This window comes from Spinacia oleracea, chromosome 6, assembly GCF_020520425.1.
Source record: "Spinacia oleracea cultivar Varoflay chromosome 6, BTI_SOV_V1, whole genome shotgun sequence".
Taxonomy (NCBI): domain Eukaryota; kingdom Viridiplantae; phylum Streptophyta; class Magnoliopsida; order Caryophyllales; family Amaranthaceae; genus Spinacia; species Spinacia oleracea.
Window position 1 is genome coordinate 149058949 of NC_079492.1, and position 142583 is coordinate 149201531.

Here is a 142583-nt window from a genome sequence, read left to right on the forward strand (position 1 = left end):
ACTCCCTTTTGTCTCCTGTCTCTACTGCCTCCAAACATCTTTCTTCAATCTCCTAACTTTCTCTCAACCTTACAGTCGAGGCATAAAGGTTTTCCCACTTTTCTTTTGAGCTAGGTCCTATTGACATGGTCAGATTTATGGACAAATGTCTATTTTTGGATTTGAGGGAACAAGAAAAAAAAATGAAACTAAGGTATGTTCCAAAGCTCATGAACCAGTGAAAAAACATGAATCTTGGCACAAAGATTTGCCTCCAAACTCAAGATTTTCACATCATGAATCCAAGTTGAAATCGAGGTTGTGATAAAAATGTATGTGTTATTGAACTTGATTTCTTAGTTTCTTTACCATTCGGACAATAAGAAAATTAAGGTGTTAGCTTTAGATTGAATTACTTCAGCTTCACTTACATAAGATCCCTTTGAAAATGGGGTTTTTTGGCCTTTTGCTCAGCTAAAGTGCATTGTCTTTACTGGATGAGGCCTGAACTTATTGGATCATAATTGAAACTTACTGAGTGTTGTATCGGAGCCTCATATGGAAATTTCCTCCCATAATATTAGAAATTGTTTGGGACTCTTACATATGTGGATTCATGGGTGTGGATGATGATTTTGAAAGAAAACTCATGACAAAAATGATATGAAATTAACAAAACAATAGAAAAACTACAATAAATAGTCAGAAAAGGGGTTTTTATAAGCAAACAATAAGCAACGGCTAATTTTCAAACATAAAAACTAGCCGCTGAGCATCAAAATGGGTAATTTTAAGTTATGTGTATTTGGTGAATTAAGTTTCAGAATAGGGGTATTATATGAAATAAGTAATAAAATAGGGGTATTTGGTGAATTTAAAAATTAGGCTAACGGAGGACTAACGGCGCGTCATTAGTAAGGGTATTTTGGGTATTAAGTCATTTGTGAGGGGCATTTGGTGAATTTCTGAAAGTCGAGGGGCATTTGGTGAATTACGCCATAATTCGGGGGTATTTCATGAAAAATCCGTTAAATTTACCATTAAAAGTTACATGGATGAATTTACTTTGATGGAGTTTGTGGTCATGATAGATTATTAAATACAAATGGCACGGGGATACCAATTTGAGACATATCATACACAGACCCTCATTCTTAATTATTAGGTCAAGATTTCATTGGTGTTGAAAAAAGTTACTTGTACTTGTTTTTGTTGCAAAGTTGGGGTTAGCGGGCTTTATACTTTAGGAGTAGGTAAAGGGTACGAGAATTTCCTGCTCTAAAGTGCCCATTATAGAGATAGAATCTAAAGATGACATTGGGTAGGATTGGACCGATGTACAACAGGACACGGTCCAACACGATAAAAAGCAAAGCACAAATGGCCACTAGAAAAAATAGCAAGAGCACAAAGCGTTGGACCGTGCTCGAGCTAGCAGAGCACGACACATCACAACAAACCACGTTTAACTGGGTTAAATTAGTTTTAGTCACGTAACAAGGGCATGTGGACCCGGGCCTTGCATGGGAGCCCTTTCGAAAAAATCAACACGACCCGACATGGCTTGTGACATGCATGCTCGACATGAACTGTGCCCCACAACCATCTTTAATTGAATCCTCAATTTTAAAAGTGGAATACAAGTATGAATATTAGGCCAAAGTTAGTTCCTTTAAAATGAAATGACACGAGACATGTGCAAGTGTGCAAACTATGCAAGTATTTTAGGTAATGAAATGATACAAGACATGTGATTGGTTCTACCTAAAGCCTACATGGCGGAAACACTCGCCCACTAAAAAAGCTCTGCAAAAAGCTATAAAACTCAGCAGTGACAAAAATTTCTATCGAAGGTGACAATCTACTGATTATTAGTTTAACTTAAAACATTTGGTCTATTCCGCAAAAAATCATCACATAATTCAAGATATCAGGACTCTTTTTCAACAATTCTAATTCCGGAAAATCCAACACATCTATCAGGAAGCAAATAATAAAACGATTGATTGGGTAGCCAGTGTGGGTCAATTAATTCCTTCTAACATGTACATAAACTTTGTAATGACCTTAATCTCTTCTCAACTCTTCGTAATTTTTTTTTTTTGGTGCAAGGGAGAGGCAAGAAACCCCGACTATTAAATTAAATTAAGCAATAAAACGTGGTGTACACCTACAAAATCTTCCCCAAAGAGACTAGTTACTCTTCATAGTGACTAAATAAACGTAACACTAAAAGAGGAGGACATCATAATGTCATTTCATCGATTAAAAAAAAGTGCAACAATAAAGTGTTTTTTTGTTGTAAGTTTGTAACAAAGGGAATGGAACAATGGATGTATGATGGCCTGATTACCTGATGGGTTAATGGTATGTACTATGTTTGAATCTAAAGGACACTACTTCGTATTATTATAACTGGAGTATGTACTTGCTATTGTACTACTCCGTAACATTAAATATTTATTGAAAAAACAAATAGCATGTCTGGATAAGGGCAAAGTTGAAGATAAAACCAATTCAACGAAATATTATTTCCTCAAAAAAAAAAAAAAAAAATCTAACGAAATATTCATTTTAATTGATTAATTATTTTTATGTTTTTTTAATAGAAACGGCTCCATCCTCTAGTTTTCATTAGCAATTGAGCAAAAAACTAAAGCAATTACATCCTCAACTACGCCTGAACAACTTCCTACGACCCTACCCGCAATGTCTTAGTATATGTGAGCGGGCTAAGGTGAGCTATAACACGAGCTGCTAAATTGCCTCTTTAAAAACAAGACAAAAGGAAATAACATCAAACGTTTGAGCAAAGGTACCTTATTAGTTTCAGCTAATTTATTATCAATTCATCTCTATTTCAATTAGTTTTGCCAATAGCCTTAGACTTGTATGGATAATTGACTTTTTAATTTTACTTTTATGTTGCGTGTGTAAAGTATTGGCCCCCTGTATATAATTTCCGGTTCCATCTTTACGTGGAAGCTCGTTCTTACAATGGTCACATAAACAACCTGTAACCTTTCATACTCCCTCCGTCCCTTAATACTTGACCTGTTTTGACTTTTGCACTATTCACATAATTCACTTTGACCATATTTTATTTCTAGTATATGAAAAAAAATATTAGTATATAATATATTGTTGACTTTATCTTAATATATATTTTTAAAATATTAATATTTTTATAAGTTTTTATAATATGTTATTAAAGAAATTGGTGGTCAAAGTTGTGCATCGACAAGCGTATCCGGTCAAAACAGGTCGAGTATTAAGGGACAGAGGGAGTACATTAATTAGTATGAAAAAATATTCCCCAAAATCAAAAGATGACCTTAAGTCAACATTTACACTAGACAATTTTTTTTTAATATAAATGTTAATTACGACTTTGTATTAAGATTTTTTTTTATCGAGGTGGTTAATTATTACGTTGAACACAATTATTGTTTCTAGAAGTCTCAGACTGGTTCATTTGGTACTGATGAATGATGATACTGATTGCTGATCTTATGAATGAAAATTGATCAATCATACAAATTATGAATCATGATGATGACTGGTGGTTGTCACTTAATTATCAAAAATGTAGGGCAACATCTTACTTCTTTTTTTTCAAAAATAAAAAAAAATTGTAAGAAATAATTTGCACAAAATATCCCACATTCACACCATAAGTATAAACGATCGATGAAAGCAATTGAAGGTACGTCGTAATAAGCATTTTTTTTAGTCTCGCTACTTTGTTCGTCTTAAGGCCCGTAACACAGACAATATAGCTATATGAACGAGGTACTACTCTATCGTGTATCGCCCATCCTTATTTTAGGTGGGATTCATATAAGTTTTGGTTTAGATAATAAAAGTATTACTTTTGATGTTTTTAGAAATTATTTCGAGTTACTGAGTTTTTGAAAAATAAATGAAGTTTGTTATGCATTAATTAGCGTGATAAAAGTTCATATGAATTACGGAGTATTTGGAGACGTTGAATGTGTCTCCAACTATGTTGAAAACATTATTGAAATAGTTTTCTTTCTTTATTTATTTTATTTTATTTTTCTTTTCGTTGTTCTTTATTGTATATTTTCTACGGAGTAATAGTTAGAAAAAACAAACATTATTGAATATATTCTTCCACAATCAATCAAGGTGGAGTTTGGACGATCAGCAGACGAAGTAATCATTTCTTGTATGGGTAGACATCAGTGGGCTCACCAAATTATAGGTAAATAGACTGCTCTTCTTCCAAATGACCAAATTCCTCTGCTTTTTTATTAAATTTATTTATTGCGTTAAAAGTTCGTACAATAATCATACCAATCATAATCCAAGACCCATTATTAATAGAGCTCCTTGCAAAATAAATAAATAAATACTACTACCGATATACTACTACCGAGTATGCAATGGCGGATCTTGAACAGATTTACGAGGAGGACTGGTAGAAAAAAAAAATAAGCAATAAGCTATGTAATTATAAATTTTAGGAGAACGTAACTAAAAATACACTACAAAATTTTCCGGCCGGAGGGGGGTGGCAGGCCCACCCCAATACTAACTAAGATCCGCCCCTGCGAGTAATGTTCTCCCTATCTGGACTTTACTTATTTTATCTTATATGGTTCTTTGACTCTAAAATTTCGTTAATTGGTTCTTAACGTGTGACGTATTGTCAATGGGCGAGTAAACCCGTAAAGGTTATGAAGTTTAGCAAGTTCATATACGAAGTACAAGTATGGAGTACTCCCTGCGTAATTTATTAGGAGTGACACTTACCATTTCCTGCCGTAATTTATTTGGAGTCACACTTTCATTTTTAGTAACTTTTCTACTCCATCATCTAATTAATACATATCTAGTTTACCCTACAACTCACCGCCACATTAAACAATTCATTTCATAAACCCACCGCACCCCCCACCCCTCCAAAGTCAAAGGTCCTCACTTGTTTTACCTGATTAAAATATTTACCACAACCCCACTTGTTTTATTATTTTATTTCATTCAACTATTCTTCTTTAATACCCGTGTCCGGACATATATGAGTATATGACTCTTAATAAATTGCTGAGGGAGTACTGCACTTTTTGTTGGGCTATCCATAAAAATAACCCTTGTTGGACAAAGTTTTATTCAAACCGGGGATAAAATATGGGTGATTATGAATTTAAGACAAGTCCATTATGGTGGCTAGCCCAACTCAAATTACCCAGTACTCCGTATAACAAAGGCACTAAGGCAGATATGGCCCAAAATACGGGTTTAACCTTTTATTTATTTATATACCAGAAAAAATATTCAATAAAAATTACAACAAATAATAAACCAATTAATGTATTAATAAATGTGTATATTTAAATTATATACGTGCATAAAAAATTAGTACTAATTAAAAGAAGTGCGGTGATGAAACATATTATGAGTATCATTCAGAACATGGTATTAATAATATAAAAAAAAGTAAAATAAAGAAATAAATCATTTATTTATTTATTATAGTAAAAGTTGACTATCGTTGACTATTGTTAAATCAACATTGATAATAGCAGAGGCAGACAATTGGTGTGGCGCCAATACTTCCTTGGCAAACACCTCGAGTAGTCTCATATGGAGGATGTGCTGATTTACACCTTAGATCACAACAATCTTTTCCACAATCATTACCGCAATATCCATTGGCCTTGTTACAATCTTTTGCCTTTACTTCTACCACTGCCATTGCCATCACAACTGCACAAACCAACATATAACTTTATCACATACGATATTCTGCAGATGAATTGATGAATTTTTTTTATATTTTAAAAGTACAACCATTTTTAAAATGTTAGTTATTACCAAAAGTAACACGATAAGTACAAACGTGTAATCGTCACAAATATCAGTATTGCAAAAAGAAGAATACCTGCTACAATCACTAACAAAGTAGTGATGATCTTCTTTAATGAAAGAGTGGGCGACATTTTCAGTGTTTCAGAAATTTAATTCGTGCTCTAAAGAAATTGGAAAGTTTGTAATGATATTTCACTTTGTATGTTTTTAAGGTGTTTATATATGTTGGTTATTCCTCTTTATTTAGAGAATATTTAATTAGTAAAAGAATAGGAGGAAAAAGAATGACAGAAATAGGAGAGAAATTAGAAAGTAACAAATAATTAATGGCAAAATATTCAACGTTAATTTACATAACCAGTTTCTTAATAATAGGATGATTATAAATATGTAAATATATTGATAGTTAATCGTATTCATAAATTATAACTTAATTCAAATATATAAAGAAACGCATTACATTTTTGACAATATACGTCGAATATTAGTTTATGTCTTATAAGTTATAAGCACTTTGTGAGTATATTATAGAGATTGTGTTGTTAATTATTACAAAAAGAGACATTAGAAGTACAAACGTAATTTTTGTTATCAAATATTGAAAAAAGATTAATACCTACGATCACTAACAAAAGAGTGATGATCTTCTTCGATGAAATACTAGACAGCATTTTCAGTATTTAGCAATTTAGTTTGTGCTCAAAAGAAAATGATCGAAATGATATTCTACTCCGTATGGTTTTAGGTGTTTATAATACAGTGATCGACTACATAAAGTTTATTAATTTGGGCTGATATAAAGGAATACAGTGCATTAAAAATAAGATATGGCGTCAATAAATAAATATTACGTATATAGTTTTTGAGTGGATATCGCCTTAATACATTTTATTTTATTTTCTTTTCTTTTCTTGAGAGGATTTTGCGTTAGAATCGTAAGAATTTGATTATTACAAATATTTTTTATTGACTCCTTAAAAAATCAAATACATCAGGTAGCATGCAAATAATATTGCGATAATATTTTGATTCAAATGAATCTTTTTTAATTCCTTAAACAATTACTTTTTTTTTTTGAGGGAACCAAATACATTATCTAGCATGCAAATAATATTGCACTAGTATAATACCCGTGCAATTGCACGATTTAAAAAGTTTAAAAATTAAGTTTGCACTAAATTAAAAATATAAATATTTAGTGATGATACAGAGTTTTACTCGTTTATGAAGTTATATACTATATATTATTGTATAATAGAAAAGTAATTATAGTTTAGCTGAAAATAAAAAATTTATGCCTTAATTTGTACATAGTACTTCTCATTGTAACACAAAAAGTTCATAGCACAAATATACGTTATATTTACATTATTGGTTCGTTTATTTTTATTTTAACTAGTACAGACCCCGTGCGATGCACGGTTTACAAATTTTAAATTTAAGTGCAATGTTAAATTAATTTAGAAAAGAAATAAAGAATACCTCATCTCTAGTTTACTCTCTTGAAATCAGTACTGATCAAATCCGATAAGTTTCAATTAGGTCTTATTAGGTTTAATCAAGTCCAATAAGTTCAAATAAGTTCAGATAAATTCAGAGATCGAAGATCGATCATTTCAAATCTGGTGAAGAGAATGCACCCTACCTCCATTTTCTTTGTTCCACTAATTAATACTACGTATTATTTAAGTGGTCAAAATAAAATAAAGTAAATTGGTTGTACTTTGTGGGTTGTATATATGAAATGGAGGAAGTAGATAACTTTTACATACATAAATTTACGTTAATTTTAATTTCGGTGTGCAATATTTATCGTATGGGCCCAATATAAATAAGAATTTGTGTATTTGTTGAGACAGGAAAAAAGGCCCAAAATTGTGGCAGTGTTTTAATCTCCCTCACCGTCGACATACACCAGTAGTTGCCTACATCGATCTATCTGAACGCCGGAAAACCGTAACCGACGGCCGGAATCCTAGCGCTACCTTGGTCTATCCGGCATACCGGCACCTGGAGAAGGTCAATCTTCTATGCCTCTCTCTTGTTATCAGTAACATTTTTAGGTTATCACAATTACAATTTAAAATTAGATGAAATTTATTTGAGTTTTGATGTTGAGTTCCTAAACAGTAGGGTTTTGCTGAGTTTTCGGCAGATATGGTGACTTTGTATGGTTTGTTGATGCTGATTCTGTTCTCTGATTTCACGTTTCTTGTGTTAACTTTACCTGTGTCTATTTCGTCTGCGAACAGTTACTAATTTTCACAAACTGTGGAGTTATAATTATTAATAGACGTGGGAAAGTTTAAATCGTTGTTTAGATAGGAAAATGAATGTCAATAACAAAATTTGGGTTCTTAGTTTTGGTTTATTTTGATTCATGTTGTAGCTATTCGAATTATCGAAGATAGTTTTGCATTATGAATCTCATGTTGTGATCTTCGAAATGGAGCAGGGAAAATGCTGAGTATTTGTTATTGTTAACTATGAAGATAGTTTAGGTTTTGTGGATAAAAGTGGAACTTTTATGTTAGAAATATAAATCCTTGCTGAACTTTGAAGCAAAACCATGTATTTTGCTGAAATTGTTAGTAAAATGACAAAACCATACATTTGTAATTTCGTGTTGATATTTTTTATTCGGCATTGTAATGGAAGAAACTTTGTCTAATTCGGTGATCTTGTGGATGGACAATCTACAAAAGAAGATGTGTCATTTAGTTGGGATTCGAGACAAGAGACTCAAAAACCAAAACATAGTATCGCTTTAATGTAGTTGATGTGCTAGTATATTAGCACTGGTCTAAGTTGTCAAATTCACATATTTGCTTACGTTGGTGCTGTGGGAGACTGGGAGATGTGACATTCAATTTCAGAATACAGTGTCCAAGAAACAGAGTCCATCACCAAAAATTAGAAAGAAAGAAGGGCAAAGGTAACAGGAATGGTTAAACCTAGAGAAGTGAAAATGAAACATTGAATTGGGTTAACAGGGTTATAGCAAAGTTAGCGAATCTGGCAGTTGGCAGAATTAGTGAATAAGGAATGGGCGGTGAGTCTGGTGATACAAGTAGCTAGAATTTGAATTAGACAAATGAAATAACCTTTGAGATTAGGAGCTAGGGAAAACTTTACATCAGTAGAGAGAGCTGAGCACTAACAACAGTCATAACCCAAGTACAATATACACAAGCTGTTATCACCAGGCAGAGTAGTGACATAGTTCGAGTGTCTTATTGTATTTGAAGTTTTAAGGGAGGGTAACTAACTAATTGTGTGTTTAGAGTGAGAGGCAATGGGTAACTGTCGTGGTTGAGTACCTAAATTAGTACTCAGTACTCAAATAGTTTTACTTTTCAAAACCCAATTTTTGTTTATTGTAAATTTGTAATATATGCTAATTCTTTCAGGAAATAGGTTAACAAGAATAATCCTAACTATTGATGACTTTCTCATTTTAATCCTAACTATACTTTAGCTAAGACTAATCCTAGTTATCGGGAAACCCTTCTCATATTAGTCTCATTCATTTATTTACCGGCTAAGCATGTTAGAAGGTCCACATGTCACTTTTTAATCGGTTTGATTATCATTTCATTTTAATTCTTTAAATCTCCATTTTGTTCTCCTTCTTCAACTCCATGGACAATTGAACATCGACACCCACATCCTTATTCCCTTCCCTGATCCCCAATAACCACCACTCATCCACCATCCCAGCCAAATAGCTCCAAAACCCACTTCTTCTCCCCTCGCCCTTTGTTGTTATGCTGTTTTACGTAAGCAACATCAGCAGTTGTCGACCTTGTCGTAGGCAAGAACACCAGAGCTACTACCCCCAATTTTCAATACCCAAACATTGTATCTCTCCTCTTTCTTCCTCCACTTTCCTGCCTGTACTCGCTAAAAACCATCTGCTCTCTCTCCTCCTCTGCTTTTCCTTCTCGTCCCCAGAACTTCCAATTCGTAACCTCAAATTTCAATGAACAAGCTGAAGATAGAAGAATTTGAAGAGGAAGAATAATAGGTAATTGGGAATTGTCTAATTTTTGAAGATGCGGTTATTGGGCCCTATAATTTAGTACCCGAAACCAAGTTGTGGAATAAATCAAATTGACGAAGAAATAAAGGCAAAAAAGTCGCTCAAGCATCGGAGTTTGGGTGGAAGGTTGTGGAGACTGGAGAGGAAGATGCTTAATATGTTTATTCAGGAGTATTTGAGGATATGGAATAAGAAGATTTATGAGACGAATCATGTTTTTCTTGATAATCTCCATTGGAGACGCACCGAGATGAAGAAAAAGACTAGGGAGGAGGAGAGAGAAAATAGAGGCTACAAAATAAAGAAAAATAAAAAATACTAGTATTGGGAGATTGTTTTCGGAAGGTTATGGCTATAATTAGGATTATTATGAATTAAACGATAGTTGGGATTATTTTGAGAAGATTACCAATATTTCGGATTACTTTTGTTAATTTTTCCATCTTTTAATATATTGTAGATGCTATTGGATCAAAACATCTTGAAAATTTACTGTTTCCTATATCCCCTTTTGCACATTTGAGAGACATAAAAAAGTGTGTGGTGATCAAGTTTTGATAAAATCTCTTAATGTTCCTTCTCTCCTTCCCTTCTTTTTGTCTTTGCAAAAGTTTAATACAACAACAACAAAGCCTTTGGTCCCAAAATGCTTTGGGGTTGGTTTTGCAAAAATTTGCAAAAGTTTAATATTATTATAATGAAAATGGCATTGTGTAGGAATTTTTGTATTTAAACGGGTTAGGTCAATTTCTGTTGCTGAAAGAACCTTCGTTTGGATTGGGTGAAAAGAAAGCATGCATAAAGAAAATCTTATGTGCATTTCACTTATTGAAAATTTTACATTTTCAGGTCTGACATTCAGTAACTTCCCAATTTCCTTTTCACAAGAAGGAAATCGAATAACCAACAATAAATACTATGGTAAGTTCTATTGCAAGGTCCGCTTGTCTTGATTTTTGAATTTATACACACATATATATATATATATATATATATATATATATATATATATATATATATATATATATATATATATATATATATATATATATATATATATATATATATATATTTATCAGAGTTCAGTTCTGTAATTTCCCGTAATGCCGGTATATCTGGGGTTCAATGGGATTAAAGTTAACAATTAAATAGATATTACCAGTCACCTCTAGTTTAATGGAAAATTTAACAAGCGACTAGATTGCTCTACTTGCTTGGGTCTGTGGCTGTTCACTTGCTCTCTGTGCCCATGCTTATTTTTAACAACTCAAATATCTTGATGTCTATTCCAGTCTAGTCGAAAAGAAACAGTTTTAGATCTTGCCAAGTTTGTCGACAAGGGGGTCCAAGTCAAGCTCACTGGTGGAAGACAAGGTTTTTTTTTTGCCTTTTCTTTCTCTAGTGCATGTTTCTTTTTCATTTTGTGGTGCATTTTGATTGATATTGCTACCTGATTAACAGATCTTGTTCGTGTCTGTGAAGTGTCTAGTTAGGTACATTTTTTTGCTTGCGGACTTGAAGTCTTAATCTTGTCTTTTTACTATTGCGCATTAAGGAAAAGGAAGTGACTAGGAGTTGAAACCAACAACTAGGATAAAGGACCAAGGAACATAACCAATATTTTTTGATTAAACTATAGAACTTAAAGTGAAATAGAATGGCCAAGAAGTGGTCAGTGATCTGAGTCATACTGCAAAAAGACTAACATAATAAAAGTTGAAGAACTGCTGTTCCTGTGATTTATGCCTGCACATATTTTATATTTCCGGCAAGAGCTGGGGTTGGCATTTCTGTGTTGGAAAGACAAGTATCGGTATTCTGGTTCTCTATTTATTTGGTTTGTTTGCGCTTCTACCGTCAATGTAGTTACATAGTCTAAGAGGTAAAATGTTCCAACTTTAATATCATGAAGATTCATGACTCATGAAGTCACGAGGAATGTCAATTACTTTAAGTTCTAGGTGCAGTGATTAGTTATGTTTTCGGAAGATGTTGCACTACCTTTGTGCATTACAGGCTTTGCAACTGAGACATATTGAGAGGTTTGAGGGGAGATAGTATCTGCTATAGTGCCATAATTGACTTTTGTCACAAGTTATATTGTGTCGGCACCTGAAATAAGTTAACCAATAACTTTAAATTGCAGGTGTCTGGTGAGTGGCGAGTCTGGTGAGTTCGGTGACTAATGACTGTTGAGCCTGAATAGATAGGGAATATCTCACTGAGCAAGGTCATTATTTGGTGCTAGTTTTGTTAAGATTGATCCATGTCTAGCTATTGGTTCTTTTATCTCTTCTTGTTACTACCTCTACCTAGTTTGTAGTGTCAAATTTCATATTTTTTGTTTGTCCTGTTTGGATTGAAAATCTAGTTTTTAATACATATACATATTAAGTATTAGATTATGCAAAAGCCTTTTTTTTGTGATTGAAAAGTTTCAATTACATAAATTCTTGATGTCCGCTATTCCCTAAATTTGACAATAGTACTGAGAGTCTGAGACAGATGGAGTATTTGTGAAAAGTTCACTGGGTCCTTCACTTTGATACATAGCACCTGTCTTGATTATTTGCTTGTTTATTTCAAACTTTATGTTTTTCCTTTCACAGTGACTGGGACACTAAAGGGATATGACCAGTTGCTGAACCTTGTGCTGGATGAAGCTGTTGAATATCTGAGAGGTATGGTATTCACTGCTAATTTGTTTCTAATATGCTTGTAAATAGTACAAATCCTGGTCTCATGTTGACTTGCCAGGGAAATTACATTACAGTTTCTGTTGCTGATTTTTGGCGAGTTGATTCTAGAGTTCAGGCAAAGAAAAATCATTTCTTCGATTTCAAATGGTTGTTGTTGTGGCTATAAAGTTGCATGCATTACAAGTTACGGTTTATTGAAACTAGAGTGGACAGGATTATTGTTGCATATAAGTAATTTCTCTAGACCTTGTGTTAGTATCCAACCTTTCTTTACTTATATTTTGCTAATCTAAAGCTTTTTAGGACTTTTTTAATAGTTTTCTAGGATTTAGATAGAATTATTATGTTTCTTTCAATCCAGCGTTTACTGACGTCTTTAGCTAATTCAAAACAAACCTTGTCAGGGGTATGGACCAATACACCTCATCAGAATTTGATTTGCTTAATTACTATTTACTAGCGTTGTTGTAAGCCTTTATAGTTGTTCATTTCCGATGGAGCCAAAGATTCATTTGTTCTTTTGGCTGTGGGATGTGATGGACTAAATCAAAATGGCTCTTAATACCTCTTCGCTTCCTTTCCATGAAGTAGAAGATGGTCGTCCCGTTGTTGTCCCGTTATCGCTTTTGGGTCAATTGGAAACAACCTCTCTGCAATTGCAGGGGTAAGGTTGCGTACGTCCGACCCCCCCTTACCCCGCTTCTTGCGGGAGCCTCTTTGAGGCAATGGGGTAATGATAATGATAATGTTGTAAGCCTTTATAGATATTGTGTTGTCGCTCGTTCTTAAGCTTTTCAGTTACATTCTCGTCGTCTGCCCCGCTTGTGCCTGTTGTGCACACACAAGCGCCTCGATGGACCCTCAACCCTTGCTCTTGTCGCCAAAAGGCAAGAGTGCCCATTCCGAATCAAGCACCCGCTCATGCCCCACAAGCCTTGAGATTCACTTTCCGTACAAGGCTTGCACCCTTGCCGCCCCATAAGCAAGGGCATGATGTATGATACGGTGTCAAAACACTCGGACCGTAACACCTTGCCTATGGTAGTATCGGTGCGGCTGGTGGTGGTTCTACTTGCAATTTGCTTATTCTTCACCCGATGAACTTGTTTTGGTGCCAAGTTTGTGTAATACTGGTGCTTTCATAGTGGATAATGGAGTATTAGACCTGCTTTGACTTGTAAATTTGTAATGGTGGCATTTTTTCGCGGAGTCAAAAAGTCGATACATAGATGAAAGAGCCTTATTACTGATAATCTCCTCTGAGCAACGTCTTTCTGTGTTGATTGCACTTCATTTCTTCTGGATTTGATTGTTTTGTGCTGTCCATTCTTGGTTGATTGCTTGATGATAATTTGGTGATTTATTTATGGTGTATTGGAGTTGTATTAATGTTCTGCCGTATTGAATATCTAGTGACGCTGTTGGTAGCTTATGTTTTATCATTTAGGTCGATAAAGTTTATGAGGATGTACATGTGTAACTTTGGTGAAATGTTATTGCAGATGCTGATGACCCGCTGAAGACTACTGACCAGACTAGACGCCTTGGCTTAATTGTATGTTCCTTGTTCCAAATCTCTAAAACTTTGTATTTTCATGTTGGGATTTCTTGCTTTAGGCGTAGATAAAAAACTGGTAGTGTTCGGAGGTTTAGAATTCCACACAATGGTACATGAGGAACCACATACCTCAGTTTAATCTGAAGGCTGAAATAGATGTCATTTGATTTTGGATAATGTCAAAATATATTAGGGATTGTCTTTGTCATAAGTAACTGTACCCTCAGAGAAGACATTGATTACCATTCTAATGATTATGGAATATTGTTCGTTATCCGCCTACATATTAAGGCCTAACCTTAGCACCCAAAAAAACAATACGGGCCTGGGCCCAGCACAAAAAAAGCCCGGCCTGGCCTTTCATGTAGAACTGACCCACGACCACCAGACCCGTCCCAACACGAAAAAGCCCAGCCCGGCACAAACACGAAAAAAATCCGGCCCGGCACAAGCACGAAGTCATGGGCCGGGCTTGAGCCACATTTTTTGGAAAAAGCACGATAAGGAAAGGCACAACAAAGCACACCAAATTTAGTTAGAGGCACAACGGCCCGACCCGGCCAAACACGACAGTACATGGGCTTGGGCCATGTTTTGAACTTCGCAGCCCGGTCCAGCCAGATGGACTTGGGCTTGGCCTGCCCGGCCCGGGCCACAACCATCTTTATCAAGGCCTAGCCTCACCTTTAAGCCCTTGACTCTGTTATGTAAGTCACATAATACAGTTGTATATTTCACTGTATTCGAACTATGGACTGATATGGAGTTGCACATTACTGTTGCAGGTTTGTAGAGGAACAGCCGTAATGCTGGTTTCACCAACTGACGGTACTGACGAGATTGCAAACCCTTTTGTTCAGCCAGACGGTGCTTAGGTCTTGTTTGGCAACAATGCCTTTAATCTATTGACATGGTTTAGATGTTAATTAGACTTGGACATATTTCTAAATGTAACGCAGTAATTGTAAGATTAAGTGTATGCACCCTGAAAAAGTGAATATTTGGTGTACTGAAAAGTTGCTGGTTTCATGATCCATCCTTCTCTTGGCAAAGAAATTGTAGAAACACTAATCAAGTGTTCTGAATTGTTAGGCAAAACATTCCCCTTAGGTTATTTTTTGGCTTTTGTAGCATCACCTTCAATAAGGAGTTAATGAAGTTTATTACTTTACATGATAAAAGGCAAATGATAAATCGAAGGAATAATTTCACTTCTTTCAAGGAAATCAACTTTGAAAAATATGGATTTTCTTGGAAGAAGTAAAATTCTTCCTTGGATTTATCAACTCCTAAGATAAAACAACCAGATAATCAATTACTGTACATTTAATACCCTTGGTGTGTTAATGAGCCACTCTGTCATCAAGCTTAGGTTGCTCTACTTGCTCGGGTTAGGGTTGTAATATATTGAGCTCAAATCTAGTATCTTAAACAAAGTATGATGTATGATGATGTTAGTGAATTATTCTGACACGAATAAAGAATGTCTTTGAATGAATCATTTGCCATCTTCATTCAAGCGCTTATAAATAAGCTTACTAGATGAAATTTAGACGGTAGATTAAGGTGTACAAATGTACAATCCTCCATCTGCTTACAAAATTACTTAGTTTATCGGAGATGAGAGTCTACATTTTCCCAATTTCGAATTGCATTACGAGTAGAAACAAGGGACATTCAACTTAATCATCCTTAGAGTAAAAAAAACACGAAAAAAAAACACCTTTCAACATGAGTAAGTCAACCTACTCATCAAAGTCTCCTTTTGCAAATAAAAATATACTCCATTCGTCTCTTTTTGTTCTTTACGTTTTCCTTTTTGGGTATTTTAAAATGTTCTTTACATTTCATATTTCTCATATTCCCAATACCAGATTTTTGATAAAAGTGAAAACGTTATAAATAAACGTAATTTGTCTTTTTAAAATAAAAAAATAAAGGAATTTCAACCCACACTAATTAATTAATCGTTAAAACACGTGAAAAATAAAAACGTAAAAAAACAAAAAGAGACGGAAGGAGTAAAAAAAATTAAAGAATGAGTCAACGTCAGAGACCTCAGGTTGACTTTAACCTTTAAATGGGCCTGATGTAAACAAAATTCAATCTCGAGTATGAGTTTTAAATCTCAAATAAACGAAACTCGATCATTCGGGTTTTAGCAGTCTGGGACGGTGTGGGACCCAATCTTCCCCGTCTTTATTGTCGTCTCCAGAATCAAGCGTTCTCTCAACTCCGCCGCAAAACACACGAATTTATCATCACAATTTATCATACTGTACAGAATCACAGACTTCCCGAAATTCATAGCATTAGCATTTATCTGTTTCCAATTGTATACTTTTTCACACAAAAAATCCCAGTTTTGATTCATTTATTGTTTATTCTTTAAATTTTGTGTAGTTTTTCTTGATCTTGCTGTTGAATTTTCTGGTGTTGTAATTTTGATAAAATAATGAGGAGAAATAGGCAAAAGAAGCAGAATTTCTCGCAACGCGGCCGAGAAAAAGATGATTGGACTGTAAAGCCTTTAAGTGATTCTCCCTTAAAAGTAGTTGATCATCATCAAGATGATGTTGAACATCCCCAAACCTCAAATTTCATGCCCTCTGATGGTATTAAAGTCAAGTGGGTATCGAAAAATCGGGTTTCCGATGCCAAAAACTCGGGTTCTGAGCCGGAATTTGAGGTGGGTGAGCTCGATTCCGGGCCAAAATCTGAGGTGGCTGAGTCCAGTTCAGCAGCGACTGAAGGTGGGAAAAGGTTGGATGAGAGAGAAAGTGAGGCAGGAGAGAGAATTTGTGGAATTGGGGAAAAAGTGTTGGTGGGAATTAGTGAAGGTTCTGAGTTGAGTAAAGAAGGTAATGGCGTTGACGATGTTGTTAGAAGATTGGAAGAGTTGCAATTTGAGGCTGAAGAAGTAGGAATTTCTGAAGAACAGATTAAAATTAATGATCAAGCTCAAGAGGATGAGGTAACTTTTGGTTAATTAAATTCATAGTATTTACTTTTTGGTGTTTAGTGTTCTTTTTGATGATGGAAATCATGTACTCTGTATATGTTAATTGTTTGTTTCTCTGTGAAAGTTTGCAATTTTGATGACAAGATTAGTATTGGTTGTAGAGTGTTGTAACAAATTATTGTTTGGTAATTGGAGAATTCAGTTTTTCTGGCAGCTTGGGTAGATTGTTGGCGGAGTATAGTTGTAGTAATGTTAGAAGCACTATGAAGCTATAGTAATGTTAGAAGCACTATGAAGCTATAGTAATGTTAGAAGCACTATGAAGCTATAGTATAGTTGTAGTAATGTTAGAAGCACTATGACCTAAACCTAAAGTTGGCTTGTATGGTGATAACTTGATAACTTGATTAAGCTATATGAAGCTTGTAAGTGACTAACAAGCTTGATATGGTTGATGAGCTTCACATTATATTATTAGGCACTATTGGCATGAATATTCGAGATGAGCATAATAAGTTAATAACATTGTATTTGTACTCTTATTGCACCTTTGACTGCACGACCCGGCATTTGCAATCTATTTGTATTGTTCAAATTGTTAACAACATAAAGAAATTTGAAGCAATGTTAGAAGCACTGCCATTCACTTTTTATCTGTCTAAGAGATGGAGGGACAAACACCTTTGATGTGCTCTCCGTCAAGCATAGAGATGTCCGAGTCACCAACCAATATGAATTTGGAGGGTAAGTTACAGGAGTATTTGATCCAAAGTGTTGGGGCTTCCTAGTCACTATCCGAATGAGTTTGGAGGGTAAGTTAGGAGTAGGGGTGTGCAAAAATTGGTCCGGACCGAAAAAATGGACCGGACCGACCCAGACCGGACCAGACCGGACCAAAGACAATCGGTCCGGTCATCGGGTCGAGAAATATCAATTTCCGGTCTTCGGTCCGGTCCGGTCCGGTCCAAAACCCGATTTTGGACCGGACCGATTTTTTCTTAATAAAATATAATAAAAAATACTTAAAAAGCTAATTCTCTCCTTTAATATGTTGTAAATATTATTATATTGTGATATGTTTTATTTTAGCTTCCAAAAAAGGCCTTAAAAAATTGATTTTTTTATATATATTTTTTCTTTTTTACCATAATTTTTAGAAAAATAAAAAAATAAATAGAAAAAGGTCTACAACCGGTCCAAATCGGTCCGGTCCGGGTTTTGGACCGATTTTATCGGTCCGGTCCGGGTTCGGTCCAAGCATAATCGGTCCGGTCTTTGGGTCTCAAATTATCAAATTTCGGTCTTCGGTCCGGTCCGGGTCGGTCCGGTCCGGTCCGGGTTTGGACCGATGAACACCCCTAGTTAGGAGTATTTGTCCCGAAGTTGTTCTAAATGGCGAATTTAGGTCCTTTTTATGGTTAGAAAAGGGTAAAAGATGGTGCGAAGAACTATCTTGATGTCCATATAATTGAAGAGTGAAACTTCAATTGTGTATACGTTATAGTTATGCGGTTATACTGTCACTGCTACTTAGGTGTACAACTAGGTATAAGTACTAATGAGAGGGAGCTTGAGGGTTATACGGGGAAATGTGAGATGATGGATTGGTGTTGTTAGTGAGACAGTTTTCCTCGTAGGCTTAAAGTAAGAACCTTGTGTGCAGTCTATTGTTGTATAAACCATAGCTTTCATATGTTTCACAAACATAGAAGACCAGGAATTCACTATGTGTATCAGCTTCATCTACAGTGATGATTAGTCAAATGCAGTTTATCCCAAGGTACTTGCGGCATGCCTTTTGCAGGGGTTTTAATCCTGCTGAAGTATACTTGATTGTGATATTGTGTAAATGGTCATAGTTGATCCAACATCAATGTATATTGGTTTTTACTGGCCTGTTATCAGCTGGAATCAGCCACTTGTTAGCCATATTGACTGTGTCAGACTATATGAATTTGCAGCTAAGGCCGCTTATGATACAGGAAATATGAGCAGGGCAATCTGGAAAGATGATAGTACGGTCTGTTTAGTCTCGTGTCTACAGTAATTTACAATCTTGCCCCCCTGGGTGCTTCATTAATTGCGCTTTGTTTTAAGCTTGTAACGAAAGTTGTCTGGAATCCTTTTCTTTTTCAAGAGCTATGCTGTTATATGCATCATTGCATTATTGTGATACTTTTGTGGCTTTGTTATTCTTCATATGAATAATCTTAGTTTCAACTACGTCAATCATGCATCTTGCTTTGGTTGGCCTTATACTTAATATCTCGTCCTGTACTTAGGCTCTAGGTGCCGTTTTGTCTCACTGCAACTCAGGCCTCCTAAAACAATGGACTTAAGTCTCCCTTAAAAAAGTGTTCTTGGAAAGTGTATGTGCACTATTTGGAATTGTTTAACCTTCTCTACTTTTGATGTTTTTGTTTTCTTTTCATTCTTAAGAGTGAATATGTCCTTTGTTCCTTCCTTGAGCTGTTCTAAAGAAGTTTATCATACAAGACCGGCTTCTGATAGACATTAAATAATAAGGCACATTTCTCTCATTGTACTAGAAAATACGATACCTTTTATAAAGTTATGTTTCTAGAAGGAAGCCACTTCTTAAATAGTCCTTTTAATTATATCTTACAAATCATCTGCTAAACTTTGTCAGTTGCTTGCCATGGAGTCCATATATGGAGATAATGTCTATGTCCTTGAAAAGCGACGGGGCTTACGTTCTTTCCAGGTTAGGTTTCTTCAGAAACCCTAATAAAGTGAATATTATGCACTAATAACAATGCATATATAGTTAATGTCCTTTTGTTCTTTCTTAGATTCATATACATATTGAACTTCCCGGTGCATATTCTGTATCAGCAAAACTAAAGGAAGATACTCTTGCTAACTCCAAAGTGTGCGACTCAGATGACTTCTTATATACTTTCAAAGTCCAGTATCTTCCACCTATTATATTGACCTGTTTGTTGCCTAAATCGTACCCAAGTCATTGCCCACCTTCTTTCACAATCTCAGTTCAATGGTTGCATGAATCTAGAATTTCCAAGCTTTGCTCAATGCTGGATTTATTGTGGAATGAGCAAGCAGGGCAAGAGATTCTCTACCAGTGGGTGGAATGGCTACATAGTTCTTCTCTTTCATACCTTGGTTCTGATGAAGAACTTCTGCTTGGACCATACAATGTGAAAAGTGTTCCAGATAGGCGTGCTTTCTCTGGAAGTCTTTCTCCTGACATTGATATTCCTTCAATGAGGAGTTACAATGAAGAGAGAGTACATGAGAACTTCCTTAGCGGTTGTCATGAATGTTGCATCTGTTTCAGCGAATATGCCGGTATGGTTAACTCTTCCAAATTTTGCAATCTGATTTTATAACTCACATTCACAATATGAGTCTAGTAGACAAATGCTCTTAAAATGGTTGTTTATTGACATCTGCTTGCATCTTGTGGCCGTCTTCATGAACTTTAAAGAATCTAAACCATTTGTTTCCTCCTTTTTTAAGCACCAGTTGTTGACGAGTCCATTCCCATCCATATTGTTTAATTAAAGCTTATCATAACCAAGATCTCTTTTTTCTCATAATGTCATTTTTTAACAAGTAAAAGCACTTCCAGACTTTCAGTTCAAAACAAAAATAAATTACAGCTTAAAAAATATGCACATTAGGATCCAAAAAGTTGCTCATGTTTTACTACTTTGAAGTTATTAGACCTAATATGACCCTCAGTTGATTTCCATTTTCCAATATGGGTCTGAGACCTAAGTTGACAACTTAGCTAGTGACCATCAACATTTCAAGTTTTCGACCTTAATTGTCAAAATAGTGATCATTTTTATTGTTAAGTTATGTCATTGCTTAGTTGAAAGTTGTGATATTCTAGAAAAAGTCATAAAAAGTACTCTCTCTAGTCTCCGCCATATAACGATAGGCTATATTTCTACTGTAGACTGTTCTAAAAACAGTATTCCACTTTCAAAATTTAGTAAGTTGAACTTTTCCATATTTCCCTTAATATACCCATATCTCGTTCTTTCTTCCAGGGACAGAATTTTTAAGATTGCCATGTCATCACTTCTTTTGTGTAAAATGCATGACAACTTATGCTGATGTGCACGTGAAGGAAGGCACAGTAAACAAGCTGCAGTGTCCGAGTACTAAATGCGGTGGTATGATCCCCCCTGGTTTATTAAAACGGCTGTTGGGTGATGAAGAATTTCAACGTTGGGAATCATTGGTGTTACAAAAATCCCTTGATGCAATGCCTGATGTAGCTTATTGCCCCAGATGTGAAACACCATGTCTAGAAGATGATGACCAGCATGCTCAATGCTCAAAGTGCTTCTTTAGCTTCTGCTCTCTTTGCAGGGAAAAACGCCACGTGGGGATCGCATGCATGACTCCAGAGATGAAGCTAAAATTTCTCGAGGTAAGCTTTTAAGATAACGTTCTATATAATAATATTTAGCGTGTTTACAGTCTTTTTTTTTTTGAGATTCACATATACAATCCTTTATGCAGGTTGTTTGTCTAGAACTTGTAACTAGGGTTATTATAACTTCATATTAGCATCTTTAACTATGAAAGCATCAACATTAGTGTTCTCCCAGTTTGGTCTTAAGAAACAACATTGTGCTTTTAAATTCTGAAGCCAAGCCATTACATGGCGGATTTAGGGGATGTTTACCTCATACCGAGTGGAATCAAGTCAAATAACTCTTGCAGTCCCTCAGAAATCAGAATAGCCAAATGTCTTCCTTTTTTCTGTTGGATAATTTAGCATTTCTATTCCTTTTTTTGAGGTAAGGTAAACATATAAGGAATCACTAATTCAATCTAATTTACCCATTATGCTAAATTCGGTAAAAGGATTTTGTATTCCTTCAAAAAATGGATTTTGTATTCCTTCAAAAAATAAACATTGTGGCCTTGTAAAGGAATAAGCTTGAGAGGTGAAATGTTGAGAAATTGTAAATGCTCAACAAAAAAGAAATGCGAGTCTCATTACCTTCCTTATTCATATCACACGTGGGCTAATTATCTGAGCAATTCACTTGATTGCGTTGTTGTATTACATTATATTCATAGAAAGGAACTCTTGATCCTTGTACTTTGGTGCTTCAGCTTTCTATTTGAAAAGTTAAAATGAATGTTTTCATGTTTACAAGTTTATGCATGCAGGAGCGCCAAAATTCATCTCTTATTAAGGATGAACAAAGACGCAAGGAGCTTGATATGATTAATGAACTTCGTAGTGTGAAGGAAATACTCCGTGATGCCAAGCAATGCCCTAATTGTAAGATAGCTATTTCTAGAACTGAAGGTTGCAACAAGATGGTGTGCACACAATGTGGGAAGTACTTTTGCTACCGTTGCAGCAAAGCAATTAGTGGATATGAACATTTCAGGTTTTTAGTTTATTCAAGAACATTTAAAATAATTTTGATAATATTTATCATGTAAAATTTCACGCAACTGACACTTCTCTGCTATTCGAAGGGAGGAGGGAGGGTGTCAACTTTTTCCACAAGAAGCAATTGTGCAGTGGGAAGAGCAAGTTAATGCCCGCCAAGTTCTGGGTCAGATTCAGGCTCAAATGTTTGCTGCAAATGCCCGGCCTTGTCCTGGCTGTAAGCAATTGAATGCTAAGGTGAGTCTTATACTTATTTAATCATGGATAGTTCCTTCATGGTAAAATATTTTCATGTATTCATGTACATAACCGATTTATTGAAACAAAACTGTAGCTATCAAAGTTACTACAAATATGATACTCAACAACAACTACGATGAATAATTGGCCAACTAGGGTAACTGTTAAAGCTCCGTTCTATTACCTTATTTCCACTTATATCAGGAAAAATAAGTTCGGATAAGTTCAGATAAATTCAGATAAGATAAGTTCAGATAAGATAAGTTCAGGAAAAATAAGGGTTGACTAAGTACAATTTATAACTAAAGTTTTGATAAGGTTTAATAAGTTCAGATAAGTTCATATAAGATAAATTCAGAAAAAATAAGTGAAAATCTGGTGAATAGAACGCACCCTAAATATGGGGCAAAATGCGCCAACCACTATTTATATGTATTTTTCATTAACACTTAGATGTTCTCTTTCTCTTTTTGACAGATGGGAAACAATAATCACATCTTCTGCTGGGCATGCCAAAACCACTACTGCTACCTTTGCAGAAAGATGGTGCGGCGTAGCTCTGAGCATTATGGACCCAAAGGCTGTAAACAGCATTCAGAAGGATAGAGGAACGGAATACAGAGAAAGAATACAAGAACCTGCCTACCTTGAGGTCAGGTTAGAGTTTCTTCTCCCTCTGATAGGGAAAGTAGTACAGTCTGGGTAAATCTTTTTCATACATTGAGCTCTCTGTTCAATGTGGAATTCCTGAGCTATATTGGATTAAATGGTTTTCTCTTTAAAGAAGTGTTTCCAATGTTGATTAGTGTGCTTTACCACACTAGATGAGTTAGCTACAGACTGTTTTAAACAGACAATAATTAGAGTCTCTTGGTATTTATTTCTATCTGGAACAATTTTTATTCATATTCAGTTACATAGAATGACTTGAAATAGAAAGACATGAAGGAGTTGGAATTAACTTGAACAGAAATGTTTCCAGTTTTACCAATTTTATTCTAGAATCTGGATCATTGGCGTAACATGTTACATGCCCCTTTGGGATACCTTCTTTATTAGTCCATATCTGTTGTACTCAGTTGCAGCAGTCATGAACTCTTCATCTGATTCAAGAGCCCTCATTGAATTAGGTGGTAGACATATCTCTAAATCCACACTCCCGCCCCCTTCATAACCTGGGTAAGCGGTCACTTTGCCAACAAATTTGTTTGCATACCCACTACGAACTGCAACAGCTTTCCCAAGACCAAATTCATTTCCATACATATCAAATCTTGGTGAGCTTCCCATCATCACACTGTAAGGATCAAACATTTTGCATGGCTGGTAAACAAAAGGAGATTGGAGCCATCCATTGATGAAATCATGCACTGTTTTGTCACTGTGGTTTACAACTGACTGGTGCAACAATGACGCTGCCCACCCTAAGTTGTGTCCAAGTAGTTCACCAGCAGTAGTAGTGGTTACTATTGCAGTAACACAATTACCTATAGGGGTGAGCAAAAAGTCAGGGTAGGTGAGCAAAAAGTCAGGGTATCCTGAATCGAAACCGTAACCTGTTGTGCAGATTCCGGTTCCGGGTAACAAATTTGGGAACCTGTTGCAACAGGTTCCGGTTCTCATTACCCTGTACACACCAATTCTAACATGGAGTACCCAAAATAAGGTACCAGACCATATAAAAATGTTTCATATGCCCAAAAAACCAAACCATAAAGTAGATAATTTTTCCAATAAAATAGCAATAATTTATTTAAATTTTTAAAATGACAGGGTGCCCTGAATAGGAACCTGTTGCAACAGGTTCCGGTTCCTGTTCCTGGAATTCTGGAATTTTAACAGGGTACCCTATTGTGCTCACCCCTAACACTTACCTACATATTCGGGAAGCAGAGGAGGATCTAATCTATGCCTGTTGTTGCTAGCAATTCTGCAACTTGTGATCTGATCTTCAGATAAGCAGTTTGCTCTCACAATTGATCTCCACACAAGTGCAGAGAGGCTCTGAAAGGAAGAAATGTTGTTGCAGGTGTTGCTGCTTTCTTTGTTGGCCTTTGCTTTTATTCTTGCTATAGAAACTTTAGAGAAATGAAAGATTCTTTCTTTGAGTTGATCTGTTTCAAACCTGCTTACAAATTCATTTGGGTGGGTAAAGGGAAGTTGAACGATTGGGCCATACCCGTCAGGAAACCAACGTTCATGAATGGGAAGACGTGAAACAAGAAGCTGCTTATAATTATTAGCTCTATGTATTTCTGACCATAATTTCCAGAAATGCCAATATGAGGTTCCATCCACTATCGCATGGTTCATGGAACAGCCAATAAAAACCCCATCTACAAGCTCAGTGACCTGAACCGATAACAGAGGCAGTTCATGACCATCATGGTTAATGGCTCGATCATGGTCAAACAATGACTGAACCACCACAGGAACCTCTTTCGGTGACAGAATCTCAGATACGGTCATATTTAACGTAGCATATATAAACCTAGCTCCATCACCCTTGTTGCAGTCTACATAGACTAAGCTTTCATGCTGATTTTTGTTGATACGTGTGGCGAGTCGGCCTGCGAGTGGGTAAAAATGAACTAGGGTAAGTGAAAGAGACTCTTTCAGACTTTGAAGGTGTTTATTTACTGAGAATTCTTGATTATTGAAATGTGATGGTTTGATGAATAGAAGACCCTTTTGGATGTAATGAAAACAGAGCATAGCTAAATCCATAGGAGCTAAGTAGTATGGCTGATTTGCTTCATGCACCTTGTACTTTGGTTTTATGAAGCATTCTGAGATTTGTTTGACAGTTTCTGATGAACTCATCTTTCTGTTTCTGGAATTATAGAACTCCCTGACTTTTTGTATTTGGTTTGATTTAGTTTTTAATATATGCATCATAAAAAAAAGAGAAAATCAGTGGGCAAAAAGGGTTTAAAATACTAAAGTATAAAAGGGAATTATAAGATGACAACTATTACTAGTATCTGATAATGATGCACTGAAAGGAAAATGTAGAAACAGACTTTGAAAGAAAAGATTAGTTACCTATAGCAAATGCGTGTACGGTCATGACTAATCTAGATTATTGGAATAAGATAATATTTGTTTATCGTATGACAACTATTATTACTAGTATTTGATAATACGAAAATGATAAAAGGTCGTAAGTCGTGTCACAATGATGACGTGACATGCTTATGTGTTATGATTTAAATTGGAAACTAAAATATTTAATTTATACTTCATGTTTTAAAAATATGGTAGGAAAATCTTAATATTCTAATTTGTTTCCATCTTTATCGAATACCTTATTTACATATTTTCATAGTAAAAATATTGCATTGATAGTAAAAGTATTCTGATGACGGATGACGCATAACCTATGTGACGCTTGTACGTACCAATTAAACTCCGACACGTAAGATTTCGACAACTAAATGTTGGCGCAACTTGTCACCTTTATAATGTTTGTTTATCGTATGACAACTATTACTAGTATTTGATAATAATGTACTTACTATTACCTCCGTTTTATTAAGTTCTTTACGTTTTGAAAAACGTGTCCAACAGTGAAAACTTTGATCATGAATTCTCACTATTATATCTATAAAAAATTTCATGAGATATCTTGTTAGATTTATCTCAAAATGTATTTTATAAATAGCAACTTTTAAAAACTTTGCCATACATAATTGAATTTATTAATGGTCAAATATTGCACTAGAATTTGTGTAAATAGTAAGTGTAAAGATCTTTTTGAAATGAAGCTAATAATAGCCGATGCATGTACGATCAAGAGTTCAAGACTAATCTAGATTATTTGAACAAGATAATGTTTGTTTATCGTATGACAACTATTACTAGTATTTGATAATGATATACTGAAAGGGAAATGTAGAACCAAGAGTCTAAAAGAAAGATTAGCTACTAGTTGCAAAATCATATACGTTCAAGACTAATCTAGATTATTGGAACAAGGAAATGTTTGTATTATCGTACGTGCGATAAAATATGAAGCAACTACTGTTGGAAGTTCTTAGTGAGAGAGTGCAAAGAAAATGTGTGGAAAGAGTGGAAATGTGAAAATTCCCACATGGAAAAACACCAATTTTATTTGTTGTTTATATTTGGGGACTTGAGTAAAACATTTGCTTATGAAAGCATAAGAGTGGCATGGGGAGAACACATAACACACGTGTACATGCGTCGGCTGTTTGGGTCGAGCTCAAGCCTTGGTTGGTTCTTGGTTTGCGGGAGTGGGGTGGGTTTTTGGTGGGCCGCGGGTTTATTCTTTTTGGTAAGAAGTTAACGGTTAGAAGAACTAATCCTTCTCTTCCGTTTTCCATAAAACACAATCACAAAAAATGTTATCTGAATTCTCTCTCAAGCTCTCAAATGTTCGTCTCTGGGCAAATATTCTGGTCTCCAATCGAGGCTTGTGATTGCACACAAACTTGGTATCGTGTTAACTTTGGAGGGCAACCGCAATTGTTCTACTGCATCGGAGGTAGCGCATAATTATCTTTTAGAGCAGTGGTTCGGCCACAGTGCGATAAATTGTTCAGTTTGTATATACGTAATACGTAGTATCTAGCTAAGTTGTTCTAATTTTATATTCCGTAGCTAACAATTACTTCGTATATGTCTATATACTCCTTTTCGATCCAATAATATCGCAACATGAGGAGTGACAAATTTTAATATATCGGGTAAAATATGGACGTGAACCACAAAAGCCATGTGAATTTCCTACAAAACCCATGCGGGTAAGAAAGGTTAGAGAATAACACTGAGAGTATTGAGTATTTGTAATGTAAAATGAAATATTGAATCTTTTCGAAAGGAAAAAATTCAGTATTTGTGAAATGTTGTTAAAACGTTACAATATTAAAGAAATGGATCAAGTACAATAAACTGGTTGAAAGAGCTTATCAGTTATCATAGTTGTCAACATGCCCAACCCAGCCCAGCCAAGTCCAGCCCAGCCCAACCCAACCCAGCCCAACCAAACAAGTTTGTGGTTTTGGCAGAATATTTGAAGCATGCTTTACCCAAGTTTTGAAAATTTTGGCCCAAATCTATTCTTTTTAATACGGAAATTAAGCAGCAGACCAACCAAAGCAGGCCCGATATGCCCTTACCAAAAACACTTTCCTAAAGTTTGGTTCAAAGTGAAATTGCTCATGGGAATTACTTCATTAATCAAATTCATGGAAATTTTCTAGAGTTATTTGGTTTGTAATGTGAGAAATAACTTTTCGTAGAAATTTCTACTTACCTGGGATTAGGTAACACATTTAAAACAAGGTTGTGGTCTTGGCAGAATATTTCCATGATTTCTTTGTTATTGCCGGTGAGGATGATGTGATGGCGGTAATGATAAAGACGGTGGCTGACAATGGTGATGGCGGGTGAGAGTGTGAGACAAGGCATTAATAGGTGAGGGCCCGAGTAAAGATGCCGTATGCCGGGCCAGACCCATGGGCCTAACGGACAGGGTCCAAGCTAGGCCCACTCTGCATAGTGACGGGCCGGGCTGAAAAAGTTTAAAACAGGGCCCGTGCCCACAGGCTTTGTGACGGGCCGGGTCAGGCCGTCGTGCCTAAGCCTTATTTTACTAAATTTAGCGTGCTTTGTCGTGTTGGGTCGAGTCACGCCGTGCTTTTAAAAAAAAATACGGTCCAGGCCCGGCCCATGACTGTGTGTCTGTGTCGTATTTCGGCCGGACCCGGCCCAAAGCCATTTTTAGGCCCGATAGGAGGCGGTGGGGTTTTATTTTGAAGGGTAAAATTGTATTTTCACTAATTAATGGAAGGCGTTTTCAGTAAACACGGCCACACGGGTATCAAATAAGAAAGTAAATTGTTTGGAAAAATTAACTTTAATTGGGGTCCAAGTACTACTTCTTAATTCTTATGCCCTTCGTTTTTTGCAGAGGAAGTTTAATATAGACGGAATTCAATCATCTTGAGTTCCAATTTTGCAGTCTGCTGCTAAAAGAATCAACATTTCTCGCAACGCTGCCGCCAAAAATACTAACCATTAATTATTTAAAATTTACCCCTTTTCTTAATTTAGTGTTTGCAGACTGCAGAGGGAGTTGATGTGTGCAAAATTACTTATTTTCTGTGTTTTATACCGTCAATAATGACGAAGATCCGGCAAAAGATGCATAATTTATCCCAAAATTGCCAAGAAAAAGATGATTGCTCTGTAAAACAACATAAAGAACAGCCCCAAACCTCTTCAACCTCCAATTGCATGCCCTCGAATGGAAGAAATTCCAAGTGGGTGTCAAAGAATCGGGTTTTCGGTGTCGAAAAGTCGGGTCTTGGGCCGGAATGTGAGGTGGGCGGGCCCAATTCTGGGGAGATAGGCTGTGGGTAAGAGTTGAATGAGAGAGAAAGTGAGGCAGGTGAGAGAAATTGTGGAGTTGAAGAGGAGACGATTGAAGGGTGTGAGTTGAGTAAAGAAGGTGGTGATGGTGTTGATGATTTTATTAGAAGATCGGAAGAGTTGTAGTTTGAGGCTGAAGAGGTTGAATTGTCTGAAGAACAGATTCAAATTAATGATCAAGTTCAAGAGGATGAGGTACATAATTTTCATGTTTGGTTGATTAATATTTTAATTTGTTTTGGTGTTTTAATGTGTTTTTGATAATTGGAATCTTGTACTTGTATATTGTTTATAGAAAATTAGCAATTTTGATCAGTTTGGTTTTTATTTGGGATGCGAATCAGCTACAAGGGCAATACAAATTACAAACGGAGGATACAATGATTCGTACCTGAGACCTTATCTTACATAGACCCTCAATTTTTTATCAGTATAGTGGAAATAGGAAAATTCTGGTTTTTAGTAATTTAAAGTGGAATGTAATGTAGATTATGATTGCAATATTGTTAAAAATACTTTCCTAAATTTGCTGCAAGTTCCATTATACACCCGGGTGTACCTAGAGCTAGTTCCATTATACACCCGGGTGTACCTAGAGCTAGTTCCATTATACACCCCGGGTGTACCTAGAGCTAGTCAAGTACTGGGACTTCCTAGTCACTAGACAATATGACTATGGAGGAAAAGTTATGACTTATGAGTATTTGACACAAAGTTGTTCTATATGTTGAAATTAGGCCTTCTTATGGTTATAGAAGGTTTAGAACATGGTGTAAAGAACTACCTTAGCTTGGTATCTGTATAACAGCTTCCATACTTAAACTGAGTGACACTCTAATCGTGTATGGTTTTCACTTGTGATTAGGTTACATCATAATTAAAGTTGTGTACTTGTGAGAAACTACATTGACTCAATTCCGCAGAGGCGCAGACTTGTTCTAATTATGTCTTGTGTATATCATCTGTTAAATTTGTCAGTTGCTTGCTATGGAGTCCATATATGGAGACAATGTCTATATCCTTGATAAACGACAAGGCTTGCGATCTTTCCAGGTTAAGTTTCTTCAGAAATTTCCTTAGATCGTGCACTATAACCTTAATATAAAGCTGATATCGAATTATTCTTTGCAGATCCACATAAACATTGAACTTCCTGATTCATATTCTGTATCAACAAAACTAAAGGAAGATGAATCCTTACAAACTTTTAAAGTCCAGTGTCTGTCACCAATTATATTGACATGTTTGTTACCTAGATCGTACCCAAGTCATTATCCACCTTCTTTCACAATCTCAGTTCAGTGGTTACATGAATCTGAAATTTCCCAGCTTTGTTCCATGCTTGATTTACTGTGGAATGAGCAACCAGGGCAAGAGATCCTGTATCGGTGGGTTGAATGGCTACCGAGTTCTTCTCTTCAACACCTTGGTTTTGATGAAGAACTTTCTATTGGACCGTACAATGTGGAAAGTGTGGAAAGTGTTTCAGATAGACGTTCTTTCTCTGGAAGTATTTCTCCTGACATTGATGTTGCTTCAATGAAGAGTTACAATTCAGAGAGACAACATGAGAACTTTCTCAACGGCTGTCATGAATGTTGCATCTGTTTCAGCGAATTTGCAGGTACCATAACTTAAATTCACATTGCTTTAGGTATATATTATGGTAATCGATCTATGACCTGATATTCTACTCTAGGCGGAAACACTAAGGGCTTGTTTGGTATAAATTTAGGAAAGGAAATGGAAAAATGTAATAAATAAATAAGGAGGGGAAAGAGTAATGTTAACTATTACCATTATAAGTTGTTTGATATACTTTGGGAAGAATCCCTTGTAACAAATAGGGATTGATGAGGGAAAGTTACCATAGGGTTGGGAGAGGTAACAAATAGTGGTAATGGACTAATGGTACCCATAGTAAAGGGATTGTGTTACCACACCTCTGGTACCAAACATTAGGTAATGGAAATAGTTAAGTGATTCCATTTCCATCACTTAAAAATACTATACCAAACATGCTCTATGCGTGTCTATGCATGTAATGATGGCCGTGGGCCGGACCGGGCTTCGGGCCGAGCCCGCCATGCCCCACTTTACATTGAGTCAGGCTGAAAAGTTAGGCCCGGTCCAAGCACATGGGCCGTCGTGCCTAATCCTAATTTTACTAAATTTAGCGTGCTTTGTCGTGTCGGGTCGAGTCGTGCTTTTTCCAAAAAAATGCGGCCTAGGCCCGGCCAACGGGCCATGACTTCGTGCCCATGCCGGGCTTTTTCGTGCCGGTGGTCAGGCCTCGGCCCGACCCACTGTCATCGTTATTTAATGTGTGTTAGTGTTGTAAGGCTTTCCTTCCTACTTATTGCTCAACATATCTCCTTTCTACCAGGAACAAAGTTCTTGAGACTGCCATGTGATCACTTCTTCTGTGTAAAATGCATGACGACTTATGCTGAAGTGCTTGTGAAGGAAGGCACAGTAAACAAGCTGCAGTGTCCCAATACTAAATGTGGTGGTATGATCCCCCCTGGTTTATTAAAACGACTACTGGGTGGTGAAGAATTTGATCGTTGGGAATCATTGATGTTACAGAAAACCCTTGACGCAATGCCTGATGTAGTTTATTGTCCCAGATGTGAAACGGCATGTCTAGAAGAAAAAGACCATCATGCTCAATGCTCAAAGTGCTTCTTTAGCTTCTGTTCACTTTGCAGGGAACGGCGTCATGTGGGGTTAGCATGCATGACACCGGAGATGAAGCTTAAATCCTTGGAGGTAATTTAAGACTTTTGGGATCCCGTTCTATACAACTTGTCCTCCGTTCTTATACTTTCTGGTAGTTGCTGGTTTATATCTAGTTTATCATGTGTAGTGAATAAAGTCTACCCTTTCCGTTTTCCACCTATGCCTTGTTTGGGATCTACATGCAGTCCTTTGTAGATTGTTAGTCTAGAACTTGCAACTAAACCTGTATTTGTCACTAAGGCAAAATACGAGGATCCACTTAGGCCTTGTTCTCTTCACCTGATCTGGTCTGATTTTTCTAGTTTATGGTCTGATCTGGTCTGATCTGGTCTGATTTTTGCTTTGTCTGGTATGATCTGATCTAATAAGCAATAAAAATAAGGTGAAGGAAATGAAGCCTTATTCAATTTATTCAATAATGAAAGAAGATTATAGAGCCTGGTAAAAGATTAATCTTGAAATGTACCGAGATTAATCTAGGCTCAACAAATGATTCATAAAAAAAAATGTGTTTTTCCTTGAAAAAAAATTAGCCTTCCTTATTTGCATCACATGTGGGTAGATTTTGTGAACAAGTCACTAGAAAATATTGTTGTATTATTGTCAAAGAAAGGAACTTCTGATCCTTGCACTCTGGTGTTTTAGCTTTCTAATTGAAAAGTATAAATGAATGTTCTTAGTTGTGAAGTTTATTAATGCAGGATCAGCCAATTTTTTCCCTTCTCAAGGAAAGTCAAAGACGTAAGCAGCGTATTGTGATGAATGAACTTCTCAGTGTGAAGGAAATACTCCGTGATGCCAAGCAATGCCCATCATGTAAGATAGCTATTACTAAAAACGGAGGTTGCAACCATATGGTTTGCCGTCAGTGTGGGCAGCGCTTTTGCTACGGCTGTGGCAGGTGGACTATGAAAATTTTCAGTTTTTCTAGTTAATTCAGGAACAATTAAGACGATTTTCTGTCTATATTTGATCTTGGAAATTTCACTCAACTTACAGTCTTTTTTATTTCAAGGTTGACCGGAATGTGTGATTGTCATCATTCTCCGGCTGAACCAGTGATTGAGCCGGAGCAAAACATGGCTCTCCAAGTCCGCCAAATCCTACGTGAGTTACAAGTTCAAATGGTACATGGAAATTCCCGGCCTTGTCCTTCTTGTAAGCAGTTCAAAGCTAAGGTGAGTCTTTACATTCAATAATGGTTTGCTCCATCGTGGTACGTGAATCTGATGATTAATACATAAGAGCATCTCCGATGGTAAGCTAATTTGACAATTAGCTTGTTATGCCACATAAGATTTCAAGCTATTTCACTGTCTAACTAATTTGTGCTCCAATGGCTAGCAACTAGCTTGTTATTTAAATTGGTCTCACTTGTCCAACTTGTCAATTAATTATTTGACAACTTTTGGGAGCTAGTTGTCAAGAAAATTTATTATTTTCACTCCAATGGTCTAGCTATTAGCTTGAAACTTTTATAAATTTCAAGTTAGTCCGTAGCTACAACTATTGGAGATGCTCTAATACACCAGTTAATCTGAAATAAAATCGTTGCAATAAATCAATGTTAAAGAAACATAATACACAACAGCCTCCTCTACAACGAACTCATTAGAGCAGGAGTTCTTGACTAAATATCATTACTGTGTCTAAAGAGGCAAACTGTATCAAGCATTATTTACAGAGTTTATCTCTTTTGCATTCACGAATAGATGCTCATTTTTTGTGTTTTTGACAGGTTGGAAACAATAATCATATCTTTTGCTGGGCATGTCAAAACCACTATTGCTACCTTTGCAGAAAGATGGTGCGGCGTAGCTCTGAGCATTATGGACCCAAAGGCTGTAAACAGCATTCAGAGGGATAGATAAACGGAACACATGCAGAGAGAGAATACAAGAACTCGTGAGTTGAGTTTCTGGATTTCTAGAGTTTCAGGCAAATGAAATGTGAGTCGTGTTTTTCTTGTTAATTTTAGATTTCAATCTGGATGCAATTACCACTTTTGGCATGCCATTTTAGTCTGCTGAAAGGTGGAAGTGTGTTTTGGCTTTTCTCAGATCATAATTCTCAGTCGTTGTTGGATAAACAATGGCCGCCCGCCTTTGAACTAATCACAACCTAGAATTGTTCTTCTTCTGCTGTTTTATTTTATTCTGGTCATTTTGTTTCACATTAGACACTTGCAATTTGCAATATGCTACTGGTATTATAAATCAGCACTAGTATTTCATAGAGTAGCTTGGTCCAGGCTTTCATAGAGTATTTTAAAAGAATCATAATCAACTTATTAGTTTCTTCATTCCATAATGATGTTCCACTGTTTACTTTTTAAGTTTGTCAATGCACATTTCGTATCATTCATATCTCTAATTATACATAAGCAAAAATTATAAAATTTTGATATTATTAAAGTACTTATTGAGACGAATCAAATAAGAGTTTTTTTTATTATGCATTGGACATAATTTAGAAGATTCTTTTCATTTACGAATAGTGTCAAAATTCTAAACCAAAACATCATTATGGAACGGACTGAGTATCACTTTCCCTACATTTTGGCATACCTATGCCATTTCAGATAATTAATGTTCGTGCTTCGTAGCTGAAAAACCTAGAGTTACATTAGAATACATGAGAGAACAAATTGATTATATCATTATACAGACATGAAAAGTGTAGATGAACTATACATAACTTTTATTTCTAAGTAAGGATTTTGGTGCTTCACCAGATCACTACCAACTCTGTTTTTGCAAAACAGAGTTCATGTGAATACTCCACAACCTTTGGTATTGATTTATTCTATAATTCGGTACCCTTTAAGAAACAATGAGACATTATCCATAAACTCCTGATCTAATTCAAGAGCTTCCATAGAATCCGGAGTTAAACATATTTCCAAATCCACACTTCCACCTCCTTCATATCCAGGATAACAAGTCACCTTTCCAACAAATTTGTCTGCGTACCCCCTACGAACAGCTACTGCCTTTCCTAGTCCAAATTCTTTTCCATACATGTCAAATCTTGGAGAACTTCCCATCATTACACTGTAAGAATCCGTCAGTTTTTCGAGCTTGAAAATATCAGGCGATTTCAGCCACCGGTTGATAAAATCACGCACTACTTTGTCGCCATGGTTTATCACTGACTGGTGCAGCAGTGATGCTGCCCACCCTAAATCATGTTCAAGTAGTTCACCAACTGTTGTAGTTGTTTTCAACGCGCTTATACAGTTACCAAAATACTCTTTTGGCAAAGGTGGATGTAGTCTGTGTCTGTTATTGGTTGTTAATCTGCAATTAGTGACTTGATTATGAGGTAGATTGAGAGCTCGAATGATTGATCGCCAGTAGAGTGCTGATAAGGCCTGAAAAGAAGAGATCTTTCTTGTAGTAGTATTATTATTGTGAGTTTCTTCATTTGCCTTTGATTTTAGTCTTGCTATAGACTCGGATGAGAAATGGAAGATTCTGACTCTGAGTTGATCAGGTGTTTCATGTAGGCTAACAACAAAGTCATCTGGTTGGGTAAACGGGAGGAAAATGGGTGGGCCATATCCGTCAGGGAACCACCGGTCATGGATTGGCATACGTAAAACAGGAACTGATTCTTCGAGCTTTGCTTTATGAGTCTCGGACCAGACATTCCAGAAATGCCAGTATGAAGTCCCATCTCCAAGAGCATGATTCATGGAGCAGCCAATGAAAACCCCATCTAGGAGCTCAGTAACTTTAATCGTCAACAAAGACCTGTAATTAGGGGTGAGCAAAAAGTCAGGGTACCCTGAATTGCAAGCATTTTGGGCATAACGCATTTTTTTTATGGTCCGGTTCCTTATTTTGGGTATTCCACTTTAGAATTAGTGTGTACAGGGTAACAAAAATGTTACCCGGAACCAGAACCTGCACATTAAACATGACCAAATTTGTTGCAACAGGTTTTGGTTCCGGTTCTCATTTTCAGGAACCTGTTGCAACAGGTTCCGGTTCCCATTTTAAGGAACATGTTGCAACAGATTCTGGTAACAGGTACCTGTTATGCTCACCTTACCTGTAATGGCCGTCATAGTTAACAGCCCCGTCATGGTCAAAAAACGACTGGACAACTTCAGGAACATCAGTTGGTAAAAGTATGTCGGATATGGTCATATCTAACGTAGCATGGATGAACCTCGCACCAGGACCCTTGTTACAGTCGACAAAGACCAAGCACTTTTGTCCCTCTTCTTCATCTGTTTGTGTTTCAAGATGACCTGCCAATGGGTAGAAATGGACAAGGGTGAGGGAAAGAGATTTCTTGAGACATTGAAGGAGTTCGTGTATGGAGAATTGTTCATCGCCTAAGTTTGATGGTTTGGTGAAGAGAAGACCCTGTTGGATGTAATGCGCAAAGAGCATGGCTAAATCCACAGGACCCAAGTAGTATGGCTGTTTGGCTTCATGTACCTCATACTTTGGTTTGATGAAGCATTCTGAGATGTGTTTTAACAGTTGAATTCATCTTCGGGTTTTTGGAATTTTAGGGTAATGGTATTTGAGTACCTTATTCAAACATAAGTTTAAGGGTGGCAAAAGTTGCCTTCAACAAATCACACTTTATAATTAAGTTTTGTGCTGCTGCATATTTTCCCCGGCCTGGCTTAAATTATAAATTCTGGTGACATGTTTTTAGTGAAGTGTATACTTAAAAGTTAAAATACTACGAGCATATACCTACGTTTTGAACCAATATAAGTTGGTGGAGAACTCACCTTGTGACTTGGAGGTCACACAGTCGAGCCCCCATAAATTGCAAAATATTTGGAGTGGCTCAAGCGTAGAGTTATATAACTGGTCTGGCTAACATGTGATAGGTGCTGAATTGAATTAGAGCCTCTTCTTCTTACCTACTAAAAATAAAAAATTTGCTAGGTTTTGCTACGTTCAGGATACGCTGAATTTAGAAGGCCTTCCGCTAGTGGAAAGGTTAATATTTATTGAATTATAAATATGGCAATAAGCATAATGACATGCCTGTATCGTCTGCTTGTATGGGAAGCGTGTTGTTTTAGCTTATCTTTGGTCATAATTCTTGCTATTGTTGGATAAACAATCCATGGCATGCAGCCGCCTGCTGCCTTTGACCTGATGACACCCTTGAAGTCTTGTACTACTGCTGTATTTTAATTATGATCACTGTATTTTAAAAATCAGGCACTTATAATTCGCAAAGCCCGCCTTGGGTTTATATGGGATGACCTTTATTATGTAGAGCTAGCTAAAGATGGTTGTGGTTTGGGTCGGCCTGAGGCCCGATCCAACCCGGAACGAAAAAATTCAGTCCAGCACGAGCACGAAGTCGTAGACCATGGTGCGCATTTTTTGAAAAGAGCCCGATACGCCACGAACAATGGTCCTACCCGGCCCGGCCCGGCCCAACAACCATGTGGACTTGGGCCCGACATGGTGGAGAGTAGAGCAGGGGCAGAACCAAAGTAGAAAGAATGGGGTCAATAGACCCCACCCAAATTGTGAAAATTTAGAAATTTTGTTATAAAATAAATTATTTGAACCCACTAAGATATGTAATTTGTATTTTTTACCCACTAAATATCTTTTCTAGATCCGAATGGAGAGTGTGTTGGGCTGCCGGCTAGGCCACGGCCCGTGGGCTCGGTCTGAAGCTCGACCCAACCCGACCCACAACCATCTTTAGAGCTAACTACTAAGAAAAATTCCATTCTTTTGAGATCATAAACATGTACAGACATAAAATATAAATCAGAAAAACTTTGATTTATTAGTCAAAAACATATGAAAATCACAAATTAGTAAAAACAAGAAACTTTGATCATCCCTAATTCTACTACTGAACCTCTTTACAGGACAAAGACACAGCACCCATAAATTCCAAATCAGATTCAAGAACTTCCATTGAATCAGGAGGTAAACATATTTCCAAATCAACACTTCCACCACCCTCATACCCTTCATAAGAAGTCACCTTCCCAACAAACTTATTCGCATACCCACTTCGAACAGCAACTGCTTTCCCTAACCCAAATTCATTCCCATACATATCAAACCTCGGCGAACTCCCCATCATCACACTGTAACAATCAAACAGCTTATCAAGCTGGTAAACATGAGGTGACTTTAACCAATCAGTAACAAAATCACGAACTATTTTATCACTGTGGTTTAAAACAGATTGATGCAGAAGTGATGCCGCAAATCCTAAGTTATGATCAAGGAGATCGGCAACTGTTGCTGATGTTCTCATTGCACTAATGCAGTTACCAAAATAGTCTTGAGGTAATGGTGGGTTTAATCTGTGTCTGTTGTTGGTTGCTAATCTGCAACCGGTGAGTTTGTCACGAGGGAGGCGGTTTGCTTTCACGATTGCTCGCCAGCAGAGTGCAGATAAGGCCTGAAAGGATGAGATTTTGGTGGTGATTGTAATGTCATGATTGTTGTTTTCTTCGTTTGCTTTTGCTTTTAGTCTTGCCATGGATTCCGGCGAGAAATGGAAGATTCTTTCCCGGAGTTGAGGTGCCTCGTACCTGTTTTAGAAACTATGGTTTAAATTACAATAACGATAAAATACAGAAACTAGATTAGGATGAGTTAATATATGTACTTAGGATGATATTAGCCCCATTATATTGTTGCTGATGGGATTCAAAGCTAATTTACCCTCAAGGATTCCCTAATCATATGAATGGAATATTGTAAAATCGTGCATTCTCATGAGTATGTCTTTTGGAGATTGTTTTTTGAGAAATATAAAAAATGTAGCAAAAGATTAACATTAATTATATTGTGCTAGTCTTGATTCATTTGTAGCATATCATTTGTAGCATATTATTAACCCTATACTTGCACACCAAGCCCAATACATCACTTGGTTCAATAACTTAAGCCATGTGAAATTCAATATATGTATAACATGTAGGTTTATTCGAGCTCCCCCCATTCAATCTCCATAATTGGCGAGCAAAACATATCAAAGGGTGTTTTCTTAAATAAATTGTCAAAGTATACCATCTAAATATTAAATATACAATCTCTTTTTATACGGAGTATTAAAATTATTTTATTTTATTTTTATTTTCTTAAGTATCAAATAGCCTGTATATTGCAATTTTTAGATTGTATTCCCTCTGTATTTATTTAATATAGATGCCTTTTTCGACCGTATTTATTTAAGGGATACACTTGTCATTTTTAGTAACTTATCAATCTCACCCTCTAATTAAATAATCTATCTAATATATCATATGTCCCACCACCCTATTAAACAAATAATTTCATAACTACATCGCACCCTCTATTTTACTTATTAAAATATCTACCCAATTCTACTTGTTTTATCACTTTTTCATTCAATTTTTCTTTTTAATACCCGTGCCCGACCAAGTGTATCTCTAAAATAAGTACGGAGGGAATATATTTGTTCACTATATTTACAAGAATGCCACTTAATCGGTATAATTTTTCAATTGAGGAGATTATTCAAAGACATTCAGCATGAAAACTCCCACATGTATAAAATGAAGACTATATCTAACAATACCTGGTAACAAATTCATCCGGCTGAACAAAAGGAAGCAAAATAGGCGGATTATACCCTTGAGGAAACCAACGTTGAAGAAGTGGCATACGTGACAACAAAGGAACCAACTCCTCCCCCTTTCTTCCATGAATCTCCGACCACATATTCCAGAAATGCCAATACGAAGTACCATCACCAAGAACATGATTCATAGAACACCCAATAAAAATCCCATCTAAAAGCTCAGTAACCTGAATCGTTAACAAAGACGAACTATGCCCATCATGGTTAACAGCCCTGTCATGGTCGAAAAACGATTGGACCACAACAGGGACATCCGTCGGTGAAAGTATGTCGGAAACCGTCACATCTACGGCGGCGTGAATGAATCTGACGCCGGGACTGTTGTTGCAGTCGACGAAGATTAGGGACTCGTGGCGGTGGTCGTCGACTTGGGTGGTGGCGAGGCGGCCGGCTAAGGGGTAGAAATGGACGAGGGTTAGGGAAAGGGAATCTTTGAGAGTTTCGAGGAGGTTTTGGGTTGAATATGGTTGTTGATTGTTGTTGTTATTTAAGTGTGATGGTTTGTTGAATAAGAGACCTTTTTGGATGTAATGAACTGAAAGCATGGCTAAATCCATTGGAGCTAAATAGTAAGGTTTTTTGGCTTCTGGGACTTCGTATTTTGGTTTGATGAAACATTCTGAGATTTGTTTTACAGTTTCTGCACTCATTTTTCTGGGTTTGTTTTTGGATAGATTGATGTGTTTGAGAGATGAACATGGGTTTCTACGTCCAAGTTAAGTTTGACATATATAGAGCCCAATTTTAACCGGTGACAAACGTTTGTTTCTCGTCACTTTATTCTTGTTACTCATAAAGTACTACTCCCTCCGTCCCTTAATACTCGCACCGGTTTACTCGGTGCAGAGTTTAAGACATTTGAACTGACTTATTAATTTAATGGGTGTCAGTGGATAGTGGGGTATATTTTTAGTATAGTTAGTGAGAAATGTGTAAGGGGTGAGAGTGGTGAGTGGGGGATGTTAAGGGGTGGGAGTGGTGAGTAGGGGTGTAGGTGGGTCAGTAGAAGCGGTGCAAGTATTAAGGGGCGGTCCGAAAAGGAAAGCGGTACGAGTATTAAGGGACAAAGGGAGTAGATTAGACTAGAAAAATTAGAGTAGATTAGTAAAAATATAAATAAAATATTCACATAAAACATTCAGGTCAGACCAAAATAGAGTAGAAACTAAAAAAATAAGACCAAATTGGATGAATGAACAAGGCCTAAATGCTGGAATAGGAATAAAACTAAGTGTAATATTTTATTTTATTTATTTTTGATATGGAAAGTAACATTATAATGTTTCTAATTAATTAAATTGGCACTACAACAACCTACGTAATAGTTTATTACTGGTTCTATTATACACACAAAATTCAAAATGTAATATTCCTTGAACTGTCCTTATAACATGGGTATTGGACATTTGGACCCAATTAGTGACCCTTTAGAGTTTAGACTTTACCCATGACCCATTTCGACATATTTTTGCTGGCAACAACTTGTCGAAATAGACACTCTGAAAATTATGCCACTCTGAAAATTATCGAAATAGACACAAAATATATGGAGTAATACGTAGGGATGGACATGGGTCCAGGATCAGGTCCATTTTTAAGGGTCTGGGTCTAGTTATTTGAGATTCAATAGATTTGGGGTGGATCTGGATCTATGTGTTTAAAAACTGGTCTGGTCTGGGTCTAATATTCTCAGACTCAGACCCGGTCCAGATTCGGCCCATGGACCAGGACAATTATTAGAAATTAGAAAAAGTCTAATTAGATACATGCATGCATTAGTATTTTGGCACTAATTTACGAATTGTGATATTTTATGTATCGAATGTGATGGTAAATGACGGTTAAATTAATGGCACGGAGAAATTTCTAAGACAAAAATGTTTAAAATAAAAAAATAACAATAAACCCATTTTTGACCCGAGACCCATTAAACCCATTAAATTTAGGTATGGATCTGAATTTTTCAGACCCAATGAATCTGAGGCGGGTTTAGATCTGCCTAAAAAATATGGGTCTGGATATAGGTCTCACCAGACCTTGCCCAGATCCGACCCATACCCATCCCTAGTAATATGGTACGTGTGAATATATTTTGATAGCAAATTTCAGACCCACCAATTTGTTAACCTTTCGACGAATTGTCTCAATTCCTAATATTTGCACGTACTTTGGGGTTACTTGAATTATTAGTTCCCTACTTTTCTGCTCCCTACATGCTATGTCTTTTATGGAGGGCGTCAAAATCGCAGCCAGGCATGTATTATGAAATACATGCAATGGGCTTGTTTGTAATTTCCCAGCCATTTTGAAATTGTTGAATAGTCAACCCCGTTTGCCAACTTGGATCCTATGAATACCATTTTAAAATATTTAGCACCATTTTTGTGATATTAATACCACTTTATAAAATTTAGTACAAAACGAGTACCATTTAAAAAAAGTTTAGTACCATTTTTGTAATACCAATACCAACTCAGCAATGCCAAATCACCACCCCGTTTTACAAATTTACAATTCCGTTATACATTTTCCCCCAAAAATATTTAACATTTACATTTATCTTTTTATTTGGGGTTGGCATGTTTTTGCAAATACATGCCAGGCATGTATTTGGACTTCCTCGTCTTTTATGTTATATCACACATGTTCTTACGGAAAAAATCGTACAAGTGATTATTTTAATTAATTAAAATTATTGGGACACTAGACCTTCATATTTTCCCATTGAGATATTAAATCTATCACACTTTTTCAATGTCATATTTTAGATAAAAGTAAAAATATTATCAATAAACATAATTTGCATTGTTTAAATAAAAAAAGGGACAAAGGGAGTACTCCGTAAGAAAGGTCTTAAACTCTTAACTATCACTGGTCTTCCATAAACAGTCCAACCTATCAGTTAACTTAGTAAGGTACCAACTATAAAACTCATTTTACAAAGGTTAGAATAACTTGTTCATGAATCATGATATGATATATTATTGATACATTTAAAGAATATCTTGTAAAATTATTCCGAATCACTTAGCTTGGAATAGATTCTGTAAGTAATTTATGCAATTAACTTTTCCCATGTGTCTTAATGATACTTCGTTTCATATACGAAGCATAAATTGCTTTGGAAAAGTAGAATTTTTACACCAATTTTTAAATGGACTTGGTCCATGCTAAATTTATTGTGGACCATGCCTTAATATAAAGTCAACAACTTGTTCCTAATTTATTTTGGTATTTATTAGGATTATTATGAAAAAAATATCAAATTAGTGTCGTTGATATATATGTTGTGCTTGAATAATGTGATTTTAAGTCACAATTTGCCTTTATAAACATAGGGTTACTATGTTTCAAAAAATGGTTAGTTGGTTACCATGTCTAAGATTTTTAGTGTTTTATTTATTATAGTTACTATATGAACAATATATGTCACTATGAATGTAAAAAGGGTGCCAGAAAAAAACTACGGAGTATTAATTTTGGGTCTACACTAATATTATGGTGGACTAGGTTCACGCAAGAATAATCCAATATTGTTTATGTCATTTCCTAATTAACATTATAAGTAGTACTAGTTATTAAGTTGAACAAAATGCAACAACTTAAAAAAGTAATAAAGGGTAATGTCCCCCCACGAATCTGACTTTGTATGATCTAATCAAATGTTTTTAAAGTTTCATTCGTAAATTAAACGTATTATAAGTCCAGTCCACTTCCTAACACTTATAAAGCTTCATACTTTGATTACTATTCACCCAATAGTGCATTTACGTGCATGCCCCTCATTTCCTTCTTTGTTTTATTTTGTCTTATTCTTAACAATAGAGCATTTACGGTTTCACCCTTCCATTGCTATACAAAATGTATTGTTTTCTTTGGGTATAATTTCCTATATATTGTACCTTCGAACTATCAATTAAAACGCATATGGTTTCTATTTCCCGTTACATGTAAATCCAACATCTAACTTTAACATATCATTTCTAGCATTTACCATAAATTGTAAGTTCCTAGCTTTAAGTAACATTTTTACAAAAATAATTTTGTTTACCTTGGGAGAATGGGGGGTCGTGCACGCTAGCGCACGATCCAACAACTAGTTAGCTAAAACAAACAAAACCTAATTAACATTATAAGTTCACGGTAATGCAATTAATATCATCTCTAACTTATGTTTTTATTCGTAAATTTTCAATCTCACCAAATACCACCTACAATAGTAAAGGATGGTAATAAAGATTTAGGAAGAAAATGATCAGGAAATTAGCATTTACCATATACTTGGAACATTGGTATATGCATTTTCTCACAAATTTATAATTCAAACTTGTTCTCATTATCACCATTTAGTATCGTCTATCAAACAGACCGTTTAATACAAAATACGTGCATTTTTTTCCCTATATTAATATAAAACAAATTAAATTAAGAAGGGAGATTCGTTTTGTTTAGTCAATAAGTCAATGGTCTATATGAAGAAATCTCAACAACCTTCCTTATTTGATTCTACGTGCACGATATTTCCATTAACTTTCCACGGTATACCGACTACTAATAGAGTAATAGCCAATAGGGAATTAGGGAGTAGCATAGTCGATAGTCGTAGTCAACTAATCCCCCAATTTATATTAATCACTATTTGTCAACTTAACTTAATTTTCTTATTTCACATAACCTTTATTTCGGAGCAAAAGTTGACCTCAAAGCAACTCCTATGGTTATAAAATGGACCTGCTTATAAAAAAATGAACATGTGAGCAGGTAGCCCACTATTGGTACAACAATGACATAAGCAGCTATTAAAACCCAGCAATTTTGGGCTAAGTAGCTCAAATAAATAAGTTATTTAATATTATAGGGAGCTACAAAGTGTTGTAGCCCGTCAATATGATAATTTGTAGTTTTAATCAATCGTAGTTAGAAATTTAATGTGACAAACTTAGCCACAACATCTTGTAGCTCACCATTGCAGTTGCTCTCATAATCCCGTGACCATGAAATCACACGTCCTTACACGGTATGCATAGTTCTTTAATAGGGAGTACTCCACTACTCCGTATAAGCTTTTCCAAAGTCTTATTGTTACTCAAGGGCTCATTGTAAGTTTACTAACAATCACACTTGAATTATTGATACTATAATACATTAGACAAATTTTGACGTTTGATAAAGTCATGATTTTGAATTAGTGCGATCCTGTTAGACATTTCAATATGTAATTTCAAAGTATTTTTTTTTTTTTATAATATTTACGAATACAAAATTAGAGATGTTAATGTACAAACATTTACAATAGTAAACGTAAAAATAACGTGTAATCATTACGTCGTAACAGAGGGAGTATAGGTAGAAGAATTGGGTGACAAAAAGATGTTGGGTCGGGTGATTGACCAAAAATTTCGTCGGATCCAATCGTATATATCCATCACACACTTTTCATCAATTTAATTTGGGTTTTCATCTACATAATTATGTTGGGGTGATCGCATTAACATCCACTTGATATATCCATACCTAAACCTAATGTCTCATATTCAATTAGTTAAAAGAATCAATGATACAAAAACCTAACACACGAATCATATGAATTCAAGAAAAATGTTGAATTGTCAAGTAAAAAAAATCAACGCTTGCTTTTATAGCAACCATGTAACAAAATTGTTAGTTTTGTTACTCAATCGAGTCAAATCCTATCAAAATAAATTTGATCCTCTTTTTTTGAGAATAAAACAAGTTTATTTGAGTAAAAGTAGTTAACAATGGGCATATCACCTCTCAACAAGTAGGTTTTTAACAAAAAGGAAAGATAGGATTTTGTGCTAAAGTTTTAATTATTTAACTGAGACTAATTACAACCAGGATCTGTGGCGCAATGGTAGCGCGTCTGACTCCAGATCAGAAGGTTGCGTGTTCGATTCACGTCAGCTTCAATGTTTTGGTTATTATTTTTGAGTCATCTGGTTGGCCAAAAGGAAGGAGAATAACCTTTTGAAAACAATTAACACGAGGCCTATAAAAGCTCGAGTTTGGGCTCAGGACTCAGGATCCAAATCGAACTTTGGGCTTATTTTTGGATCAAAATTAAGTCCTGACATTTCTTTAATGGTTTTGTTTTTAGGGGAAAGTAAGTCATAATATTTGAGTTAGGTTATTGATGACTAGTATTCTATTTACATGAATGTGTGTCGATATTTTTCAAATTATGATTTGATTTATACACAAGTAATGTTCCAACGCTTTATAAATTTTTTTAAATATTTTTTTGTAAGGGTTTTATCGATATCTTACGTGGATATATAAGTGCTAAATTACTAATTTGATTATAAAGAACTTAAATAATACTTCAGTGACATTCTTCTCTAATTTGTTACTTAAAACATAGTTCTATATACACCCTACACATGCTTAAAAGTATGCACATTTGCTAAAAACATGTAAGAAAATTTATTTAAAAATAAAGAAAAAATATACATATTTATATGTAACAAAATCTATTTAGGAATTAATATAATAACAAATTAACTAAAATAAATGTAAAAGTAACAGATTGTATTTTTTTTCTTTTTACATTTTTTTGGCGTTTTTTGTCGCAAAGTGCTTGTATAACCTTATAAAATTAGGGTAAAGTTAGAATAAGTTTAATTTTGTACTAAAATAAAGCGAGATTGAATGGATGTATTCCATTTTTTTCAACTTCCTTAATACTTGCTTTAATGTTTGCTGTAGAATACAATTAAATTTTTGTTGACTTTTGGTTGTCACTTGCAAAGAAATATACTTTTTCTTTTCTTTTCAGTATGACATTAAATAATCGATTTTTAGAATTATTACAATTAAGTTTTAATTAATGAAATTAAATTATAAACTTATTAAAGGTATTATAGTTATAGGGGGACACCAAAAGGCCATTTACTAAAATGACATCAGGAGTTCCCTTATGAAATAGAGATTTGGTTTATAATCGGTTATAATATACGAATTAATATAGTACGTACGATGCATGAAATCTAAATTACAGTTGTAGACAGTTATCCTCAAAGTAACTTATAAATGTTCTTATAAACAAAATTAATGATGGATAATTTTGTTTTCGGTATGTTAATTATTTAATATTCGATAATTCACTTGTCTGCTTACGAGTAAATAAACAACATATTCTTATTAAACATTACATATTCTTATTAAACATTACACATATGACTATATGAGAAGTAGAAAATAGCATGCGATTTTGACAATTGACATTTATTTAATTAAAACAAAACTGTAAATCGATCAGCAAATATTAAAGGGTACGTAGATATATATATCTAGATGGAGACAGCATCCATAAATTCCTGATCTGATTCAAGAGCTTTCATTGAATCAGAAAATAAACATAATTTGCTGTGATAGAGGTGGAGTTAACCTGAGTCTGTCGTTGGTTGCTAATTTGCAAGTTGTGAGTTGATGTTTAGGTAGCCTGTTTGCTCGAACGATTGCTCGCCAACATAGTGCAGACAAGGCCTGAAAGTAGGGATGATATATTATATATTAATTAGATTTAGATAGATATCCATTTTAACTGATCTACCTGCAATCATTAAATGGATGGATATCCGAACTAAATGGATGAGATGCGGGTGACAGATGAAGCGGATGATGAATAGGGTCGGATGGCAATGGATCGGAGTTGGATCGGGTGGAGCTTAATCCGCCTCCATCCGTCAAGTTTTCATCTATCATCCAACCCATCCATAACCCGACTTACCGCCATTCACATCCAATCCATCCATCATTCGCGGATGAATCGGGTAATTAACGAATGTAATTAAAAACGTCATATAGTAAACAAAAATATAAATTTGATACATCTACATTATAAAATAGCCTAAATGCTACTCCCCCCGTCCCGAAATACTCGACCCGGTTTGACCGGCACAGAGTTTAAGGGACTTGAATTGACTTATTTAATTTAATAGGTAGTAGTTGATAGTGGGGTATTATTTTAATGTAGTTAGTGGGAAATGTGTAAAGGGGAGAGTAGGGGTTGAATTTTTAATTATTTTTTGTATGGAGTAGGGGGTAGGTGGGTTAATAGGGGTGGAGTGAGAAATAATATAATACTAGATTAGCGCCCGTGCGATGCACGACTGAAAAAAATCTATTTTATGTAAAAAAAATATAAATAATAATGTGAAGTAATAAACATTTTACATTAATTTTATCTCCGTTCATGTAAGCTTTCTTACACATCGATTCCTTCATTTTAAAGGCAAACAATACTTTAAAAAGAAAGGAAATAAGACAAAATAGATAATCAATCACCGATTTACCGTCTTCCATAAATTGTCATCGTTCCATGGGTCAGTTCCTAACAAAATGAAATAAAACATACTTCGTATATACTAATCTAAATTATGTACTCATGTTAAAAATTATGTACTCATGATATACCGTATTTCAACAACGCTTTCTCTTCAAACCTCAAGCATAGGAACTCAATAGATGCAACACTCCTGCAACAATAAAAAAACACTTATAAAATAAACACTCATTCAACAAAAAAAAAAAAACACCAACTTACATCTACTAACCACTAAATAAAACCGCATACAAAGTTGGTGTAGCAGTACAATTAAGGGGCAGTGTGAGATAACCAAAAGGGGAATGTGGACCATGTGGTTAATTGAAAATAAAGTACTTTGTACTTCACATAAGCTACTCTATGAAGATACCCGTAGAATGCAAATTAAACACCTATATTTAACGGCTTAAAGGCCGCATGTTGCGACCTTTATCATTTTTGAACCCACAAATAATTTTACATATAAAACCCTCAAATTGTAATAAGCCCGAGGTGGAGATTGGAGAAGAAACATCAACCAAACTAAAGTTAGAGCCTTAGAGGCCAACATCTCTAATCTCTAAAGCTGGGTAAATAGAAAATCTACTCATTAAAGATCATTAAACAATCAAAACACTGAAAAAATCATTTTAACTTTCTATCCTTGAATGATTGCAGATATTGAGAAAGCTCAACATTCATCAGAATTAGCCGGAGTAATTTTTTTGTTCCATACTGATTTGGAACATCATTATTGCAAAACAAAAAAAATCAAATACAAACTACTCCAATAATAAAGAACAAACCTGAAAAGTAATAGCAGTAAGATCAAAGCTTCCTCAACGACGACCTCATTTGTTTAAAGTTTTACTAATTATCTGTAGCTTCCCCCAACAACTCTAAAAAGTTGAAACAAATATAGTAAGAGATTGAGAAATTTATAATTACATATGTTTTTCAATCTGATAATAATAAAACGATGAGCAATTGTTAGAATCAAAAGACAGTACAAAGGATGAGAAAAAGAATGAAAGGAAAATCAAATTGAACAGATCAACACATCAACGAAAAAATTTCAGGAAAAGAGAGAGAAGGAAATACTGGAAACAAACTTGAAGGTTTAATTACCCAAAACCGCCATTTAAGCTGCTTCAAGAGCTGCAGCAATCCGAACTTCAATCTTACCTGAAAATCAAAATTCCAGAATCATTCACAACAATTTGTTCGAAAAACAGAGAAAACTAATAGGAATTTTTAAAACACAAAAAAAAGAAGCATTGCAGTCAATTGAATAATTATGTTCTCAGTTGTTCCGCTAGTTTTTCCCTCAAATTTTTTAAGGGGGAATGGAATGTAGAGAAGCCTAGGAAATATCAACAGTCACAACCATAAATTAGGAGTATTAGGAGTAATTGATAAGCATGATATTGAAAAGTGTCAAACAAAAATAGAAACGATATGGGGAAAAGTGAAGTGTATAGGCAGTTTGAGCGGGAAAATATTGAAGGAGAGAGTGACACGTGTACAGTTTGGAGGGAAGGATGATGTCAGCGGTATTTGTTTTAGTAATAGTTATAGATTGTTAGAATATTTCCATTTTTAGAAACAGGTCAAGTATTAAGGGACGACCCGATAAGGAAAACAGGTCAAGTATTCCGGGACGGAGGGAGTAATAAATACAAAGTTCTTTTAATAATTAAGTAATTTTAGTAAAAATTAATAATTTTAACAGATGGATGGATCGGATGATGGATCGGATGAAACCCCACCCGAATCCGACTCGACCTATCACCAGATCCACCCACCACTCGTTTACTATCCGTGTTTTATCGAGTTTTCATCCATATATTCGGTTCGTCTGGTTTGGATATCCTTCGGACTCAAATAAAATTGCCAACCCTAGGGGTGACCCTTTGCTCCATCCGTTTAATATATTTTTCACCCAAATTTTAATAAAAAATACTTCCTACATTTTTTTTAATTGCACCATCTAAGATTTCACGCTTGCATATATACTATTTTAACCACTAATACCTCTCATTATACATATTAAAAAAAATTAAAATTTGATAATTTGAAAGTATGTTTCAAGACGAATCTAACAAAATCCCACATGAATATATTTTTCCTTACATAGAAATCACAAAAAATAACTATATAAGAATATGAGAATAGTGCTACAACCAAGATGATGAAATTAATAAAAAAAATGGCGGAAGTATTATACATTCAAGAAAAATATTTTTAATTTTTGTTGCAAACATTTTTTTTTTCAAAACATTTGTAATTATTATTTTATGCAAAATGATATATTATTGATGAAAATGGCTATATGTTAGAGTTGATGTAACTCTTTTTTTTTTCTTCAATAAAACACTCTATCTGTTATTCATCCGATCCACCTGTTACATTCGTCGGATGACGGATGGATGCGGGGTGCAGCGGATTGATAAACGGGGTGGATACACACCCGATCCGAATCCGATCCATTGTCATCAATTCCTACCTGAAAGGATGATATTTTGCTGGTGTAATTATTGTTTTCCTTGTTTGCTTTAGCTTTTAGTCTTGCGATTGACTCGGACGAGAAATGGAAGAACCTCTCACGAATTTGAGGTCCTTCAAATCGGCCAAAATATTCATCTGCTTGTGCAAACGGAAGGAGAATAGGCGGATAATACCCTTCAGGAAACCAACGTTTATGGATTGGCATCCGCGACAAAGGCAACCGTTGTTCGACTAAATCTGTTGAGAAGATTAACCCTAAAGAAATAGAGAGAGATTGTTTAACATATAAGATTGGTGGGTTACTGCAAATATCACCAATTAGTTTTAGGATGGAACCCTAGCTATCAGACTTATATATGGCCAGTCTCTTCTCATGTACGGGTATCAAAATCCTTACTAGGGATGGCAATGGGTCGGATCTGGACCAGGTCCGACAGGATCTAGACCCATACCCGCTTTTTAAGAGGTGGATCCAGATCCGACCCAGATCCGTTGGGTCTTAAAAAATCAGATCTAGACCCAGATCCACTGGGTCTAATGGGTCTAGGGTCGGATCTGGGTCTAAGCGTATTTGTTTTCCATAAAAATTGTCCCTCATTTTTCTTATATAACGTAATTTTTTCGCCCATTTTTTATATGTAAACGTAACGTTGCTTTAATAAAACCACTAAATATGGAATATTCGTTAATTTTGTTTAGGAAAAAAAAATCATATTAGCCTTGTAATACATTAAGTATTAAAGTTTCTAATATTATTATTTATATGTCACGTCAAACAATTTTTAAATAGTTTAGTCTCATAAGAACTGAATAAAGTTTAACACGCAAATATTGAATTATGTTTAAATCTTAATAATTATTTTAAAAAATTATATATATGGGTCTGTGGGTCGGATCTGGACCGGATCGATCTGGATCTTTAATTCTTGGATCATGATTCAAACCCGCCCCATTGAACAAAGATCCAGATCCGCCCCAGATCCACAAGGCCTAATTTTTTTGAACCCAGACCCTTAAAAAGGACCGGGTCCAACCGGATCTGGGTCGGATCTTGGACCCATTACCATCCCTAATCCTTACCCTTTGGTCCGGTCCGGTCCGGTTCAAAATCCGATTTTGGACCGGACCGATTTTCCTTAATAAAATATAATATAACCTATTTACAAATTTAGTTCTCTCCTTTAATATGTCGTAAATATTACTATAATATATTTTATTCTATACTAGCTTCCAAGAAAGGCCTCAAACAAATAGTTTTATTATATTTTTTATCACAATTTTTATAATAAATAAATAATATATAGAAATAGGTCTACAACCGGTCCAAATCGATCCGGTTCGGGTTTTGGACCGCTTTTTTTGGTCCGGTCTGAGTTCGGTCCAAGCATAATCGGTCCGATTTTCGGGTCTTGAATTATCATAATTTCGATCTTCGGTTCAATCCGGGTCGGTTCGGTCCGGTCCGGTCCGGTTTGGACCGATGAACACCCACGTAAAAGTAGTTAACAATGGGCATCACCTCTCATTTTCTCAACAAATAGATTTTTAACAAAAAAAAAAAAAGAAAGAAAAGAAAGCTTTTGCTACTTGGTGAGCATTTAACCAATATTATTACAAACAGGATCTGTGGCGCAATGGTAGCGCGTCTGACTCCAGATCAGAAGGTTGCGTGTTCGATTCACGTCAGGTTCAATTTCCTGTACATCATTTTTTTTTATCATTATTTCTTTAATTCAACAACACCCATAAACTCCTCATCTAATTCAAGAGCTTCCATCAAACCAGAACTCAAACATATTTCCAAATCTAAACTTCCTCCACCTTCACATCCTTCATACGAAATCACCGACCCCACCAATTTATTTGCATTCCCACTTCGAACAGCTACTGCTTTTCCGAGTCCAAATTCATTTCCATACATGTCAAATCTTGGCGAACTCGTCATCCTCACACTGTAACAATCAAGCTGTTTATTTGGCTGGTAAACAACAGGAGATTTCATCCATTTGTTAAAGAAATCGCGAACTGATTTATCGTTGTGGTTCACCACTGTATGGTGCAACAATGATGCAGCCCAACCCAGATTATGTTCAAGTAGTTCACCAGCTGTTGTGGTTGTATTGATTACGCCAATGCAATTACCAAAATAATGTTGTGATAGAGGTGGATTTAGCCTGTGTCTGTTGTTTGTTGCTAATTTGCAGCTTGTGAGTTGATGTTTTGGTAGGTGGTTTGCTCGAACGATTGCTCGCCAGCAGAGTGCAGACAAGGCCTGAAAGCAGGGATGACAATATATTAGATAGATACTCCTTATTCATTTATCCGATCCACCTGCAACCATTAAATGAATGGATACCCGAACTAAATAAATAATATGCGGGTGAAGAATAGGGTCGGATGCCGGTGACCCTTCGCTCCATCTGTTTAATATAATACTTTTAACTCAAATTTTTAAAAAATATTATTTATATTCAAGCATTTGTTGTTATTGTTTAATACAAAATAACTTATTACTCCTTCAGTCCCTTAATACTCGCACCGGTTTCGGAGTTTAAGACACTTGAATTGACTTATTAAATTAATAGGTGTTAGTTGATAGTTGAGTATTTTTTTAATATTGTTAGTGAGAAATGTGTAAGGGATGGAGAGTGGTAAGTGAGAGTGTGAATTTTTAAATGATTTTTTTATAGGAAGTAGGGGTGTAGGTGGGTAAGTAGGTAAATGTGAGAAATAATATAATATTGGTGAAAATTTCCATTTATAGAAGCGATGCAAGTATTAAGGGACGACCCGAAAAGGAAAGCGGTGCGAGTATTAAGGGACAGAGGGAGTATTGATGAAACTGGCTACAGGTTAGAGTTGATGCAATCCGTTATTCACCCGATCCACCCGTTTTAAAAAGAAATGAGGCCATATAAATGGAAGTGGCTATATGTAAGTTGATGCAATCTATTATTCATCCGATCCACCCGTTTCAAATAGAAATGAGACTTTTCCACTCAAAAATAAAATAAAAATAAAGATGCTTATAAATGGACTCATTTCAAATAGAAATGATGCTTATAAATGGACTCATTTCAAATAGAAATGATGCTATATATTATTATATTTGGCTCTATCCGTATCCACCTGTTTCAAATAAAAACGGGTGTTGACCCTCATTTTTATTTTCTTGAATATAAATGGCTATATGTTAGTGTTGATGCAATTTTTAAAAATAAAACATGCATCCGTGTTCACCCGATCCACCCGTTTCTTCCGTGGATAACGGATTGATAAACGGGTGGATACGGATGAAGTTAGCCCAAGTGACATCCCTACCTGAAAGGAAGATACTTTGTTGGTGTTATTGTTATTATCCTCATTTGCTTTATCTTTTAGTCTTGCCATGGACTCGGCCGAGAAATGGAAGAACCTCTCCCGAATCTGAGGTGCTTCATATCGGCTAACAAATTCATCTACTTGTGCAAACGGAAGTAGAATTTGCGGACCATACCCTTCAGGAAACCAACGTTTATGGATGGGCATACGCGACAAAGGTACTTCCTCATAGTTTGAACTATGAATCTCGGACCACATATTCCAAAAATGCCAGAAAGATGTACCATCGACGACAGCATGATTCACGGAACATCCGATGAAAACCCCATCAATAAGCTCAGTCACTTTAACCGTAACCAAAGACATAGAATGACCATCATGGTTAACCGCCCTGTGATGGTCAAAAAACGATTGAACCACAACAGGAACATAGGTTGGTGAAAGTATGTCAGAAATGGTCATATCGACTGAACCATGGATGAACCTTGCTCCCGGACCCTTGTTGCACTCGACGAAAACCAGGCTTTGTCGGTCGTCATTTAGTTTCGTAGATAGTTGACCGGCGAGTGGATAGAAATGGACCAGGGTGAGAGAAAGGGATTCTTTAAGGTGGTGAACAAGTTTGGTGATATCAAAGTTTGATGATGGTTTTTTGAATAAAAGACCCTTTTGGATGTAATGCATAGAGATCATGTATAGATCCATGGGGGATAAGTGGTAAGGTTGTTTGGTTTCATTTACTTCAATTTTTGGGTTGATGAAGCTTTCTGATATTTGTTTGATAGTTTTTGAGCTCATTTTCTGATTTTTGGTCTGCTAATTAATGGAGTTTGGGATTGATGGAAGGATTATTGCTGGATTGAAAATGTGTTTGATTTATTTGTAAACGTTTACTAATAATAAATGATTACTTATACTTTGTTTTTTTCGTTTCAGGGTGTAGTTTAACAATACCAAACTTTTTTTTTTAACCCACATAATTGGAGATATTTACATTTAAATATTAAGTTAAAACGAGAGAAAAAAATTAAAATATACTCTCTCTGTTACGGAATACTCGATCCGGTTTGACCGGCACAGAGTTTAAGGGACTTGAATTGACTTATTTAATTTAATAGGTAGTAGTTGACAGTAGGATATTATTTTAATGTAGTTAGTGGGAGGTGGGTTAAGAGGTTGGGTTGGGGAAGAGTAGGGGTTGAATTTTTAATTATTTTTTGTATGGAGTAGGGGGTAGTTGGGTTAATAGGGGTGGAGTGAGAAATAATATAATATTGTTAGAATATTTCCATTTATAGAAACAGGTCAAGTATTAAGGGACGACCCAATAAAGAAAACAGGTCAAGTATTCCGGGACGAAGGGAATATCTAATTTTTAAAAAATTTAAAATATATCTAATATTTAAAACGGAGTGAGTGAGATAGACTTATCACTGATTTAAAAGGATGTGCGTGTGATATTACTATATTAGTCGGAAGCTGCTAAAGTCCTTATCAATCATCATCATCATAATATTAGAGGGTAAACATCAATTTTCATTCCCTATTAAAAATAGCTAATTAATATAGCAATCGACAACACGAAAGCTATGGGACGGAGGAAGTACATACGAGAGAGTTTAAAAAGTGAAATATACTCCCTCTGTATTTATTTAAGGGATAAACTTGTGTTTTTAGACCGTATTTATTTAAGAGATACACTTGTCATTTTTAGTAACTTATCAACTCCACCATCTAATTAAATAATTTATCTACCTCCCACCCCACCCCCACCTCCTCAAGTGATATGGTCCCCATTTGTTTTACTTATTAAAATATCTATCAAACTCCACTTATTTTATTACTTTATTTCATTCAATTCTTTTTTTTAAGATTCTTGTCCGACCAAGTATATCATTTAAATAAATACGGAGGGAGTAGCAAACAAAAGGGACAAGTGCTCAATTTGCATTAAATTTCGTATGGATATGGTCGGTCTCACATATCCCACATGACCAAAAACCAAATTGTCCCCGGTTAGACAGGACAAAACCGACACGGGCACCAATCCGACAGCTACTGTGAATCTGCTGCTAGAGTGCTGCTTCCAAGGCCCATTGGAAAAGGCTGAACAAAGTGGAACAAAGGCCCATTGGAAAAGAATGAACAAAGTAGAACAAAGGCCCATTGGAAAAGAATGAACAAAGTGGAACAAAGGCCCATTGGAAAAGAATGAACAAAGTAGATCAAAGGCCCATTGGAAAAGAATGAACAAAGTGGAACAAAGGCCCATGGGAACAATTCACAGCCAATACCCATTGCTTAAACTCAAACCCATCAAGCACCTAGGCCACTCTTGCTTGGTTGGAGTTATTTATGGGGTTTGACAAGAAAATGGTTAAGTAAATGTTAATCGAATATTTGATGTATACGTGAAGTTGTGACGTGTTGAACAACGCTGACTTTAAAGTAAATTACAACCTTATTATAGTGCAATCTGAAATTGATTCTGTCCCTCAAGATTTTACACTGTAATTGGTCTTGATTTTCACTCAAATAACATGAATTAGGAACTCAAAAGTGGCTCGGCACAATGGTTTTAGAAAACTAAAAGACAGAAGAATAGAAAAATGTTTTGTGTATTTTTTTAACAACCAGGGCTATGTTAAAAATGACTTACCTACTCCCTTTCGTACATGGGCTGGAACGAACGAAAATAGGTGGGCTTTTAAATATATTATTTCGTTATATCACATATGAAAATATGGGCCTTTTTGACAAGTAGTGGTTAGCTGTTAGCGGTAACGGATTGTATTAACAGTTTTGATTAGCGGTTGATATTAGCTTGTTTGTCTAGCTGATTATTGTGCGGTCAAAAATTTCCACAACCAGATAAAACTTCATTTTTTTAATTTTTTTTTGACATTGAACTTCATAAAGTTACTCCTCCATTCCTAAATTTTTGCCTAGTGTATTTTTCCATACAAACATGTATATTCTTTTTACAATAAATAATAAATTGAATAAAAGTGAATGCAAAAGAATGATTACCTAATTCATAAATATACAATTATTACTTTCCGAACTTAAGCCTCAGAAACAAAAAGCTAAGTGTAATAGAGTGTAATTAATAATGAGTAAATGGGGAACATTAATGGAGTTTGAGTAACAAAATCAACTAATGATGAAGAAAATGATCCGACTTTGTTTTGATTTTTGGAGGCGGGTTTCAGATTGGGAAGGTTGTTATTGGCCGTTAATCTTGTGTTACCACCGTAATTCGATGACAACACCATCTTTATGTGCACATATTTAAAAAAAAATCCGAAATAAAAGTCAAAACACGGGGCAACACCAGGACCACACACTAGTTTATAATAAAAATGCTTCAAACATTAAATATGATTCCCTCGGAGTTTCCTAAAAAAAAACTTTAAAATCAATAAAATAAAGTGAAAGAATAGAGAAGAGTATCCTAAACCTAGGATTCTCCAAAATCTACTAGAAAACCTTAAAAGTTAAACATTCTCTTTATGCTCTATGTTGTTCCCTACTAGCATTTCCAACAATCTAGCCTCTTTATGCTCTAAATTCTATTGGGGAGAGAAGGAAGGAAATAGGAAAATCTCTTGGATTTCATGGGAGAAAATGTGTAGACAAAAGTTAGAAGGGGGTCTAGGTCGGGTTCACCAAAAATAGAGACTTAAACTTGATAGGCCTTGCTAGGTTGTGCTGGAAACTTGAAAATATATAGGACTAATTGGGCTGCAGAGCTAATGTATGAAAAGTATTGTAGGAATAAGCTGCAACCTGTTAGTTTTAAAAAGGGTTCCCACCTTTAGAAGGGAATTGGGGTGGGATTGGATCTATACAGTAGGAGTTTGAACTGGGAAGTGGGTAATGGGATGGATATAAACCTATGGGAGGATAGATGGTTAGGGAGCGATACCCTTAGAAGCATCTTCATTGATCCTATAAAGCAAAATCAGTATGGTATGAACCTATCCTCCTTCTACCAACCTTCCAATCTAGAGGAGCTTATAGGGTTTTCCTTTCCTACATCTACATGCATCCAAAATAGAATTAAGGCCATAAAGCTTTCCAATTTGCCTGATAGAATTTTCTCCAACTGGTATGCAAAAGGGAAATTTGATTCAAAGCAAGCTAATTATAAGGCTTGTATTGTAGATCCTTTAGACCAATTTGCGACCCATTCTTGTTTACCTACTTGGAAAACTATTTGGAACTCTCCTGGTCATCCAAAAATGAAATTGTTTTTTGTGGCAACTAATGTGGAATAGATTACCAAACAATCAGAACCTGTCCAAAATCATCTTGAACAAGTCACCTTTCTGCCCGTTCTGCCTAGGAGAGATGGAGACCAATGATCATCTGTTTAGGACCTGCCCTAGAGCCCTCCAAGTGTGGGATAAGCTTTCCCCCCCCCCCTTCTCAAACCTTCTATGATATCCAATCTTGGTTCATTGTAAATGTAAAGTCTAGACACAATTCCATTCATCATATTCCTTGGAGTGTGGTGTTCTGTTTTGTTGTCTGGGATATTTGGAAAAGAAGAAATTTTTGGGTTTTTGAAAAACAGAACCAACCAATCCACCATTTAACCAATCACTGCATATAGGTAATGGGCTGCCACTGAATGGTTCTACACCCAGAATCAATCTCCAGGGATCTTAAAGCCCACTCCAACTGTATCATGGGAGAAACCAAGTGTATTTTTCTTAAAAGTTAACTGTGATGCTTCATTTGATGCTCTGTCAAAGGAAACTGGATTGATGTGCAACCATTTGCAGGGATCATACATGCCAATGGAAGGAAGCAATAACATGGAAGGGATACTGCCAATCAGCTTTACAGGCTGATGTTAAAGGCACTGGAATGGGTCAAGAACAAACGGTGGACGAAATGCATTATAGCTACAGACTGCAAACTAGCTTTAGAGGAAATACAACATCAGAATAATTACCAGACGAGGCTAACTAATCTACTAAACAAATGCAGGCAGCGCCTTTGGCAACAAGAAGATATGATTCTGACTTTTGAAGGAAGGGAAGCTAACAAACTAGCAGATGCACTAACCAAGGAGGAAAAAGGAACACATAAATCAAACTGATATTATTTTGTATTAAACTGATGAAACAGGACATTGAGCTTGGCTCTGGTTTTATTGATTGTCAACCTGTTGTAACTAATTCCTCTGCCGAGAGGGGAAACATTGATACTACTTTAAATTATGAGATATAAATAGTTGCTCATTCTTCTGCATAAAAATAAAATAAAATAACATTCTCTTTATTTTTCAACACTGGGTAAGAATCTATTTATTGATGAGGGAACAGAGGAAGTAAAAATCCCGGTCTGTTATGTTTTTGTAAAAACGTAACAACAAAAAAATCCAATGAAATGGTACATGTTTTTTTTATCGAAATGATACATGTTTTAATCGAAATTTTACTTTGTTTTTAATGAAATGGTACTCGATCTTTTTAATGAAATTGTACTCTGTTTAACGAAATGATACTCTTTTGTACTCTTTTTAAAAGAAACAAGATGCAAAGAAGATGCACCGTTGATTTAAATGGGCTAAAAAAAATGAATATAATGATAACATTAACTAATAACAACCTCATTAGAAGAAAAAAAATCTAGAAAACAATGGGGTGGGCATGAATTAGAAGTTCATAAAATAATTTTAACTTCCACCCACCTGTAGGAAAATAGTAAAATTCTTCAGAATTGAGAAATTTAGCAAAATAAGTCAAGGAGGAATGTCGGTCTATTAAAATTGTAAACATGTAGGTTTAATAAATAGTCAAATTCACTCGAGAATTATAATCATTTGAAATGTTTCTCATTCTTGATTCAACATACTCCCTCTGTATTTATTTAAGGGATACACTTGCCTTTTCCGATCGTATTTATTTAAGAGATACACTTGCCATTTTTAGTAACTTATCAACCCCACCATCTAATTAAATAATCTATTTACACCCCACCCCCACCCCCCATCCTCTAAAATGACATGGTCCCCACTTGTTTTACTTATTAAAATATCTACTCAACCCCACTTGTTTTATTACTTTATTTCATTCCATTCTTTTTTCTTAATATCCGTACCCGACCAAGTGTATCTCTTAAATAAATACGGACGGAGTAACTGCCAATGTATTAATCAATGTCTCTAATTAAATTGTTCTAAACGGACAAACGGTTAAACTAAAATTGGAAAGGAAATGATGAAATGTTGAGGTGATTTATTATTATGTATTAAATGAAGAATTAATTATGTATTATTGGCCACGTGTCGTCTAAGTGGTAATGATTATGTGTCCGCCACATGTCTTCAAAATGGTGTTGCTTACGTGTCCTTAAAATGAAGCTGGTTTTCTTTTTTAAATGCTAGGTATTGATGGTGCATGTTTGGCGATGTAATGTGTTTGCTCACACATCACAGCATGCCGCCTCTCCAACCTCGGGGGAAACATGTCCAAGATATGGGAGTAATAATTGTCAGATGATGCACGTTACAAATGAACAGTTGAACTATCATAGTCGACGACTATATATATATTACGAGTAGAATTTTTGTATACTCCAATATAAGTAAATCACAAGGCACATCATCATGTACTTAAATTTAAAGGATGCAAATCAAACCAGCTGAATGAACGGCCATAACATAAGTCATAAGGCCAGGTTTTATAATGTTTGTAAAAGAAAAATGATGAGCAATATTATTACGTACACTCAAGGTTGTCTTCTAATGTTTGTTCTTTATATCCTTCTGTTCCTCGTTAAGCGCTTTTACAGAAAGACCAATATTCAACAGTCGATCGACCGTTACAAGGCGAGCAGCAGAGACAGAAAAGAACATGACGAGAATAGCCATTGATATGAGCAGTGGCGGATCTAGAAATAGTACTAAGTGGGGTCACTATTACAAAATTAATGAAAAATTAATTAAATTAGGTACTCCCTCCGTCCCGGAATACTCGACCCGGTTTGACCGGCACAGAGTTTAAGGGACTTGAATTGACTTATTTAATTTAATAGGTAGTAGTTGATAGTGGGGTATTATTTTAATGTAGTAAGTGGGAAATTTGTAAAGGGGTGGGGTTGGGGGAGAGTAGGGGTTGAATTTTTAATTATTTTTCAAAAGGTCTTGCGCGTACAAGGTGTACAATAAATTTATTGTGCATTAAGATAACTTTTACCCATTTTTTTGTAACTTTAACTTAGTTTTGATTAACTTTTATATTAGTAAAAAAAAAGGTGATAGATAAACATTTTAAAGGGTTAAATGATTAATTTTATACATTATTAGTGATTTTGAAGAAATAAGTTTGATTAAAATGAAAAAATTTATCACTAAAAAAAGATAACTTTTACATATATAACCTTAACTTTTAAGCATTTTGAGTTAACTTTTACTTCGGTGTACAATATTTATTGTACAACCCTTGTAAATAAGAATTTGTGATTATTTTTTGTATGGAGTAGGGGGTAGGTGGGTTAATAGGGGTGGAGTGAGAAATAATATAATATTGTTATAATATTTCCATTTTTAGAAACAGGTCAAGTATTAAGGGACGACCCGATAAGGAAAACAGGTCAAGTATTCCGGGACGGAGGGAGTACTTTTTAAAACGAATTAGTCGAAAATTAACTAAAATTATGCAAATTTTTTTGACCAAGTGGGGTCAAGTGACCCCACTTCCTATACACTGGATCCGCCACTGGATATGAGCACAAAACGCTTTGTGGTGAACTGACCCATTTTTGGCTAGCTTCTTTCTTCACAAGTTTGAGGTTATGGTTTTGAATTATGATGATGAGATGAGATGAGATGAGATGAGTTGAGTTAAGTTGAATTCTGGGTATTAGATGAAGCATTTATATATGTAAGGGCTTTAGTACCAAATGGATTAAAATGAATATAAAATATTAATACTTACATACATGTATCATGTATGGCTACATCCAAAGATCGAGTTGTACCAATGCTAGCTGTTGGATCAGCTACTTTTCAACATAATCTCTATCGTATGATCGGGTGATGATAAAGGTCGCAAGTTGCGATACATTTAGTTTGTCGCAATCTTACGTGTCGGAGTTTAATTGGTACATATAAGCGTCACGTAGGCTATGCGTCATCGGACTATTTTTACTACCAATGCAATATTTTTACTATGAAAATATGTAAATAAGGTAATCGATGTAAATAAGGAAAAAAAAGTAGAGTTTTAAGATTCTCCTACTTTTTTTTATGAAGCATGTATAATAGGTTATATAAGTTAAATATTTTAATTTCTAATTTAAATTATGACACTTAAGCTGTTAAGCATGCCATGCCATTGCTGTAACACGACTTAAATGTCGCATGTTGCGACCTTTATCATTTTCGCTATCATATATCCGATGATATTACGTGCGTAACGTGTTTCCACTTTCATTTGATAATCATCTCTAGTTCAATTCCCTTTAATTAATTATTATGGTGACCGAGTTTGGCAGATTTGATACATCTTTTTGACGATAACAGGAGAAGAAAGAAAATCGATGAGGATAACGTGACTATGCTTGAGTTTTCGCACATTCATTTGATTCCAGTTCTTTGCGTCTGTTATGACCTTTTGGCGTTGGACAAGGTATGTGTTTTGCCCATTCCAAAAACATGCGAAACAAACGGCCCCTGAAAGAAGCTAGAGATGACTATCAAATGAAAGTGGAAAAGTATGCTGCTCTAAGTCTCTAACAGCCTTAGTACAACTGTATGGATGTAGCCATATGTACATGTAAGTATTTTCACTACAAGAAATTGATTAATTCCCGACCGCCAAAATTTGTATTCATCTTAATCCATTTGGTGCTAAACCTCATAGAGGATATACGCGGATATGTAAAAATACCTAATAAGTAGAGATGGTCAGTGGATCGGGTCTGAGTCAGTCACACTATCAGTCTGACACAACTTGTAGTCGGTCATGTTTATCGGATCCATTTATGACCAATGACATAACCTGCCCAACTTGGATTTTTTTTGATGTGTGGTGAGTCGAGTTTTTCCAACACAACCCATTTTGACCCACACCATCGAAACTCGACAAAATCCACTGATGGCACACCCGGCCGGACCCACCCAACGCTACCTACAAGATACAACCCATCTAACACACAAATCCAACCCACCTAACCCTGTGACCCACCAGACCCGTTCCTAATGTAAAATATTATGTTTGTTTAAAATGCTAATAAACTTTAAATTTATTGTTTAAATACATTAACTACATTTATGTGATTATTTCAATACATAAAATTTATTTCATTTGAGTTCGTATTTTGTAACTTTTAACGCCTAAGTAATCGTCCAAACCCATCTGACCCACATCAACTCCTAAAACTACTCTAAACCCACCAAATCCAACTGGCCCATTGTAGTCACATCAGGCCCCCAAAACATGTCGTAGCCCACCAAACCCATCCCACTCCACCCGCATTACCTACCATAACCCGTGTAATCCACGACTCATCACGTATGTGTTCATTTTTTCCGACAAAAACCACGACTGGATCCACTCTGACTTTCATTGAGGTGGCTTGTGTGTCAACTATCTCGACCCACGACCCACCAAATCCACTCAACCTGCCTTGTTAACCATCTCCACTATTAACAAGGTATATATATGTACACCAATTAGACAGCTACTGTGAATCTGCTGCAAGAGTAATGCTGCTTCCAAGGCCCACGGAAAAGATTCTCTCCAAGGCAGAACAAGTGGAACAAAGGCCCATAGGAAGATTTCACAGCCTCATTGCTTAAACTCAAACCCATCAAGCACCCAGGCCACTCTTGCTTGCTCGGAGTTATTCATGGGTTTGACAAGGAAATGGCAAGTAAATGTTGATCGAATATTCGATGTATATGTGAAGTTGTGACGTGTTAAACAACACTGATTTAAAAGTAAAATTTGACTCTATTATAATTGAAAATTAATGTTGTCCCTCCAGATTTTACACGGTAATTAGCCTTGATTTTCTCTCAAATAGCACGAATTAGGTATTCATAAATGGCTCAGAATAATGTTTTTTGTGTATTTTATTAATAACTCTAAAGCTTCCCTTTTAAAACCATAAAAACCAGTTTATTTAGGTTAGAAATATCATGGCTAACAAGCCCTAAAACAAGGAAAATTTGAAGGATAGTGTTAGAAATGTAATCTTATATACGACGGACTTACCATCAGCTTTGATAAGTACTTGATCAATACATCTCCATGTGATAAACTAACACTCAAGAGAGTTGTTGTCCACCTAAATAGTCGAAATTACCCTTACTTTCATATTCAATTAGTTAATAAGAATGAATATATGATATAAAATCCAAACATAAATAGAATCACCTTTCAACAAGCAAAAGGTCTTGCATGTATAAGGTGTATAATAAATTACAACGGGATAAATTTTACCCAGTCTTTGTAAATTTTACCCATTTTTTTGTGACTTTTAATACTTCGTATGTTTTTATTAAATTTTATATTCTGAAAAAAAAGTTGATAGATAAACATTTTAAAATGTTTAATAGTTACCTTTGTACATTAGTGATTTTAAAGGAATTATTTTATTTAAATGAAAAAAATTATCACAAAATAACACATAACTTTTACATATATTGAGGTAACTTTATTACGATGTAAAATATTTATTTAATGTAAATCACTTGTAAATATGGAATTTGTATTCAACAAATATATACAGTATTTCAAACAAAAGTGGATTAGTCTTGACAATTTAACAAAGAGTAATAACAATAAGGATCTGTGGCGCAATGGTAGCGCGTCTGACTCCAGATCAGAAGGTTGCGTGTTCGATTCACGTCAGGTTCAATTTTTTTGGTTTAGCTTTCTCAATTAATTTAGTACAAAACCCATGAACTCCTCATCCGATTCAAGAGCTTCCATCAAACCAGAACTCAAACATATCTCCAAATCCACACTTCCTCCACCTTCATATCCTTCGTACGAAATCACCGACCCTACAGACTTATTCGCATACCCACTCCGTACAGCTACTGCTTTTCCGAACCCAAATTCGTTTCCATACATGTCAAATCTTGGCGAGCTTGACATAACCACACTGTAATCATCAAACAGCTTATTAAGCTGGTAAACAATGGGAGATTTCATCCAATTATTAAAGAAATCGCGCACTGATTTATCGTCGTGGTTAACTACTGTCTGATGCAGTGATTCTGCTGTCAATCCCAAGCTGTGTTCGAGTAGTTCACTAGCTGTTGTTGTTGTGTTGATTACGCTAACGCAGTTACCAAAATAATGTTGGGATAGAGGTGGAGTTAGCCTGTGTCTGTTGTTGGTTGCTAGTTTGCAACTTGTGGGATGATGTTTTGGTAGGTTGTTTGCTCGAATGATTGCTCGCCAACATAGTGCAGATAAGGCCTGAAAGGAAGATATCTTGTTGTTGTTGTTGTTGTTGTTGTTGTTGTTGTTGTTGTTGTTTTCTTCGTTTGCTTTAGCTTTTAGTCTTGCCATGGACCCGGACGAGAAATGGAAAAACCTCTCTTTTAGTTGAGGTGGTTCGTATCGGCTAACAAATTCATCTGGTTGTGAGAAAGGAAGGCGACTAGGTGGATCATACCCTTCAGGAAACCAACCTTCATGGACTGGCATCCGCGATAGAGGCAGTTGTTCGACTAAATCTGTTATAACAGAAGAAATAAATGTCATAAAGAAGAAAGAAAGATTATAAATAATGTGAAAAAAGAAACACAAAGATTTGACGTGGTTAACTAATAATGTGTGTTAACTATGTTTACCGGCAGAGGAAAAGAATGTTTTATTGAATTTGTAAGTCAGGTCCACAGGAAGAAGAGAGATATTTTTTATAGATCTCGAGTAAAGATGGCTGTGGGCCAGGCTGGCTCGAGGCCCGGTCCGAGCACGAAAAAAGCCCGGCCCGGCACGGGCACGGGCACGAAGTCGTGGGTCGGGCCTGTGCCTTAATTTTATGGAAAAGCACGCAAGCTAAGTCAAGGCATGACTCGGCCTGGCACGAAAACACGCTAAATTTAGTAAAATTAGCTTAAGCACGACGGGCCGACCCAGTCCGACACGAAAGCCCGTGGGCTCTGGACGGGTCTGGGCCTTGTTTTGAACTTTTTGGCCTGGCCCGACACGATACAATGTTGCCCTGTCATGGGCATGGCCCGGTTAGGCCCATGCCATGTGGGCTCGCCCCCGAAGCCTGGCATGACCCGGCCCGACCCACGACCATCTTTAATCTCGAGGAGTACATAAATATTTCAGAATACAACCCGTGCTGGGACGTTACAGTAAGTGGCTTAACTGATTCAAGGCATATTCTAACAAAATCCTTACCCATTGATGTATGAATCTCGGACCACACGTTCCAAAAATGCCAGAAAGAGGTCCCATCTACAACCGCATGGTTAATTGAGCAGCCAATGAAAACCCCATCAATAAGCTCAGTAACTTTAACCGTAAGCAAAGACATAGAATGAGCATCATGGCTAACAGCCCTGTCATGGTCAAAAAATGAATGAACCACAACAGGAACATAGGTTGGAGAAAGTATGTCAGATATGGTCATGTCTAACGTAGAGTGAATAAACCTCGCACCAGGGCCCTTGTTGCAGTCGATGAAAATAAGGCTATGGTCGTCATCCACCTGTGTAACGAATTGACCGGCTAGTGGATAGAAATGAACGAGGGTTAGAGAAAGGGATTCTTTAAGTTTGTGGATGGAGAATTCTTGATCATGATTAAGTTTTGATGGCTTTTTGAATAGAAGACCTTTTTGGATGTAATGCATAGATAGCATAGCTAGATCCATGGGGGATAAGTAGTAAGGTTTATTGGCTTCATTTGGTTCATATTTTGGCTTGATGAAGCATTCTGAGATTTGTTTCATTGTTGTTTCTGAGTTCATTTTCTGATAGATATTTGGTTAGCTTAACTTTAGATTGATTGGAGGATTGAAAAATGTAGATTGGTTACCATTTAGGCGTGAGGCCGACAGGGGTTTTGAAATTGAGATCTCTCATACACTGATCACCCTCAATTTTAATCACTAGACTAAGACATTATTAGTATTTCGTACTCTGTAAGACTTATAAGTGGGAAGGGAATTGCTTTAAAGAAAAAGGTAGACTTTGAAAAATCAATAACTACGTAGTACTCACTATAGAGACATACGGATGAAGGGCGGTGGATTGCGTTATCGCTTTATCACGATGTGTGTATGACATTAGTCGAAATTAAGGCCATGTTTGATTCGTCTGCTTTCCTACTGAAAATAAATTATTTTATCGTATTTTTTTTAAACTTATTTTATTTGTAAAGGCAAGAAATTCTAAATAGTACTTAAGAAGAATAAAAAATGAGAATTTAACAAATTGATTGTCACTAACTACTACTACGTACATAGCTTCTAAACCAAGCGAACTTGATAGAAATATGTGAAACTCACCTTATAACTTAGAAAAATTATCTTAGTAATAGAAAATTACTAGTAGCAATTAGTACCAAACAAATTTGAGGGGCTAAAATGATTTAATTTGTAACATCTAAGTTTCTGCCACAAAAAACTGAACTCCTAAAAGACCTAGTTTTAACTGTAATTAAACTTGTTTAAAACAAAATCATTGAACCACTTTTGTCATGACAACCTTTCATTTGCATGTATACTTTTTTTTGTTTAACGGCCATATATATACAACTTTATTATCTCTTAAATACCCGCATCAGATTCTCGACACTTGGACACTAAATACTGCAATTTTTCAAGAAAATAGTTGTGTCGCACATTTAGACACATACTCGAGTCCGGTATGGATATCTGAACAACGAAGTGGAGAAGACCAATTAGTTCATTTTAAGCTTTCTTCTCAAGAATCATCAACATGGGAAGGTACTCCACTTCCCCAAATACTTGATCACAAAGGGGAATATGGAGTTCCATCTGTAAATACACGAAACATTCTTTTGTCAATTGTGATTCTAAACTTATATTCAATGATAGGGCTTGGAGTCAAGTCAAATGGACAACTAACTCCTTGGCCTAACTTTTACAGACAGTAGAAATCATCTCTGTCAGTCAGATAATTCCTATGACATGCTCTTACCTGAACTGATGCTGTGATCAAGTTACTGTAACACACTATAAACATGGAAAAAGGGAAAGAATTAAGTAAATTGCTGCACATAAAATTTTAAAATTCAGACCTAGAAACTCAATCGTCATCAACTTCTTCTGGCTTGACAAAGAACTCTATGTAAGCTATCCTGCTAGGTGGCTGATAACCTGCAGAATCAATGTGTGAGTGTGCTGGTCTTGCAACAGAAACCAGATGTTGAACTTTTAATATCCCTCCTCTTCCTACAGTAACCTTGCTTCCACGGTTATCTTTTACTACACTGCTCGGTATGCTTGAAGTTGTTGCGCGTAGAAATTTATACTTGTACCTGTTTATCAATGTTAACAATCAGCATTGACTCAAAAAGTGAAATTAAGGCTCCGTTTGGTTGGGTGTAAAACATTTTCAGTGTAAAATGATTTTCATGGAAAACAATTTACAACTGAAAACACAATTCCAAAATTAGTTTTCCCTAATTCCAAAATTAGGAAAAGGAAGGAAAACAGTTTTCCCTTCGTTTGAAAGGGAAAGTGGTTTTCCATCATTGAGAGAGCAATTTTACTCCTAGGGAAAATGATTCTACACTCCTTTGCAAACAAAACAATGTAAAATTGAAAATAGAGGAAAACTGTTTTCCATGAAAATGTTTTACGCCCTACCAAACGGAGCCAAAACCAACAATAAGGAATTGAAAGGACATCAGTCTGTACCGATGAGACACTTCCCGGTCACAGCTAAAAGCAGCCAAAAGGTCAGTGTTCGCGTAATACATGAAGTCTATCTGCAAAAGACAAGACAAGACAAGACTCAAACTTGTTACTACAACGGATCAAGATCACGAAACAAAAACCCTTCAACACTACAAGTAAAGGTATGTCTGTTAGCAAGAGAAAAGCAAAGCCTCAAACCCATGAAGATCAAAGAAGCTCAATACCATTTAACCCTAACCTGTAGATCACCATGGCCTTCACCTCTGAAGGTAACAGAAGGAGGTGTTGGTTGTACAGTTATTTTAATACTTGACCCAGGCCATTCTAGATCATCAATGGCTTCTTTCAGAGCTGCAGACTGAAAAAATGCACTGAGGTAAGAATACATGTGTGACTCTAAAACCATGTTTTAACATATCTAAGGTCAACAGTTAGTCAGTTATGCATTCAGCACCTAGTCATCATATTTCTTCAATATACTAATTCCATAAAAAATTCAGATGATCCTTTAGGATTTAGCCAGATTATGTAGTGGCTAGAGTGGTAAGTAACACTTCAATTAAGAAAATTCAAGGTTGGCGTCCGTTGAGTGCAGGCTTTTCAAATAGGAACTTAAAGAGGATCAAGATTCAAGATTCTCAACAAGGACATCAACCCTGTATACCAGATCCTTCCCGCCCCTAATGAACCAATAAGGGAGAGCATACTGGCTCAACTAGGACCTCTCTGAAGATATACATCCCCCCCCCCCCCCCCCCACCGAAACAAATATTCATGTCTTCTGCGATTATAGTCCAAAAATCATAATACAGTCAAAACAAAGGACCTATGTTGGAATCTTCTTTCTGAAGCATAAAAGCCCTTCAAATGGATATAGGACATTAAGTTTAAGACCAGATCATCAGAATTTTCACAAAGGACAATGCAACATGAAGTTGTTAATGAAAGTTGACCAGCAATCCAAGGATCGGAATCAGAGAAGAAAAGGTGCAAGTTGATCTCACTTAAAGATCTATCTGAAAGCACGGGGATAGATATATAGCAAATAAGCCTTTTTATGCCTATCTAATAGTAGTATCACAAAGTTAGGCAAGCAAATATATGTCCATTTCTGGAGCTCAAATATATCTTGCAATGTACAAGGGGATATGCATATACAGCTATTGTTCTCTTTCTTTTGATCATAGTTTCTTTAACAAAAAAACCATTGAATCTTTGACCAACACCATTTCATTTAAGGCACAAAAAGTAAAATTCAACATTGTTTTCTAATATACTACAGAAAATAAAGAATGAAGATACAGAAACCTAAGCATTCTCAGAGAGATTATCTACTTAAGTCTTATGCCTGAATCAAAGTTTGTTTCATCGTATTCTGTAACAGGTACATTGTCTCAACTAACATCACATCTTCACCATAGATCAATTTGTCAAGAAATTACCTTCACTGTGAAGCTTAAAGGGGTGGTTCCTGCGGGTTCAAAATTGAAATCCGACGAAATAGTATCTGGGATTCTTGTTCGGATTTCCGCATAAATGCATGCATCCAGTGAATCAATAGACCTGATATAACAAAATACAAACTTAGGGATCAAAAATTGAAACAGTTTGAACAGTTTAGAAATGCTGGTGTACCAAGAATTCTCTCTTTTTTTTGGGTAGAATATATCAAGCAATGTTTGGGGCCTTTGGGCTCTTTAAGCTGATAGGCAAAAAACATCAACCATGAGAAAGCATTGCAGTTGATCCACTAACAAAGCCTTTTTGTTTCACAAGCAACAGCTCAATCCTTTCTTATTCAGCTCTTTTATTTCTCAATTTCTAGCCACTTTATATAGCTGGTTACTTACACTAAAGGACAGGATTACAACCACAAAAAAGCTTTCTAAATGCCAGTAGGATATAGCTAGTAGCAAGGTATTGATAACCAGCTAAGATGCAACGCGAGGTTTCAAAGTTCAAAAGAACAACGGTGACTGCCTTAGAGTGATCATGTTGAAAAAACAAAAGTAACCATTAATAAGATCTTCAAACAGATAGATATTAGAAGGTCAAAGTTTTCTTTAAAGGGGAAATAAGAATAAAGACCATGTGGGGAGAAATATGAAACTTTTTGTGCGCTAATCCCATAATACACTCAGGCACCGCAATTTTACACCATTTATACATGCTTCACTTCATAGCTAACTAACAACAGTATCTTCTTTTAAGTAATGTGATAGAAAGGATTAATACCAGTCTCACATGCCATGATGCTATTTAAAATTCTTGAGCTTTCATTAGCTTCAGCCAAAAGTGTTAAACACTTTTCCCAAAAGTCTATTACTGTTCCAAACCACAACCTATGTCACTCAAAATTGGGACACGGACACACGGTCAAACAGACCACCATAATGCAGATCCAAAAGCTAAACCTAGTTGTTTCTTCATTCTATGTCCAGCCTGATTTGAAACACTCAATTCTTGTATCCTACACAAAAGATAAAATATAACAACTAAAAAGGCCTACAAGCATCAAATGTATTTCTACTACCCTCATAAGGAAAAAATATGGTTCAAATCCACAATGGTTTCCCTCAAAACCCACCTCCTACCCAAGTACAATTATGGCAACAAAAATAAACCACATACTCCCTTTGACCTCCATCGAATTGTATTTGTTCCAATTGACTTCCTGACATACACATTTGAAAAGTTGACAACTCTGACTCTATACTATTCCACAATTACTGACTTAAACTTCTAATCACTATGTTTTATAAGAACCATTCAACATAGCATTTTCTCTATACACTAGTCCCATCTGGATATCATATATATCAGAGTTTGATTCTAATTATATTCAACTTGGACTACAATGCCACACAGGGGAAATATATCCTAAAATTTACATAAATACCAAAAGCAATCAGGACAATTACTTGAGTAGAAGCTGCATATCAGGGCCTGGATACCGAAGCTCAATCAAGCTCGAGTGTCCCGGAACCGAGAACGTATTCAAAGAATCGACTAATAGCCCCAAGCTCACCCCAAATCGAGGCCGTGCTTCAGCAGTATACTCATAATTCACAAATAACTGCGAAAATCCGAAATTGATCCAAACTAAAATTAAAATTAGGTCATACACATAAAAATCCATAAATTTTACACTAAATATTAATCCAAACTCCTCTAATAATTAGGTGATAGAGTAAAATAGAGTTGAAATGAAACCTCTTTTTGGAGATAGACTTTGGCTTGGAGACAACCAGTGTCTTCTACAATCAGAACGACGCCGTGTTCCGATAACTCCACAACCGCATCCTGGAGTGAGGAAGAAGAAGATTGATTGAGATTATACGAAACCCTAATTTTTGGAAGGAAGAGAAATTTTGGAAGGGGGGAAGAAGAAGACCTGGTGGCGTTTCCAGCGAACCGAGGTGAGAGCATCAACAAAGCCTTGAACGGTGTCGAGTTGGCACACCAAATCTGGTATTGTAGCGTCCATTGATGGCGAACTCATCTCTCTCAACTTCCAATTTCAGGACTTGTTCTTTCTTCCCGCCAAATAGATAGTTGGGGGTTTTAATCAGAGAAGTGATGCGGAGCAAAGGTTGCACCCGAAAATAAAACAGTATGATTTCCATTTTGGTTGCACCCAAAAAAAAAATTATTTGGCCGGTGTAAAGAAAATTAAAAATAAATTGGGGGTACGAAGAAAAACTAAATGTGCATGTTGCCGTCTTGCCGGTGCTTGTCACGAGTTACGAGCGTGTTTCATGTGAGGTAACTCCTTAATTCTGCTTATTTAAGCTATACGAAGTATATGTGCATGTTCTGGAAGGTTTTATTTCATTTTATTTCCCTTGATATAGTCGAGTTCAAACGTTCTATGCTTGTTGGCTTGTTGTGTATATAAGGTAGGTTGATTTGGATCAAACATCGTTGTGGTCAAAGGCTTGTCCGTAACATGTGGTATCAGAGTAGGCTTCAACATCATCAAAGGGCAAGGTGTCATTCACAAACATGGTCCATGAGTATTCACCAACCAATTGTGACGACTTTTGTCCTCGTGATTGTCACCACCCGGTCTGACACAGGTATAAAAACTCGTCCATAGAAACATGATGTTTTGGTGGGCATGAATGGAACGAGGGGGGGTGCTCTAACCATAGGAGTAGGCGAGTGAGCTAGGCGGAAGAGCGTCTCTCAATGAGAGTGAGAGATAGGTTAGTCATTGCTACATGTAAAAACTAGTATTGTAGGGGACGTGTAGAGCGATCGGGCAAATGCGTGCAATAAGCGAGGGTTGAAGAGGACGCATTTTAGTGCTAAGGAGTGGGATTCGTTACGGTAGCATAAAGCTAATCGTTGCCCAAGCGCTTTGAGAGCATGTTACCGTATTGTACAAGAGCGGCACGGGTGATATGTTATCACCCTGGGAAGGCTTTGGTGGGGTGAGGTTGTCACATATTAACAATTTACTCAATGCTATATGTGTAGTGTAAGAGAGGGAATTTGAAGTGAGATATGTATAAAAAGTAGGGAAGATAATAAGGAGAACGAGGGGTAAATTATGGTTGAACCGGTTTGAATCATGTGTCCCACAATTAAGTCTCATTCCCTCTCCCATTGTACCAATTAAAATAGATTAATAATGAAAGAAGATATTTACAAATTAATGGGATGGACCAAGATGAACTGAAATAGGGAATAATACTCGACTATAAGACAAAAATAAGACAAAGGATCTGAACTCGGGTTGAAGGTTTGAACTTTGAAGCAAAGGCAGGACCAGTTAGTAGAAAATGAGGTGGAGGAAGAAAAGGGCGGCAAGAGTTTTTTTTTTTTTTGTGTGTGCGCATTTCTTGACCAATAGTCAACGGTGTAAATAAGGAATGCCAACAACCATTTCCTCATAAATCATCAGTAGATGAAAAGGAAAAAAGCCTATACCCAGTCCTTTTGAGGTCATCAGTGAGTTACAATTACAATTTTCTTGAAGAAATTATATCCTCAGTTCATGTATACAATGCAATTTTCGAATAAATAGCACAACCCAAGGACTAACTAACTAGTGTGTGTATATCACTAACAAATAATTGGCAAATGAACACAAACTTCACACTACCAGTTTTTACTGTCCCATAATCAGAACAATTTCAATTTTCCTTTGGTGAAAGTCTCTTTGCCATGGTTCTCAAGACACAACTCTCTCTCTGTTCCCAGTAAACCCGAACACGATTCTGACCCCAAAGTGACTGCAAAATAAAGATATACAGTGCACAGAATGATCAAAAGAACAAGAGCTACTAGAAGGAAGCGGTGCCGCTGGATAAGTGCAGAGAAGCTTATGTCACTCAATGCAGATTTTTTGTGGCGCGGAGAGGAAGCAAAAGCACCCTGAGTTTGAGATCGTCTATGAGGAGAAGATATGACATTATCAAGAGCCATGGTTGATGGGACGACGCCTTTTTTTCAATCTGCTTACGCATATCACAATATATGTTCAGTCAGATGTTCATGATATGATATGCAGTAAAGATCAGAGAACAGATGTAGCAACATATTTGCAAGTTATTATGGTACATAGATGAAAATTGAGATTTGATGAAATTATGAAATTTACATGGCAAAGTCCATTAGGGCTCCGTTTGGTAGGGTGTAAAACGGTTTTCATGGAAAACAATTTTCCCTTTTCAATCATTTTACGTTGTTTGGTTTGACAAGGGATGAAAAACAATTTCTCCTAACTCCCTCACAGGTGGAAAAACCTTTTCCATTTGAAAGGGAGGGAAATCATTTTTCCACCTTTGCTCTCCTTACCTCCCTCTCCCTTCTTCCCTTCAATCTTCACCATCTTCTCCCATTTTCTTTTAAGATATCAAACAAACGAAAACTAGTTTGGAATTGTGTTTTCCCCTTGAAAATGTTTTCCATGGAAAATTATTTTGCTCTGAAAACGTTTTACACCAAACCAAACGTGGCCTAGGTTCACACAAACAGGGTAAGACAATACGCAGCAGCAAAGTAAAATGCAAAATTCAAGCGGTTAATGAAAACGTTTTACACCAAACCAAACGTAACCTAGGTTCACACAACAGGGTAAGACAATAAGCAGCAGCAAAGTAAAATGCAAAATTCAAGCGGTTAATAAATTAATTTCGAGGATTTGGTGACAATGGTTTGACGGTTCACAAATCACAGCATAGAAAAGTAAGAAATCTTAATGAGAATTAGACAGCCAACAAAAAGTCAGACTAGACTAACAAACCCATTCACCGAAATCAAATCAAACCAAATGGGCATCATCATGTGCAACAAGTTCAATCTTACTGTGATTGTATGGCCTAAGACAACCAAATCTAACAACACCATGCCAAAAACTCAAAACAGCAAAACCTGGTCCCTGTTCTTTAACTTGCCAGCTACTTTCATTACCTCATTCCCCTGGTTCCTCAACTCACTCAACGTCAAAAGAAAAACAGATAACGAATTCTGGTATTCATTTCAATAGAAGTTTCAAGGCAACTAAAGAAGGAACATGGGGAGAATTATTCAACTAGTTTTTGGGTGTGTTCTATTCACCTGATTTTCACTTATTTTTTCTGAACTTATCTTATCTTAACTGAACTTATGAGAACTTATTAAAACTTATTTTAGTTATAAATCATACTTGGTCAACCCTTGTTTTATTTGAACTTATCTCAACTGAACTTATCTTAACTTATTTTTCCGGAAATTAGTGGAAATAAGGTGAGCAGAACAGGGCCTTTGTGTCTTGGTTAGGCCATAATAACACTAACATCTAACAATCAAACTTTGGTGATCATACAATATGAACAATGTTGTTCCCGAGATTTAGTACATTGCAAATGAAAATTATGGTTGTGCAAACAAAAATTCACCATTTCTACAATCAACATTATCTCAACACGAAAAGGATGCAGAAGACAAACTAATAGAGCTTATAAGATCAAACTACACATAACAATCCTTCTCCTACTCCAAATTCTACCAAAATATCAGTTCCAACACTGTGCGGACATACATAATTATCAAATTACTGGTTCAAATTACACCTTCAACCTAGCAACTAATTCCGGACACGCTCCAAATTTCCGACATATCACCAAATTAAATCGGATTAATTTACAGCTCGTTAATTTTCAGCAATTCAAATCACAGTTCTATTTTTTTTCCCAAAGCAATTTTCCTCCTCCATACTAGAACTACAACTATCTACCAAAATCAAGCATCTAATCAAAAACGAAGTATCACAATAGTAATTCTATTAATCCAAAAAGTAAAGTAAACGAAATCAGTGAATGAAAATCCGCCGCTAGAATTCGAAATTCACAACAGAGTAACACCCAAAAAAAACAATGATCTTAACCAATCAGACAAACACACTTCGCATACATCAAATTACGACAAACAAAATTAAGGACGAAAAGGCTAGGGTTTCAGACAATTCGAAGATCAGATAGAGAAAGAAGCGATACCTTTAAAATTAGGGTTAGCAAAAAGAGGGATGAAAAAGTACAGCAAACGCCGGCCACCACTGCGAGGGAAGAAGCGCGACAACAGTCAGACGATAAAGTGAGGTTTGTTAGAGTGATCTGCCGGGTACCAATTTAATACTCAGATCCAGATCCAGGTTGAACATTATTATTTTCTTGCACCTTTTTCATTTCTTTTATTTCTATTTTTAAGTGATTTGATGATATGTTAAATAGTGTAAAGTTTGCAATTTGCATTTATAGATAAATAATTATAGTAGTGGAAATTGTTATTATAGAATGTTTTATTTAGAGTTGACAAAAGTTGACCATACAAGTGTACACCAATCATATCTAGAAATGAAAAAAATATCGGGTTTGGTCTTGGATCTAAAACCCTTGGGGCAATTTAGACTTAAAGTTTTCGAACTGGTAAGAACCAACTTCAATTCCCATTTAATTGGACCCTCTATCCACAAATGATGGTTACTCAATGAAATTGTTTTTGTACTATATATTTGATGGGAAATAATGTCATTTTATAATAACTAATTTTTATATGTAAAAATAATAACATTTATTTATTAACATATTGTTTTGAAGTAGAAAGGACCATGAATTATTTTCTAAACCAATTTTGTAACCGGTGCCATAGTTTTGGAGCCGATTCCTAATTATATAGACCAGCTTTGAAATGAAAATTTTCTTCGTGTACTCGTCTTGCTTAGATGTTTTGGTCTAATGGTCAAGATTAAGAGTTTGTATACAACATGTCTCAGGTTCGAATCTTCCACTCCCATTTGTAACTTATATTGCCTTTTATAACTCATTTGCACTAAAAATATTATAGACTTTTAAGATTTAAGAATTTATTTGGTGTAATGAGGTGATTTTCTAAGCAATTTAATGGTATCTTTTTCATATAAATCTATTTTGGGTGCACTTGCTTCTATAACCATTAAGCTAAAGATTGTTTAACTTCAATCCATTACTTTGCATCAAAAAACTAAAAAGAAAGATTATTTACCTATAAGTCGTTCCATGTAATTTGACACCTTCAAAACAATAGCTCAATTGCCTGAAAAATATTACTCCGTACACTGTAAGACCACAAGCGACCTTGACTTGTGGTCAAATGTAAAAAGTTTCTCTCTCATGCTTCATCGTTTCATTTTTTTCCACTTCATTTCCTACTAACTTGACATACCTCTTACTTTAACCCATTATTTTTCTTCCACAATCTTGACCCAAAATATCTCCCCTCGTTTTTACATAAATCCTACATCAAATTCTTTCTCATACACGATTAATAATTTAAATTTTTTAACCACTACTAGATTTTATTATTGAGACATAATATCGATAATTGCAACAAAAAAAAAGGTTTAACGATCTTATTATTAGTTGACATTATTGTTATTCTAATCCATATTTTAGCTAAAAAAACTCTCACAAAATTGGTCCAATGAAACAAGTAGAACGAGATGAAGAAGTAAATGAGACGATGAACGTCACGTTTAAATACTATTATCATACAATGAACATAAATAACCATTAATTAAACTGGATAGGCAAAATAATTAAAATAGCACTAATGGTCAATAACATATTTCACATTCGTTTTGCCCAACCCACACAAAATTAGAAGCATGTAATTAAGCTTTGCAAATTCCCCCCAATCACTCAACCAGGCATTAGCTCAAGGCAACCAACTGACCAAGAAGTCAAATGACTCAAATATGTGACCTTTGTCGAGTTATTGTTCAAGTTGATAATACGCTTAAGTTAACATTGTGGGTTTTGTTTTTGGATAGAGAAGTAACCACAAAACGCAAGACAATAAATGATGTAGAGGGATTTGATCCCAGGTCTTGAGTACCATTTCCTCAGGAGCTTTACCAACTAAGCTAGTTGACATTCACATATTGTGTGATTTTTTAGAGGTCAAGCACCACTTGACACTAAACTTACACTAAATACATAGTTTAAATATTGGTTTTTTACTTTAGTTTTTATGTTTATGACAATTATTTTTTGACTCGATTAAATTAAATTAAAAGAAAATAAAAAGATGATGTCAAAAAATAAAATAAAAAAGAAATGGGGGTGGCAATGTGGCATAAGCATAAGGCAAAACCCCCGTGAGACTGTGAGAGGGATCAAAGATTGAAGATACGGTTCATTTCCAATCATCTCCCCTAATTAAACCCTCTCTTTCTTAGGGTTCCGTACCCTTTTCCGTTCAATGTTAATTTTCCGACTTAAACCCTAATCAACAATCACCGATTTTATCGACTTATTTTCCGGCGAAAACAATGGATTCTTCAATCACCACCGCCACCGCCACCACCACCACCACCGAAACCATCACTACCGGCGTAAACACTCCGACGCCGATGTCAAACGTCAATGGACCACCTCCATTTTTATGCAAAACTTACGATATGGTGAATGATCCGACAACTGATTCGGTAGTTTCATGGAGTTCTACTAATAATAGCTTCATTGTTTGGAATCCTCCGGAGTTTGCTAGAGATCTTTTGCCTAAGTATTTCAAGCACAATAATTTCTCCAGCTTTGTTCGCCAGCTTAACACCTATGTATGCTGAACTCAAACCCTCTTTTCTCTTTCCATACACTTTTTTTTCAAATGTTGGTAGTTTGTTGTTTTAATTTCTATGTTTTGGTTAATTTTTTAAGTTTGATGTTGATTTTGTGTTCCTTTGTTGTCATGAATTGCCAATTTTATTTCTATTCAACTTTTTCTTGTTTCTTGGAGTATATTAAGCTATTAGTTGCTATTTGGATCAAAAGCTGTAGCAAGAACTCAAAAAGTAGAATAGGGGAACTTAGAACAATTTGGGTAATGGGATTAGTGTACACATCAACACCCCCCCCCCCCCCCCGGCGTCTCCTTTTTTGTTGGGACCAAAATGTAGTGTGTGGTAGAGTAAACTTAGAGGGACAACCTAACAAAGAAACCGGGGTAAACTTAGAGGATCGGTGGGAGTAGTTCACCTTTCGTAGTAGCTTTGACTCTAGATATTGCCTCCTAAATATACTTTTTATTCGGAACATAGCTTAATATGTGTTCACCTTAAAGTAGAGTGGCAGGGGCTCAGATATGCTAATGAAGCGGCCTCTTCATGTAAACTTGGCTCGGGCTAAGGGAGGGTGGGAAGTCCATCCCTAGGCCTTCTAATAGATGTGAGTGAGTGATGCAGAGGAGATTGAAGTATGGGATGAGAGTTTTATTTAGTTGTTTAAAGGATTAGTTAAAAAAAGGTCATAGTATACACCATGTCAAATTTACAGGGGCATATGGATTTTGACAATAAAAATTGCCCATTTGATAACAATGTTTTAAGAGCAAGATTAACCCTAACTCTTAAGAATTGGCTTTTGTTGACATGGCATATGCCTCACCTATGGGTAAGACAAGATTTTTTTTTTGAAACATTGACGTGGGTGTGTTTTGACAAACTCTTAAATTGAGTCTTGAAAAACCAAGACTCAATGTATGAGTTGAATACAATAGAATGCTATATAAATTGAGAGGTCTTAAATGAGTTTTGAGGGGTGAAGAGCAAACTGGTTTGAATCTGAACCAGTATTAACAATAATTTATTTTATTAGGTAATTGTGGAAAACTGACATGGAATATAGAGAAGTCTAAAAAAGACTCTCCATGAACTTGCTGTAAACACGGTACTCCATAAGTTTTCCTTTTGCACCTCCTTTTCTCCCTGTTCTTCCACTTGTTTGTTCCAAGAAACATCAATGTCAAAGCAAAGGGGATTATAATAAATTTTGATGGTTGTAAGCTATATGTCAACTACATGTCACGGACGGGCCTTTTGACCGCCCGCGTGGCGCCTGAATCCCCGAGGCTTGATCCAGGCCAGCCTACCCCATATACGCAACAAGCATTGTATAACACAATAGTAGAGGAAACAACACGTAATGATACTAACCTGCACCAAGATACATGCATCAGTAAGGCATACAGGCTCATGGGAGTTGCCTCATATGGGACACGCTGGGCCTTAGCATCGGGAAAATGTCAACACGTGACATACAGATCTATTCTTCATTTCTTGTGTAGCTCATAGTCCTAAAGCATTGAGATTTTTTTTTAAACGTCATGTATTTTAACGCCAATACATAAGTGTAAGTGTAATTGGAGAGAGATAATACTAGTTAGGAGGAGACGAGGATTAGGAACTCCTCATATTGCACATGTTGTAAAAGAGCTTACTTGAAGCACATTTGCTCTGTGTACTGTTGTGAATTTGCAATGATCCTACCAATTTTCTTTGCTGCAGGCAGCCTGCAGCAGAGGGGAAATGTCTTTGAAAGGGATGCCATTATAAGGAACAGAATTAGCTATTACTGGTCAGTAGTTCGAGATCTCCCATACTGGATTTACTCTAAGCTGTTAATCATTCAACTCACTCATACCAGCTTATCTTGCGAGCAGCGTTGAGCAGGATGGGTCTTTTCCTTCTGGTTTTCTACCCTTATCTGGGTGGGAGGAGTTGTGAAGAAATAGATCTTATAAGTTTATGTGTCCAGGCTTGAATTGACTTGATTGCTGCTAGTATGACAGAGTAGTTATGAATCACTCCCTCCCTCCCCCTGTTAAAGTTTCAGAGAAGAAAGGGTTGGGGTTGGGGTTGTGGTTGGCAAAGTGCCAAAGTTACGTCAGTGATATTCACTGTATGTGTGTTTTTTTGGCATACCAGCTGAGGACTTGGTTTCTGCTTCTGTATAGTCTTTTACTTCCTTGACCATGGGAGAAAGATGTTTCTAGGACATTCTTATTCACAAGTAATAACTGCCTCAGGGAAAAATGATAAAAAGATCAAGGGTTGTGAGGAAATTGATGAGTAAAGTTACGGTTTACAATTGCATCTTCAGATAAAAATGATATCTTGTGTTTTTCTGGTCTGTGTTATGAACATCACACAGGGGAAAAAATGAAAAATAATACTCCTTCCTTCCCCAAATAAACTTTCTTTTGACCGTCAGTGGTGAAAGTTTGGTGATTTTGACCATTAAATGAGCAGGTACAATGGTTATAGTACTAATCCAAAATACTTCCAAGTTAACATATACTCCCTCTGCAAGGTCTGGCCCCAGCCAAGTTCTTCCAAAATACAAAATACAGCCAAGGTCTTCCAAGTTGACATTCTATCTTTATGCTGTTTTCTCTCTCTTTGGACCACACTCATCCACCCCACCATTTCTCTCTATTTATTCGCCCCAATATTAATATCTGTGCCTTAACTCAATGTTAACTCTGAGCTGGGACGAAGGGAGTAATTAGAAAAAGTTAAAGGTCAATGCTCAATCTTGGTTACTAAAAGGTCAGGGAATACTTTAGTTCTAGAGGGAGTGGATAATGACTTAGAGGAGTGTTGCACTGATAAATTGGATGTCATATGCTGTAAAGGTGAGATTGATGTATGCGTGGCTGTTCTCTTCTGGTTTTTTGACATGTTTCTCACCCTCATCGGGCACAGAAACTTGACTGTGTGATTCATTTCTGCTTTCAGTATTATTATGATTTGGTGTCATTTTCGCTGAAATTCAATAGAATATTTTGTTCCTGTAGACTATCTCTCCTAAATGTGATTTATGAGCAGAGCAAGTAGTTTTAAAAAAATAAAAATAAAGGATGATTATTATTAATAATAAGTTAATCAGCACTTACAAGTTACAATCACAATAATGCGCCTTAATAGAATTATTATGGAAGATTTAAATACAAATTCCAACTCCTACTCTACGCTTCTGCTCGGCTCTTATGCCATGGGATTTTTTACCATGATTAATCATCAATGACCAAATAACTTCAAAATGGAGATCCACATATTTTCATAGAGAAATAGGAGTAAAAATAGCACTAATTTATGAAAATTTCAATTGACTCTCAAAAGGGGAGCAGCTAAATCCAACTTAGTTATTGGAGAAATATTATCACAAAAGGATATAAGTTGAAGATACATTAACGATAAGATTAACAGTTATGTATATATATATATATTAGAGCAACACAGTTAACAAAATTGTGCATACCACCAGTAAAACTGATGGAAGCCTTTATGGGAACCACCATGGAGGCTAGGGTTTGAGAAGGCTCTTTACTAGTTCAGTTCTACTCCAATAAGTAATAACACTATTAAATGGGCTAAGTAGTATGCGACGTTTTAAGTTGGTTTGTTGGTATCATTTTGTCAGTTAGTTGATTGTTTTTCTTTTTCCTATTATCGATTCTTGCACAAACATAAAATATGTGAAAAAGATTATATACTTCATGTTTCTTGGTTTTTATTGCGAAAGCACCTCCCATAATAATTATCTTTTGATTTTACTATTGCCTTTAGGGCTTTAGAAAGGTGGATCCCGATCGCTGGGAATTTGCAAATGAGGGATTTTTAAGGGGCCAGAAACACCTGCTTAAGAATATTACTCGACGAAAACCTGCTCATGGACAAGGTCATCAACATCAACAACAAGCAAATTCACAGACTTCCGCTGTTGGAGCTTGTGTTGAGGTGGGTAAATTTGGATTGGAGGAAGAGGTAGAGAGGCTTAAAAGGGACAAAAATGTGCTTATGCAAGAACTCGTTAGATTGAGACAGCAGCAGCAGTCAACTGATAACCAGTTGCAAACCATGGTACAGCGTTTGCAAGGAATGGAACAACGCCAGCAACAAATGATGTCATTTTTAGCAAAAGCTGTACAAAGTCCTGGATTCTTGGCTCAATTTGTACAGCAACAAACTGAGAGCAGCAAACGCATATCTGAAGCTAACAAGAAACGAAGGCTTCAAGATGGTGTTTCTGTTTCCGAGAGTGAAAACTCAACCCCACCTGACGGACAGATTGTGAAATACCAACCTTTAGGAAAGGATTCTGCTCATGCAATGCTCAGGCAACTAAGGAATTTGGACACTAATTACAACAATAGCAACTCAGATAATCTCTACATTGGTGATTCATCATCTACTAGTGCTATGGAAAATAAGGCACAACCGAATCGAGTATCTGGAGTTACCCTTCAGGAGGTCCAACCAACTTCTGTATCACCTTATGTGATCCCAACTTCTGGTGTTCCTGGTGCTGTTATTTCTGAGATAAAATCATCTCCTGTAATGACCACTTCTGAAACTTTATCTACTCCAGAAATAAGTGGACTGTTAACTCCAGAAACTGTTGTGCCTTCTGTTGGTCTTCCGCAGACAAACAGTGTCATGCCAGAAATACCCTCTTTGCCTCGCATTTTACAGAACTCTGTTGATATTCCTGGGGGAAATTTTATGTTAAGTGAGACAGGAGATAATGACTTCATGGATCTGACATCCTTGGAGTTTGACGAGACTATTCCACTTGAGTTGCCTGATGATTTAGACGCATTGCTTGACGAGGCCTCTTGGGAACAGTTTTTAGATCGTAACAATATGATTCCCTGTGATAGCAATGAGCCTGAGATGCCTAATGTTGAAAACCCAACACAGGGAACAGAAGTGCAGCCATTAGATAACGGGTGGGAGAAAGGGCAAAGAATGGATCAGCTTACAGAAAGAATGGGTCTTTTGAACTCAGATAATAACCAATTAGATTGATTACAGCCACTTGTACAGTTATGGATCTTACCATCCAAGGTAAACTCTTGAGAACTGGGAATCAGCATAGCCATCACTTTTAGGGTGTGTTCTATTCACCTGATTTTCACTTATTTTTCATGAACTTATCTTAAATGAACTTAGTTATAAATTATACTTGGTCAATCCTTATTTTTCCGGAACTTATCTTATCTGAACTTATTTTTTCTGAAGTAAGTGGAATTAATGTGAACGCCGTTAGTGTCAAGAAAATTTTCAGTTGTGTATATGTCCCTTATTTTGGCTTTCAAATCCTTTCTTATGCCTTCTATCCATTTCTTCTGAAACTTTTCAAAATCTCCCTTTTTGTGAATTTAGAAACAACAGTCACACATGTTTAGGCTTTTGCTTTATTTTAACATTGTACTGATGGTGGTTTTTAATGCAGGCTTCAACTCAGTAGGGAAGGCCAACTGATATATGTTCCATACTTTTTACTTGATGAACATTTTCTTACAGCTCTTCCAGATCCCGTGTAGAACAGCCATTTCTGGCTCATACAACTTTGTTTGGCCAGGCCATGGATTCCTATGCAGCATTCTGGCAAGGAGTTAGCCATCTTGTGAAATGCTTCTTCCCAATTGTATTGATATTACTTTAAATTTGTACAAGACAACAAAGCATTTAGGTTTTCATGAAAGTTTTTTACTCCCATCTTTGTTGTAAATTTTTTGCGTAATTCTTTTGCTCATGTAGCATACTTGCTCCAACTGTGAACTTAATTGCAGGAGGTAATGTCTTCTCTTTCTTTTAGTTATGGTCTTGCTGATGTATATGGCTCGAGCTTTGACCTCGTCATACCAATATATGATAGTTTAAATCGATGGCGGTGTCTCCATTTCCTGCTTTATATGTGATATATTTTTGCAGATATAGTTGAATTTACCATTTAAACTATTATGTACTAGTTTCATTATTCATCTAGGTTAGATGCAATTGATGCAGGTTGGACGCATTTGGCTGCTAATGTTCAGGTCCTAAGTTGCAAACAGTTTCTAGTTCTGGCTAGTGCTAGTCAAGGTTTTTTAGTGACTAAATTTTGGGAAATACAAGTGGGGTTACATTAATTCTTAAACGGACCTGATCTGCACTAAATTTATTGTAGACATATCTTAAAAATAAAGTCAAGAACAGGAGACAGGTTTACTTTGATAGCTTCTTGGTCATCCCTTTGTAATCAAGATTTGTGATCTTATGAAGAGATGTTAAAAACTTTTGCGCAAAACTCCGCACGTAGTCAACTACTCTCTCCGTCCCTAAAAGACTGCCCCATAGAAAAAGTTAACTTTATTAAGAATTGGGTATAATCAAAAGCAAATGAGTAGTTAGATTTATTTTTTAGTCAGATTAAATAATAGTGTGCGAGAAAAGATATATGGGAACCACAAAATAAATAAGGTATGGGGCAAACAAATAGTGACATCCAATTATGATGTAAGGATCAATCTTTTATGAACGGAGGGAGTACTCTGTAGTATTGTTTTCTGTTTGCACAATCGTAGCTTCATGAAGAAAACACGTTTCTTTTTGTACATGATAACAAAAGATGCAAATTAGTACTAGTAAAGTTGTAATAGATTATTTCTGAAAGTGGTTTATTACAAAGTATTCAATAACATACACAACGTATGCAGAAAAGAAGAAGCGCGAAAGCTAAAGCAATTTGAAGGAAATACATCTTGTACACAAATTTCCAGCACATTCCCTGAGTCCTGACAACAGCTGTTTCGTTTGATTGAATTCCAGCTTAAGCTTTCCAGGAATATGCATGTAAAAATCACTTTTAAATCAAATAAAATACTTCATAATTTACAACAGAACTTCCAAGTTTCGTTTTCTTCAAGCTTTGATTCTTCAATCAACTGATTCGTCTTCTTAGAGTTTGTTTTCGATACTTGAGTGAACAAGGGTAATGACCTTGCTTAGAGCTTCATAACAGAAGATAATGTGGTACTATAACAACTACTAAACCTTACACTCACTAAGACAGTCCAATTTTCCTACTGATTTGTAGATTAGGCGTTCCTCGTTGCAAAGTACCTACCTGTGTTCCAAGACGACAAAAAATAACATGACAACAAACAAAGAAGACACCATCAAAGTTTTCTAGAGAATAAGTAAACTGCTTTAAAAGTCTTAATTGAAGTTGCAATCACAGAAGCATGTATACACTATATAGACGCGTAGACTATAACAGAACAGTTCAATAAGCATATGGAGAAAATCTAGATGGCAATATGAAGTGGCAGAGTACTAACAAATTACGATACTGATTCTAAAAGTGGATCCAGCAAGTGAGGAGCAAAAGTGAAAGTGGTATTGCAGAGCATAGCTCTAAGTTGTACTCCGTATTATTTTGTAGTAAGTCATAGTACAAACTACAAAGTGGTACAATAGAGAGCAAGTTAAGAAACTACTTGTAGTAAGTAATACTTCAAATACTTCTTTTGAAAAGTGAGGTTTCAAGTATTTTAAGTGAGTAAAGATTTTAATTAGTTATTTATTAATTATTTAACTAATCAAGTTTCAAAATAATTAGAACTTAATTTCGAATTTCAAAATTTAATTTTAGGAATGTACATTATTATTTTTGGTTATTAATCCAAAATTTTCGAATTTTTAGGTTTAAAATTTTCGAATTTTAATTAGAAATTATCGAATTTTAATTAGAAATTATCGATTATTTTCAAAATAAACCCATAAACTTAAGTTTTGTTTTGAATTTTATTTTGAAAGAAGAAGGTTAGAATTAGAAAGACATATAAGATAGAATTCTACGTGCATTAGTAGCTAGTTAATTTTAGCATGAGAAATTAATTGTTTTATGTGAATGCATTAAATGTTGCACTTAATTGTACGTAAGAGATATTGTTTGATTCCACTAAACTTATTATTTTTATTGAACTTTTGATTATGGTTTGGATGAGAAATCGTTAATAAGACCCTAAGTTGTTTCTTTCATGAATAAAATGTTTATTTCCAAGTACACCAACATAGGATCCCTTGAGAAGATCAACGCGAAACCCCACGTCTCTTTGGGAAGAAAATTGTGTTTGGATGTGAGTATTTTGCTAAGATACAAGACCAACCCATCTTAATGAGAGAAGACATCATAGCATCCACTATTGTTCATTGCTTACCTAACAAAATGCAATACATAAAGCTCAAACATAGGTTTAAAGACATGCATTTTGAGGATGGAACCCCAAATTTGGCTAAGTATGGGACTAGGGATGGTAGGTGGAGATACGACTCAGAGATTATGACCACCCTTGTTGAGGTAGCAGAAAATGGGTTCAAGAAGGGTAAAGACATAGAGAATCATGCTTGGGATGAAGTTATAGAGGAACCTATGGGAGTTGGTGTAAATAATAATCCAGAGGGAAATGATGTAGTTGTGGAGGGGGAGGATGTAGTAGTTGGGGTAGAGAACCCTAACCCAGTGGCCCATGAGCCTACCATTGAAATTTCTAGTGATTCAGATGTGGAGCCTGAAGGTGATGGTGAGGTGGTAGGTGAACATCATCAAGATGAAGACATGGAAGAAGACTCAGACTCGGAGAAAGAGTTCGATGATCTTGAAGATCTAGTGATTTCTATGTTTTCATCTTGATGAGGCTCACCTGCCACCTCACCATCATCTTCAGGCTCCACATCTGAATCACTAGAAATCTCAATGTTAGGCTCATGGGCCACTGGGTTAGGGCTCTCTACCCCAACCACTACGTCCTCATCCTCCACGACTACATCATTTCCCTCGGGATCATTATTTACACCAACCCCCATAGGTTCCTCTATAACTGCATACCAAACATGACTCTCTATGTCTCTACCCTCCTTGAACCCACTTTCTGCTACCTCAATAATGGTGGTCATAATCTCTGAGTCGTATCTCCACCTACCATCCCTAGTCCCATACTTAGCCAAATTTGGGATTCCATCCTCAAAATGCATGTCTTTAAACCAATCTTTGAGCTCTATGTATGACATTTTGTTAGATAAGCAATGAACAATAGTGGATGCTATGATGTCTTCTCTCATTAAGATGGGTTGGTCTTGTATCTTAGCAAAATACTCACATCCAAACACAACTTTCTTCACAAAGAGATGTGGGGTTTCGCGTCGATCTTGTCAAGGGATCTTATGTTGGTGTACTTGGAAATAAACATTTTATTCATGAAAGAAACAACTTAAAGGTCTTACTACCAATTTCTCATCCGAACCATAATCAAAAGTTCGATAAAGATAATAAGTTAGGTGAAATCAGACAATTTCTCTTATGCACAATTAAATGCAACATTTAATGAATGTACATAAAACAATTAACTTCTCATGCTAAAATTAACTAGTTACTAATGCACGTAGAATTCTATCTTATATGCCTTTCTAATTCTAACCTTCTTCTCTCAAAGTAAAATTCAAAATAATACTTAAGTTTATGATTTTATTTTGAAAATAATCGAAAATTAAAATAATTTCTAATTAAATTAAAATTCGAAACATTAAATCTAAAAACTTGAAATAATTTCAGAAATTTCGGATTATTAATAGTGAATAATAAAAATAAAAATAAAATATATATATATATACTTTCCAAAAATTAATATTAAAATTCGAAATTAATTTTCGAAATTAAATTCTAACTTTTGGAACTTGATTAGTTAAATAATAAAGCTATATATACTGGAAAAGGATTCGGCTCAAGGCTATGATTTAAGTTTAGCAACTTGTGACACATCTGGAATATTGGTTGATTGGCTACTTGTAAAAAGAAAGATGGTAGAAGTCATGGACTAAGAAATTACTATGATGAGGATGTCAAATGCATAGTCCGCAAGTGTTTAAAAATGATGCGAATTTCCATGCAATTAAATCCAACATAAATCCCTCCTTTCAACTAAGTATGCTATTAACTATTTGGCTTGATCAACAGCATCCCAGTTTAAGGACACACTTACAAAGTTGATGAACTAAGTGGATACTAGCTGAATAGGACAGTGATAGATCAGGGTAGGACAGTGAGACACAGAAGTAGGCATACGAAGTATTAGAATCCAATCTTCCTTTACTTGTATTTTGCTTATCTAATGTTTGCTAAAACTTTTCTAATAGGTTTTAGGCTTTAGATAGAGTTACTATATTTCTCTGGTAGTTTATAGCTTATTCAAAATAAACTCTTATAAGGGGTAATAAATGAAAGAATTCTTACTTCTCAGTTCTCACCAACATTTCCCCATGCTTTATTGCTAGTGTTTTGGTGTAGGGCTTTATAGATATTGTTCAGCCACTCACTCTAAAGCAACCAAAAATCGATCAAGTCCCGCTAAACAAATAAATTCCCGAAGTGGACCCCGCTTGTGCCTGTGTGTGCACACAAGCCCCCCGATCAACCCTCACTCTTGTTGCCAATAGGCAAGAGTGTGTATCGACCACTTGCTCGAGCCCCTACAAGCCCCGAGACACTCATTCCGCACAAGGCTTGTGCCCTTGCCGCCCAATAGGCAAGAGTGCGCCGCACGCTTCGGTGTCAAAGCACTAGGACCATGACACGAAGTCTATATCACATTATGTTGAGATTCTAGGGAAATAACTTACCAGTTACCAGTTCCCCACACTCAAATGAAATAGGTCTTCGGGTATTTGACCTTAACAAGTAACAAGACTCACAGAAGAGTATACAAAATCTGCAAAAACGGTGTCTCAACTACCAAGAGAAATTGTACCCCACTCCCCTCCCAATCCTCAGAAGAAGAAAAAAACATGCCCTTTGAATGTACTTTGGAGGAGTTTTCTGATGCTTGAATGTTCAAGTATTTGGATTATAATTGACATCAGCAAAACAGAAAACTTGCAAAGCTATGTCATAGGATAGTCCAAAGAACAAGAGTTTTCTATTCAATACTAATGAACTAGTTCAGCATCAACAGAGTCAGACAAGATAACTACTACATTCTCTAAATATGATATCCAAGTAACCAACACATTGAGCACCACTGCAAATGTGTAATCCAGCGGATGAGTATTCAACTACAGCGTAATCCGTCCACCAGAAAAATACAAATGAGCTAAAGTCCAACCACAGTGATAGATTACATACATCAGTAAGTAATAATGTGAACCACCTACTCGATATAATATTGAGAGCCCAATACGCCTCTCTTTTTTACTTTTTAGCCACAATGTCATGCGTCACGCCTGAGTAGTGGCTTGCAGGTACTTCAAGCTATGATTGAGAAGAACATCTAAAGAACCCATGACAATCACTACAATCGGCTTTGCAAGGAAACAACAATGATAAATTTCATGTGCTTCTAAATTTCTCAAAACACCCCTCCCATTCACACAGATACACAAGGGTTTAATACTCTGATATCCCTAATCACCAGAGTAGTAGAGTGTAATTCACAGACCGCCCTAGAGTAACGTCTCGTGAGCACCAGCTACAAAAGGACAGTACCTAACCAGGTTGAAGCTTCTAGTCACAGTTCTATGCATGTTCCTTGACTAGGGGTGTAAATGAGCCGAGCCTGCTCGTGAACTACTCGATGCTCGGCTCGTCAAAGCTCGGTCAAAGCTCGGCTCGAGCGGGCTCGACTCGAGCTCGGGTTCGGCTCGAGATCTTAACGAGCCAAGCCCGAGCTACCCTTGGCTCGGCTCGAAAGCTCGTGAGCAAGCTCGAGTTTTTTTAAAATATTAATATTTGTAAAATAATTTAATATAAAATAATTTTACCAAAATAATGATTATTTACAAAGCTACTAATGTCTAGATTTCTAGATACATCGTATAAAACTACAAAGTACAAATATATGGACTTTTGGGAATTGGGATTTGGGACTAAAAAAAATAATCATTTAAACAAAATAACTAAAAGTCACTTATACTCCTCATTTCTCAAATCTCAGCCTCACATTTTCGCACTACCTCAGATTTTCACACTCACGCAAGAACCCTAGCCGACGGCACACCCAATTTCTTGTCTAGCTATTTCACGTTTCCACCTCCGACGATCGACGACTCACGACTCTAAGAGATCCGTCGACCGTCGACCCGCCTCTATCCATGGCTGGTAAATCATTCTCTCTCTTATTTTTTCTTAGGAAGTTAATTTATATGGAGTAATATATGTTTTGTACTAGTATAGTAGTATCTGCAAATCTTATTCATTTGGTGTTTGAGTAATGTTTTCTGACTCTGTTTTTGGGGGGAAATAGCCGTTTATTCTGGATTTATGGTCAATTTTTAGGTGTTAATTTGTTAAATAGTCGATTATTGTGGATTATGGTCAATTTTAAGGTGTTTTTAGTTGATTTGTTATTATTGTTTGTTTCTTGAATTGGTACTTAGAAGTTATTTTGGTTGTAGAAATTGTGTTATTGAATTTGTTCTGATTAAAAACGAATCTGTTATTTTGAATTGGCTGCTGTTATTATGCGAATTAAAATCCTTGTCACTTAGTTTGTTTATGGTCCTTTACTATCCTTTTTTTTTATTGATAATTAGATATGTCACTTAGTTTCTTTGATAGAACGACTTAGTTTCTTTGATAGAATGACATAGTCAGCGACTCAATGTATGTAAATATGTAATACATTCTAATAAATGTTGTCTACAGATGACTCTAGTTGTGCAGCACCATTATCAACACCTTGTTCTTCTACACCTACGGTAGAAGCATTTTTTGAACCTCTTGATGAAGATATGCCAGACGATGATGAATTGGAGGACAATGCTGAAGAAGAAGCACCAGATACCACCCCTACGGACACAGTAGACGAAAATCTAACCCAAGGTACAAAGAGAGCAAGGAGGTCTGAGGTGTGGAAGGATTTGGAGGATCCATTTGTCTTAAGAGGGTTAAGAAAAACTCGATGTAAGTATTGTAAAAAAATTCTTAGCCTTCCAAAATCTGGTTGCACCAGTCATTTAAACCGTCATCTGAAAACTTGTCCACAAAAATTATTGAAGCAACAAACTTTACTGAATTTTTTGCCATCTAATAAAAGTGCGGGTCCACCTGACTCTGGGCTTGTTAGTGCTATACATAATGGTAAGCTTGACATGCTTATCATGAGAGAAGGGGTTGCAAATTGGATTGTCATGCATGAGAAACCCTTTTCTGTTGTGGAAGAAGTAGGGTTTAATATGATGTTAAAGAGGGGAATACCACAATGGACCAGTGTTTCACGTCAAACTATAAAAACTGATGCATTTAAAGTATATGAGGTTGAAAAAAAGAAGTTGAAAGACACTCTGGAGAAGGTTGATAGGATCTCTTTAACCACTGATCTATGGCGTGCAAGACCACAAAAGATTGAGTACATGGTTCATACTGGTCATTTTGTTGATCGGGATTGGAAACTACAAAAGCGAGTCTTGAGTTTTGTACACATACCTCCTCCTAGAAAAGGAAAAGACATAGCAAATTGCATATTTAGGTGCTTAAAGGAGTGGGAAATTGAAAACAAAGTAAGTGTTTATTTATCCATTTACAAATATTTGTTTTACTAATTTTATATTTGAAAACATAGCTACTTATTAGATTGATAACTTTTGTTTTTTTGTTTCTTTCTCTCTTTTAGGTCTTCACGGTATCAGTTGATAATGCTAGTGCAAATGATTCATGCATACAAATTATGAAGGATACGTTCTCACTAACTAAGAGGTTAGTATGTGGTGGAAAATTGTTCCATGTTCGGTGTTGTGCGCATATTCTTAATATTATGGTCCAGCATGGTCTAAAGCAAGTCAAAACCATCATTAAGAATGTCCATGATTCTGTGGAATACCTGAATGGGAGTGAGGCAAGATTGAAAAAGTTCACTGAGCTTGTCCAACAATTCAATCTCAAGGAAAGGAGATTAGTTCTTGAGTGCAAGACTCGATGGAATTCAACTTATGATATGTTAGCTTGTGCAATCAAGTTCAAGGAGGTATTTTCTAGACTTGCTTTAGAGGATAACGATTATGTTTATTGTCCTAGTGCTGATGATTGGATTAAAATTGAGAAATTGATAAAGATCTTAAAGGTTTTTTTATTGTACTACCAACATTATCTCAGGCTCTGAATATCCAACTTCTAATTTGTTTCTTTCGGAGGTCTACTACATTAAGAAAATGTTGGATAGTAATGCTGATTCCCCTGATGTTTTTGTTAAAGATATGGTTAAAAACATGAAAGAAAGGTTTGATAAGTATTGGGGTGAATGTAATTTGATCATGGCTTTAGGTGGGTTGTTAGATCCTCGTGTTAAGATGAAGGTTGTTGAAATTACTTTTCCTACCATGTTTGCTTCAGATAAAGTTAGGGAGAATATAAATAAAGTTAAAGATACTCTGATTGAATTGTATGATGAGTATCGCAATATGTATCCTCCTTTAGTGGAGGAATTTGGTGAATGTGGAAATGGAACGTCAAATGTTGAAGAAGATGACCTTTATGCGATGTCTAGAATTATACAAGTTGTGAGAATTGGGGAAACATCTCAACCTAAGAAATCAGAAGTGGAGTTGTATTTTGAGGAAGAAACCTTTGTTGTTGAAGGAAATAGCCCAAATAAGTTTGATGTTTTACAGTGGTGGAAGGAAAGGTCTTCAAAATATCGCAGTTTGTCTAAATTGGCTGCCGATATCTTAGCTGTTCCTATTACAACTGTTGCTTCCGAGGCTACTTTTAGTGCTGGAAGTCGTGTTATTGATCCTTATCGAGCATCATTACTTCCCGAGACCGTGCAAATGTTGATTTGCACAGGAGATTGGTGTAGGTCCCGTTATGGAGTGCAAAGAAAGAACAAAGTAAGATGGAAAATGTTTTTTTTTATGTCTTTTCTGTTTTGAATGTACTTAACTAATTAATTTTATAATATGTACAGAGTATTGAAGAGGATGAACCAAAGGAAATCATTCTTCCTATTCCTTAGGTTACTTTTCCCTCACTCCTTTTCATTAATCTTTATATTACTTAATTTTTATAATGACTATATGTTGACTTTTTTTGTGTAGGTTTTTCGGAAAAAACATGAAAATAGGAGCAAGAAGGCGTTTGTTTTAATTTTATGGAACCTTTGATGTTGTATTGATGAATCATGTATCATTTTATTAATTTTACATTTGAATTTGAGACCAAATTTTATTGTTTGAATGTTAAATTTGTATTTTTAGTTATTTTGGGTAAGACATTTTTTGTTTTAGGCTATATAAAGACTGGAAAACAGGTTGAAAACAGATTGTTAAATTACATATCGTTGTTGTGTAGTTGTGTTAAGGCTGCAGGATAACAGGTACTTCGAGCCGAGCTTCGAGCTTCGAACTTCGAACCGAGCTTCGAGCCGAGCTCGAGCTTGATTAAAAAATTTCGAGCTCGAGCTCGATCCCAATGTTATAGGCTCGTCGAGCTTCGAGCTCGAGCCGAGACGCAGCTCACAGGTTTCGAGCTCGAGCCGAGCTTGCCTAAGCTAGGTCTCGGCTCGGCTCATTAACACCCCTATCCTTGACTAAGGATTATAGGTTATACGGCTTCTATTTTAAAAGGTAAGTTCCTATCCAAGTTTTTATCATTCCTAACTCTCATACTCCCTCATTGCATCAACCATCCAAAGCTCATCACTTTCATTAGACAACAATCAGTAAGACACCCCACCAACCTTTCCATGATGTGTCAATTATCAAGGGGATATCGTATTATGAAGCTTCCATTTGATATTATTTCAAAGATAGTGATATAATGGTGAAACATACATGATATTCACTATGAAGTTGAAGTTTGGATACATCTTCTTTTAATTTCAACTTCACCAATATCATTTCCTTAGGGCGTGATGATCAAAGATACTTGATCATATAAGCCATACAACGAAACATGTTTTCCATTGTACACATAAAATGGAAGAACTTCCAATCCCCTATGGAAAATACATCTTGTATATTAACAAAAGTAACATAATCTTCCCCTCAAATCAAAAACAAACAGAAGTAAAATAATCACTGCTACTGCAAAATTTATGCAAAGTGCATGACTTGCTGACTTGTTCAGATTGAACTAAGAGGAAAACAGTCAACAATAGATAAAACATGCTAGTAAGCTACAATACCACCAAAACGACAAATGGAAATTAGACGAACCTGGCTTTGATATGAGGTTGATTCGAGAACGAGGTCCCTCGAACATCCAACTATCCTCATCTAAGGACTTAACTTCTTTATTAAGTGCATCCATCAAATCGGATTTCAGTACTGCAAATGCAAAAGAGTTTAACAGGTACAGATCAATCATCACATACTAAAAGCCAAGTAAAAAAAATCGAATCCCCTAACTAGTTTCTCATCTTAAATCTTCAATTGAAAGTTTGAAACTATCCCCTAATTAGTTTCTCATCTTAAGTCTTCAATTGAAACTATACCCTAATTAGTTTCTCATCTTAAGTCTTCAATTGAAACTATCCCCTAATTAGTTTCTCATCTTAAATCTTCAATTGAAACTAAACACGACGACCTCATAAGAAGGGGATTACAGAAAAGGGGCATCATGGTATAAAATCAACAATTGACGCCATTATTAGAGGAAAAGCTATAGCCTTCCAAAATAATCATAGTACAAAAATCGGAAGGGAAGAGCTTTACCCCTAATTGCTGCAGAAAATTGTCAATTAGCTAAAACCTAGAACTCCAATTTCTAATACTTCGCATAACTTGAATCTCAAAAACAAAAAATTGTATAACTGCAGTTAAATTAACGATTGAAAGCGACAATTAAAGTATTCTAAAGCAAGAAAAAGAGGTAACCTTGCAAAGCGTCGTTCTTGGAGTCAAGGAGAGAGATGAGTTGAGAATTGGAGAGGTGGAAATCATCAAGAGGAGAATCGGCACTGATGTTCATGGGAACGTTAGGGTGGCTGCTGCTTCCGCTGCTGGCGCCTTGAAGCGCCGCCGTCGTCTCTGTCGACATTGCTTCTGGTTTTATGAGAGAGAAAGGGTGGGAGCAATTAAATCAATGATGAGTTGATGAGAGATATAATGGCTTGGTTTGGAGTATTTAGGATTCTAGTACCTCTAGGAAATCGAATTAAGGGAAATTTTCTATGGTAATATACTTTTGCAATTTTTCATTGGTAACAAAAATTTTAACACTTTCTCTAAAATAGCATCAATAATATATAATCTCTCTAAAATAGCATTATTTTTATACTTTCAACCTAAGTAACTAATATAATACTGACCATGGTTAAATATTAGAAAGTTATAAAATAACCCTCTTTTTACTAACCTAAAATATCCCCAACCAAAATTCTGGAAAAAAAATTTAAAGAAGTCCTCTGCAAAATCATCGATTAATTACTAAAAAATTCAAAGAAGTCCTCTGCAAAACCATCGATTAATTACTGTTACTAAAATTACAAGGCTGCCAGATTTCCAGCAAAATAATGAAGCACTTACTTAGTCGATTAATTACAGAAACAACCTAATTAGCTAAAGTAACAGTCTAAAACGACCAAGTTGTTGCCCATCTCCTCAATTCTAAGGCTTTAGTCTATAATTACGGTGTACAATGCTGAAATTTTAATGACACATGAGTCTTGTTGCTGGAATATTCATGAAAATCAAATGAAAACAAGGATATCTAGCTAGAATTTCTCTTTCCAGGAACTCCATGATAGAATATGGTGCACAGTGCTGAAATTTAATGATTCGCAAGTCTGGTTGAATGCCTGCTATGTTTACTCCAAAGTAAGCAGTATGGGTACATTGCTGACATATTCATGGAAATTTGTCATTCACCAAAATCTAGCAAAAATCATATTCAACTACTTTGATTCGCAAGTCTTTGTTTACTTCATGAGTAATAAACCAATCAAGGCTAAGTTCCTGCAAATCAACCTGAAAATCACCCAATTGAATCGATTTAACGAACAAACAAAGAATTGATCGACTTAAAGTAGTAGAACTTAGGTCAAAGTATATCATCTCACATAAGAACACTCAACAATGCCGAGGAATGAGATGGAAGGGATGAGAGGAAAAGACGAAGAACATGCTTTAATCTGATCTCCAGCCGCTATAATCAACCAACAACCCCTCATTTGAAGAACACGTTTTTATTTTGTTAACAAACGAAGATTATTTTTCCAGAATTTTGGTTGGGAATCGCTGTTGAATTTTTTTTCCAGAATTTTGGTTGGGAATATTTTAGGTTAGTAAAAAGAGGGTTACTTTGTAATTTTCTAATATTTAACCATAGTCAGTATTATATTAGTTACTTAGGATGAAATTATAAAAATAATGCTATTTTAGAAGATTATATATTATTAATGCTATTTTAGAGAAAGTGTTAAAATTTTTGTTACCAATGAGAAATTGCAAAAGTATATTGCTACCATAGAGAATTTCCCTCGAATTAATAGAGTCCTAAACCTTTTCTATATACCTCAATGATGTAGTTAACCAAAATTATGTATAGCTCCGATATCATATTAAACTATATAGAATAATATTGATTGACGATGATATAACTGAACAGCTTAATAATACATTGGTTACCTCATTTGTTTATATAGTAAATCATAACATAATTCTATTAGGTTTAGGACTCTATTAGATTCCTAAACTAATTTAACTCTAGTTTCCTAAACATACTAGAACCCTACATATACCATAACTCTAACATCTTGAGACACAAGTGACTCAAATACAACCACGTTTTAGTATTAACACATAATACGTCAGTACCGATAAAGCAAATGACTTGTATTGGTACTGTTTAGCAACTTTATATTTTTGGTACTAATATATTTTGTGTTGATAATAAAGATGATTGTATTTAAGTTTAGAATTCCTCGATGAAGGCCTATATTAAATGAATAGCGCTTCAGAGAATTTCTAACGGTTTAACTTTTAAGCCAAGTGAATTCTATGAAAAATGTGTTTGATTGAAAGCAGATTATATGAACGATCTATCTTTAAACCGCTAATAGAATTGGTTTTAATTACTCGATATTAGGAAGTCCAATTTCTAATTTGTGCACCTCGTATATCCGTAATACTACTAAAAAGTCCGATTTCTAACTTATGCACCTCATACATCCGTATCACACTGCTATTCCGAACATGTTTTAAACATCCGTATGAGGCCATGTCCTTCTAAGCTTTTTTGGTTGAACTGAACTTAATGATCTAAACTAAGCTGAACTAAACAGAACTGAAATTAAATCCAACAGACAAAGCCATAGTCATTTTTGCACAAACAGTTATATAACTACTTATTCCGCTTTTATTTAATGATACAACTACTTATTCCGCTTTTGTTTAATGGTTACACTTCGGCAGTTCACATTAATTACAAGTACAATTAGATCATGAAACTACCAAATGCTGGAAAAAAAAGAAGGAAAATTTAAAGTCAACCACACCAAGATCCATGAACTCACCATTGTGGATTGAATGTAGGTTCAATTCTTTGTACTAAAAATTCTAGTTTTATTCATCAATAGAAACTAGTACTAAACTAGGACCAAAAATTAAGTTGTAAAACCCAAAGGCTTTTACAAGCTGTAAAAGAAGAGATGAGCTACAAGAAAAGCGGCACACACCTTATGTAGGCGCACCACAAATTAAAAAAGTTCACTATTTTACATTTTATGCTGGATTTCCCATCTTTCCAAACAAATGGCAATATACATCAGGAAAGTTGGATCCTCTAATTAATCCTCTAAAAAAGATAATAAACACCACATTTGAGGTTATCTTTTGCAGAAGAAGCTATAGTCGTGCTCTGGGTGCCCGAATCTTGCCCAAACAAGCCCGGATAAAAAAATGCTGGACTTACGACCCGCTCCATTACAATAACATGTTTAGTACCACCTCACCATCTCTTCCCTTTCGAGGAGTCGAAACCACCATCTCCGAAAACCTCTTCGATCATACTGCATGTCGATAAGAAATCTACATTTTGTTTCGGGCAACTCATACTAAACCCATCTATAATGTAATCATTCCACTCATGACAACCATCGGGCTTAAACCGGGTTCCTTGCACCGGGGCACCTGAATCTGAGGACGTGCATGATCCATCTTGGACATCGTTTTCTGCATCATCATCAGATTTCTTACCAGTGTGTTCAAACGCAGAATCGTGATCGAATTTCCTTGCATTTCCATCACCATTATTACAGTCGTCGTTTTCTCGGGCTTCATCTGACAGATACCCATCATCTTCGGGCCCAAGTTCACCGTTACGAAACTGCAAACCATTTTGACGAAACTCGGGCGCATCATGATGATGAGTAGTAGGGGATTCAACACCCGAGTCTTCATCTTCCTCTGACATTCCACCTTCATCACCCCCATCATCGTCACTTCCATGCCATTCATCATTATCACTATCTACGTTGAACGGATCACATCTATTCTGATCTGCTCGTTTTCTGAGCATGAAAACATTGAAGTAGTAGCTAACAATCTCCATCTTGGTTCGAGAAGGAAACACAGCTGAAAGAATATTCCAGAAATTTTTACCCACTGATGCTGGGTTAGAATATACAATCTCATGGAATAACTGTTCTTCCTCAATGCTCCATTTCTCTGCCACGACTTCTCCCATGTCAAAGAAACCCAACTCCATGAAAGTATCATGACCAAGAGTTTTCCTCAAATTATCTCTAGCTTCTGCAATATGTAGTCGAACACATCTTATAGATCCTTGATCTGGACATGTACAATCAGTCCTACCATTTCCGAATTTCTCACCATAACTAGGCAGAGAATCGATCTTCGGAAATGGCATGATGCAGATCCCATCTACATTGTTTTTGTCAGAGGATGCAGGTTTGAGTGTTCCTAAACCATCTGAAGTATTCTCATTTTTCTGGGTTCTCAAACATGGAATATCTGCTTGATGATCGGTCCCTACTGGAATTCGCTTCCGTGGAGGATAATCCAACATACAATAATATACATCTTCTGGATTTATTACTGGTCTCACAGGATGGTCAAAACTAAAATATCCAGGATATAAAGGTAACTGAACTGGTTGTTCTTCTGGCATCTCATCATCATCACTAGTGCTACTTGTTGCCCAGTGAGATAAAGAAGCAGATCTGGGCGCATCACTTCCAAAATCCTCGACCACCTCCCTGGGAATTACAGGGCAACTGCCATTTTCATGCTCTTGACGTGATTTCAGTTCATCTTTTCCAATGCTAGATTCACCTGAAGTATATCATGCATTAGCAAAGAAGAAGAATAAACACATTATTATGACATTTTTCAATTGCAAAGACAATTGACTCAAACAGACTCACATTCCTGGAATTAGAAAAATTAATATTGCAAGTTATTAGATATAGTACCAACAACCTTAAATGAATTATGCTACCTATCCAGAACCGTACTCCCTCCAAACACCCTTGTAGTTGAGGAAAAGGCTTGAGTTGAAAAAAAGGACTGTTTATAGAAGTTGGGTCATTTCTATTTCTATTATCTGGTCCCTGTCACTTCATAAATGAAGTATGGGAAATCAAATTATGAACCATTAACTTATTAGGAAAGATGACAACTTTTTCCCAACATACTAAACCAGTTATAGTATTGTAGAGTTGTTCCAAAATGTTGTAAATGCAAACATCACTTAATATAGATAGACAGTCGGCTGATACTCTGATAGTGTCGTGTCGTTGGCATAAGATACCTCCCAAAATACGTACAATAAAAAGAGAATAATTGGTCATTCTATCTAAAATATCCACCTACCTACGTAAGGTTTCCCACTGGCACCTTCTATAGAGAAACTATCATTACACAAGTTTATCTCATCACTGGGTTCATCCTGTCTCTGATGCTTGAAGGAACCCTCATTAAGCACTTCGTCATCAAATGGCCGTTTGTGAGCCATGTCCAGCTGCAAGAAAGAGAAAAATCAGATAGCAACACATGAATCTAATAAGAATCATTATGATTCAAAATATCGAAAACAGCAGGCGAAACAGAAAAAAATTACTTTTAAGGAGAAACGACTGCAGCATTATATAGAAGAACACTCAAATACTGGATTCAATGAAACTTTTAAGCAGCTTTCATGCAGTTTATATGCAACAATGATCTACTCTGTATTAAATGATTTACTTGACACAAAAATGTTGGAGAACTTGATCTGAAGATCACAGCCTCATACTATATTAGATGAGGTAAACAACCATGATAAGTATATAACAATACAAACTCCATTCATCGCTTCCTTTTTAGCGCCAATGACCACCAATAAAGAACAGCAGAGGCTCAAAAAAGAAAAAACAATCACATGCACTTGGCTTGCATTTCAAACTTCTTTATACTTTCTAACATAAAATATCATTAATAGGGAGTACCAATTTAAGAATTACACTTGACTAATGACTAGTATGTAAAAAATGTAGAATGCACCACTACATCAAATAATACCAGTTGTATTCAACAAGCTCAACTAAGTGTACAAATGGCACATGGAACTGAAGTAAACAATACCCAACATAATCTCAAAAGCTTCTCAATTTCATACAAAAGCTTTATATACTAACAATTCAGAATATAAAATGCATGAACAAGTTCAATAGCCTACATTAATGGACTCCAATAGGTCACACTCTCACAAGCAAGCTTATATTTGTTAAAGCTTCATTATCAAAGTTCAAACAGCAGTCTACAATTGATTCTACGTAACAAAGTCATGAATGCATCACTGTGTCACACTTTTGCAAAGCTCAAATGCAATGTATAGAATCTTAAACCTCAACACATTATGGACACTCCTGCATTCAGCTAAGTGGGTATCCACATTAAGGGTGGCACCAAAATAAGTGCCCCAAATCAGCTGCAGATAGCATGATTGTACTGCTATAGCTCAAATAAAAGTTTCCATTTTTATTTACTTTTTTATTTTATAAAAAGAAATTATTTGTTATAAAATAAATAAAATATAAAAATAATAAAAATTCAAGGGTTGGTGACGTAAGATCAATTACGTAATAATTCAAATAATCGAACCACCGTGAATTCACAAAGATCGGAACTTTCAGACCCCTCTAATCGAAATTAAATCAGGAAAAATTCAGATCTAATATCTAGGGTTTCAATTCGCAATCAAAAAAATTCAGATCTGAACAACAATCACATCACACATACAAATTCGCACAATCAAAACAAAACCTAACCCACTTAATCGAAGATTCAACAAAAAAAAACCCAGAAAAAATAGGCGAACACGTACCGCGACCAGATCGGAGGCGCAAAAAAGGGGGGAAAACAGGAACAAAAAAATAAGAATAAATTAAGGGGGATGAGAAGAAATTGAGGATCGGAAAAGGGTGAAGGGGTGTTAGATCGGCGATTTAGGGTAATCGGCGTTGAAAGAGGTGGCGGCGGCGAGGAGAGAGAAGATGAAGAAAAGGGGATCTAGGGTTTGAGGATCGGGGATGAAGATAGAGAAAACGGAAGGATTTGACTTATTGAGGGACCCGTGAGGTGGTAGACATGGGTACTAGGTTCATAAACGTAATTTTACTTCTCTCTCTTTTTAAAGGATTTTTTAATTATTATTTTCTCTCCTTCTTTTTCCCTCTCTTGGTTTATTTCCCCCCTTTTTTTTCTTAAATTTTTATAATAATAAATTTGAGCATGTAAACCTTGGCAAATCGACTCGGCCCGAATGACCCAAAACCAAAGCTATACCGAAACTAGATGATCCTAAATTGACCTCAATCGAAATAAATTCGAGTTGTATTTGACACGTACACGAAGCTGGATGACCCAAAATTAAAACGATCAAAAACAAATGTAGTTAAAAAGGATAACAATAAGCTAATTTCTAATACACTTGAAATTGACTGGACCCAAAAATATTATTACTTGAATTAGACCCTTATCCCATTGGACCTGATACCGTACCCTATCTATACCCAACCTGAATGTTTCCTCGCAAGAATTTGACTCAACGCGTAACCGATCCGAAATTACTTCGACTACTTAGCATCTTTTAATGTGTTAAACAATCGTGTATTAGAAATTACTTCGACTACTTAACATCTTTTGATAATCTATCATTAAAATGTGAACTACGTACGAATGAAACTCCATTAATGAAGGAAATAGAAATCACTGTGGTGTTGGTGGTGTCGGTGAAAGAGCTTGTTCGGCAAAATTAGAGGTAGCGGTTAGCGATTGTGTAGCGGGTAAGTGTCAGCTGTCAAAGTAGCGGGTAACTGATATAAGTGTACGGTAAAAGTATTCCTTGATATTGCAAAATAAAATAAATGCTCGAATATTGTTTGATTTATACAAGTTTGTCAAACGCTACTCGTTACCTTAAACGCTACTAGATTTAACATTTGACTCAAGCTACCAAACCGCTACCTTAACCGCTAACTTGTCAGACACTTACAAATTCTACAAGCAACGTTTTGACCTATCAAGAAGCGACGTGAACGATGGAATCCGTGAACTAATACATAAGATATATTCAATTGGAAAAAAGAATCTGGTGATTCACTGAGAAGGACGACAGAACCAACCAAAGACCAATTCATATATTATGAAAAAATATAAACTAATTATACAACTGAAATAAATATTGAAAGAGTAAATATTCGCCCGCAAATATATTTATTTCTTATTTTTTATATCAATTATGAATTGAAAAAAAATAAAAAAAGAAAAAAAATTATATTTAATATATACCAAAATAAACGCTACCTACTACCTCAAACACTACTGCCGAACAAGTTTAAAGAGGGAAGTTGGAGGATAGAGAAAATAGTAAGAGAATAGTTATTTAGTTTGTATTTTTATATACTACCTCCTTTTCTGAAAGTTCTTTATGATTTATGTTTTGTCCGTTCCTGAAAATTCTTTATGCTTTCCGTTTTAGTCCATTTCTGAAAGTTTTGTACACTCTACTGTATTCCATTTTTAGCATATAAATTTTACATTTGTACTCTTATCCGACCCACTATAACATACAACTTGTAATATCTATACTAATATATTAAAAGGCGTTGTGAAAAAATTCGATGCCACGTAGTACTCTTCTCTTTGCGCCACATCATTAACTCATCAAGTGGTACGTCATGTCATGGACAACCAAAAATCATTACAATGAGATTCGAACTCCAGACCTCAAATGTGGATGACAACACTTATTACCATCTTAACAAACCATCAATGTGTTTTATCTCTTCACATTAATTTATAAATAAATGTTAACTTGAAGTCTAAAATATAACTAACTTTTTATGTGACTTTTTATTTTCTATGGATTATTTTGGAAAAAAGTTAATAATTAAAGAATTAGGACAAACCAAGAAACATGACATCATAAAGTCTCATAAGCATCAACTATAAAAATGTCTTGCACGGCTGCATATATCTAATTTGGTGTTTATTAATTTGAAGCACATAGTTCAACTAGAAAAATAATTATACAAATTGTAAGATGGTCTAATTGAAAAATTAGATGGTGTGATAAATGACGTAATGTGCCTGTGTAGTTGACGAATTCAATGGATCCTTTTTACTTTATGGTATACATGTCTTTTGTTAAATATTGGGCTCAAGAAAAATCTAAAATTTTAACTATGCAATGTATCAATAGGGGCATCGCCCGGGCCACACACTAGTTTTATTGAAAAATTTGGTAATATTAATCCAACCATTGGCCGATTTTCTTTTATTAACCCCATCTACGACATTTTTTTTTTTTAATAATACTACCTTTATTGGGCCCAACGTAGGATAGTTAGATTTTATTTTTTATCTATATAAAGGGGAGTTATTTGGAGAGCATTTAGAGCGTCCACGTAGGATTTCCATGTCATCACATATAAAATATTTTAGGTTTATTAAAAAAAAAAATAGAGTCTTGTCATGATTAAATTGGTAGATAATATAATAAAGATAGATTCCAACAAAAAATTATCTTACTTTTCTTAACCCTTTTTGTATATATATATATACATCTAAACTCGTTCCTTTTTCAATTACGTAATTCTGCTTACTTTTTTTTTTGGTTCAGTTGAATGGTCGTATAATGGAGTATTTGCACAACGAACATTGAGGCGGGTTATTATGCAATTGGAAGTTGTTTTAACTGTCGATGCTATCGATCTGTTCAGAGCAAATTTGATGATTCATGGGTTGCTTAGATTTGAGAATGATATTGAAGTTGGGGAAGAGATTGTTTTGATGACAACTAAGGGCGAAGCTATTACTTTGGGGATTGCTGAGATGACGACTGTTGTTATGGCTACTTGTGATCATGGGATAGTTGCCAAGATTAAGGATCAGAATACTTATCGAAGAAAATGCATCAAGAATCTTGGATAGTTAGATGTTATTGCCATTCAATTTTCGACGCACACAACTGATTTATAAATGAGTTGTTGGTCTTATTTTTGCATTTAACCCAAGAAGGGTGTAGTATAGAAGACATAAAACCAATCAATGCACATTTTTGAATTCAAGTCACATGCTGCATCTGAAAGTATGCAGAAACAGAAAAGCAGATAACCAACCATACTCATCTTTCTGAAACTCTTTGAAGAAATCAAGTTCAATGGTTTCCGAGAATACAACAACACAGGCATCTGGGTGGTCGAAAAACACACTTTCGAGGCCTCGTTGGTGTCTGACAGTATACATCCAAGAGAATTCATAAAACTTGGAAAGGACAGATAAGGTTGCAGTCCAGGAAAATAACCCCATGCCATCTTCTGCCATCAACATATGGAACCTGAAGACTCGGGCTCATTATGTGCAATAGAATCCGTAACTTTTTGGATTTCTCCTTTATCTATTTTACCCAGAGAAGAAACATAATCTGATATTTGGTACAATAGCGTTGTGTAAAGACTGAATTTGATAACTACATAGTTTACGATAAATAATTATGAATGAATCAAGCAATTGTAAAAACAAAGTAAATACGTTTAGGATGAAAAGATGAGATTAAACGAATATTTAAAAGATATAATATGATAAATATCTTTTTTATACAACATAACATAAATTAACCCTTATCCTGTATTATTTGAATTTGATAATTTATAAATACAAACCACGTAATATTGGACTTCAAATCATCCAATAAAAAAAATTGGATTGCAATAATGTATATAAAACATTTAAAAAAAACAATTAAATTAACTCGTGCATTGCACGGGCTTAAAACTAGTAATTTCTACTTGTATTTCTTAACTCAAATACCTAACTTTTTTAACAACACTTGTTAATTTTGATCAGAAAATGAAGATGAGGTGTGAATTGGTAACAAAAAACCCTACGAAATTCTGATTGGTGATTTATCGTAAAATAATCTTAATCGCAAATTAATAATTTTCACAAATAACTAGTAATGCTTTCTCTGCATCAGAAATAACGATTATGTAAAAAGTTGAAGCGTGTGAGATTGAAAATGTGAAATTTTAATTGTTTTTTTTTATTAAATCAGATAGTTCATATTTCATGAACCAGATTCCCTATTCTCTAAGACTCACTACTAATAAGTACTCCCTCCATTCCTTTTTGTTCTTCCCGTTTCTATTTGGGCGTTCCTATATGTTCTTCTCATTTCCTTTTTTGGACATACCTTTTTACCATAAAATTCCCCACCATCCCTTATTTAATTCATTCACATTTCCCTATTCACCCTCCCAACTCCACTTTTATAATTTTTTGTTACTTTATTAAAAATATTTTCCCTCTCCTTCGTTTCTTTATTACTTTCCTTTACTACTTTATTACTTTCTCTTACATTCAATCATTACTCTTACACTCAATCATTACAAGATTCCATTTTCTTAATTTCCACACCATTTCCCAAATGGGAAGAACATAAAGGAACAGAGGGAGTACTACGTAGTAAAACTGTAAGAGATAAAAGTTATCCGAATTGAAACTTACTCTTCAAACATATATACAAGTAATACTTCACAATAAATAAATTACAAATAGTATATGGTATGTAACAAGAAGATGAAGGGGGCCACTTATCACGGACGGGCCTTTTGGCCGTCCGACTGAATCCCCGGACTCGATCCACACCGACCTACCTCATAAGCGCAATACGCATTAAATACAACAATAGTAGAGGAAACAACATGTAATGATACCAACCAGTGTAAAGATACATGCATCAATAAAGACATACAAACTCATAAAAGTTGTCTCATATGGAACAAGGTGGGCCTGAATATCGGAAAAATGTCAACACGTGACACACGTCACATACTACTTTATAAAATCAGGCGTGCTTTACTTTTATTTACAAACTTGGCCTATTTCTTATCGTTTGGTACCTATTTCACGGAGGCCATGACCATCTCTGGCCTTCATGCAACCTCACCTCACCAGTGACCACTAGTTGGTCATACTATAAGACCATCAATCATTTAAAAAAATTGTAACTTTATAACGACAGAGTATAACTATTTAATTAAACACTATAAACATTTGATTGATTATACTTATTAAACATAACTATTTTAAACACTATGTACAGGTAAAAAATTAATCTTATTGAAATGTGAAAAAAATAATCATTAAGTTTTAGGTAAATTTTACTGACATAACTAAATTATACCATAATCAATAAATAAAGGCAAATTTGCAAAAGACAACCTTTTATAACCAATTTTTTGCGAAAGACAACCTTTTATAATTTTTTTTGGGAAAACAGACCTTAAACTAAATTAAATTTGCGAAAGACAACCTAAATGGATTTTCAGGCGTTGACCGAATATTTTCCGACTTGACTTGCCCGATTTTACTAATTACACCCTCTTTCCCTCCTTTTTCCCACTTATAACTTGGAGCCAAAAATCAAAAAAATAAATAAAATCCCCAACATTTCTTTCTCTTCTTAACTCTGTCATACCTAAGAAGCACTTAACTCCTTAACTCTGTCATCTTGGCATGTTGTAAAAACATTTCAGACACTGGAACACAGAAAGAACATCACAAAAACAGCAGGGTAGCTGACGTAGCTCTAGAAATTTTCTGTTGAATCGTCTTAATTTAAACATGTTGATTACTGAATACAACAGATGCTTTACATATCATACAAGCCAGCGGAACCTAAAGAGTCTTTGTCAGTACTACCTCCTCTGATGCAGGATCAGTCACCTCAAACCAACAGCTGGTAACAGCATCAACAACCAAATCCATGGCATCTTCAATATTTGTGGTGTTTAGATCAAGCACATCAAGTGTTAAGATTTTATAAACATATGACAAAGAAACACTAGTAATGGGTGCACCAGTTTCATCAGACCGAATTACATCTAAAAATGGTTAAAGGTACAAAAGACTTGCTTGCGTAATGCTTTCAAAGACTGGATAAGAGAATACTCTAATTGGTCATCCCTTGACATGTATCGAAAACCCTAACTCTTCTTCATTAAAATTACACAAAATTAATGAACAAAACTTACTCAAATTTAGTTGTAGAGTGTCAAAAAGCAGTTAATTGAGAAGCCATTGCAACATTTTCATCTGAATGATTCAACAGGAAGATTGGGCAAAAAGAAATTTGGGGGAAGGAAGAACAGAGAAGAGAAAGAATTTTTTTGGGGTTTTTTTTTTTTTTGATTTTCGCTCCAAGTTAGTTTTAAGTGGGAGAAAGGGAGGGAAAGAGGGTTTAATTAGTAAAACCGGGCAAGTCAAGTCGGAAAACGTTGGGTCAACGCCTGAAAACCCATTTAGGTTGTCTTTTGCAAATTTAATTTAGTTTAAGGTCTGTTTTCGCAAAATTTTTTATAAAAGGTTGTCTTTCGCAAAAAAGTGGTTATAAAAGGTTGTCTTTCGCAAATTTACCATAAATAAATAATAATAAAAAAAAGACTACCACCTACAAGTAGTTGATGGATGTCTCAACCATAGCTACGAATTTCCAGATCACTGAACATTATTCCAAGCATTGCTCGATCTTTTGAGAAACTTTCCCGAAAATATGATTTCACACCTTGACGAACTCTTTGGCAAAGCAAACAAATCATCGCAAAACTTCCTTTCAATGCGTTGTTTGCTTAATTTATGACCTTTCTTGGTAATACTAACATTGAACTTCTCCAATAATTGACAACATTGTAGGAAATATCTTACCATCTTCATCAAATCTCTTTGATACTTAAGCCTCCCTATCCGAATTCCAATTTCCTTTGGACGTGTAGCTAAATATTTAGATAAAAGGGTGATGATAAAGGTCGCAAGTTGCGACAACATTTAGTTGTCGCAATCTTACGTGTCGGAGTTTAATTGGTACATATAGACGCCACGTAGGATATTAGTCATCGTAATATTTTTACTATCAATGCAAATTTTTTATTATGAAAGTATGTAAATAAGGTAATCGATATAAAGAAAGAAACAAATTAGAATCTTAAGATTCTTCTACCTTTATTTTAAACATGTATAATAGGATATATAAGTTAAATATTTTAGATTCCAATTTAAATCATGACACATAAGCATGTCATGTCATCATTGTGACACGGCTTAAAGGTCGCATGTTGCGACCTTTATCATTTTCGTAGATAAAATACCAGGCGATACCCATGTCAACCCCTTTATATATGTCTAGTATAAGAACCTCCAAAGCCGGGCAAAAATGTAAAAAAACTATCAGCCTTCCCAAGTCACAATGTGAAAACCTGTCAAATATTGTGTAATCTCATATCATTCTCATTAATAACACACGTATATATAGTACAACTCAGTTACCTAAACCCTAGGTACACATTAGGTAACTTACCATAGTTAGGACTCTACAGAATATTCACAGAATAATATCTAATATCTTAACATATCTTAACATCCCCCCTCAAGGTGGAGCATGTAGATCTCGAATGCCCATCTTGTTCAAAAAAAACTCAAATTGCGCCTTCCCCAACGCTTTGGTGAAGATATCTGCTAACTGAACCTTCGTCGACACGTACGACGGACTGATGATCCCTTCCTTGATTGCATCTCGAATGAAATGACAATCTGACTCGATGTGTTTTGTCCTTTCATGGAACACCGGATTCTGTGCAATATGCAACGCAGACTGACTGTCGCAATACATCCTCATGCCTTGGTCGTGTGTCACCCCCAAGTCGCGTAGTAGTTGTTTCAACCACTTCAACTCACACGTCAGAGCTGCCATCGATCGATATTCTGCCTCAGCAGACGACCGAGAAACAGTATGCTGTTTCTTGGTCTTCCAAGAATCTGGCGACATACCAAGTGACACAAACCATCCAGTCACCGACCGACGCGTCATTGGACACCCTGCCCAATCCGAGTCGCACCACCCCTCCAACTGCAACGCACTGTCCGACCGAAGTAGTATACCTTGACCCGGACACTTCTTCAAATATCTCACTACTCGCAAAGCTGCTTCCCAATGTGCCTCCTTTGGTGCTTGCATAAATTGAGATAGGACATGTACAGAGTAGGCAACGTCTGGTCGCGTGACAGCCAAATAAACCAGACGTCCGATCAGACGCCTATACTGCTCACCGTCCGACAGGTCTGGCCCGTCTGCCAATGCCAACCTATGATTCTGTTCCATGGGAAAGTCCACAGGCTTTGCTCCCAACAATCCGGCCTCTGAGATGATGTCGAGGGCATATTTTCTCTGACATACATAGAACCCTTGACTACTTCGTGCCACCTCTAACCCAAGGAAGTACTTCAGAGCCCCGAGGTCTTTCATTTTAAAACACTCCTTCAAGTATGCCTTAAAACTCTCAAGCGCAAACTTGTTATTGCCTGCGATAATCATGTCGTCCACATAAATGAGCACACTCAGCTGCAACGTACCTTTAGACAGAGTAAAGAGCGAATAATCGGACAGCGACTGTCGAAATCCATAGTGCGTCAATGCCGTCGACAACTTCTGGAACCAACATCTAGGTGCTTGTTTCAACCCATACAACGACTTTCTCATTCGACACACTTTGTCAAAGTGATTCTTCTGGAATCCAGGAGGAATCTTCATATAGATCTCTTCCTCCAAGTCACCGTGCAAGAACGCATTGTGGACGTCCATCTGATGCACGTCCCACTGTTTGACAGCTGCGACAGCTAGGAAAGTTCGAACTGTCGCCATCTTCGCGACGGGAGCAAATGTCTCATTATAATCCAACCCTTCCTCCTGATGATTCCCTAAACATACCAATCGAGCCTTCAGTCTCAACAAATTCCCATCCTCATCACGCTTCTCAGTATACACCCATTTACTCCCCAGTGCTTTCTTCCCTTCCGGTAAATTTTCCAACGTCCATGTCCCCTGTTCCTCCAACGCGTCGATTTCAGCAGCCATTGCCTGACGCCACCCCTCATGCTGCATCGCTTGTTTAAAACTCTTAGGAACTTGCCCTTCTTGCAATGCTGCTATATAATGCCTGTGCTTTGACGAAAAACACTCATAATTAACAAAATATGTGATAGGATAAGGAGTACCTGAGAGTGATGACGCCGTAGGTGTTTTGTCGGAAGTACTATATTTTTCCCGTATTGTATGTATCACACAGTCTTTCAGCTTTGTCGACGGAAACTTCGCACGCTTCCCCCTTCCTAACTCCGTATCCTCCACACACTGCCTTGTCTCACTCTCGTCACTACCCGTCGTCTCCTCTACACCTGTCTGTGAGGAGACGACGTCTGAATCCACTCGACTAGGTGTTTCATGTTGTTGTTCCTCCCTCACAGGCGACGACACTCCCTCAGTATCACCTGTAGGCGGCGACACCCCAGCAGTATCACCTGCAGGCGACGACACGGTCTCAGGACCCGTAGTCCCACTCTCATCCAAACTCCAATGGTCAATCCCCCCATGACCATCATGCACCAGTGGCAACACATCCGATTCATCTACAAAAGGAAACGTCCCTTTATGAAACTTGACATCCCGTGAGACGAAGAACTCATGTGTCTCTAGATCATAAAGTTGCCATCCCTTCCTGCCAAACGGATAACCCAAAAACACACATCGGCGACTCCGAGACTCAAACTTATCCCCTTTACACCGGAGATTATATGCATAACACAGACACCCAAACACGCGGATAGGCACATACGATGGTGGTTTACCAAACAACATCTCATAAGGTGTTTTATTGTCAAGGATCGGGGTAGGTGTACGGTTTATCAAGTAACAGGCGGCCAAAATACATTCCCCCCAAAATGTTATTGGAAGATTTCCTTGAAAACGTAACGCCCTCCCAACATTCAAAATATGTTGTTGTTTTCTCTCGACTCTCCCATTTTGTTCAGTGGGGGAAACTCCGACAATAGCTGCTGTTACTAGATTTATTGAGAAAGAGTGGAACTATGTCAGTAAACCTAAAGTGTATTTGCATGATGATGGCGGTAGATTCGACCGCGGAAGTCCAGATATGCTGGAAGAGAAAACGAATTCCTTTTTTTCTTTTAGAAGGAATCCGACTATCACAGGCATTTGCCTGTTGGGTTTACTACCCTTAAAGGGAATAAATGCATAAGAAAAGGCAGGCCCCGATCATAGCGTAAGCTGAAGAAAAGGGATGCGCTGACCAAACTGCGCTACACCTCGTTTCACCCTCCGAAGCATATAGATCTACCCGATCGATCAAGACTCGAACCGAACTCGCTCATCCTTTTCCTCCAAATGTTCAAAAGCTTGTTCTTATGCAGATTTAGATGCCAACGGCCTCTGCCAACACGGAGGCCGCTCCTCTTTACCGTCCTATTACTCTTCAACTAGAGGAAGTTGACTCGCTAAAGCTCTGTTCAGGCGTCCCAACACACGACGACTCAAACAGAATCCCATGTTGACGAAAATAATTTTGTAAGCAATTGAATTCAGTACCATTATCACTGCGTACTACTCGAAGGGATCTATTAAACTGACACTTAATCATGGCAACAAAATTAAGAAATGTCGATGCAACTTCCATTTTATTACTCAGTAAATAAATCCACACACCTCTAGAATAATCGTCAACAATGGTAAAAAAATACTTTGCCCCACAAGACGAGGGAGTCTTGTAGGGTCCCCATAAATCAAGATGAACCAATTCAAATGTGCGACTAGCACGACTAACACTAACTGGAAAACTCTCCCTACATTGTCTCGCCCGCGGACATACATCACAAATTGCTTTATTCTTCCTAATCTTATGACTCACATGAGGAAGTAACTGCAACACTTTTTCCGACGGATGCCCCATCCGTTGATGCCACAAGTCGACCACACACTCCACTGCTAGCACACGAACCTTTGGAGCCCCACGGAAAAAATATAGTCCTTCCTGTCGATCACCTACGCCAATCACCATCCTCGTCGAGCGGTCCTGAAGAACACATATTTTGTTAGTAAATTGAGCAGCACAATGTAATTCGTCACTTAATTGAGTTACAGAAATTAAATTGCAGTTCAATTTAGGCACAAATAGAACATTATCGAGCACGAAACCATCCTCCAAGACCACCGAACCATATTGGTTTGAATTTGCAGGTTGACCGTCCGGCAACACAACCTGTTGATTTCTTGATGTCTTGATATTTCTCAGGATTGAAATATCACCCGTCACATGACGTGATGCCCCACTGTCAACAATCCATCGTAAATCAAGATTACCTTGCAACTTGTTTGAAGGTCGTGACAAGATGTCAACTATTTGCTGGACTTGCTCCTTCGTCACCCCAACAAGCTCATGATTGGTTGTCGTCACTGCACCCTGCGATCCGTCTCCACTCGTCACAGTGGTTGTCGCCCCTCCTGTGGCATTGCTCACGGCATTGGCACGAGCGACACCACTGGTCGACGACGCTGCCCCACGAGCTACTCTGCCTCCTCTAATCGACGTCCTGCCTCCTCGACCAGGCCCTCGTCCACCTCGTTTCTTCTCATCCCACCATTCAGGAAATCCAATCAGCTGATAACAAGTTTCTTCCTCATGACCCTCACGATTGCAATGACCACAAAATCTGCCACTGACATCTCCCGACCTCGACCGAGCCTTAGTCTCGACCTTGAACGCCATGACACTCTCCGGACCTCTCGCAGCCTTGGCGCGCATGGTCTCGGTATTCATAACCGTCTGGTACGCCTCGTCGAGTCCTGGCAACGGCGATCGTGCTAACAGTTGTGCACGAATGGCTTCATAGTGATCATCCAGGCCAATTAGGAAATAGTGCAGACGATCTTCATCGTGAATGTCCCCCACCTGCTTCGCTATATTACACGTACAACCCGCACATACACACCTGGGAACTCGTGCATACTGTACGTACTCCTTCCATACCTTCGACAAGTGGCCATAGTACTCCATGACGCCCTCAAACGTGCCCTGCTTGCAATCACTCAGAGCCATCTTAATATGGCAGACCCTGGTGCCCGACACGACGCAGTACCGCGTCCTCAAATGACTCCACAACTCGTGAGCAATATCAAAGTCCTCCAGATTCGAACGCAAACTCTCGTCAATGGTGTTTGTGATCCAAGACACCACCATCGAATTGACCGCAATCCAATGTTTCATCTTCGTCTCGTCCGTAATGGGCTCCTTCACAGACCCATCAAGAAAACCAAATTTGAATTTTGAAATCATCGAGCGACGAACCGCTTTGGCCCACTCATCGTAGTTCGACGCTCCTCGAAGTTTTACAGGGGTGATGACAATACCGGGGCCGTCACCTGACCCAAGATAGTAGTCCAGATCGACGGCGGCAGCGATTGTCTTTTGTGGTGGCTCCTCGTCATTACCCATTGTTATGCCCTAGGAATTCGTAACTCCTCAGAACGCAGTACTCAACAAGCGAAGGAATTCGCTGTTCTCAAACTCTCTCAAACTCGTGCGGAAAAAAATCTAGGGTTTTTAACCTATGCTCTTGATACCATGTCAAATATTGTGTAATCTCATATCATTCTCATTAATAACACACGTATATATAGTACAACTCAGTTACCTAAACCCTAGGTACACATTAGGTAACTTACCATAGTTAGGACTCTACAGAATATTCACAGAATAATATCTAATATCTTAACATATCTTAACAAAACCCCAACTTAAGACGACCCAGATTGGGGAACACTTTCAGAGGTTAATTTAAACGGGACAATATCAAGTTTAAGAAATCGAACATGACAAATTTTGCGTAAGAATTTCAACAAGGGTAACATTTGATCAACGGTTTCTCATCGACATTCTTGATTATTAGGACCTGCTACGGTGAAATGTTCCAAAATTGGGGAATCTATTATAACCTTACAAGTATGATGAATCTCATACAATAACAAAACCAAACGCTTCAAATTCCGACCTGATAAATTTACAACTGATAATTCTGGTTCTCTAGTATGATCTATCTTCAAATATAAATCCTCAAGTGACGGGCAAGAATTAATGAGCTTTTCCACCCATTGAAGACTATACATAGATCGATAAATTTTCAATTTCTTCAAATTAGGAAGATTAATTTCATCATCATCCCATCGATAACCTAAATTAATTGATCTATCAATCTCAAGTACTACTAATGACCTAGTTTGATAAACATACTGAGGAAGTACATAAGGTTTAAAATAATATAATTCCCTATTACTTACCTTGATTTCCTTAACATTTCTGGCACAAATTTGTCGAAACCATGAACTAATCATTGATTGATTTCTGCGGCTGGAACTGGGAACTACATATCTACGATCAAATAGATCGCAAAGAGAGAGACGAACACGGAAAATCGACGTCGACGTGAGTTTCTTAAAGGATTCATCAACCATTGCGAAACGGTGGTTGTTTTGGGGGTTTTTGATGTCGGAGAAATCGACATCTATGGAGGTGATTTGGGGCCATAGATTGCGATATCGATTTGATAAAGCAGTCGTAATAATGGCGGTTTAAGGGGTAGAAAAGAGAGAATATCAATAAGGATATCATCAGGCAACATGCTTATTTAGGTTTCGACTTGTGATAGAGTAGTTTGTTTATTATGATTTTGTGTTTACAAAAGGTTTGATTAACTTTTATAATAGTAAAAAACAGGTTGATAGAAATAGTTAAATGATTAATTTTATACATTATTAGTAGTTTTGAAGAAATATGTTTTACTGAAATGAAAAAATTTATCACTAAAAAATAGATAACTGTAAATAAGAATTTGGGTTTAGGTAATTCCGAGGAGGAAACTAAGATTACTTTATAGATAAGAGTGGTATTTGAGACCCTTTTTCTCTTTTTTTTTTTCATCTTCGATGTGGGACTAGGAAAAAGAATTCTATTCAAAATTTCAATTACGTAGTTAAGAAAATACTGTAATCACTTTATATAAACGGTTCGTACGGGAGGGAAAGAGAAAGTTACAAGGGTACATGCAGACATGCAGTGGTGCAAGATGAGCCGATGTGTTTGTGAACTCACTATAAAAATTTGTATCTTTAACGACAACCTAATTACGACGGGTTAAAAATCTCGTCGCAAAAGCCTTTTAACAACCAAATAAAGACGGGAACAACCGTCGTAAATGTCTTTTACGACGGGTTAACGACGGGATTTTCCATTAACGACGTCCCCCTTTTAGACGGGTTCGCGACCGAAAATCCCGTCATTAATCAACGATAAGAGGAAGCTTGGTTGAAGCACAGTCCAAACTCGTTTACAATTTTGCACAAAAAAAATCTATGCTCGTTAAGTAAACGAATAAAGCTCGAACAACTCCATGTTCGACTAGTTAATGTTTGTGAACAACTCGTTTACTTTTGGCACTATTTATTTATCTTACTTTGATCGTAATTTTCTTCTAATAAATAAAAACAAACATTACTCCCTCTGTCCCCTAATATTCGCTATGGTTTGACAGACATAGAGCTTTAGGTATAGACTTATTATATGATTAGGTTGCACTACTCCATTTCAAAATAATCTTTACACTTTCCGTTTTAGTATGTTTCATAATTAATGTTCTTTAAACTTTGTTTTATTCTGTTTTTAGACATGAAAATTAACTACATTTCCCTTTTTCATCCTCGATATTTATATTTCCCACTCACTTTCTCTTACCCCTCTACATGCAAATATATTAACGTAAAGATCTTTATGAAATGGAGCTAGTAGTTGATGGTGGTTTTTTTTTAATTTTTTTTTATAATATAGTTAGTGGGAAATGTATCAAATAAAGGGGTGGGGGTAGGGGAATTGAATTTTTTAATTTTTTCTTTGGAAGATTCGTATTGATATATACTTTTGTAATATCATTTTTTTTAATAATGTGTACTTTATGTATAATGCGAGATATTCAGAGTCAAAGTTGTGTGTTGGAAAGCGTAAAATCAACGTGCTATAGTGAAATATTTAAAAAGTGGAGGAATATATTTGATTGAGTATACTTATTGAACATAACTACATAAGTATTTGAACACTATATATGTACGTGTAACTCTTTGGTAAAAAGGTAATCTTATTGAAATTTGAACAAAAAATCATTATGTATAAGTTTTTGTAAACTCTAATAACATAACTCAACTGTACTATAATCGAATAAAAAATTCCCCTTTATTGTTTGGTGTAAAGAGAATTACAAAGGGCAAAACGACAACTGATGTAGACGGGATTCAATCACAGATCTAGCCTATTACCTCTCAAGACTTTACCAACTACGTTAGTTGACATCCACAAAATAATCCCCTAATTAGTTTTATATTAGGGCAATATCATGCCCCATAACAAGATTTAGCTTCCTCCCATTCATATTAAAACTTAAATTAGAAACAGATAAAAATCACAAACACTCAAAACCAACAAATATTCTCAAAGGTTTAGAGTTATGTTAGAGGGCCATAGAGCCAATCAACAATTAGAAATCCCTTCAAAATAAAATATAAAAACTACAACCTACTAATACTTGATCGATGTCTCAACCATAGCTACGAATTTCCAGATCACTGAACATTATTCATTCCAAGAATTGCTCGATTTTTTGAGAAAGTTGCCTGAAAATATGATTTCACACCTTGAAGAACTCCTTGGCAAATCGAGCAAATCATCGCAAAACTGTCTTTCAATGCGTTGTTTGCTTAATTTGTCTTCATATTCATGACCTTCCTCAGTAATACTAAACTTGAGTTGCTCCAATGCTTGACAATTTTGTACGAAATATCTTACCATCTTCATCAATTCTCTTTGATACTTAAGCCTCCCTATCCGAATTTCAATTTTCTTTGGACGTGTATATTTAGGTAAAATACCCGATGATACCCATGTCAACCCCTCGTCATCAGTAGTACCCTTCATGTCTAGTATAAGAACCTCCAAAGCAGGGCAAAAACCTAAAAAAATTATTAGCCTTCTGAAGTCACAAGTTGAGAACCCCAACGTAAGACGGCCCAGATTGGGAAATGTTTTCAGAGGTTTAAACGGGACACTATCAAGTTCAAGAAATCTAACATGACAAATTTCGCGTAAGAATTTCAACAAGGGTAACATTTGATCAGCCTTCCAACTGTTTATCATCGACATTCTTGTTTCCACTAACTTGATCGGGATTTCCTCGAAAGAAAACCCTAACATATGATTATTAGGACCTGCCACGGTGAAATATTCCAAAATTGGGGATTCTATCATAACCTTACAAGTATGATGAATACCATACAATAACAAAACCAAACTCTTCAAATTCCGGACTGATAAATTTACAACTGATAATTCTATGTCTCTAGTGAGATCAATCTCCAAATAAAAGTCCTCAAGTGACGGGCAAGAATTAATGAACTTTTCCAACCGTTTAAGACTATACATAGATCGATAAATTTTCAATTTCTTCAAATTAGGAAGATTAATTTCATCATCATCCCATCGATAACCTAAATTAATTGATCTATCAATCTCAAGTTCTACTAATGACCTAGTTTGATAAACATACTGAGGAAGTACATAAGGTTTAAAATAACACAATTCCCTACTACTTACCTTGATTTCCTTAACGTTTCTGGCACAAATTTGTTGAAACCATAAATTAATCATAAATTGATTTCTGCGGCTGGAATTGGGAGCTACACCTTTACGATCAAAGAGATCGCAAAGACAGAGACGAAGACGGAAGATTGACGTCGATGTGAGTTTGTTGAAGGATTCGTCAACAATTGCGATAGGGTTTTTGATTTGGGGGTTTTTGATTTCGGAGAAATCAATGTCAAGGGATGTGATTTCGGGCCATAGATTGCGATATCGATTTGATAAAGCACTCGTAACAATGGCGGATTTGAGGGGGAGGAAAGAGAGAATCTCAATAAGGATACAATCTGGTAACATGCTTAGTCTATCTTCTCTTCTATAATAGCTTATTCTCTTGTTGTGGCCTTTCATGGCTGCTTTTTTTGATTTTAGGTTGCGATGAGCAAATTGACTAAGATTTGTTAAAAGATTTATACGAGTGGTATTTGAGGGCCTTTTTCCTCTTTTTTCTCCATCTTTTGGGCCGATGTGGACTAGGAAAAAGAATTCTATTTCATATTTTCAATTACCTAGGTAGTTAATTTAAGAAAATATTGTAATAACCTTAGATTAAACCTAATAATTAAAGGTATCAAGCGAAGACCTGGAGGTCACCTTGTGACTTGAAGGTTACAGCCGACTTACAGGGTCGAGCCGGAGTGGCTCAAGCGAAGACCTGGTTCAGTAAAATCCATTCTTCTTAGTTATTAAAAAAATTAAAAAAAATTAAAGGTATCAACGACTTTCATGGTGTTTGTAAAAAGTAAAAAACAAAACATCTATGGAGTATAACGGTTCGTCCGAGAGGTGCAACCATGCATATTAGCCGACACGTCTGTGAACTACGTACTTGAGATTAAGCTCGGTAAAGTCTCTATCCTAAACTCGTTTGATAAATTAATAAACAAGATTGAACAAAAAACATAAGCCGGTTAAGTAAACGAGTCAAGTTTGAACAATTTCATGTTCGGCTTGTTAATGTTCGTGAACAACTCGTTTAAGTTTTTTGTAAGTGTGATTTAAATATAGCTCGTTAAAACTCGTTCAAGTTTGATTTTTTTTTTGAGACGCCCTCTATAGAGAGGTTGTTTTCCCGTGTCAAATCCGTCTCTAAGCATCATTTTGAGACGGATTTGGACCATATAGAGACGAAATTACTCGTTTATTATCACAAGTTCACAACTATGCAGTTTGAATACCTTATACTCAATTTGAGTACATTGTTTGACATGGAAAGATGGTCAATTTTATCATCATAGAATTGAACAAAAAGTTACCTTTAAACTGAAATCATTGCAATGTCACATCTCATAGAAGATTTACCTACCCCACTACAAAAATATGCATTAATTAGAGATGGATTTTGAGATGAATACAATAAACGTTTCAAACTTGAGACGGATTACTAAAATTTCATATCTAAATTAAATTTGAGATAGAATTATATATGTAGTTCCAACAATTCCGTCTCAAAAGATTTTGAGATGCCCTCTATATAGAGAGGCTCATTTCCTGTGTCAAATTCGCCTCTAAGCATCATTTTGAGACAGATTTGGATTATATAGAGACGAAATTACTCGTCTCTATAAAATGAATATTTTGTAGTGCCCACTCATTCAGGTTGAAACTTGAATCAAGAACTAATAAAAATCACAAACATTGAAAAGCGTATTATTAATTTTTTTTTTTTTTTTTGACAATAGCTAAACCTTACATTAATTAATCATAAACTACATTACAAATTAAAACACGGGGGGTGGGGCCATAAAATTTCTTTTTAACAGGAAACCAAGTATCTCCGGTGAGGCAAGACGAGCTTCTTTTGGAGCCAACTGTAATACCCCGCATTTTTAAAACTCGATTAATTATGCTTAATTATTTTTATTTAATTTAAAAACGTTTTAAATTCTAATTTCGAACTTTATTTAATTAACGAAGTTTTATTTCGCTTGAATTTTTAATATTGTTACACGAATTACTATTTCTAGATTTTTTTTAAATTTTTAAATTATATTTTGTAATATGTAAAAGATTTTTAATAATTTCAAAAACGTTCTTATCAACGACTAATTTTATTCGAAAACTAAATTTATTTTATTAGTACTTTATAAAAGAATTATTCTAGAAATTAATTTTATGATTCTATTTTCATCCGAAAATAGCAATAAAATTCTGAAATTTGTCCCACAATGGTAGATTTACCAAAATGCCCTTTTGACCAATTGAAACCAAGTCAACCAATTCTTTGTCTCCTCTTCTTTGTCGTGTAACTTGGCAACTGGCAGCCATGGTGTTTGCCATCTAATCTATCTAATTTCTCTAGCCTTGCTGATTGAATTCACTCCCCTAAATTCCTAGATTCCATTACTCATCACCTTACTTTCTTACATTTGTCATCTTCAACCTTTGCAAATTGAGATCATCACTTACGTAGATGAACAAACCCATTGCTATAAATAGCTGTTATGTTAGACTGAAATTTCAAGCAAAAACAACCATCAACAAACAATAAACATCTCAAATTCAATTTCAATTTCAATTTTAAATTTCAATTTCAATTCTTGCACTCACCACCACCACCGACTGCCTCGTCGGAAAACCACCACCAACGCGACCACCCAGCATCACCCTAACCTCCCAACACCACCTTGACCACCCAGAACCACCGTGCCCAACCTTCCCTTCACCGCCTCCCCTTTCGCGGCCATTCCCCCCTGTCTCCCTCTCCCTCCGCGGCTTCGCGCTTCACCTCCCTCTCCTCCACCACAGCTGTAGCCACCTCCATCACCCACCTCCGACGCGCAGAACCGCCCAGCGCATTGTGCCGCCCCGACCTAGCCGTCACCCTTCCTCCTTCCCCTGTTCCGTCGTTCCTCTTCCTGCCCTCCTCTCTGTTTTTTTTCTTGCGTGAGTTTTAGGAACTGTGTTCCTATAAACAAGCTTTGGGTTTTATTCTACAATTCAAGTAAGCCCAACTCCTATCTTGGCCCAACTCTCTTTGCTAAGTTGTTTTACACATTCTAATATTGTTGGTATCTTTTACTTATTTATTCTAAAATTGTTAATATGTTTTACTTAATATGTATTATTCAAATAAAATTAATATGTTTTACTTATTTATTCTAATACTGTTATTTTATACAGATAAAATTGGTAATTATTCTAGATTTAAATTTTACCTAAAACTTGAATTTAACTATACATTTTATTTAATTATTTCATATTTAATTGATTTATGACTATAAACTAACAATATTATTTAGAAAATATTAACTTTATAGTATTTGTCGTTTTAACATTAATTCAATAATTTAATCTTTTAAAAGAATTCGGACTCGGAGCTCAGGACGAACGAATCAAGGAAAAAGACTTAGCAAATTGCGGAATTGAGGTAACGGTTATTGCTAGTACCCGCATTCCCTTCGAAATGTATTTATGAATGATGTTATGAATGATTGATGTTTTATAATGATGTTTTATGAATTGCGGGATTACAAGTATGATTTGATTGAATTGTTTTACGATAATGCAGCTTTATGCAAAGTATTAATGGTTTATTGAACCACCCTGAATGATTGAGATTTTCCTGATTAATGTTCGATTAAAAGAAATGTAAACATGATAAATAAAAGTGTAAGAACTGGTCAAGTTCCCCTGATATGGAGCCCATGCTCCCCCTGATAAGAAGCACTGGCTTCCCCTGATATGGAACCAAGGTTCCCCCTGATAAGAAGCACTGGCTTCCCCTGATATGGAACCAAGGTTCCCCCTGAAATGAAGCACTGGCTTCCCCTGTTATGGAGCATTGACTCCCCCTGTTATGAAGCACTGGCTTCCCCTGTTCGTAGGAGACGTCCTACCATGTTTTCCTGTAAAGTCCTGACGACCAGAATAATACTGTTAAAAGGAAAAAGGTTAATGAAATAATGTTCCTGAAATGATGTTCCTGAAATGATGTTCCTGAAATAATATTCCTGAAATAATGTTTCTGAAATGACGTTTCTAAAATTATGTTTCTGAAATGATGTTTTCGAAATGATGCTTCTGAAATGATGATTTATTAAATGTTTTACTATATTCTATTCTCCCTGTGTTATTAATAAAATGAATTGAAATGATGTTACGATGCTAGGGTAACTTGTTACTGAGTCTTCGGCTCACCGTTTTGTTTTCCGTTTTAGGTACTGCTGGGGACCACGGAAACGAGTAGTGGCGAGGATTTCACTATGTTCACCTAAGTTACTGTTAAGTTGTAACAAATTTAAGTGAAGATTCTTGATTAAGTTACGTACTTTGATTAAGGAATTAAAAAGGATTATTATGTTAATTTTGGAGTTTAATAGCTTATGATTGATGGTTGCCTTGTAATTCCCAAGAGGGAGTTACGGCAGTAATGTCCCGACCGAATTAGGATGTTTCCGCTGCTAAGTATTCCTTAATAAGTGAATTAGAGGTCGGGGCGTTACAGTTTGGTATCAGAGCAAAGGTTCTGGACCATAAGTGCTAAACCTTACGGGTTTTGCGCATAGTAGAATTCAATAGGCTTTAAGCAAAGACTTTTTAAGGAATAAGTTAAAAAGAATATGTTAAAATCATGTTAAGTTAAAATAAAATGAGTGTGAGTGTAGGAACGGGCTGAATAGGGGATTATTTTCCTATTATGTATGTTTTCCTGATTGAGCATGTTATTGATAGGTTGTCGTACACCCGTCAAAAATAAAATCCTAACGAAACCTCCTAACAATGTAGTAGGGTAAGCAGGGTCGAATCCACAGAGAGATGGCTATTTAAATCTAGCTTTCAAGGTATGGCGAAACTAACAATGTCACGAAATTTAGGATTCAATGTTTAAACTAAAATAAATAGAAAAATAAACTAAAATATCTAGGACAACGGTTCACCATATTCATAGTTCAGAATCAATCAAAACATCATCAACAACTCAAATATTCAAATTATCTAGAGCACAAGTTAATCCTACGATCGGGTCTTAACACTCTCAATTCAACATATGCAGTACGATCGCTAACATAATCAGAATTGCTAGTTGTAGGTAAGCCTCTAAAATTCGATCTTTCGATTCTAAATCCTATTAGCATGATTTAATCAAACAATTGATCAGATTGCAAAGATTAACAATATAAACCTAATCAACTAGAAATATCAATGAATAATCAAACCATCAACAATAATAATAAGGATTCATAATATAAACATGGATTCCCAAACCCTAGAAAGCGAACTACTCAATCATGAAACGAACAATGAAAATCAATTCTAAGAATGAAAACATAATTAAAAGCAATAAATAAAATAAAGAGAAAAATCAATTATACCTCAAAGAATTACATTGATGGAGTATGTAGAAAAACTAGGGTTCATGAAGAAGAAAAGAGAGAAAAAGAACGTGAATTCGAAATCTAGGGAATTGAAACCTAAAGGAAATAAAAGCATAAACGAAATAAAGCAATCCTTTCAAGTATTTATATGCTTCCTAAATTCTAAACAAAATAGGAAAAGATAACAATTACATAAGCTAAGATTTAATTGGACGATCACCAAGACGAAAGCATGAACCCGCGTGTGGAAGTAGTTGGGCGGAGAAACCAGCGGGCCCGCTGGTGGGTCGCTGGTTTTCGCGCCCAAGGGGAAGATTGGGCCATCGTTTTGGGCTTCGGGCGAATCGGATAGTCGAGCCATCTTGTTTATGTCATAACTCTTGTTCTACAATGCCTATAAGGACGTGTGACCTGTCGTTGGAAAGCTCTTGAAGTCTACTTTCTAGGCCAATAAAAATCGCCTCATTCCGACATGTAGAACTTGAGATATCATCAAAAGAGTGAACGCTTGTCCGTTTTGATGCTTAGAAAAATAGCGTTTAGCTTCGTTATTGACTCAAAATTATCCCTAGAGATATGCAATGATCCTCGAGTCAACATTCCATCCGTTCATCATCCAAATCAACTCATAACACTCCGAAAGCATCCAAATGACCGTAAAATCACCTGAAACATTAAGAAAACACAAACGGGGCGTAATAGAGTACGACAACGATAACTTATGCAAATGTGATCCTAAATGCAACTAAAATGATATAAATGCCTAATAATGCAACCTAAATGCGCCTAAAATACCCTATACAAATATGACTCATCAAATTCCCCCAAGCTAGACTGTTGCTTGTCCCCAAGCAACACTAAACCAAAGATAGAGAAGCAAGACGCACTTGACTTTCATAAAACCATGGTAAGACCAACCTAACTCTCGAGCAAACAATCAAACAGAGTTATTGAGACGGAAATCTAGCTCAGATACAAATAGAACCACAAAGCATCGTGATCCACAATCGAAACAACCAAGCTTAGCCACAAACTATTCTCAATCAAGCTAGTCGTCGCCGCATACCTTGTAGAATATAAATATATGATGCAACATAGGGTAAGATGACAATAGCAAAAACGATTTTCATTCAATCACAAAACAAACATGCCGATCAAGAGGTCTTTATAATAAACTTGTAATGGGGCTAGGTGAAAAGGAAGGGTAGGGTATAATTTGGGAAAAAGTGAGAGTAAGGTCCAACTTGGGGAGCAAATGTGAACTATATGCGTCGGCGTGATAATGCCGCAAATCCAACTCCATCGAACCATGAAACCCTAACAATCAACCAAGTTACAACCAAGGGAAAACATAATATAATGTCAATGATCTTTCTTCATTCCCCTTTCCTTGCTTTCAAATTACATACAAGAACGAAAAACATATATTTTTTTTTTTTTTTCTTTGATTTTTCTCTATTTTTTTTTTCTTCTTTCTTTTTTCTTTTTTTTTTTTTTTTTTTTTTTTTTTTTTTTTTTATTGAATGAAAATGAAACTAGATAATGAAATCGAAAGTACATAAATAAATCTAATGCTAACTGTTACAAGCTTGGGTGCCAACAATAATATACACCATTTCCGAACCACAAATCCAAACATAGCCTCGAACCACGAACTATTGGCTTAGTGTGCCAATCAATCAACATCAATGAAACCATTACGAACACCGAAGCTCCCCCAAGCTAGACTCGGGACAAGTAACCAACGGGGCTAATAGGGCTCAATTTTGTGGAGTTAAAACAATAAACGGACAAGGCTACAACATGGGTATGAAAGGCAGGAACTGATGTTTCTAAGTTCGTCTGAAGGCTTCCTAAGAGAATGGCCTCTGTCATACGCGGCATGCGTGAGTTGCAACTAAACTACTAATGAATCTCAAGCCAAAATCATACGATAACAAGTCACATCAATCACACAAACACATAGTAAGGTGACCTACAAGATAATTGGCTAGCTATTCTTGACACGAGACCAACATCTTACCGCATACCATTCAATTGGTTCACACAATGCCAAGCAGTTATCAATGTATAGCATGACCGACTGAATTTCAGAATCATAACTAAGTTCAAAAGAAGCTCAAGAGAGTCAAATAAAGCCCGAACATAGTTTGAAAGTCAATTGCACAATGCAGGGTATAAAGACATATGAATGCAAGTAAGAATGCAAGTAAGAGTGCAACTAAATTGAACAATAACACTAGGAAAGCAGTACATTTTTTTCGTTGCACGTAAACTCCCACCCCTAATGGACAGTACAAAGCGTACAACACCTAAACAAAACAATAAAACTATACTAGAAAGCAACAAAGATAGATATCCCTCCCCCAAGCTAAACAAAACACAGTGCCCTCACTGTGAAAATAGCAACAATATAACTCGAACAAGGGAGAGAGATGGAAAGTGCTCACTCGTGATGAGCCTCGTCGGCCGAGTAAGACTCGGTAGAACGGTCGACAGTAGAAGCGGTGTGGCCAGAAGCTTCAAACTGACGACGCAAAGAGCCAATCTCCATAGATGCAACAATCACAATTTAGAATACTTTATTCAACCAAGACGGTGCATGCTTCAAGATTCAACGATCAATCCCAACGAATAGTTCATGCAATAATCAATAATTTCCCAATGCTACCAATCTGAACTCAACAATCAACAAACATTAAACAATCTCAACAAGCAATTCAGATAATATTCGCCAATGCTAATAGTTCAAACTCAAACCAACAAGCGTTAACCAAGCTCAACAAATAATTCATATAATATTCACAACAACGACAACCATTTAAATTCAAAAACCAATATTGTCATAAAAATTCCAATTTTCTTTTCAAAATATGATTCAAGTGAATAAACGTTAGAAAAATTGAAATTTTAATATCTTTTGTGCTTCACAAAGACCAGAATTTGGTTGCAAATTCTCATGAATTTCGGAAACGAGCACCAATACTACAATTTGCCAATGCCCAAATAAATTAAAAACCCCCAAATTGATTTCAAAAGTTAGGGTTTTAAATTCATGAATAAATAAAATAATGGTGAAGGTGGAAGTTGGAGAGTTGGAGAGGAGGGAAAGGTGGCGTGGTGGTGGAAGGCTGACGCGCCGACCACCGTGGTGCAGGGGCCGGCGGCGGATGCTTCTAGTGGACGGCGTAGAGTGGGAGAAGGTGGAAGATTTGGTGGGCAGAGGAAGATGGCGAGGGGAGGGGTGCTTTGCGTGAGTGGAGGGGCGACGGGTGATGGTGGTTGGCGAAGGGAAGGCGGGCGGGTTGGTGTTGGTTGGTGCTGGTGGGCTGTTTCGTGGGTGAGGGAGAGGGTGGAGGGGCGTTGTTGGGTGAGGGAAGCAGTTAGGTGGTGGTGACAGTCGGTGGTGCAGGTGGCGCTCCGACCACTGGTTGTGCAGGGGCGGCGGAGAGAAGGTCGAAGGACGGCGGCTCTGGTGGTTGATTGGCGAAGGTTGAAGGGGATTTTATTATTATTATTATTATTATTATTATTTTTTTGAATTTTGTTGGGAGGGAAGTCCAGCGAGGGCGCTGGTTCGCCAACGTGTATGGCAGAAAGTGCAAGCGCGAGTAGAGAACGGCCAGCGAGCTAGCTGGCTGGTCGCTGGTTTGTGCTTGTGTTGGAGCGAGCTGCAAGCTTGTCGATGCATCAAAATTCTTGGAATTAACTTGATCGTGCACCTACTCATCCTAAAAAAAAATCAAGCACCACTAAACTCAAAAATTAGAATCGTTAGTAAAATTAAACACAAAGTAAATAAATAAATAAAGACGATTAACGAAAACTAATCTAAAAATAAAATAAAATTATGAATTCAAGTGAACCCAAAGAAAAATATTTTTGGCTTTTGTTGTTTTTTCATTTTTTTTTATTTTCAATAAATTAACCAAATAAAAAAAGAATACTAAATTAATATCGAAAAAAAAAAAAAAAATTAAAATTGAAAAAAAATGAAAAAAATGAAGTGAGGGAAAATTAGGAATCGGGTTGCCTCCCGATAAGCGCTCGTTTTAAGTCATTAGCTTGACTTCACTCAAATTGTTAATCAGAAGAATCCAACGCCTTGAGTAATTTATCAAATGCCCCTGCAAACATGTCATTGAGCACTACGTATGGCTTGAGTAAAACCACATTCATCCTCGCAAATAGGGTATTAGATAAATAAGCAGAAAAAATAAAACCAAAAGAAAAAGAGTCAAAAGTAGAAGAAAAATCAAAAGAAAAAGAAGAATATTTACAACTTCCCTCTAATTGCTCCTTGGGCAATGTAAACGATTTTGAATGAGCGTCAAGGTCGGTAAGGTCAAATGTATCATGGAATGGAGACCTATTGATAAAGTTCGAAAGACTTAACATGGGGGATGAAGGAACAAGATTAAGCCTCCGCGAGAACGGGATATAGGCGGGAGGAGATATAGGCTCAACATTAATGCTTTTACCTACAATTCCACCCTCGTGAATAAGCTTATCACTAAAATCTTCAACCAAAAGTTTCGCAACCAATGGTTTCTCAACCAACGATTCTACAACCATTAGCGCTTCTTCATCCTCCAAAGTCTCCGTTATGTCCAACTTTTCCTCATCAGTACCAAGAGTCAAATGATAACCTTCCTCTAATGAACTAACAATCTCAACAAATCCACCATCATCATCATCATCATTATAAAGGATTTTCATGTCACAATAAGATGGTTCGAGTTGGAAATTTTGCATATCAAATCGAAGGAAAGGGTTGACAGTACTAACATATGACTCGTTATAGGGACAAAGAGAAATATCATGGTCATGACAATGACAATAAGAACAATAATACGGGGGAGGGGTGTGAGTTTGAGGAATAGGATAAGAAATTTTTTGCAGAGTAGGTTCAACAAACATTGTCATCTCCCACTCATATGTATCTCTAGCTAATTGCTCGATCAAGTCCCAACACTCTTCTGGAGTCTTCTCCACAAATACATAACTACTCATGAAATCCAACACCAATCTTGTATCTTCATTCAATCCCTCATAAATCACCATACATAGTTCCCATTGTTCAAAAATATGATTTGGACCAAGAAAATCTCCAAGCCTATAATAATATCTCCAAAACACTTCATTCTCAAATTGAGGAAAACAAATAGATGCCATTTTATATTATAAAAAAAAAGGGGAATTTTATACACAAACGAAAAAATATATACAATGTAGTCTCACCAAAAATAAAAGCTAAAAAGAAAAATAAAACCGTCTCCCCGGCAACGACGCCAAAATTTGATAGGTTGTCGTACACCCGTCAAAAATAAAATCCTAACGAAACCTCATAACAATGTAGTAGGGTAAGCAGGGTCGAATCCACAGAGAGATGGCTATTTAAATCTAGCTTTCAAGGTATGGCGAAACTAACAATGTCACGAAATTTAGGATTCAATGTTTAAACTAAAATAAATAGAAAAATAAACTAAAATATCTAGGACAACGGTTCACCATATTCATAGTTCAGAATCAATCAAAACATCATCAACAACTCAAATATTCAAATTATCTAGAGCACAAGTTAATCCTACGATCGGGTCTTAACACTCTCAATTCAACATATGCAGTACGATCGCTAACATAATCAGAATTGCTAGTTGTAGGTAAGCCTCTAAAATTCGATCTTTCAATTCTAAATCCTATTAGCATGATTTAATCAAACAATTGATCAGATTGCAAAGATTAACAATATAAACCTAATCAACTAGAAATATCAATGAATAATCAAACCATCAACAATAATAATAAGGATTCATAATATAAACATGGATTCCCAAACCCTAGAAAGCGAACTACTCAATCATGAAACGAACAATGAAAATCAATTCTAAGAATGAAAACATAATTAAAAGCAATAAATAAAATAAAGAGAAAAATCAATTATACCTCAAAGAATTACATTGATGGAGTATGTAGAAAAACTAGGGTTCATGAAGAAGAAAAGAGAGAAAAAGAACGTGAATTCGAAATCTAGGGAATTGAAACCTAAAGGAAATAAAAGCATAAACGAAATAAAGCAATCCTTTCAAGTATTTATATGCTTCCTAAATTCTAAACAAAATAGGAAAAGATAACAATTACATAAGCTAAGATTTAATTGGACGATCACCAAGACGAAAGCATGAACCCGCGTGTGGAAGTAGTTGGGCGGAGAAACCAGCGGGCCCGCTGGTGGGTCGCTGGTTTTCGCGCCCAAGGGGAAGATTGGGCCATCGTTTTGGGCTTCGGGCGAATCGGATAGTCGAGCCATCTTGTTTATGTCATAACTCTTGTTCTACAATGCCTATAAGGACGTGTGACCTGTCGTTGGAAAGCTCTTGAAGTCTACTTTCTAGGCCAATAAAAATCGCCTCATTCCGACATGTAGAACTTGAGATATCATCAAAAGAGTGAACGCTTGTCCGTTTTGATGCTTAGAAAAATAGCGTTTAGCTTCGTTATTGACTCAAAATTATCCCTAGAGATATGCAATGATCCTCGAGTCAACATTCCATCCGTTCATCATCCAAATCAACTCATAACACTCCGAAAGCATCCAAATGACCGTAAAATCACCTGAAACATTAAGAAAACACAAACGGGGCGTAATAGAGTACGACAACGATAACTTATGCAAATGTGATCCTAAATGCAACTAAAATGATATAAATGCCTAATAATGCAACCTAAATGCGCCTAAAATACCCTATACAAATATGACTCATCAGTTATGCAGAATGTCGACTATCGTGGTGACTAACGATATTAACGACGGAGCGCACAACGAGCACAACGTCCATGTCAACGATGACACTATCTACGAGGATGTTGCCCACGATGATCCCTATGACGATCAACCTATCGAAGATCACAAAGAAAGGATGGAACGATTAGAAACCGTTAGCACGATGTTAGCTGAATTAATCAAAGATTCTCAGAAAAAGAAATCGACGAATACGAACGAAAATGCGTCAATGTTCAAGAAGTTTTCATCCCTGAACCCACCATCTTATGATGGCAAGCCCGACCCTGTAGAATTCGAGGATTGGATTAACCGCATAGATCAGTTGTTTGAAACCTTGCAATGTCCTAAGGAATGGAGAGTCGATTTCGCCGTGTTTTACTTAACGGGTCAAGCAAGTTTATGGTGGAAAGTTAATAAGGAAAGGAAGAATGAGCCTAGATTTGGTTGGACCGAACTGCAAAAGTTACTGAGAGATAAGTTTTATCCACCATCTTTGAGGAAACAAAAGGAAGACGAGTTTCTACACTTGCAACAAGGAACAATGAGTGTTATGGAATATGCAAACAAGTTCATGGAGTTGTCAAGATTCGCACCGGAGCTGGTATCGAAAGAACAATCCAGGATGAACCGTTTTGAGCGAGGTCTTCACTTGAAGTACCAGGATAGGCTGGCAACTCAAAGGTTTACTTCCTATCAAGATATGGTTGATATCGCAGTTAATGTTGAACGAGTTGTACTACTCCGAGAAGCACAAAATGTTGGTGACAAAAGGAAGAATGATAATCAAAATCATGGAGGAGCTAAAAGGCCAAACCAAGGAAACCATAATTATAGACGGAACGATAATAGAGACCAAGGTTATAACGATAGAGCAACTCGTAACGTATGGTGTGCCAAGTGTGGGAAGAGAAACCACACTGAAAACGAATGTCGTGCAGGAACGAAAACGTGTTATCGATGTGGAGGGAAAGATCATTTCGTCAGAGACTGTCCTAAACCACCTCCCACGAATACTGGAAGAGAAACCTCGACCAATCATGAACGAAACAACAACAATGCTAGGGTTAATCATGACCCACCACGACCACCAATATCTGGAAAGGCTTACATGATGAGAGCTGACGAAGAAGATGACGCCAACGCTGATACTATTTCAATTTAGTTCTTATGTACGTTTGAACCTAAGTTTCCTGTTTTAGATTTGAATCATGTTATAGATCTTTTGTCAAGGACATTTTATGTTTAAGGATCATTAATGTCCTCAAGGAAGTTTATGAAAGAATTAATAAAAGCATGATTTTGTGGATATGAATTATTTTAAGGAACTTTTATGTTTATGAATTATTTAAGGTTGATTTTTAGAGTACCGAAAGAGCATGAGTTTGTATTTAAGGATGAATGATAGAGTACAAGAAGAGTGTGAGTTTGTAAAAGATGAATCATCACTTAATAATCAGGGTTCAAAGCGTTTAAGTTATGGTTAAGGTTGATTTTATGGGTTATTTTCCCCGCACCTTTCATAATGATTGTTTTGTGGTTATAAGCACCTAAGTATATTTCCAGATATGTTAAGGAAGCTAAGCTAGAAATCTTAAAAAAAGTTATGCAAAAATATTATGTGATCGAAACCAAAATATGATTTATGGTGAAAGCATGAGATTGAGTTTGCATATAAGCTTTAAAGATCTTACCAAAATAAGTTATCGAGAATTAGTCTATCTATCAGATTGATGATATCAATGAATGTTATGAAATTCGAAAAGTATTATGAATGATTGAGGAATACGATGGAGTTGAGAATAGAAATCGACAAAATGAATTGCGGGATTACAAGTATGATTTGATTGAATTGTTTTACGATAATGCAGCTTTATGCAAAGTATTAATTTAATGAATTATTATTATTCCTGAAAGAAATGATTTTATGAAATAACGAGATTTAATGGTTTATTGAACCACCCTGAATGATTGAGATTTTCCTGATTAATGTTCGATTAAAAGAAATGTAAACATGATAAATAAAAGTGTAAGAACTGGTCAAGTTCCCCTGATATGGAGCCCATGCTCCCCCTGATAAGAAGCACTGGCTTCCCCTGATATGGAACCAAGGTTCCCCCTGATAAGAAGCACTGGCTGTAATATCCCGAACTTTCGGGTATTTTTTAAGAAACTATTTTGGTAACTTAAGATAATTTTACAATTTTAAAATAAAAGTTTTAATGAGTTTAAAAAAAAAAAAGTATATTTTAGATTGTTTTATAAAGGTTCTGAAATTTAGTCTCCTAATTAAACCCTAATCACCGTATGTTATATATACTCCCACAAACCTCAAAATTCATGCCGTGTAAATCGACTCCTAATAAACCCCCGCCTCTCAAAACACAGCCGTCGTCATCACCGTATCATCATCATCATCAACCTCTCCTCGGCAGGTAATGAACATCACCTTCAAGCTTTGAGCTTTTATAAAATAAATTTTTGAACTGATAACTCCAAACCACCGGAAAACGATCATGGACCCATCGTCCTTAACCCCCTTCTATCCGTATTTGATTTTTGTGCCGTAAATATTCATTCATTTTAAATCTCAGTTTTGTCACCCTTCGTATGGAAATTGCAGGAACTCCATTTGAGCATTAATTGGTTTTAAATATTGAAGAACATATTTATTTATTTTAATAAAAGGACACAAAACAAAGCATGTTTTGACTTTGGTTTTTTTGATTAGCATCTTTGTTGTATTTAAAGAATAGTAGTACAGGAGCTGTACTATCGAATTAGGAAAAAAAAAAAAAAAAGGGCTTCCTACTATTCCATGGCCACTCACTTCCCCCCTAACAACTAGTAGACGTGAGATCAGAAGTAATTAACTCTTGTATACCTATGCTAATTATGGACAATTTTAGACTAACTTAGGTTTATTTATTTGTGCAATTGTAGAGGGAGACTATTTAGGAAATAACGCAAAGAGACTACTAGTTCAAAGTACGCGTGTGTCCAAGGTAATTTTCAATGTCCATCATCTTTAGCTCCCGTTAGGAAAAGTATTTTGGACATATTTATGTGTTATCATGTGTTTGGTAGATAAAGTGTTATATACACGAGTTACGTAATTTGAATTTATAAGCCTATCTAGTTCGAAGTAGTAGTATTATTTTGAAAGTGATATTTGAATCCTATAAGTAGTTTATGAAAATGTCAATGATACTTGTTGTACAATGCGGAGAATTGCTGGTTAATTTTAATTTGGATGCATGCCGTGAACATTGGGGTTGTAATTGATGGAGCATTATGAGCTCTTTGATATAAGAAGTGTAAATGGATTACAATGATTGTCGTATGTATTAATGGACTTGTTGTGTTTTGGTTTTCTTCTGGTAACTATTTTATTATGTCTTTCTATTATGTGCTTGAACCTTATTAAAATATTAATTACGTAAAGTGTAATCTCAGAGGGAAAAGCCCGTAAGGGTTAGGAACAGGTTGCCCTTCTAGATGTTGTTCTATCGGTGCACGTTAGTGGAGACCCGATAGGCTTCTAGTAGGTTTCTATTATTCTGTATTAAACTTTCTGCTTAGTCTTCCTCCTAAATCTATTGGTGCGCGGTCGCGGAGACCCATAGACAATTAGCGAGGGGTGTGCACACTAGGGACATTCCGTACTCGTCTTACTTTGGCCATTTCCAAGGGTTACGCGCGACCCTTAGCGTTCTCTTTCCCTCACTTAATTAATATTGACCTTATGTGATGAGTTTAATAATGGAATTATTAAATTGATACTTGTTGTTTAATTATTTACTTTATGTACTCAAAACGTTTTTCAAACTAAAATTATTTATTTTACGGGATGGAGTTGGAATTACTCAGTTTATCTGATTTTTGGGAGTTTGTCTCTCTTGTCTCTTTTCTATTTATTTTTGCAGGTTGGTAAAGGTATTTGGCTATGAGTGAGGAGACGCTTAGAATAACCACCTAGTCAAGAGACAATTTCTATTCCAGTCTAAGTTGGATTTTGTTATTTATTTTATTGGGATTAATTGGTTGTAATATTTTATTGGCCACCTTTAGACCACTTAGTTAATTTTGACTTTAATGGTTTTAAATTGTTTTGTTGCTTTGCATTTATTTTCTATGGAGAATAAATGTAGCAGTGACACTCCCAAGGTTTGGACGATTGTTTTACGATATAAAAACAAAGTTTTTGATTATATAAAAGGTCCAAATTTTGGGGGTGTTACAAATTGGTATCCAGAGCTTAGGTTTCAATTCTTTTGATACTAGGATCTTCATATCCTAGTGTCGAGTTTTAAATTAGGACTAAATGGAATAATTAAGAATTAGGATTAATAAAATGAATTGGGTTATTTTAGATAAATGAAAATAAGATTAATTAGCTTCTTATAAAGCCGTGAGCGCGGGACGCAAAAAGGGTCTTATTTTGACACTATGTGAAGTACTTAGTTCTAGTACTACTATGTGTTATTTTCCTTCTTTCTATTGTTCTATAAGTGACCTTGAGAAGTGATTGCTCAATTGAAGGACGATAAAAGAGCTTCCCACCCATTCCCACCCTTGTTTTTGTTGGGTAGAGCAACGATAGCAATAAGTCAAGAAGACTACATCGGCACCAGAATTCAAAATGGCGTATCTCCTGACTCCCAACTCCAAATCGAGCGATTCTTAAGCCTAACTTCATTAACTTTTTGAGATCTCTGACTTTCATGAAGGAACCATTAACTGAAAATGATCATATGATTCCCAAAAGAGGCGACCAGAAGCTCGTTCTGCATCCCTTAGCGTGTTGTTGGTTACAATTTTTGAGTTACGTTATCTTTTTTTTTCTTTTAACAGATTCCATGCGTAGATGATAATATACGTTACGATTATTTGTTTATAAGTCTATTTCTCCCTTAGAATATTGATGTACGTGACCTATTTGTGGGTTTATATGATGTGTTATATGTGATAGTATGTCATGGTAGCACGCGCATGGCAAGGAGTAACACCATTAAGAGTTAGAGTTTCGGGGACGAAACTCCTTTTAAGAGGGGTAGAGTGTGATACTAATTTATTCATTTCTTTTGTACAAAGTAGTCGTATGTAGCTAACCTTGAAGTCTTAGGACGAACTTCTAGTTAGGAGGCCGACCTTATTTTAAGGAGTAGTAGGTGTAATATGTCAAGTTTGTTGTTTCGAGTATTCATCATGAGAGCTAATATTAATGTTCGAGGACGAACTTTGTTTTTAGAGGGGGTGATTGTAATTCCCCGAAGTTTTATTATAAGTGGGTCTTATGTGAGAGCTAACTGTAAAGTTCGAGGACGAACTTTGTTTTTAGGAGGAGTGGATGTAATATCCCGAACTTTCGGGTATTTTTTAAGAAACTATTTTGGTAACTTAAGATAATTTTACAATTTTAAAATAAAAGTTTTAATGAGTTTAAAAAAAAAAAAGTATATTTTAGATTGTTTTATAAAGGTTCTGAAATTTAGTCTCCTAATTAAACCCTAATCACCGTATGTTATATATACTCCCACAAACCTCAAAATTCATGCCGTGTAAATCGACTCCTAATAAACCCCCGCCTCTCAAAACACAGCCGTCGTCATCACCGTATCATCATCATCATCAACCTCTCCTCGGCAGGTAATGAACATCACCTTCAAGCTTTGAGCTTTTATAAAATAAATTTTTGAACTGATAACTCCAAACCACCGGAAAACGATCATGGACCCATCGTCCTTAACCCCCTTCTATCCGTATTTGATTTTTGTGCCGTAAATATTCATTCATTTTAAATCTCAGTTTTGTCACCCTTCGTATGGAAATTGCAGGAACTCCATTTGAGCATTAATTGGTTTTAAATATTGAAGAACATATTTATTTATTTTAATAAAAGGACACAAAACAAAGCATGTTTTGACTTTGGTTTTTTTGATTAGCATCTTTGTTGTATTTAAAGAATAGTAGTACAGGAGCTGTACTATCGAATTAGGAAAAAAAAAAAAAAAAAGGGCTTCCTACTATTCCATGGCCACTCACTTCCCCCCTAACAACTAGTAGACGTGAGATCAGAAGTAATTAACTCTTGTATACCTATGCTAATTATGGACAATTTTAGACTAACTTAGGTTTATTTATTTGTGCAATTGTAGAGGGAGACTATTTAGGAAATAACGCAAAGAGACTACTAGTTCAAAGTACGCGTGTGTCCAAGGTAATTTTCAATGTCCATCATCTTTAGCTCCCGTTAGGAAAAGTATTTTGGACATATTTATGTGTTATCATGTGTTTGGTAGATAAAGTGTTATATACACGAGTTACGTAATTTGAATTTATAAGCCTATCTAGTTCGAAGTAGTAGTATTATTTTGAAAGTGATATTTGAATCCTATAAGTAGTTTATGAAAATGTCAATGATACTTGTTGTACAATGCGGAGAATTGCTGGTTAATTTTAATTTGGATGCATGCCGTGAACATTGGGGTTGTAATTGATGGAGCATTATGAGCTCTTTGATATAAGAAGTGTAAATGGATTACAATGATTGTCGTATGTATTAATGGACTTGTTGTGTTTTGGTTTTCTTCTGGTAACTATTTTATTATGTCTTTCTATTATGTGCTTGAACCTTATTAAAATATTAATTACGTAAAGTGTAATCTCAGAGGGAAAAGCCCGTAAGGGTTAGGAACAGGTTGCCCTTCTAGATGTTGTTCTATCGGTGCACGTTAGTGGAGACCCGATAGGCTTCTAGTAGGTTTCTATTATTCTGTATTAAACTTTCTGCTTAGTCTTCCTCCTAAATCTATTGGTGCGCGGTCGCGGAGACCCATAGACAATTAGCGAGGGGTGTGCACACTAGGGACATTCCGTACTCGTCTTACTTTGGCCATTTCCAAGGGTTACGCGCGACCCTTAGCGTTCTCTTTCCCTCACTTAATTAATATTGACCTTATGTGATGAGTTTAATAATGGAATTATTAAATTGATACTTGTTGTTTAATTATTTACTTTATGTACTCAAAACGTTTTTCAAACTAAAATTATTTATTTTACGGGATGGAGTTGGAATTACTCAGTTTATCTGATTTTTGGGAGTTTGTCTCTCTTGTCTCTTTTCTATTTATTTTTGCAGGTTGGTAAAGGTATTTGGCTATGAGTGAGGAGACGCTTAGAATAACCACCTAGTCAAGAGACAATTTCTATTCCAGTCTAAGTTGGATTTTGTTATTTATTTTATTGGGATTAATTGGTTGTAATATTTTATTGGCCACCTTTAGACCACTTAGTTAATTTTGACTTTAATGGTTTTAAATTGTTTTGTTGCTTTGCATTTATTTTCTATGGAGAATAAATGTAGCAGTGACACTCCCAAGGTTTGGACGATTGTTTTACGATATAAAAACAGAGTTTTTGATTATATAAAAGGTCCAAATTTTGGGGGTGTTACACTGGCTTCCCCTGATATGGAACCAAGGTTCCCCCTGAAATGAAGCACTGGCTTCCCCTGTTATGGAGCATTGACTCCCCTTGTTATGAAGCACTGGCTTCCCCTGTTCGTAGGAGACGTCCTACCATGTTTTCCTGTAAAGTCCTGACGACCAGAATAATACTGTTAAAAGGAAAAAGGTTAATGAAATAATGTTCCTGAAATGATGTTCCTGAAATGATGTTCCTGAAATAATATTCCTGAAATAATGTTCCTGAAATGATGTTTCTGAAATGACGTTTCTAAAATTATGTTTCTGAAATGATGTTTTCGAAATGATGCTTCTGAAATGATGATTTATTAAATGTTTTACTATATTCTATTCTCCCTGTGTTATTAATAAAATGAATTGAAATGATGTTACGATGCTAGGGTAACTTGTTACTGAGTCTTCGGCTCACCGTTTTGTTTTCCGTTTTAGGTACTGCTGGGGACCACGGAAACGAGTAGTGGCGAGGATTTCACTATGTTCACCTAAGTTACTGTTAAGTTGTAACAAGTTTAAGTGAAGATTCTTGATTAAGTTACGTACTTTGATTAAGGAATTAAAAAGGATTATTATGTTAATTTTGGAGTTTAATAGCTTATGATTGATGGTTGCCTTGTAATTCCCAAGAGGGAGTTACGGCAGTAATGTCCCGACCGAATTAGGATGTTTCCGCTGCTAAGTATTCCTTAATAAGTGAATTAGAGGTCGGGGCGTTACACCAACCCTCTTCCTGCAAAACCAAGAGTTAGTAAAATCCGAGGGGCTTCTACTTTTAAGAGTACCACATTTTCTTCTGATCATGGAGCGGTGAGAGGATACGGACTTCTTCATTTCTTTGGAGGAGTAAGCAGCGGAACGAATAATAGACTGCAAAGGGGAAAGGACTGATGCATTAGGGAGGATCTTCGGCGTAGCTTCATATGATGGTGCTACGGTTGCCATACTTGTGGCTCTGTCTTCTTGCGCCATATGTGGAGTTGCTTCACACCTATCTTGCCCTTCAACAGGGGGGTGACTGATCTCCAACTGTGTATCAACTTCACGAGTCTCACTACAATCCATCCTCTTTGAAGGATCGAGAACTCGGATGCTAATCATACTATCAAGGGAATTACCATAGTAATGTAAAGTTCTTCCACTGGAAATCACCCCATACATTGATGGAGTGAGATCCAAAAAGGTCTCATGTCGTTTCCGATTTGAAAATCGAAAACGGGACCCTGTAAGATTTGAGTTTTTTGTTTCTGAAGTTGACTTCAGAACTGAATTGTTTTGATTAACGTTGGGTCCTTTGTCTACAACGTTCTTTTCCATTTTGGTGCTATTTTTCGCACCACGACACCCGAGAACACTTCGATCTCTCTCCTTTCCTTCTCCTTCTCCTTCCTTTCCTTTCTTTCTGTTTTCTTCCTCCTCCTTCCCATTGTGGGCATAATTTTTGAATAAATCATCCTCTCTTACTACTTCAAGTGCGTCTCCAACAAAATTTGGAGACCATCCTAACAAAGATATCACCTCCTTAAGTTTTTGTTGAAACTCTCCATTTCTCGGATCAAGCTTCAGTGCTTGCGCAAGATCCATGAAAGCTAATTAAGTCGGGTTTTTTAAGCTCCACAGCTGCCACAACCCTTCTGTAATAAGCTTTCACATTAGAAGTATCATAACGCAACACCATCGAGCATACTTGACCCACTCTTTCAAAGTCTTTCTCCTTGATGAAACATGCACCTAAGTTCAGATTAAGAGACACTGCCAGACCTACAAAAACTGACTTATCCTCATCATTATAGACTGAAACAAATGATAAGATCTTGAGTGCAAAGGAGTACTTTTTGATAGCCAAGCTAGTACTCTGTTTGTAGAGATTATTCCCCTCATCTTTCAACCTTCTAACCAGATTTATAACCCCAATAGGATTTTCCAACTGACTAACTGTATGAATCAGAATACCAGATGAAACATCATCCTCTTGAAAATGAGATAAACACAAATCCCCCCTTATTTCTACAAAACTACTCATGATAACTTGAAGGAGTTAAAAGCAAACTGACAATACCTCCACCATTTATAAACTACTAATAAGGAAGGTAGAACCCACTACAACTAGCAAATAAATAACTTCACGGTAGACTAATCTCACCCCTTTATCAATCAACAGCCAGATCCAACAACCAAAACCAATATACAAACTTTTAGAAAAGACGGTCTTACAGGAAAGACCGCCTTGTTGTCATCTTATTGCCACGTCATTATTGATATCAGCATAATATCAACTTTATTTTTATTTTATTTTCTGAAAATATATAATACCAATTTTCATTTCTCTCTCCTCACAACTCTCGGTTTCTCTCTCTCTCCTCAAAACACCTGCCTCTTTCTCTCTCCTCAAAACTCAAAACTAATTCCATGGCCACCACCACCAAGAGGTGGTCCACGAAGGGGGTGCGATGGCGGTGAGCGGCTACGAGCTACTGGTATCGTGCAAGGAGGCGCGCGGTGGTGATGAAACGAGATCTACTGGTTTATTGTGGCTCGTGGTGGTGGTTGCGAACGTGAATGACGCGACGACGACCAGCGAAGTCGATTGCGGCGTTTAGCATCGGGAGATCCTGGTGGCCGGCGGGATAGGGAAGCGAGAACCAGAGCGGCGAAGGAAAGAGAGGAAGGAGAATCCGGCGTCGCCGCCTTGCCGCCGTCGCCATCGAAGGTTGTCGGAAATCCAACTCCTTCGCGCAACCTATAAATTTCCGGCTTCTCTCTCGCTCTAACTAAATCTTCAAGGTTTGTAATTCGTTTTTTATTGTTGTCGATTTTGATGGTTGAAGCTATGTTCCGTTGCCGATTTTGTTGTTGGACCTACTTTTGATTCGTAGGTTGACTTGTCGGAGATATATTCACCTCGATCTGTTGATGCTAGTTTGATCGATCTGGTGATGATTTCGATTAGGTTTTTCGGTATTCGATTAGGTTTTTATGTCAATTTGATTGAATTCGATTTGGTTTTCATGTCAATTAGATTGAATTTAATTAGGTTTTTATGTCAATTAGATTGAATTTAATTAGGTTTTGTTGTACAGGTCTGTGGTACTATGCATGCTTGGTGTCTGTGAAGAAACAGGGCTGTTGTTGGCTCTCCACAACGCTGCGACTGGTGGATTTCTGACAGGAGGAGGATTTGCCACTGGTGGTTGCTTCTGGTGGTTGCCGTGGAGGCTACAGCCGCCACTCTGGTGCTGGAAGTTGCGGTGCTCATGCTTGTTGGTGCTCGGTGTTGCTCATGTTGTTGGTGTGGTAATCGGACCAATTGATGCAGAAAGGAAGCCTTGCGGTGGCTGCTAAGACTTGCGTTGTCGCGAATGAACAATTGATTACTGTTATTTAATTAGTTTTAGGTCTTTTGTTTCAGTTAAGAATATGGTTCTTTTAGTCAAGAATGTTGCTGGTTTAGTTAAGTATGTTGATGGTTTAGTTAATTTCATTTCAAGTGCTTCTTTTAGTTATAATTTATTTTGTTTTAGTTACGAATATTGTTGTTTTAGTTACAATAATTTCATTTTAGTTAAGAATTGTTTCATTTTAGTTAAGAATAATCTTGTTTAGTTAAGATTAAATTTATGAGTTTTAGTTAAGATTTTCTGAAATTTAGTTAATATTTTCTAATTTTAGTTACGAATTTTCGAGTTTAATTTAAAAATTCTGATTTTCTATGTTTTAGTTATGAATTTATAAGTTTTAGTTACGATTTTCTTGGTTTTAGTGAAAGTTTTTTGAGTTTTAGTTACGTATTTTTTAGTTTCAATTCAGGGCTTTAGTTTCGATTTTTTGAGTTTCACGAGTTTAAGTTACGATTTTCTTGGTTTTAGTTAAGATTTTTTGAGTTTTAGTTATGTATTTTTGAGTTTTGGATAACGAATTTCAGAGTTTTAGTTAAGATATAAAATTGTAAGCATTGAAACCAATTAGTTAAGCAATTGAATCAATTAGTTAAAAAATTAAACTATTAAGTTAAGCTTCAGAATCAATTAGTGTAATAAATTAGTTAAGCAATGTAACATATTAGTTAAACCATGCAACCAATTAGTGAAGCATTGAAATCAATTAGTGAAGCACTGGAAGCAATTAGTGATGCACTGGATTTAATTAAGTTAACCAGTGGAACTAATTAGTTAAGTTTGAGATTCAATTAGTTAAGCAACGAAACTAATTAGTTATACAATGAAACCAATTAGTTAAGCAATGAACCAATTAGTTAAGTACTGAAACCAATTAGTTAAGTACTGAAACCAATTAGTTAAGCAATGGTATCAATTAGTTAAGCATTGCAACTAATTAGTTAAGAT

At 36.0% G+C, this 142583-nt stretch overlaps 14 protein-coding genes, 3 long non-coding RNA genes and 3 other non-coding genes across 26 annotated transcripts; 9 read left to right on the forward strand and 11 right to left on the reverse strand.

Moving 5' to 3' along the window:
• The first annotated feature begins 7667 nt into the window (after positions 1-7667).
• Positions 7668-15147, forward strand: LOC110791846 (sm-like protein LSM7). The gene is made up of 6 exons (XM_021996607.2): positions 7668-7833; positions 10706-10777; positions 11149-11230; positions 12466-12537; positions 14058-14110; positions 14899-15147. The coding sequence occupies exons 2-6, from the start codon at positions 10775-10777 to the stop codon at positions 14986-14988; spliced, it is 300 nt and encodes a 99-aa protein (XP_021852299.1). The 5' UTR covers positions 7668-7833; positions 10706-10774; the 3' UTR covers positions 14989-15147.
• A 1093-nt stretch (positions 15148-16240) lies between these two features.
• On the forward strand, positions 16241-25531 carry LOC110791826 (uncharacterized). 2 transcript variants are annotated; one of them, XR_002534219.2, is made up of 8 exons: positions 16241-17087; positions 19726-19800; positions 19889-20405; positions 21116-21501; positions 22254-22480; positions 22572-22722; positions 23203-23382; positions 24499-24636. XR_002534219.2 is itself a non-coding variant. In XM_021996586.2 (7 exons), exons 1-7 carry the CDS (start codon positions 16569-16571, stop codon positions 23329-23331), a joined length of 2004 nt encoding a protein of 667 aa, XP_021852278.1. In that variant the 5' UTR covers positions 16242-16568; the 3' UTR covers positions 23332-25531. The 2 variants fall into 2 exon arrangements, 1 of the variants encoding a protein (XP_021852278.1); XM_021996586.2 differs by having other exon boundaries at positions 16242-17087; positions 23203-25531.
• On the reverse strand, positions 23586-25609 carry LOC110791836 (uncharacterized acetyltransferase At3g50280). Its single transcript, XM_021996595.2, has 2 exons — positions 24600-25609; positions 23586-24212 (listed from the first exon to the last, which is right to left on the reverse strand). The coding sequence occupies exons 1-2, from the start codon at positions 25546-25548 to the stop codon at positions 23752-23754; spliced, it is 1410 nt and encodes a 469-aa protein (XP_021852287.2). The 5' UTR covers positions 25549-25609; the 3' UTR covers positions 23586-23751.
• A 2180-nt stretch (positions 25610-27789) lies between these two features.
• On the forward strand, positions 27790-36490 carry LOC110790613 (uncharacterized). 4 transcript variants are annotated; one of them, XM_056830948.1, is made up of 9 exons: positions 27837-29316; positions 30100-30174; positions 30253-30745; positions 31508-31893; positions 32565-32764; positions 32879-33041; positions 33602-33812; positions 35359-35812; positions 35849-36490. In XM_056830948.1, the coding sequence occupies exons 2-7, from the start codon at positions 30109-30111 to the stop codon at positions 33728-33730; spliced, it is 1437 nt and encodes a 478-aa protein (XP_056686926.1). In that variant the 5' UTR covers positions 27837-29316; positions 30100-30108; the 3' UTR covers positions 33731-33812; positions 35359-35812; positions 35849-36490. The 4 variants fall into 4 exon arrangements, with proteins under 4 accessions (XP_056686927.1, XP_056686928.1, XP_056686926.1 ...); XM_056830949.1 differs by having other exon boundaries at positions 27790-29316; positions 29987-30174; positions 35359-36490; XM_056830950.1 differs by having other exon boundaries at positions 27792-29316; positions 35372-36490.
• On the reverse strand, positions 34664-36362 carry LOC110791815 (protein ENHANCED PSEUDOMONAS SUSCEPTIBILITY 1-like; the record flags this gene model as incomplete). Its single annotated transcript, XM_021996575.2, has 2 exons — positions 34664-35618; positions 35920-36362. Coding segments are annotated over 2 exons (1398 nt in total), but the record flags the coding sequence as incomplete, so codon positions are not given.
• A 1134-nt stretch (positions 36491-37624) lies between the features above and the next one.
• Positions 37625-40231, reverse strand: LOC110791804 (protein ENHANCED PSEUDOMONAS SUSCEPTIBILITY 1). The gene is made up of 2 exons (XM_021996566.2): positions 39424-40231; positions 37625-38410 (listed from the first exon to the last, which is right to left on the reverse strand). Exons 1-2 carry the CDS (start codon positions 40134-40136, stop codon positions 37714-37716), a joined length of 1410 nt encoding a protein of 469 aa, XP_021852258.1. The 5' UTR covers positions 40137-40231; the 3' UTR covers positions 37625-37713.
• Positions 40232-45344: 5113 nt separating this feature from the next.
• On the forward strand, positions 45345-45416 carry TRNAW-CCA (transfer RNA tryptophan (anticodon CCA)). The gene has a single exon. It is a non-coding gene; the product is annotated as a tRNA-Trp (tRNA).
• Positions 45417-46746: 1330 nt separating this feature from the next.
• LOC130464145 (uncharacterized) lies at positions 46747-50619 on the reverse strand. Of its 3 annotated transcripts, none has more exons than XR_008924456.1 (4): positions 48941-49241; positions 48619-48711; positions 47923-47984; positions 46747-46992 (listed from the first exon to the last, which is right to left on the reverse strand). It is a non-coding gene; the product is annotated as an uncharacterized lncRNA (long non-coding RNA). The 3 variants fall into 3 exon arrangements; XR_008924457.1 differs by lacking the exon at positions 46747-46992 and adding an exon at positions 50319-50619 and having other exon boundaries at positions 47597-47984; positions 48941-48997; XR_008924455.1 differs by lacking the exon at positions 46747-46992 and having other exon boundaries at positions 47597-47984.
• Positions 50620-51907: 1288 nt separating this feature from the next.
• Positions 51908-54527, reverse strand: LOC110791798 (uncharacterized acetyltransferase At3g50280). Its single transcript, XM_021996560.2, has 2 exons — positions 53642-54527; positions 51908-52592 (listed from the first exon to the last, which is right to left on the reverse strand). Exons 1-2 carry the CDS (start codon positions 54437-54439, stop codon positions 52041-52043), a joined length of 1350 nt encoding a protein of 449 aa, XP_021852252.1. The 5' UTR covers positions 54440-54527; the 3' UTR covers positions 51908-52040.
• TRNAW-CCA (transfer RNA tryptophan (anticodon CCA)) lies at positions 51941-52012 on the forward strand. The gene has a single exon. It is a non-coding gene; the product is annotated as a tRNA-Trp (tRNA).
• Positions 54528-64355: 9828 nt separating the features above from the next.
• Positions 64356-67086, reverse strand: LOC110791783 (protein ENHANCED PSEUDOMONAS SUSCEPTIBILITY 1). The gene is made up of 2 exons (XM_021996547.2): positions 66031-67086; positions 64356-65351 (listed from the first exon to the last, which is right to left on the reverse strand). The coding sequence occupies exons 1-2, from the start codon at positions 66599-66601 to the stop codon at positions 64546-64548; spliced, it is 1377 nt and encodes a 458-aa protein (XP_021852239.2). The 5' UTR covers positions 66602-67086; the 3' UTR covers positions 64356-64545.
• TRNAW-CCA (transfer RNA tryptophan (anticodon CCA)) lies at positions 64450-64521 on the forward strand. The gene has a single exon. It is a non-coding gene; the product is annotated as a tRNA-Trp (tRNA).
• A 156-nt stretch (positions 67087-67242) lies between the features above and the next one.
• LOC110790801 (uncharacterized) lies at positions 67243-72111 on the reverse strand. Its single transcript, XM_056830983.1, has 8 exons — positions 71913-72111; positions 71732-71821; positions 71440-71594; positions 69961-70081; positions 68757-68876; positions 68519-68589; positions 67897-68136; positions 67243-67633 (listed from the first exon to the last, which is right to left on the reverse strand). The coding sequence occupies exons 1-7, from the start codon at positions 72018-72020 to the stop codon at positions 67905-67907; spliced, it is 897 nt and encodes a 298-aa protein (XP_056686961.1). The 5' UTR covers positions 72021-72111; the 3' UTR covers positions 67243-67633; positions 67897-67904.
• Positions 72112-73361: 1250 nt separating this feature from the next.
• LOC110791774 (uncharacterized) lies at positions 73362-76230 on the reverse strand. Its single transcript, XM_021996539.2, has 2 exons — positions 76003-76230; positions 73362-73980 (listed from the first exon to the last, which is right to left on the reverse strand). The coding sequence occupies exon 2, from the start codon at positions 73949-73951 to the stop codon at positions 73649-73651; it is 303 nt and encodes a 100-aa protein (XP_021852231.1). The 5' UTR covers positions 73952-73980; positions 76003-76230; the 3' UTR covers positions 73362-73648.
• Positions 76231-78116: 1886 nt separating this feature from the next.
• Positions 78117-84493, forward strand: LOC110791766 (heat shock factor protein HSF8). The gene is made up of 3 exons (XM_021996533.2): positions 78117-78599; positions 82389-83669; positions 84058-84493. Exons 1-2 carry the CDS (start codon positions 78315-78317, stop codon positions 83628-83630), a joined length of 1527 nt encoding a protein of 508 aa, XP_021852225.1. The 5' UTR covers positions 78117-78314; the 3' UTR covers positions 83631-83669; positions 84058-84493.
• A 733-nt stretch (positions 84494-85226) lies between these two features.
• On the reverse strand, positions 85227-95694 carry LOC110791759 (protein SAMBA). The gene is made up of 3 exons (XM_056830508.1): positions 95451-95694; positions 94791-94901; positions 85227-85713 (listed from the first exon to the last, which is right to left on the reverse strand). Exons 1-3 carry the CDS (start codon positions 95611-95613, stop codon positions 85685-85687), a joined length of 303 nt encoding a protein of 100 aa, XP_056686486.1. The 5' UTR covers positions 95614-95694; the 3' UTR covers positions 85227-85684.
• Positions 95695-98179: 2485 nt separating this feature from the next.
• On the reverse strand, positions 98180-102256 carry LOC110779379 (uncharacterized). The gene is made up of 3 exons (XM_021983898.2): positions 101902-102256; positions 100410-100557; positions 98180-99869 (listed from the first exon to the last, which is right to left on the reverse strand). Exons 2-3 carry the CDS (start codon positions 100549-100551, stop codon positions 98524-98526), a joined length of 1488 nt encoding a protein of 495 aa, XP_021839590.1. The 5' UTR covers positions 100552-100557; positions 101902-102256; the 3' UTR covers positions 98180-98523.
• A 15342-nt stretch (positions 102257-117598) lies between these two features.
• Positions 117599-119011, reverse strand: LOC110790794 (F-box/FBD/LRR-repeat protein At5g22660-like). Its single transcript, XM_021995565.2, has one exon. It carries the CDS (start codon positions 119009-119011, stop codon positions 117599-117601), a length of 1413 nt encoding a protein of 470 aa, XP_021851257.1.
• Positions 119012-132945: 13934 nt separating this feature from the next.
• On the forward strand, positions 132946-134855 carry LOC130464137 (uncharacterized). The gene is made up of 3 exons (XR_008924447.1): positions 132946-133194; positions 133703-133764; positions 134686-134855. It is a non-coding gene; the product is annotated as an uncharacterized lncRNA (long non-coding RNA).
• Positions 134856-136026: 1171 nt separating this feature from the next.
• LOC130464256 (uncharacterized) lies at positions 136027-138070 on the forward strand. Its single transcript, XR_008924635.1, has 3 exons — positions 136027-136408; positions 136918-136979; positions 137901-138070. It is a non-coding gene; the product is annotated as an uncharacterized lncRNA (long non-coding RNA).
• The last annotated feature ends 4513 nt before the right edge of the window (positions 138071-142583 follow it).

Coding starts and splice junctions, on each gene's coding strand:
- LOC110791804 (XM_021996566.2), bottom strand. CDS start 40,136: ATGAGTGCAGAAACTGTAAAACAAATCTCAGAATGTTTCATCAAACCA. Junction 38,411..39,423: donor CCGGATGAATTTGTTACCAG/GTATTGTTAGAT, acceptor TTTCTAAAACAG/GTACGAGGCACCTCAACTCC.
- LOC110791774 (XM_021996539.2), bottom strand. CDS start 73,951: ATGGCTCTTGATAATGTCATATCTTCTCCTCATAGACGATCTCAAACT.
- LOC110790794 (XM_021995565.2), bottom strand. CDS start 119,011: ATGAAAGGCCACAACAAGAGAATAAGCTATTATAGAAGAGAAGATAGA.
- LOC110791759 (XM_056830508.1), bottom strand. CDS start 95,613: ATGTCGACAGAGACGACGGCGGCGCTTCAAGGCGCCAGCAGCGGAAGC. Junction 94,902..95,450: donor CAAGAACGACGCTTTGCAAG/GTTACCTCTTTT, acceptor TTGCATTTGCAG/TACTGAAATCCGATTTGATG. Junction 85,714..94,790: donor CAACCTCATATCAAAGCCAG/GTTCGTCTAATT, acceptor CTTGGAACACAG/GTAGGTACTTTGCAACGAGG.
- LOC110790801 (XM_056830983.1), bottom strand. CDS start 72,020: ATGAGTTCGCCATCAATGGACGCTACAATACCAGATTTGGTGTGCCAA. Junction 71,822..71,912: donor TTCGCTGGAAACGCCACCAG/GTCTTCTTCTTC, acceptor TCCTCACTCCAG/GATGCGGTTGTGGAGTTATC. Junction 70,082..71,439: donor GATATGCAGCTTCTACTCAA/GTAATTGTCCTG, acceptor TTGTTATATCAG/GTCTATTGATTCACTGGATG.
- LOC110791846 (XM_021996607.2), top strand. Junction 11,231..12,465: donor GCTCACTGGTGGAAGACAAG/GTTTTTTTTTTG, acceptor TTCCTTTCACAG/TGACTGGGACACTAAAGGGA. Junction 12,538..14,057: donor AGCTGTTGAATATCTGAGAG/GTATGGTATTCA, acceptor ATGTTATTGCAG/ATGCTGATGACCCGCTGAAG.
- LOC110779379 (XM_021983898.2), bottom strand. CDS start 100,551: ATGGCTCACAAACGGCCATTTGATGACGAAGTGCTTAATGAGGGTTCC. Junction 99,870..100,409: donor CAGTGGGAAACCTTACGTAG/GTAGGTGGATAT, acceptor GATATACTTCAG/GTGAATCTAGCATTGGAAAA.
- LOC110791836 (XM_021996595.2), bottom strand. CDS start 25,548: ATGAGTTCATCAGAAACTGTCAAACAAATCTCAGAATGCTTCATAAAA. Junction 24,213..24,599: donor TCTGCTTCCCGAATATGTAG/GTAAGTGTTAGG, acceptor TCACCCCTATAG/GTAATTGTGTTACTGCAATA.
- LOC110791826 (XM_021996586.2), top strand. CDS start 16,569: ATGAGGAGAAATAGGCAAAAGAAGCAGAATTTCTCGCAACGCGGCCGA. Junction 17,088..19,725: donor ATCAAGCTCAAGAGGATGAG/GTAACTTTTGGT, acceptor AAACTTTGTCAG/TTGCTTGCCATGGAGTCCAT. Junction 20,406..21,115: donor CTGTTTCAGCGAATATGCCG/GTATGGTTAACT, acceptor TCTTTCTTCCAG/GGACAGAATTTTTAAGATTG.
- LOC110791783 (XM_021996547.2), bottom strand. CDS start 66,601: ATGAACTCAGAAACAACAATGAAACAAATCTCAGAATGCTTCATCAAG. Junction 65,352..66,030: donor CGAGATTCATACATCAATGG/GTAAGGATTTTG, acceptor CTGTTATAACAG/ATTTAGTCGAACAACTGCCT.
- LOC110790613 (XM_056830949.1), top strand. CDS start 30,109: ATGGAGTCCATATATGGAGACAATGTCTATATCCTTGATAAACGACAA. Junction 32,765..32,878: donor TTTTGCTACGGCTGTGGCAG/GTGGACTATGAA, acceptor TTTTATTTCAAG/GTTGACCGGAATGTGTGATT. Junction 33,042..33,601: donor GTAAGCAGTTCAAAGCTAAG/GTGAGTCTTTAC, acceptor TGTTTTTGACAG/GTTGGAAACAATAATCATAT.
- LOC110791766 (XM_021996533.2), top strand. CDS start 78,315: ATGGATTCTTCAATCACCACCGCCACCGCCACCACCACCACCACCGAA. Junction 78,600..82,388: donor TTCGCCAGCTTAACACCTAT/GTATGCTGAACT, acceptor TATTGCCTTTAG/GGCTTTAGAAAGGTGGATCC.
- LOC110791798 (XM_021996560.2), bottom strand. CDS start 54,439: ATGAGCTCAAAAACTATCAAACAAATATCAGAAAGCTTCATCAACCCA. Junction 52,593..53,641: donor ACAAAGTATCTTCCTTTCAG/GTAGGGATGTCA, acceptor CCCTGCTTTCAG/GCCTTGTCTGCACTCTGCTG.